This window comes from Ictidomys tridecemlineatus, chromosome 1 (assembly GCF_052094955.1).
Source record: "Ictidomys tridecemlineatus isolate mIctTri1 chromosome 1, mIctTri1.hap1, whole genome shotgun sequence".
Taxonomy (NCBI): domain Eukaryota; kingdom Metazoa; phylum Chordata; class Mammalia; order Rodentia; family Sciuridae; genus Ictidomys; species Ictidomys tridecemlineatus.
Genome location: NC_135477.1, coordinates 18328538 through 18472716, shown reverse-complemented (window position 1 = coordinate 18472716; position 144179 = coordinate 18328538). Strand labels below are relative to the sequence as shown.

The following is a 144179-nucleotide window of genomic DNA, read 5'->3' as shown; positions in this document are numbered from 1 at the left end:
ACAACCATCCAAACAAGTTGCTCACCTCTCTTTTTCATATGTAAAGCAAGGATAATGATAATACTTACCCTATAAGGTTGTCGCTAGGACTAAGTGAATCCATTCACATAAAGTACCTAGAACTTCCTATGTACTTGGCCATGATAAATATTACTGAGCTAACTAATAGCTTTTGGAATATCTTCAAAAGCCAGTGACCCAAAAGGAGTTTAAGAAACACTGATGTTCTCTTAGGGCCCAAGAGGCAGTGGAGTGCGGTGGTTAAGTCAGCATCACTATCACTGAGATGATACTCTGCCAGTTGACGTGGGGCTGGGGAACAAGTGACTTCACCTGCCTCAGCCTATTCCTATTAGCTCATTTGCAAAATGAGAGCAATCACAGGACTTATTTCATAAACTCTTGTGAGGGTTAACAGAGGGGCTGCATTTAGGGTGCTCTGCACCGTGTCTGGCACAAAGCAAGCTCAGCAACCATCACTACCATTTGGGTGCTGCGAAGGCTAGGAGACAGGCCTCTAATGTCTTCTCCACCTGCTCCCTGTAAAAACATCTTCCATCCCTACTGGAGCAGTCAGGGAAATGGTCCACAGAAACCTCCCTCTCCTTACCCACACTCAGTACTAAGGGATAACTTCTCCGCAAGAGAGAGTTATAACAAGAACGGGATCCCAACTGTGGGTCTCGGGGTGAAAGAGTGGCTGAAGCCTCTTGGACCCCCCCACCTCCCACTCAGCAAAGATGGCTTCCCTTTGCTTTTTTCCTGGCTCCCAAGGCTCCTCCCAGCCTTGCTTCAGGTATCTCTGGGGCATCAGGGCGGCTCTGAAGACAGCTCAGGTGCCTGGAGCCATCATAAGGTGCCAGAAAGTCTGACACAGTGGCTCGGAAAGGACCTGCCTAAAAATAGAATCTCCACATCTCAGGCCACACAGGAGCTGGGAGCCCTGACGGGGCCCTGGGCAGAGCGTCCTCTTGGTGCAGGCCTCCGTCAAGCCAGGCTTCCCAGGCCGCCTTAGTGTGGCCGAACTCAGACTCCAGGACCCTCCCCAGAGACTCAGCTGCTGTTCTGAGGTGAGGCCCGGGGAGCTGGATGTTGAGCAGAATCTTGGGTGATTCCTATGGCTGGACAAGTCACAGCTTCTCTTGAATGTCACTGGGGATGGGGAACTCACCATCGCCTCTCCTGAGTTGCAATAGAGGGCACGTCCCTGCAGGGTGGGCACTGTGTGGCTCATGCCTGTGATCCCAGCGCCTGGGGAGCCCTAGGCAAGAGGATCCCAAGTTCAAAGCCAGCCTGAGCAACTTAGCAGGAAACTGTCCCAAAATAAAAACATAGAAAGGGCTGGGGATGTATTACAGGAGTATAGAAAAATATATATATATTTTTTTCGTCATTGAAGTTGCAGTTAATGGTTAAAAGTGCGGACTTTGGAGCCAGATGTGGACAGGGGCCTCAGCTTTCCCAGCTGCTGGCTCAGCCGCATTCAACCAGTCACTTAACTTCCCTGAGCTTAATTTCTCCTATGTGATGTAGGAACAGTTATTTATTACAGGCATCTGCTTCCCAGGCGGTCAGAGGTTTACTTATGAAAGTGCTTAGCACCCCGCTTGGTGTCATCCTCAGCAAGTGCTGCTAGAAAAAGATCAACAGCAACAACAACAACAAGAAAGTCTCCTCCATTCTTTCTTAAGCAAAGCTGACCTCTGCCTGTCTAGGATATGTACCTGCTGGCACTCTTTCTGCTTTGAAACCCCACTTCCTAATCTGTATCCCCACCCTTTCATTTTCTTTTCTTTTCTGTGATAACCCTGCGGGCACCTGAAGGGACACCCCATTTATTTACCCCCACACCGCATGATGTTTTATGGTCCTTGACTGTGAGGATCTTCAAAGCAGGTGGAACCTCTCAGGTACAATATGAAGAAGACGCAGGGAGCCACCCTCAGACCTTCTGCAGAGCCACAAATTCTGGACACTTCATGTCTTCATTTCTCGAAGGTCCCTGTAACAGTGTCTCTGATCCCAAGGAAGGAACAGGTGAATGGCAGTCAACGGCCCACTAGCTTGAAACAGCTGTGGGAGTGTGTTGCAGAGCAGAGCAAGGTGCTGAGGGAAAGGGCCCCAGGCCTAGGCTCTGCCTGGATCAGCAGCCAAGGGGTATGTGTCCTCCATGCGTCTCCTTCCCCATTTCTCCCCTGCCCCCTCTTCCTCTTCACATTGAACTTGTGCACCATGACCTCTGGAGCAAGTGCTCCCTCTTTTCCCAGGAGGAAGAGGAGCCCCTGAACACAAGCAAGATGGAGGACCCTGTGGGATTTTATGGCTCTGAAAGTTACCCAGGATCTTCCCTGTGCACTGGTTGGGAGCCCAGACTCTGAAGCCAGATGCCTTGGTGTTAATGTGGCCTCTACCGTGCAACCTCTCTAAACCTTCTTTGTTCACCCGTGAAAAAGAAAGAATATCTAGTATCCACCTTACAAAGCTGCTTTAAGAAATAAATAAGATAGGCCATAGGAAAGTATTTGGCAAGCCTGGGCTACTGTTATGAATAGCAGATGCTGAAGTTTCCATGAGCCAGCTGCGTGGGGAATGGCAGGAACGGGAGGTCTTTCGTTGGCTCCCTGGGGCTCCTCTGGCCACAGGCTGTCCCCTGTATCTACTGCTGTGGAATGTTTGCTCTAACATTCTAAGTGTGGCTATGTCCTAGGAGATTCCCTCAAGCCTACCGGGTAGCTGGGGAGACTGGAGTGGCCACAGAGAGAGGTCAATGATTCTGTTCCAAGGGTTGGGGCTTGATGCTCTTGAAGTAATGACCCTGCGGCCGTTCCTGGGAGCTGTCCTTGTCCCCTTTGTAACCCTGGGTTCTGTTCATGGCTGCTGCCCCTGAAAGGAGATGATCAGTCTCCATATCTTTTCTCTCAACTTGTGGTAGGACACTTTGGAGGCCAACAGGGTTATCCCCGGGACAGGACTGGGTGTGGCTTTGCAATATAAGAGGTTTCTGGTGACCTGGGGATTAAGTGGGGGGGATCCTTTCTTTTCCCAGCAGTGGTGAGGCAGAGATTGGAAATAGCCCAGAGTTGATTTTCCTTCTGTTTGCATTTGGACTACGGGAAGTCAGGCCCCATGTGTGGTCCTCTCAGGCCCTCCTAGTTCATTTATTGTGGAGCTGCTGTGGGCTGCTGGGGCCATCAATGGCCAAAAACAATTTTTTTTTTCAATCTGCTAACAAAGAATACTTCCTCTGCCCCACTGCTGCACTGAGGAGCTTACAACTTTGTAACAGAGAAGAGAGATCAGGAGTCAAAACATGAAACCAGGAAAACATCTCAGCCTCTTTCCAGGTTGGGTTTGCTACAACTTGCACAAAGGGGTGAAAGATGGTCTAGAGATGGCTCCTCTTCAGAAGGCTACTGTCCCCCTTGAAGAGCAGGACAGTCCTCTTCTCTCAGACCCAGGGACTCCCCATCTGAGCTGGCGAGGAGCTCAGCGTCTTGCGGGGAGCCCAGCTCTGCTGCCACGGTGAGGAACCTGAAGGGAAATGACTCACCCCAGATGGCAGCTCAGTGAATACCACCTTTCCTCACCCAGTGGGGAGGATCGCCTCAAGTTTCAGAGTTAGACAGGTCCACGACCACGTCACCAATGTACAATCGGCAGGACAACCGATCCTTCTGAGATACGCTTTCTTCCATATACAATAATACCTCCTTTTGCAGGATTGTGAGGATGCAATGACTGTCCGTGCCGGGCCTGGTAGGTCATCAAATAATCATTCTGTGAGCCCCACCCTTCCCTCCCCCACACAGAGCTATCAGTCACTCCCTCCTTTGCCGGGGCTCCCACGTGGCCTGCATTACTCCTCTCTCAGGCATCTTTCATTATGTTGTTATAAGAATTGATTTAAGCCTGTCTCTCCTTCTCTAGCTGTGAGCACCCTGAGAGACCTGGAGGGTCAGGGAGACCCCTTCGGCCCTATCCCCCCCTCTGCCTGTAGCCTCAGTCGGTCCAATCTGAACAGGTATCACGTGCCAAGGCCCTAGGTGCAAAGTCCTTGTCCTCCCCTTGGGGGATGGGAACTGTCCACTCTTCCTCACCGTCCTGTGCCCTTGTCCTCTTCTTCCTGGCTTCCATTTCCCTATTAAAACATGAAAATGAAGGCTGGGGAGTGACTGATAACTCTGTGTGGGGGAGGGAAGGGTGGGCTCACAGAATGACCAGTGGTAGAGCACTCACCTAGCATGTGTGAGGCCCTGGGTTCCATCTTCAGCACCACATAAAAATAAGTCAATAAAATAAAGATATTGTGTCCAACTGAAAAATAAGTATTAAAAAGAAAAAAAAAAAACATGAAAATGACCCACACAGCTTCAAGGGGCTATCTACCTAGACTGGGTTAGAATTAGCCCTTTAAAATACATCAAAGTATTTTAGCTGAATGCTTCTCAAAGTAGAGTCCCAGGACCACAGGCATTGGCACTGACAGGCTGGCTGACAAATCAGAGATCATCTGAGGCAGAATCAGGTGGTAGGGCCCAGGAGACTGCATATGTATGGAATCCAAAGTGCATTTCAAACTAAACTAAAGTTTGAGTTTCCTGCTATGTAGTTTAAGGCACTGGTTAGAAAAGGTATTTAAAGGGGATAGATGATGCATGGACTTCCCTTTGACCCCAAAAACATGCTTAACCATGATAATAAAACTTAACCTGATAATAAAACTTTGTAAAGCAAACTGGGTACACAGGTGCCTATATATATAATTTTTTTTACACACAAGCACACACACACACACATGCACACACACACACCCAGGGCCTCATGTCTCATGTGCAATATATATTTTAAAAACAAACCAAGAAGATTTGAACAGCTTGAGGATCTGTTTTTCGTGGAATTAACTAGCATCCAAGTTACTGATGTGATTTGGATGACCATGAAAGGCCTCCCTGCCCTCTAAAACTCTCCCAGCAGGCTGACTCTGTCCCTGGAAGTCTATTATAGGTGCTGCTTCATGTTTTAGGATACAACCCTCAATAAGAGACCCCAGAAGTGCCAACTCAGTGCTGATCCACAATTAAGCCACTCACAGTCGAACTTTTGAATAACCACAACTTTTACCAATGCCCTCATTATTGTGCACTTATTTTCTTCTGATTGGCACTGTTGATATTTTACACCGTGTTCTGAAAGCATGTGTCTCTTGTGCCACCTTTCAGATATTTCACTGCAAATGTGACTAAAAGATTACAATAATGCCCATTACCTTAAAATACTGCCATTTTTATTTTATGACGTCTTTGTCTACTTATTATCCTACTTATTATCACGTGCATGCGAGATTTTTACACAGGGGTAATTGAGACTTGGAAACTGTTTTTGCATTCATTTGCCTGAAATTGTTTTCATATGCACACTTCCATGATCCACCTAGACTTCATCCTTATCCTTAATAGAAAAATAATATTCCCTCAATTTGATAAAGCCAAGTGTGCTTAACCAACCCTCTTTCGTTGGGCATCTGAGCAATTTCCAGCTTTTTATCCTTTGCATTATGCTGCTATATCTTTATACAGATAGCTTTTTAAATTTTTGGTCAATTTCAGCTTCCCCAGTAGGGCATTTTCCAAGACCCATTTGGATCTTGCACTTCTGGAAGGTGAGGATTGCACTTGCTATTTCATTGACATTTTATATTCTTTATGCTTTCTCAGTCCAGCTTACCTGAATGACTCTGTGCATGTGCTGACTGCCATTACAGGAGGCCCATCCCGACTTCCTTATTGTCATTCTAGCAAGGGGTTGATGATCTTTTATCCAGGAAATATTCTGATCCTTGAAGGATTGGCTGCCAGGACACATCCTGCAATGCTGGTTGGGGAAGGAAAGACCTTCAATGCTGGCTGCCCTCCTCAAGGTGGAATTTGAGGTGGAGAATGCTCCTTGAGAGCTGTTGTGGGTCCTTTTACTTCCTGGGCAGTGAGTGATGAAGATGAAAAGAGATTCTTCACCCCAACTCCTGGACCAAAAAAGTCCAAGAGCCCAGTGCTGAGCCAAGGTTGGTTCTGATTGGGGTTTTCCGGAGACTGGGAGTATTTAATTTTAAGCTATATATGTTCAGTAAACAGAATAGGATTAATAGTCCAATTATTCCTTGGCCTTCTCCTGGGCCCTTAGCACTGCAACACCTGGTATATTAGGAGCAGCATGAGCTCTTGGAGTCCCCGTCCTGCCACTTATCAGCTGCGTATCAGTCAGCAAATCACTTGACCTCAGTGATTTTCTTGGAAGCTCTACAATGGGAACAGTGCAGATACTTAGGAACTCTACAAAGTTATTGTGAAATCAAACAATGTAATCGACATGAGAGTGTTTTGTAAGTACTAAGCCAGTGCCATGGATTTCTAATATTGGTTTTTGGATCATCATTGCTGGCTAATTGGAGAACACTTCCTTCCGCTGTGCTTTGGAGTGGGAGATGTGTCTACTCTTTATAGTTTCAGGTGATTGAGCTTAACAGTTCAACTTACACACACAAAAAAATGTGATTTCCATCATCATGAATTAAATGTTGTTTTTTTGTGTGTGTGTAAAACACTGTGCTTCTACAGAAAGAGAAGAGAGAAACTATCTGTCCCTGTGTCTCAGCCTCTTCTTCATCCTTTACTTAATCCCTTATTTAATCCTTACTACTGCCTTGTGCCATAGATATTATTCCCATGTAACAAAACAGAAATTACTTGCTAAAAATCTTTCTGTCCCTGGGGCTTTAGTCTAGATAGGCAATGAATGAGGAGAATAGATAGGAACTCCTAGAAGAGGAAGAAAATATAATGAAAGTTTACTGTGTGCATCAGTTAGCTATTGCTGTGTAACAAAAGAAAGAAAGAAGGAAAGAAACATAATGTGGTGATCTAAAATACTACATATGTATTTAACTCTTGAGTCTGTGGATTGACCTGGTGGTTCTTCCGGAACATCCTCACATATGCTTCTGTGGTTGACTATGGATTCATTTGTTGATCTTGGCCAGACTTCCTTACCTCTCTGGGGCCTCAGCTGGCGGGCTGAGTCACCTCTGTCTCATCTAGTCTCTTACCATCCAGCAGGCTAGCCTGGGCTTGTCTTCATGGTAAAGGCAGAGTTCCAAGAGAGAACAGAAGTGGATAAGCCCTCTCGGGGACTGAGTTCAGAACTGGCCCAGTATCCCTCCTGCTGTCCAAAGAAAGAAAGGATGTTTCTGTTCTACACTTTTAAATCTACATTAAGGCTTTTAATCCTTGTTAACACCTCTGTGAGATGGAAACTCCTAGAGGTCCCACTTGATGGAGGGGAATATTGAGTTATAGAGGCATTCAGCAAACTTGCCTGAAGGGCAGAACTACTGCAGAGGCAAGGTTAGAACCCAGGATCTACTCTCAACCACTGGTGCCTTACAGTGAGGTTTATTTACAGCACAGTGCTTCCCTGGGGAGGGACGAAAACCAAAGCCCAGGAAGGAGATGGGATAGGTTACACGGCTCTCAATGCTTGCTTGTACAGCTCTGGCGGGTGGCCAAGCTGACCAATTAGATGACCTCCTTCTCTCGAGAAGGTACTGAAGGAAGAGAGGGAAAGGGCCCTGGAAGGTAGCATATGAATCTGGGGCCACTGGTCCCCAAATCACTGGAAATGCTTGCTTGGTTGCATTTAATTTTGTTGAAAGGTCCCCTGGCTGGGACTTCCCAAGTCTGGCTCCATCAAAGAGCCGTTTGGGAAGAGCTGGGAAGCCCTTGGACCTTGGAGGCCCGACTGACTGCCACGTCAGCGCAGCATTGTCACAAAAATAGCCCTCCTTAGGGAAGGCAGGTACTTCCTCTGGCTGCGTTTCCCCTCCAGCCCTGCCTGGCCTCAGAAGAAAAGAGACAGAACCAACTGCAAACGGGATTGGGATGTGGCTGGTGAGAGGGCTTTAGGGGGACTCAACAGTAACAAAGGGAGGAAATGAATATGCAGTATTAGTAATTATACTGTATGCGTCCCAATTTGTATTTCAATATGTCATTTCCATAATAAAACTGCCGAAGCAGTAACTAATGACACGGACTCACATGTCAGGGAGTTGCAGGAGGAAGGGAGGGGAGGGGGCAGGGTCTTTTTTTTTTTTCTTCCCTAATAACAAAATTGCCTTCAGTGAGAAACTCTTGCATGGCAGACTGGCTGTTTACAAGGCAGATGTATTCCAGGAGATGAATCTGCAGCCCAAGCCTTTTTATGGAAAAGGTGTCTGGGTTGACTAGCCAACTGCTGGAGCTCCCTGGGTTCCATAACTTTGTGGAGTTATGCTCCAGAGCAGAGATGCAGCCTGCAGGACCCCTCATCTAGATAAGAACAAACTGTGATGTGCTTTGGGCTTTGGAGAGTCCATAAGATAAAAGTATGAGCCAGCAATCATTGCATGAATTTGGCTGGTCCTTTGAAGGTCTCTGAACCTATTAAAGTACTCAAAACCTCCAAGCCTTAGCTCACGGCTATTCCTTCCACATAGAATGTCCTTTCCCCTTTCTTTGGTTGAACTAGCATTTAGGTCACCTCCCTTGGAGCCAGCCCTGACCACCAGTTCCGAGCATCAGATTCCCCATTTTGGAGGAATTTGCTCCCCTCAGGCCCTGGGGTGATAACTGCCACACTAACTGGTAATTGTCACTTCCGGTTATCTCCCATCCCCTACTGGCCTGTGAGCCCCCTGAGGGCAAAGAGAGGTAGCTCCAGAGCCTCTGCCAGGATCCTTCTGGGTGAGGGGGAAGAGGAGGAGAAGCAATTGCGACAACTTTGTCCACCTCTCTGCTGCCCCATAATCAGGTCAGCAGCATCTAGCTCAGCCCAAAACTCCTTTCCCTACTTTTAGATGGGGAAATAACAGAATCAGTGTCTGGGCATGAAAAAATAATAATAGTGCCCCCGTAATTGTATGGTGCTTTACCAATTACAGAGCCCTTTGTGGACACTATGTCAACCAGTTCTCTCATAACCACACCATGAGGTGAGCAGACAGGTATTATAATGATTCTCATTTCACAAAGGAGGAAGCCACAGCTCCAAGAACAAGGGAACTGTGTCCAAGTCACATAATGTGCATGTGTGTCTGGAGCTGAGACTTGAACCCAGGTCTCCAACTCCATCTCTCGACCTCTGCATGCCCTGGAACAGTGTATAAGAGAAGGTTTCCTAGGGCAAACCACTGAGATGTCATCAGAGCCCAGAACCAGAGGGCTTGACCTACCTTTAGCTCAAATTTTTTGAAAAAGCCAATACAAAAAAGAGTAAAAACAATATAGATAGAAAGAACTCACCCTTCCTGAATCAGATGGTAGATAAATGTTCTTTAAAAATACCCTCTAGTGAATTTTGATCTTAGAGCCAAAAGTTTTGGACAGAATGAAAGAAAATGAGCAAAGTCCTATAGCTGAGTGCCCTAAAACACAAGGTTTTCAAATTGAAGAATTACATAATATTGTTCAGTCTTTTAATTCCTCTGAATCTCTTTTTCTTCCATTGTCTTATCCTCTCCCCTCAGCTGAAAATTACATTTAAGCTTCACCATGATAAAAAAAAAAAAGAAAAAGAAATGATATCAACCAATAAAAAAATAGGAAAACTCTTCCCTCAGCTCCCTCTCCCTTTTCTGTTCCACACTAGGCTTCTAGAAAGAGCATTCTCATGTTTCCATGCCTTCTCCTCAGTCACTTGTCTCTGCGCCTTCAAAGTGGCCCACTGACTTAGCACCCTCCCCTTCCCTCTCCAGGTTGCTGACTTGGCCTCTGGCCTGCACAGGGGCTTCTCAAGGTCAGCTCTCCTGCCCAGCCCACCCTCACTGCCACTAAGCACAGGAGCTCTTCCAAGTCCCCAGGCTATAGCCTGGGCAACTAGGTGAGACACCCTGCTCAAAATTTTTAAAAAGCCTGGTGCAGGATGCTGAGGTTGTAGGTCAGAGGTCAAGTGCCCCTGGATTCAACTCCTAGTAACCATTTGAAAAAATAACCATTTTAATAAATAAAACGGGGAGGTGGGGAGCACATATACACTATTGAACACTAGGTACCTATTCAATGGAATGGAAAGAACACGAAGATATGTTCTTACGTATGAAAAAAATTTACAATATGTATATACTGTATTATTTTCTCTGTGTAAAAAAAAAAAAGTACATCTACAAAATTCCATATGTCTATGTTTGCATAAATGAATGCAAACATATGAAGAAAAATCTGGAAGGATTATACTATGTATGTGGTGTTAAAGGAGGAATGAGAATTGTACTTTTTACACTATTTTTATGTTTATATTATTTCCAACGTTTTTATGTGTAAAATTATATAATGTGTAAAAATATATAACTTTTAGATTTTTAAAAGGGCCTGAGGCCATAATTGGCTTCAGAGCACCTATCCTGGGCAAGGTGAGGTTCCATAGGCCCTTGAAGGCTCCTTCAGGCCCAGGATTGGACCAGTACCCCAAATCTAGTTAAGGCCTCAAAGCTTCTCTTTCCTGGAAATAAAGAAAGCCTGCTGGCTGTGAAAACTGAGGATGCTGTACCTGAACCCCCAGGAAGGCTGGAGAGGGTGGGAAGGCCACGGGAGCTGCTACAAACTGAATTGTTGGTGCTGTCACCGGTGCCTGGCTCCAGGAAGCAACAATGAAAAGATATTGGCAACTCTGACATGGAGGAAATTGCTTTCTTCTGTAGGAAAGAGGAGTTCTGTTTTGAGGACAAAAAGCCACTAGCCCTGACAAAATGCTTAATTAGGAGATAAGCCATGGAGCCGTGGGAGGGGTTTTGCTGGCCAAGGGTCCTGGAGAGTGTGGACACAGATGCTGTCCCCGTGGTCAGTCCCACGTGGACACAGATGCTGTCCCCGCTGTCGGTCCCAAGATCAGGCTGACCAGGGTGGCAGGCTACTGGAGAAGCAGTATGCAATGATTGTGGTCAAGGCTCTCTTGGCCTCGGACAAGCTATGGAATCTGTCAGGATGTCAGTTTACCCACGTATAAACTAGCGGCTGTAATCTCTGCCTCACCAGGGAGGAGAGGATTAGGTGAGATTCTGTATTTCCCGTTCTCAGCACAGTGCCAGGCACCTGGTCACAGCTTTGTAACTGGCAACTGACGTCACTGTGATTATTACACAGGCAGTTCATGAGGTGGCTAAGGACATGGCTATAGAGTCAAACTGCCCAGAGAAGAGTCTCAGCTTCAAAAAAAAAAAAAGAAAAGAAAAGAAAAAAAGAGTCCCAGCTTCTTTAATTCCTAGCTATGGGACTTGGGCAATCCCTTGACCAATATATGTCTTTGTTTAATTATCCGTAAAATATACTGTACTTATCTCATAGAGTTGTTGCTAAGGTTATTGAAATAATACGTGCCTGGGCCATAGGTAGGGGCTACTAGCAATAACCATGTAAACACAGGGCAACTTGTTCTGTGTTTTCTTTCTCAGCAGACATTCTCTCACTGTCTACTCCTATTAAGTTGGAAGGGATATGGAACAGGACATCCCTACTTCCTGTTGTCCAGACAGGTAAGACAGAGAGGGGAGAGGTTGTATGCCTTGTTCCCAGCTGCCCCTGTTGGAGAGTCGACACTCAAGCCCCTAAATTTTCCTGGTTTTAGGACCACTACTCTCTTTCTGTAGATGCAGTGCTAAGGCAGCCTGGCCAGACAGCAGAGACATGGTCTGAGTGTCCACTAGCTGCACAGCCTTGGCCAGGCCCCAGGGGATGGAAGATGGCAACTGTAGACCTCCTGAGTGATGTTTGAAAGCAGAGATGGTCTGTGGGTGCTGCTGCCCCTGAAGTTGGCAAACCTGAAAGTCAGATCTAGGTCTGTTCCCCTGGGCAGGCACGGCTCAGACTTGGGCTCAGCTGTGTGGAACCGTCACGCCTTCCCTAAAGGGATAGCGCTCCCTGCAAATCACCTTCCACTGCAGTAGTGGCAGAGGAGAGGCACCTGATCACGGTGCTGGCAGTAGACATTATAGAAGAGCCACACCACCAACATCACCTTTCTCAGACACCTCGTTTAATGTGCCAACTGCCATGGGCAAGGTCATCGGCCCAAACCTTAACCAGCTATTGAGAACTAATCAGCAGTTCCTTGAAAAGCAGAACAACTTCCATGTCATGGAGACACTCTGTGTCCATTGGAGAGCAGGAGTGGGAAATAGACATGGTTACACACAGCTGGCAAGAATAAATAAACCTTCGGGGCAATTTGATCTTAAAGATGTGCAAATGTGCACCCAGCTATTCCCTTCTTAGAAGGGAACTTAAGGAAAGAAGAGGGGATGGGCAAAGATTTTAGTACAGGATGTTTATTGTAACATTGTTAATAGCAGCAAAAACATATTTGGAAACAATTTACATGTCTAACATTGGGAGACTGGTTAAATAAATTATAATACATCCCTACAATGGAATACTGTGCAGCCATTAAAATATTGTAAAAGCATACTCATTGACCTGGAAAGATGTTCACAATTCATTATTGAGTGGGGGGAAAAGGGCTAGTAAACATTCTGTACGTCATGACACCATTTTCACCAAATATACACATGCATACACACATACACACACACACACACACACACACACACACTGTGTAGCTAAGGAAAGCATCTTTTAGGGAGAATTTTGCTACAGAAATATGTAATGCAGGATCTTACTCAGAATTTTTCTGCATTGTGGCAATATGGCCTTTTCACTTAATATGTTTTTATGTTAGCGCAAAAATGTGAAGGAGGTACAAAAGGGCTCTAAGTGGGAAAATTAGTATGTTTGTGTATGCATGTATGTGTGTGTGTGTGTATGTTTGTGTGTGTGTGTATCAATCAAAAATGTTATCAGAAGCAAGTGAGATTTGGATAATTTGCATTATGTTATTTTAAAAAAATCTCTTATTTCCTTAATGGTTATTTGAAATTTTTAAAGTATTGTTTTTTAAATTAAAGATTAGGGCTGGGATTGTGGCTCAGTGGTAGAATGCCTAGCATGCCTAGCACCGGTGGACCCACTTTCGATTCTCAGCACTACTGGTCCCAGTGAACGTGTGTATATACACAAGGCAGTCCCCGACTAATGATGTTTCAATTTAAGATTTTTTTTACTTTACGATGGTATGGAAGTGATATGGGTTCAGTAGAAATTGTACTTTAAATTTTGAATTTGATCTTTTCTCAGGCTGGTGATATTCAGTAAGATTATGTCTCATGGTGCCGGGCTGTAGCAGTGAGCTGTAGCTCCCAGCCACACTATCACAGGGTAAACAACGATACTCCATGTGTGGCATACTTTGTTGCTAAGCTATAATGTTTGGCAGGTTAGGTGTATTAAGTGCATTTTTTACTCATGATATTTTCTTTCACAATGAGTTTATTAGAACCCAATCCCATTATAATCTGAAGTGAAGCTGTATATATGTGTGCAAACACAGATCCTCTTCAACTTACAATGGGATTGGAAGAATATATATATATATATATATATATATATATAATGTATATATATATATATATAGAGAGAGAGAGAGAGAAAATACTTTCCATATAAATTTTAAAATAATAATTTTGTTTATATCTACAAAAAAATCTGCTAAAATTTTTCTAGAAAATTAATTAGAATAATCAATTTAGAGAAAATTGATATCCTTACTATGTTGAGTCTTCTAATCCATGAACAATGTATGTCTCTCATTTGTTTAAATCCCCTTTGATTTTTTTTCAGCACTATGTAGTATGCAACACACTAGTCCTATTCATTTTTACTGTATGTACATCTAATTATTATTTTATTTACTTGGTTGGTTTTTGAATGATTGTAGGTATTTTATTTTTATTCATATTTTTATTTTTATTCATGTTCATATGCTCATAAAGTATAGAGAAATATAATTGCTTGTTGTAATTTTATCTCATATTCTGCAACCCTGCTGAACTCACTTATTTTAGGATTTTGGTGTGGTTTCTTGGGAGTTTCTACATAGACAATAATGATATCTGCAAATAGAGCTAACTTTATTCCTTCCTTTCCAATTGCTACCCTATTATTTCTTCTTCTTGCCTTATTGCACTAGCTAGAACTTTCAGCACTATGTTGAATAAAAATTGCCATATTTCCAAATGTAAGAGGAAATTGTCTAGTCTTTCACCATTAAGTATGATGTTAGCTGTGGGTTTTGTAGACACTCTTTATCAAGTTGAGGAAGTTTCCCTTCATTCCTATTTTTCTGAGAGATTTTTGTCACGGATGGGTATTGCATTCTGCCAAATGCTTTTCTGAGCAAGTTCATAGTATCATGCGATTTTGAAACCTATTAATATTGTGGCTACATTAAACTCACTGATTTCCAAGTATTGAATCAATCTTGTATCTCTGGACTAAATCATGTTTGATTAGGACATATAACTATTTTGATGTAACACAAAATATTTTTATTTCTTAACATTTTTAAAGGAGTTTTGCATTCATACTCATGAGAGAGATTGGTTTGTACATTTCTTTTTATGTGCTATCTTTTTCTAATTTGGATGTTAGGGTAATACCAAATACATAAAATGAATTGAGAAGTTTCTCTTCTTCTTCTTCTTCTATTTTCTGAAAGAGATTGTTATTCTTCTTTATATGTTTGACAGATTTCTCCTGTGGAGCCATTTTTCTTTTTTGGGAGGGTTTTAAATATAGATTCAATTTTCCTAATAGTAAAGGAATATTCATGTTTCATATATATATATATATATATATATATATAATATTGGATGGCTTGTGTTACTTTGTATTTTTTAAGGAATTGGTTCATTTTTATGTAGATTTCATAATGTTCTCTTATCTTTTTGATGCCTTCAGAGTCTATAGTAATATTCCCTGTTCCATTCCGGATATTGATAATTTGTGTCTCTCCCTTTCTTTCCTATATCAGACTTGCTAGGGATTTGTCAATTCTATTGATTTTTTCAAAGAAACAGCCTCTCTTTTATTGATTTTTCTCTCTATTTTTTTTTTCTGTTTTTAGTTTGGTTGATTTCTGTCCTTTATTACTCCCTTTTGCTTGCTTGAGGTTTATTTTGTTCTTTTTTCTCTAAGTTGTTGAAGCATAAGCTTAGATTATTGGTTTGTAACTTTTCTCATGCATTCATTTGGTACCATAAATGTCTTTCAGTATTTATTTATTTTTCCTCAAATTTTGATATATTGTGTTTTAATTTTGATTCAGTTCAATGTATTTTTTAAAATTTTTCTTGTAGTTTCCACTTTGATCCATAGACTATGAGATGAACACAATATCTTTATTTATTTATTTTTATGTGGCGCTGAGGATGGACCCCAGTGCCTCACGTATGCAAGGCAAGCACACTACCACTGAGCTACAGCCCCAGCCCTCTGTTTTCTTTCTGTTATTGACTTCTAATTTGATTCTATGAGAGTTGAAAAACATAGTCTAGAATTTTAATTATTTTACAATTATGTTGAATTGTAATTATTTTTCAATTATGTTGAAGTTTGTTTTGCCACCTGAGAATATGGTCTTTTATGTGCTATTCTTTAAAAAAAAAAAAAAAAAAAAATATATATATATATATATATATATATATATATATATATATATTTGTTTACTTTTTAGTTGTAGTTCGGCACAATACCTTTATTTTACAATACCTTGATATTTTCTGTGGCCACCTGAAAAGAATGTCTATTCTGCTGTAGTTGAGTAGAATGTTAGATAAACGTCAATTAGATCATGTTGGTTGATGGTGTTGTTCAATTCTTCTTAATCCTTGTTGATTTATTGTACAGATATTCTGTCAGGTATGAAATAGAATGGTTTCAACCATCAGAAGAAATGCATTCAGATGGATTGAAGGTACAATGTTGGCTATTAGGTAACAACTCTCACATTAAAGAGTCATTTATATGATAAAAAAAAAAAGAAATAGAATGTTTTTTCTGTTTAACTTTTTAAAATGTCTTTATTGCTACCTTATAGATATACATAATAGTGGGATTCATTGTGACATATCTGTACACACACATAATCTAATATGATCAATGTCACTCCCCAGTCTTTCCCCTTTCCTTCTCCTCCTCCCTCAAGATACTAAGCTACTGAAGTCTTCAACTGTAATTACCTATTTATTTATTTTTCCAGTTTAACTTCTAATTTTGCAGTCCTGTTGTTTGGGGCATACATTTAGGATTATTACATCTTCTTTATTATTGATCCCTTTTTCATTATAATACATTCCTCTCTGTATCTGGTGGGGTTTTTATTTGGTTTTTGCTCTGAACTCTATTCTGATATCTGTATAGCCATATCTATTCTTTTTTTAAAAAAATATTTGTTTACTTTTTAGTTGTAGTTCGGCACAATACCTTTATTTTACTTATTTGTTTATTTATTTAATATTTATTTTTTAGGGTTTTTTTTTTTTTAGGTGGACACATTATTTTTATTTTTTATTTTTATGTGGTGCTGAGGATCGAACCCAGGGCCTTACACATGCTAGGCAAGTGCTCTACCACTGAGCCACAAGCCCAGCCCTAGCCATATCTATTCTATATTCCCTTGATTAATGTTTGCATGTCATATCTTTTTTCATCTTTTTATTTTCAACCTGCCTATGTTATTATGTTCACATGAGCTAGTATTGCCATGTTTTTAAATCCATCCTGTCAATCCTTTTATTTGGTGAATTAGGTCATTTACATTTAATATAATTATTGATATATTGTTTTATTGCTTATTTTTAGTTATATATAACAATAGGATTGACATTGTTTTAATTTGGCATTTTATTTTTTGTATTCTATTATGTTTTTTGTTTGTCTTTTTTTTTTTTTCTTGCCTGTCTACTAGTTACTTGAGGTTACAATTTTTTAGAATTTTATTTTGGATAAAATTTGCAGAGTATATCTGTGTATGACTTTTATTTTATTTATTTTTTTAAGAGAATTTTAACATTTATTTTTTAGTTTTCGGCAGATACAGCATCTTTGTTGGTATGTGGTGCTGAGGATCGAACCCGGGCCGCATGCATGCCAGGCGAGCGCGCTACCGCTTGACCACATCCCCAGCCCCTGTGTATGACTTTTAAAGCTTTGTGTAGCTTTATAAGGAGTTGCTGTAGTATTCTATAAATGTAACTTATTTAAGTCTACTGATAAGTTATCAGTTTATATGGAGCATAATACCTTACTTCCACAGACTTCTCTTTACCTTTCCTCATTCATAATTATCTTGTCTATTTTCTCTTCATATATTTAGAGCCATGCCAGAGAGTCTTATAATATTTGCTTTCAACATTAAACATAATTTAGAAAATCCTAGAGAAAGAAACCCTAGTGTATTGCCCATATTTTTGCTTACTGTCTTTTCTTTCTTCCTGATATTTCAAGGTCACTTTAAAAACATTTTAAATGATGAAAAAAGATACAACATATATATATATATATATATTCCCCATATAGATATTGGTCTGCTCTTCCACCATTCTTTGTTGTTGTTGTTTTTGTTGTTCTAATTAGTTATATATGAAAGTAGAATGCATTTTGACGCAGCATATGTAAATGGAGTATAACTCTTCATTCTTCTGGTTGTATACAATGTAGAATCACACTGGTCATGTAGTCATATATGCACACAGGGAAAGAATGCTCGATTTCATTCTACTATCCTTCCTATCCCTATATCCCCTTTTCTCCCTTCCCTCTCTGAAAAATCCAAAGTACCTCTGTTCTTCCCTAGCTCCACCCTTATTGTGAGTTAGTATCCACATATCAGAGAAAATATTCAGCCTTTGGTTTTGGGGATTGGCTTAATTTGCTTAGCATAATAATCTCCAGTTCCATCCATTCACCTGCAAATGCCATAATTTCATTCTTCTTTAAGGTTGAGTAATATTCCATTGTGTATATATACCACATTTTCTTTATCCATTCATCTGTAAAGGGCACCTAGTCACAATTTCTGACTCTAGAATATATGTGTTTGTGTGTGTGTGTATGTGTGTATCCATATATATATTCTGATGTGACAGTTCTTTCAGTACTTGAAGAACATTGTGCCACTTCCTCTAACTTCTGTGGTTTTTGACAAAGAATATGATGTCATTCAAATTGTTTTACCATATAGGTAAATAAAGGTTTTTGGTTTTTTTTTCCTGCTGCTTTCAAGACTTTTGCTTTGCTTTTAGCTTTTAGAAATTTAATTATGGTGTGTCTTAGAATACACTTCTTTGGATTAATCCTGTTTGGGGTTTCATTCAGCTTCTTGAATCTGTAGGTTTATATCTTTTGACAATTCGAGGAGTTTGCAATCATTAATCATTTTGTCTAGCACTTTTTCAGCCTTTCCTCTTTCTTCTCTCCTTCTGGAGCTCCAATAGCATGAATGTCAGATCATTTGTTATAGCCTCACTGTGTCTGTGAGGCTCTGCATTTTTTTTTTCCTTGCAGTTTATTTTCTCCTAGTTGTTCAGATTGGGTAATTTCTATTGTTTTACCTTCTGGCTCAACAATTCATTCTTCTGTCCCTTCCATTCTGCTGTTAAACCCATCCACTGAGCTTTTTATTTTGGTTAGTATATTTTTCAGTTCCAGAATTTCCATTTGGTTCTTTCTATATCTTCTATTTCACTGCTGAAAACTTCTGTTTTTTTTTTTCATGTGTTTCTAAAAGTTTTTAAACGTTCAATAAAGCATTTTTATCTCGGCTATTCCTCTTGATCTAGTTGCTGACATCTATTCTTAATTATTTAAGTGTTTTAAATTGATAAGTAAAAAGTATATCTATTTCTAATGTACAGCATGATGTGTTGAAATATCTATATACTGTGGAATGACTAAATCCAGTGAAAGAACATATTCACACCTCACGTATTTCTCCTCTCTTTTGTGTTGAGAACCTTTAAACCCTATTCTCTTGGGCAGTTTTCAAATATACAATACAATGTTGTTAACTGTAGTTAGCAGGTTCTAAATACATCTCTTGAACTTATTCTTCTTATCTAACTGAAATTCTGATTCCTTGTCCGACATTTGCCCAATCTCCCCCTCAACACGCACACCATATCTACTGATTGTCATCGTTCCTTTGATTTGAGATCTTGGTTCTTGGAATGATGAATGATTTTTCAACTTGAAACCTGGACATTTTCCTATTGTTATAAGGCTCTGCATCTTATTTAAACTTTCTGTTTCACGTGGCTTTCTCTGACACCACTATGGCAGGGAAAGTTACTGTAAGGGAAAAACCGAAGTTTGAGCTCCCCTTCTTGCTTCCGATGACACCTGGGGATGTCACCTGTTAAACTGTGAAGGGATGGGACTACTTTCTGTGGTCTCCATTAGCAGCAGGGGACTTGAATTTCTGACTCCCTTCTATTTGTTCCTCCTAAGTGCAACTAAAAACCTTGGACCCTACCTAAAAACAATGTAGAATTGAGGTTTCTGACTCCCTATTCTGCCTTCTCTGACATCATTCTGGTAGGGGTGTTGGGGAGGCTTGTTGGAGCCTGGCAGGGTTAGGCGCCTCACTTGGCCCTTTCTGGTGACAGTGTGGGTGGGTTTTTCTGTGGTGTTTGGCTGGAATAGAGCGGTTATTATCTTAAAGTCTTTCGTCCTGCTAGACTGTCTCTTTCCTAAGTCCTTTGGCTAGAGAGAGCAGGCTTTTGCTGGGCTTTGTGTGGGATGTGTGTGTGTGTGTGTGTGTGTGTGTGTGTGTGTGTGTGTGTGTTTGCGCATATGCGTGCATTCTTGATAAGTTCCGGGTTGTTAGCTTCTTCAACTCATGGGTGGCGTGTATAGTATAAAGCAAAAGTGAAATCCAGGGAATTCTTCTTGGGTCCTGAGGCTCCTAGCCAAGTCTGTCTTTTCCTCTCCTCTTTTCTGTATCTTATGTTTGTTTTATATGTAATGTCCAAGGTTTTTAGTTGAACTTAGGAGGAGCAAATAGAAGTATGTCTATCCAAGTCAGACTCGGTGGCACACACTTGTAATCCCAGCAGCTCTGGAGGCTGGGACAAGAAAATCGTGAGTTCAAAGCCAGCCTCAGCAAAAAGCGAGGCACTAAGCGACTCAGTGAGACCCTGTCTCTAAATAAAATACAAAATAGGACTGGGGATGATCTCAGTGGTTGAGTGCCCCTGAGTTTAATCCTGGTATCCCCACACACACAAAAAAAGTTGACATTCTTTCCTCTCTGTGTTTATTTATATCTCTTCACTGAATCAAAACTCACTGGAATTTCAGTGTCATCCCAATTTTTATTGTAACTCACCAACATTTTTAGGTGCTCAAAGTCTTTTGCTAGGAGAATGTCTCCATGAGATATTTTGGGTCCCTCCTTCTAGAGAGATAATCAGGCATGAATAGTTCAGGGATCCCTTCTAGGTAAATCTGTTATCACAGTAAAATTAACCCCATCAAGGGGTAGTAATCTTGGTAGCTCAGAGGGGAAAGAGAGTTATACTTAGAATAGCCACCTTAAAAACACCAACATGACCAATTGCTGGGTTTTCTTTCACTACACAGAAACTCTCTTTGGTGGCTGATGGTGTCCCCAAAATTAATTATCTGTAATTCTAACCTCCTCTTCTGGGTTGGGTTTCTTGGAGACACAACCTAAATTCCTATTATGTTTCTTTCAGCAAGGGAAGTTACCAAAACCTAATCAGAAACAAATCTCTAGATATCATCAATAAAGGAGGGGTTTCCTTTGGGCTAGAGTCTTTTTAACTATGTTTCCCAAAGATTTCCTGAATAGCTTCCAAAGGAGTTCATGACCACTTTGGCTAGACTTTTATCTTAAATCTGGATGGAGACAGGTTTGCCCAGAAAAGCCATCAGTGTGCATGTTAGTGAGTTATAGTCTACTTGTGAGAAAAGCTACATAACCTCTCCTTGAGATGCATGCTAATAAAAGATTTTCTTCACCAGAATCAAGAGGCAGCTGTTTCTTCAGCTCTGAGCCCTGTGGAAGAAAAACTTCTGCAAACCCAACGAAGACTTTTCTGTGGGTTTCTACTTGGCTCCACCCTGATATTGAACACACAGGGACAAAATGCTGTCTGTTGCAATCATACAAAACATGGTCTTTTATTGCACTTTTACTTCAGTCATTTGGGGATTTGGAGAAAGAGGGTTTGGGGGAGGGTGGGGGATAGCTAATGGAGACAGATGGCCAATGCAATTATCACTTGAAAAACAGGTTTGTCCTTCAAAAATGACAACAGCAGTGGACTCTCAATGGCAGGTGAAATTTGAAAAAGGATTAGGAAAGGATTACCTACAAGAAAAAGAACAGGTGCATCCACGGTGCTCCACTGAGGAGGGAGGGGCTTCAGTTTTTGAATGACACCCTCCAAATAGCTCTTTCCTATCTCAGTTCCATTTACACCCATGGACTTTGACAATGGTCAGTGTTGGTGCGTTTGAGGTCATCATAAGGAATTAAGCAAACAGTGGAATGAGCACAGAAGTGTTTCTCCAGTTTTTGAAGGGAAAACATAACTTACAGATGTTGTATTTTTTTATATTATATATATAATATATATATTATATATATATTATATATTATATATATAATATATATTATATATATATATATGGTTGTAGGTGGATACAGTATATTATGTGGTGCTGAGGATCAAATCCAGTGCTTCATGCATGCCAGGCAAGCACTCTACCACTGAACCCCAGACCCAGCCCTGTATGTAGTACTTTTTAGCAAAACAGATGTACATGTGTGCTTGAAGAGAAGGCAGGAAAACCACAACTCACAAAGCTCCACCTTGTGTGAGAGCCTGATGTCCTACTTCAAACCCTGGGAATAGGTTGAAGAAGAATCTTAATTCTTTGTGGAGTATGGCTGTGGAATTATGGCCAGAATGTCTACAAGTGAGCAGATCCCAGAATTATGGAAGGAAGTGATTATCTGGCCTATACCCATTTTATAGATGAAGAAACTGCACCCTGAGAGTTGCAACCACCTGCCTACAGCCATGACTAGAAAACTCACAACTGAGATTCAAGGGGTTAGGTCCCTTTCGTCTGTCTTGGTCCTTTCCTTATGGTATGAGTAATCCTATTTTAACAGGTGAAGCCAAAGGTTTGGTTTTCCCCTCAAAGCCTCAAAGGTGGGAAAAGGGGGTTCAAACCTATGTTCTGTTCAGCAGAGGAACTTCTTGGGGAACTCCAAGGTGTGCAGTACTGCAGCCCCACCCATGTGGACTAATGACCCCTGCTCTCCATTAGCTGCCAAGCCTTGAAGGAGGCGGGAATACAAGGAGCTTCTGGGAAAGGCAATGAAGTAATAGTAACTGTACTTACTGAATAACTCATCTATGGAAGGACTGCTAAGTATTTTAGAGACATAATCTCATTTGACATATCTGGGAACTTATCTTTCCTCCATTTCCATTTCTTCATCTGTGAAATGGGAGTGATAATAATTGAATGGGATGACTATAAGGATGGAATGAAATTATGTATGGAGAATGGAACCTGGAATATTTTAAGCATTCTATGAATGTTAGTTCTTACAATGATGATGGGTTTTCTTGGGTTTTGTTTATTTCCACCACTGGGGATTGAACCCAGGGCCTGGTCCATGCTAGGCAAGTTCTCTACTACTGAGCTACACCCTCAGCTACAATTACAGTATCTTTAAAGTAATATGATACAATATATGCATTTATAATGCTCAAATTTGCTCATGTACAAAGGATGTAAGATTAAAATTTATGATGCGAAGGCATTTTCCTTAACATCAGTCCAGCCTAAGATTTGATACAACTCAGTTTTCCAACACTTTGAAAACTGAACCAGGAAATGGAGAATTCTAGCTTCTGTGTTTGGGATTTTCTACTCAATTCTACTTTAAAAATGATGCAATTAAGTCTCAAAAGTCTAGAACAGATTCTTGCAACTGTATGCGGACATGTTATTCTCATGTGCCGGCCTGTCTGGGATGGGTGTTTTTAGGGTGTAGTTATATGGAAACAGCCTCTGATTATGTTTCTGACTTTTCCAGGTAGGTTATAATTTCAGACAGTTGTTTTGACCTGACTCTTTGGCAAGACACACATATCTGTATGATCTTCGGACCTCTGTGAATTAGAATGACATATGAATTTTTTTTTTTAATTAACTATTCTAAGGTTTGGGAGTGTGGCTCAGTAGTCGGGCATTTTCCTAACATGTATAAGGCCCTGGATTCAATCCCCAGCAATGCAAAAAAATAAAAGAAAAAGAAATTTTAAAACATTATCCTGATGCTTTTGTGGAGTTAAGACGTGCAAAGAGTCAGTTGTATGTGAACAAAAATTAATTTCCAATGTAAGTAAGAAGACAGGGACATCAAGAAAAATATTCTCTCTTTTTATTCTTTCTATGACTATTCCTATGATGCACAAGAGGAAGGAGCAGCCCTTCTACTTTGACCCTAACTTGGAATTTACATTTCATTGTGTGAAAGATGCTTGAGTCAGGAGGCTTATCTTTGTGTGCCATGTGCATGCCTATGTGTATATCTATATGTGTACACCTGGATTGGAAATAAGTGCTTGAGGGTGGGAGGTTCTGAATTTGCTCTTTGCTATGTCCCTATACCTGGAATGGGTCTGGCACTTGGAAGACTCTTCGTGACTTCTGGTGGAGCAAGTAAATGTGTATATTGAGGATGTGCCCATGAAACTGTCATCCCAGGAAGATATACTCACTTCAGAGCTCATCACCTTTGTCACCTGTGAAAACTGTGCTTTGGGTCAGGAAAGGGAGAGGAATAACTTGAAGGCCTCAGGCAGAAGAGGTAGGGAAAAAATAAAAAGAGCAAATAGACTTCAGAGAGGAGGAGAGGGCCAGCTGTGGGCAGGCGTCCAGGCAGAAGGTTGGGGGTTAAAATCAGCAGATTTTGTATATCCCTCAATGTGGGAGCCATCTTCCAGATTATTCGGCCTAGTTGTTCCTAATGTGGGGTCTTAAGCTCCCAGATATACTTGAAGACAGGAATGGGGTTCCTCCAATTTTTGTTTTGTTTTTCAAAAAAGAATCAATGAGAAGCAGCTGTTTCCCAGAGATAAGACAGATTGGGTGACCTAAAATGCGTTTCTTTGCTTCTGTGTAGAAACTTACCAGTGTCGTATGGTCACGCTGGCCTTCTCACGCTGATCCAAAGCCCTGATGGGCACTGGCATCCCAGTCTGTGATTAATGAACACAGGGAAGATGAATTAATAAAGTTTGCTTTTTGGAATGGGGGAATGAGGTAGTCTCTGAGCTCCTGGAACCTTTCCTTCATAGGCGAAGACACAGAAGCCCCAGGTGGCACTACTGTCCAAAATGTTCACTGCAATGAAAGAACTGCCCCCAAACTCTGGTCTTGCAACTCTTAATCCCATCTTCTTTGTTGCTTTTGTTTTCTCTGAAAATCTGCGGGACTCTCCTAGCCTGATGCTCTCTTGTTCTGACAGGTGCACAACACTTTATAGCATCCAAACTTCTTTTATATGTACCTCTTCAGCATGGCAAAAACATTACCTTCTCCACTTTGTAGATGGGAACACTGAGTCTCTAAGAGATCAAGTAATTTACATAGGTTCGGACAACTGAAGCTCAGGAGGAAGAACATTTGCCACCTATGAACTACCTTTCCCTTCTCTCTCCTAATAACGAGGCTTCACCATTAGAACTTGATTCCTTTTGCTTAAGGCACCCACTATCCTTAATTCCAAATGCCTCTGGGAAAAGAATTGCGTTTAAGCTAGCATCAATGTTTACCTCAATGTAAATAAATTTAGAATCCTGCATGCACACCTGGAATCCCAGCAGTTCTGGAGGCTGAAGCAGGAGGATTGCAAGTTCAAAGCCAGCCTCAGCAAAAACGAGGTGCTAAGCAACTCAGTGAGACCCTGTTTTAAAATACAAAATAGGGCTGGGGATATGGGTCAGTGGTTGAGTGCCTCCAAATTCAATCCCCAGCGAACCCTCCTCGAAAATTTTAGAATTCTTTATTGAATTCATTTTTAAGAATATGGAGATGTTAAAAGAAACCAGGAGTCAGAAGAACTGAGACAACCTAGAATATGGAGATGTGGAAAAAAAAAAAAAAAAAAAAAGCTCTATAAGATTCCCTATTTGGTCCCAGGCTACTGCCTTCATCACCTGGTGATTTTTGAAAATTCTTCATCAGAGGCATCTTATGACAGAAGAATCCCATCTTGTCACCAGATCTGTTAACAACAGTAAGTCTGGGGAAGCAAGAGCGAGCCTCTGCAGTTTTTGGTAGGGAAACCTCAAATCATCCGTCTCAATGGGTTTCTGGCTTCTACAGAGAGACAGCATTTAGGTATTTAAACTTTAATGTGAGTAATGCAGGGATAGTTTTGCAGACTGTCAAATGCCTCTTCTTGCTGCAGTGGAGCAAGAAAGCCATGAAGGGCCAGGCACCAAGTCTTTGGCCAGGCGAAAAGGACATTCATTCCTTTACCCCAGATCCCTGTTTTGTGCCACTCATGTTCTGTGCCAGACACCAGGGGCTGGAGATGCATGGTGGAGGTGGCGGCAGGGGTGAGAGAGAGGAGCAAGGTGTGCCACCTGCCCTTGATGAGTTTGTAGTCTAATGAGCCCTGTAAGTTCTGGACATTGGATAGGAGAAGCCTAGACTCAGCTGAGCCAGGAAGGGACTGCCAGGCTCAGAAGTCCAGGAGAAAGGAGGGCAGAATTCAGGAGAGCAGAGATAAAGCTCCAGTAGCTGGTGACTCTCAGTGAGCTCCAGTTTAGGGTGGAGCCTAGTTATCCTCTGCCCCTGTCTATACACACTGGTGAGTGTGGGGGTGGGGGTTGGGACATGGGGAGTGGTTGAAGAAGGCCAGTCAGCACTTTCAAGGCAATAGGAGAAGCAATCTCAGAGTCCTCCTTGTTCTGTCATCCTGCTTGTCTTATAGTGCCTACCCTCTTCCTGGGCCTTTCTTGGAGACTTCCTAACAGATGAAGGCAAAAATAAGGGCTCCCAAGAGAAGAAACTGTGAGCTAGTTCCTCAGTTCATTGCTGGATGATTCCTTTCCAAAGGGAAAAAGTTCGGAGGGGGAGGGAGGGGAGAAAGGCCAGGAAAATTCTGGGGATTAGGATTCAAATGACAATGAAGATTGTTTACCAAGTCTGAGTACAAAGACCACAGAACAAAGAGTGTGGGGAAGAGACTGGGACATTGTGGCAAGCTCCAAGGAAAAGCTAGAGGTTGGAGTGATGAATTTAGGCAGAGAAAGCTAGTGAGGGGAGAATGGAAGAGGGAGGAAGAGCACAGCTAAAGAGTCCGGGATGGCCCAAGTGGTCCATGATGGAGGGAAGAGCATCCCATCCCAATGCAAGGTGGGGAGGTCTCCAGGCAACACTCCCACCCCCTTCTCAGTAATTAACCAGCCTCTGTGTACATAAAAGACATAATTACAGGCAAAACAATTCCTTTGATGTAAGAATATAGAATGTCTGGGGGGGAAGAGGGGTAAATAAAAGAGAGAACAATCTTGTTTTAAAATGCAAACAAGGCCAATGGAAAAATGTTACCCAACAGACAAATAGTCCAAACAAACAAGCCAATAAATAGAAGGCTGGGAAAATAAGACCTAGGCTGAACAGGCACCCTAGATTATCTGGGCCAGCCACCTCACTGGGCATTTTTGCTTTTCTGTCAGAATTCACACACCTTCTTATAGGGGTGGCTGCCTTCTCCTCCCCTACCTGTTCTCTGCAGATATTCTCAGCAAGTTTCCAAAGAGGCCAGTTTACTTTTGGATTCAAAGCCCCAGAGAAAGGGGGGTTACAAAGGGTTTGAATGGCTCCTCCTGGGAAGCAAAGCTAATCGGGAATGGAGCTGAGCTTGTAACCCAGCATCCTGGATGCCTGTCCCGTGATATAACCCTTGAAACACTACTCTTTCTACTGGGGCCAAAGTTTATTAGAGAAATCTGTTAATTGGGGGATGGAAGGAGGAGGGAGCAATGCAATGCTAATATGATTTAACACTTGATGGGCTCTGAAAAAAAAAATAAAGAAGGGGCTTCAGGCTTTAGCTAGGCACATTCATCGTTCCACATACATGTTACCAAAATGAATATATGCAAGCAAACTGTATGCAAGACTCTGGGGGTACAATAGCAAAGACTTTGTGAAACAAAAAGGCATTTCTCCTGCCTCCACTGTGTCTCTTGTGGTGCCATTGTCTGATGCTAAGAACTCACATAATAACAAAAAACAATGCCCCTATGATGGGGGGACAACTTGATTTGGCACCAGCAGTGGTGTTTTCCATGGGAATGGTGGGGGGGGGCATGGCTGACTGTGGGAATAGTGCAAATCAGCACTTTTTTGTAGATTTTCTTCAAGCCATTGTTTATTTTGGCTTTGGTCAGATCTGTAGCCCAGCTTGAAGATTCCCACTGGGCTTTCTGAAGCTCACAGACCTATGAGAGATGGAACAGGGATAAATAAATAATTACAAAATAGCCTTCCCCTGCCTCAGCACTCACGTGTGGAGTGTGCCTGGCTCCGTGGGTGTGCCCATACATGTGGGTTGCAGTACTGTATGCGTGACCCAAACCACCACTAGGGAATTAAAGAGAAATCAAGGTTTTCTCTGGGCTGGCTGGTTCATTGTCTTTCTATCACCTTTCATTTGGGGCAAGGGAGATCAGAGTTGTTTTACTCAGATGCATCAATTTTGTTTTGTGTTTTGTTTGCAAAATGGCATTGGAGGAAGCATGTTTGAAATTGTTTATGCACAAGGTCTTCCTAAAGTCCTTAGACATTTGTGGACATTTAAACACAGATAGCTCAAGTTGTGGTTCTGATAGAAACAAAACAAAAAATGCCAGTAATTATGCTGATAATGGAATATGAACTTTTATCTCATAGCACTTAGATGCTTCTACTTCACCCTAGCCAAAAGATGCAGGGATCAACTATGCAAAATTTGTCATGAAAAAATGAGCAAAGAGTATGTGTATAATTATTATAATATGGTTCAAAATGTAAATGCATTGGCTTTAAAGTTTCTGATTGTTCCTGTCATATCAGCAGTAGGTTTTTTTTTTTTTTTGAAGTGCACAAAGGCTTTTTTTGCAGGCTCTTTGAGGGTGTGTGTACACATACTCTGTATGTTTTATATTTTACAAAGAAATGTACTTACTGTCCTTTTTTTTTTTTTTTTTTTTTCAAAAAGTTTCCATTTCCAGTAAGAGGCTTTGTGGCAGATGTGCATGAAGCTGCCCCTGAAAGGGGTTAGGGGAGGGCATGGAACACTTCCAGGTGGCAGCATTCTCTGTGTGCTCCATGTGTGGTTCCCCTGAAAGAAAATTCCAGATGATCTTGCAAGTTGACAGTGTTTGGATGGATTTTTCATAGGGATGCTTTCCACAGAGGGGTAGAAGAATCTTGTTCACTGCATTTGAGTTACATCAGAGTCAGAGACTCAGGCTCTGACTGAAAAAGATGGTATTATGGAACTGAGTATGCTAAATGCAGATATGATTTAATCCACACAAACAAATCTCAGAGGTTTCAAAGATGTGGAAACTTAGGCCAAGAGGGGTAAAAGAATTTGCTAAAGTTCAGACAGTCTGCATGAAGCAGACCTGGGAGTCTTCTCAACAGGACACCAGAGCAACCCTCTTTTACTCCTGTGTCTCCCACTACATGCTCAGGCCTGAAAAGCATCCATGATTGCTGACAGCAGCAACATTGAAACCACCACGTCAACTGGGATAGGTAGGGGTCTTGAGATCCAAAAGATGGAGTTCAACTAGGAGTAAGGGGTGGTTCCTGGGCTGCTACGTCTGCCTTTGTGCCCCTCTGACAAATAAAAGGGAGTCAAGTGTGGAGGGCCTGGGGTGTGAGCTTTGCACAGCTGGACAGAGGCTAGGCAGAGGACTTGGAGAGATGCTTACATCTCCTCCTCTTTCCTGCAAAATAACTTTGCATTTTAAGGGTTGCAAAGGAGTGAGTAAATCTGTAACCTGGACTTGGAAGGCCTGGGGATTTCATTTAGCTGTGTGAAGACACCACACAGGTGCCTGTGTGCATGTGTGTATGAGAGCAGAATGGGGCAATGAGTTTTAGTTTATAATTCAATTCTCATTTGAATTGGGCCTTTATTGAAAAAGAAGTAAAGAAAAAAAACTGAATGTTGTGGCCAACATGTAATCCCAACTACAAGGGAGACTGAGGCAGAAGCAAGTTCGAACCAGCTTCTGCAATTTAGCAAGACCCTATTTCAAAATGAAAAATAAAAATGTAGCTCAGTGGGGGTGGGGTGGGGTTGTAGCTCAGCGGTAGAATGTTCACCTAGCATGTGCAAGGTGCTGGGTTGGATCCTCAGCATCACATAAAAATAAATAAATAAATAAATAAATAAATAAATAAATAAATAAATAAATAAAATAAAGGCATTGTGCCCAACTACAACAAAAAGAGATTAAAATAAATAAAGTTTAAAAAAATGTAGTTCAGTAGTAGGGTGTTCCTGGATTCCCAGTGCAGCAAAATGAAAAGGAAAAATAAATAAAAATAATTTAAAAAATAAAAAAATAAATAAATAAGTTAATTAATTAAAAATAAAATAAATAAATTTAAAAATATATTTAAAAATTCATAGCAGCTACCATTTTGGGGGGAACTTACTGAGTGCCACGCACTGTGCTGGATGCTTTTGGAGATATTATTTTTTAAATATTTATTTTTTAGTTTTAGGTGGACACAATATCTTTATTTTACATTTATGTGGTGCTGAGGATCGAACCTAGTGCCTCGTGCATGCTAGGCAAGCACTCTACCACTGAAACCACAACCCTGGCCCCGAGATACTATTTTTTTTCTGGGAAGAAAAAATGTTTTAGGCAGGTGCGCACTAGAGATATCAGGTATTTTTTTTCCATTCTCATCAAAATACAGAGCTCTACTTGCGCTAAGATTTGGGGAGAGGCGGGGAAGGGTGCGGATTCAGGCAGGGGGCGGTCCCTGCCTCGCTTGTCTCCACCTTTTATTTTGACCGGTCGGATGGTGACAGTCTCGCACTAGGACCCAGGCACCAGAGCGCCTCCGTCTGTCCTGTAGGTTCATTCAATCTCCCATACACACAGACCCACAGCGCGAGACAGAGACACACTCACACACACTCACACACACAACTGCACGCAGCGAGGCTCTGGAAGTCAGGCCGGCTCCTCGCCCCGGCGCCTCCTCCGCTTCAGCAGGCCGGCTCTCCCTGGGGCCCCAGAGCTCGGCCCGGCCGCGAAGCCCCGTAAGAGGACGAGCTCGGCGGACCCCCGGTCCTCCATGGGCAAACGCGGGCGGCCGCGCAAGGAGGCGCGCTGCGAGGGCGCGGGGCTGGCCCCCGCCGCGCCCCTGGCCGCGGCCGCGCCCCAGCCCCCGGCCCAGCCCGAGGAGCCGGCGGGGGCCAAGCCCAGGTGCCCCTTCTCGGACATTTTCAACACCAGCGAGAACTCGATGGAGAAGCACATCAACACTTTTCTGCAGAACGTGCAGATTCTGCTCGAGGCCGCCAGCTACCTGGAGCAGATCGAGAAAGAAAACAAAAGTAAGTTTGGGGGCCCCGGCTCCTCCTCCGCTCCCTGCTCTTTCTTTCTCGCCCACTTGGGCGACCCCTGTCGCCTGCTCGGCCCGCGCCCCTCCTCCCCAACACACACATCAACCCTCGGCAGTAAAGCCGGTGACACCGGAGAAAGGACACGCACGCACGCACAAAGCTGCTAAAGATGTAACAAAGACTAGTGAGGGGGAGAGGGGGGCCTGTCCGTGCGTTGGTCTGTCCGTCTCCGGCAGGCTGCGAGGACAGCCCCGTAGCGGAGCGGGGGAGTGTTGTTGTTTGCTGACAACTGAGCCGAAAGCTCATCTCTTCGAGGTCGCCTTCCCCCCACCCCCCCACCTCCTCGGAGCCTTCTTGGGCAGACAAGTGTTGTTTTTCTGTTGCTCGTTCCTGGGTTGGGTGGGGATTAGAAGCCGAAAGTTGGAAACCGTAGCAAGCTCAGGGGTTCCAGAAAAAAAACGCACAGACACGCTAAAACAATAACAACCACCACCACCACCACTGCCACCAGGCAGCTACCCACGGCATGGGCTCGGGCTCTGGCTCTCCCTTCTGTCTACTTCGGGTTTTCCTCCCCACTCGCAGGAGGACTGAGCTCAGGCCGTCAGGTCCACGGACACAGCCCCCCCCCCCCGCCTCCGTTGCCCTGGGGTGCCACTGCCCCCAGCCCCCAAAGAAACAGGCCAGCGGGGCCAGACAGCACCAGCAGATCGCCGCGGACCCGCTGTCCTGCGCTGGGGAAACTTGGCGAGGGAGACGTGGCTAGGAGGAAACTTTGAAATCTCACAGAAACAATAGTTGGGGAAGAAGGTGTGGGCTGTTGTGTGCGATTTCTTTATTTTTCGGGAGAGAACTCCCGAGTGAGCGCGCAGAGCGAGCAAGGCAAACCCCTTCCAGGGTCGATTTCTACTGTCCCCCGACCCCCAGATTCAGGTGGAGAGTGTAGCGGTGTGTTGCGGGGGGGGGGGGGGTGCTGAGAACTCCACCCAGGCCTGGCTTCCTTTTTGTATTTGTTTGTTTCATTTTTGTCACTGCCAGCGGGTCCCCAGCTCTCCCCAGGCAGTAGACTCACAGCCCTTACGGGGGCACGCGTGTGCGGCATCTCCAACACCGTCCTCAGAATAATAGCTAGGAAAAGGAAGAAGGGGCCAAGACAGACAGAACGACAGACAGAAGGAAACTGGGATGTTTAATCTGTCCGAACAAGTAGGATGATCAATGAGACATGAGAGAGCGAGCAAGAGAGCAAGCAAGAGAGAGAAATCCGATTGCAACGTGTCAGATCTTGCACCCCCCCCCCCAGCCCAACACAACAACAACAACCCTCAAATACAAAAACATCATCGCTGACCGACACTCCAGGCCTTCAGGGGTATAGTAACGGTGTGATGGCAGTGCATTTGTGCAGACGTTGTAAGACCAAAACAAGGATTTTTGTGTTGGGAGGTCGGTGGTGCGTTCTTTTCTTTCTCTTCTCGCCTGTTTTCTCGGAATGCTTGGGTTGCGAGAGAGGTGCATCGCAGGCTGTGTAACCGAGTCGCTGGGAGATTATTAAGGGTGTGTGTGTGTGTGTGTGTGTGTGTGTGTATGTGTGTGGGGGGGTGTGGGGGGTGCATTCATCTGGAGGATAGTTTCTGAAAAGCGAGAGCTGATGGGGAGCTGGGTGAAGACGTGGTTTTGTTTGGTGTGTTTGCTTTTGTTGCAGGGGGAGGGGCGCGATTTCTTTAGCCGTCCCCTCCCGGGTTCCCGGTCTCTGGAGTCTGTCCCGTGGCGCCGGCCCTGACTGGGAGTGCACCCAAAGAGGGCACCTTGGCAGTGTGTAGCGAACCTGGCTTGCCCCCCAACATACCCCAGCGAGGCGTAATGAGGAGGCGGCCAGAGCTTCCTCAGCGTCCCGCGCCCCCCCCTTTCGCACCCGCAGACAATCGGAGACCTCCCTCCGCCCCACCCCACCCCCCCGCCGCCCTCGCCGCCGCCACCTCCTTGTTTACCCGGTGCCGGGGCTCCGGCGTGGCCACCAGTCACGTAAGCAGAAAGCCGGGCGCGCCGGGCCGGGCTGCCCGGTGTGGGGAGGGCCCGCGGCGGTCGAGCGGGGCGCTAGAGGCCGGTGAAGCCAAGGGGCTTTCTCCCGGCCCCTCTCCCGAAGCACCAGCGCTGCAAACCTGTAAGCCCCCCAGAGGGGCTCGGGAGCCTTAGCGGCCCAGTCAAAGTCAACTTCGTGTACGTAATCAGCCCCTCGGCCCCGCAGCCCCCCTCCTTCGGCAGGCTCCCCAAGGGAGTATTTTTAGCTCTCTCGGCTCTTTTCGCCACCGCTGTTTGGCTGTAAATGACGTGATGCCAACGGCCCCCAGATTTCCCCGAGAGCGTGGGGCGCTGCACCGTGTTGGGCTCCGCTGCAGGGGCCCGGCTCCAGGCCCTCGCCCGCTCCCCAACAGCTCACGGAGACGGGGGGGGGGTGATGTCCAGCAAACTCCAGCGACCACCCGCAGGACCCTCTATTACCCCCGCGGCAAACTGGAGCTGCCCACGGGGGCCACTTATCCTCCCTCCCCACTCTCCCCTGGCCCCCAGGTCTCGGTTTCCCGGTACGGAAAACGGCGGGCCCTACATCTATCTCGTTTTATTGGGGGCGCTTCTTTGCGCTGGCGGCGCTCGCCGTTGTTTTCTGCTGGCTGCACACAATGCCCGCGCGTCACGGCGGTCCGCGTGTGCACAGCAATAACGCGAGTCGGGGGGCGGGTCGTGCGTGCGCCGGGCTCGGGCACTGCGGGTCGCTCCGCGCGCGCGGGGCTTGTTTTGCTCCAGAGCTCTGCTTTCCGAAACGCTTACATCATTCAGTTGTTGGGGGAGGGAGAGGGATCTAGGCGTTCCGATAGGATTCCAGCAATTCCCAGGTCCCTAGTTTTTTGGAAGGAAGCAAGGACCCTAGCTCTTTAGTTAGTAAGATGGTGTGGGGGGTGCTCAGGTTTTGTTTGTTGTGCATCTTCTTTATAGGTCACTACTGCAAAGGGCATTGCTGGCCGGCTCAGGTGCACAACCTCTCCGCCTTCATTTCAGCGAGTTCCCCTGTAATCACTTGATCTCAGTTTCTCCGCCTCCTCCTCCTCCCCCTCCCAGCTCGAGACACATGGTTTCCACATGGAGACAAACTTCTTTCCTCCGACTGGACTTGACCTAGCTGCGTCGTCCAGCCAATCCGCAGCCTCACTCTCGTATGACGTCACGCGTTGCTGAGGCCCGAGACTGGGGGGCGGGGCCAGGATGCAGGCCAGGAAATCTCTGGGAGCTGTAGTGCAGCCAGCTGGTCCAGTCGCTTCTTAAAGGGACGCTTTTCTCCCCAGAGACTAATGTTGGCCCTTCCATTTCGGGTTCTGTGAGACCTTCCGAGATGCACCGAGAGCCCCCGGTCATGAGTTCACAAGTTCCGTTTTTACTGTTTGCAAAGTAGTCACTTGGCAGGAACTTGCCTTATTTTCCATTGTAGCCAGAACTGCTTTTCATTGCCTCCTTGAGGTTTCCTTACTAGGAGTGTTCACCAAGCTGTGGCCACAGCGCTGAACTATTTCCAGTAGATAGGGTGAGTTTTCTTGGGAAAGGGGTTCAAATTGAGTTACTCAGTGTTGACCATCCTCGGGATTTCCTAGGAAATGCAGGTACATTCTCCTCAAATGCCAAACTGATATGAATACTTAGGAGTCTCCAGTTGAAGGCCTCCAGAAATATTAGTCATGAAGGCTGTGACCCTGTTATCACAAATTCAGAACGTGTATGTAAGTAAACATACCTATGGCATCATCACCTATCTGCTTGTGGAATCCAGTGGAAGGGAGGCAATTAAGGACTAATAATTAGAAACAAGATTTAGTTCCTGCTTTGGAAAAGGTTAAAACTAAAAAGGAAGAAGAGGTTTACAAAAGGGATGTTACATGCAAAAAAGCTGTTTCATAGCTATGAGAGCAGATACAGTCTGGAGAAGAGAAACTAGCTTCCCAGTGTCTGGGGACAGTGGCTTTGGAGGCAACACTTAAGATAGGGAAGGATGTTTAGAATGGGAGCAGAAAGCCCAAGGTTGTGTGGCTCTCTGGAGTGGATTACCTGAGTTTGGGGGTGGAGTGTTAGGAAGGGCACAGATAGGCTACACAGCAGCCTCTTCCTCCTCTTGGAGGAAGCTGCTGTTGGGAGTTGCCACTGTGTGGTGTCACTTGGCCCCACCCTGCCTTCCTGACTTAATCTCCTCTGCCCAACCATGAAACCTCTGCTCCTGTCCAGCAGGTCCACCAGCAAGCAGACTTCACAGTCATGCCTCTGTGCTTGACTCAGACTCCTCCTTCTGTTTAGAATACCCTCCTGCTCTCACTCCCCTGGGTTTTCTATCTCATACCCTCCCTTTGAAACTTAGGTCAGTTCCCACCTGCTCCATGAGGCCTCCTTGCTATTTCATCCCACTTGGCTCTATTTCTTGCATCAGAGAGATGGGAGAGTGAAAGCTTTGCCGTCATATTGAGCAGGAACCTAGATTTCTACTCTGCTACTTACTGGCTGTGTGACCTTGGACACAAGTTACTTAGCCTCTCTGAGTTTCCATTTGTAAAACGGACATAATAATAGCACCTCATCACTGCTCAACAACTAAAGGAAGCACCGTTTTTAGACATTTAAAAGAGTACCTGAAATATAATAGGTGCTGAATAAATAGTAACTTCTCTGAGCTTTGGCAGCCATTACCATGTAATTCTCTACTTGCTTCCTGTGCGTTGGCTTTATCCTCACAGGAAGATTATTAGTATCTTAAGGGAAAAGATCAACTACCATATTTCAGTATATGTCACCTGTTATATATAGTACGACACCGGGCATACAAGTAGACACTTGATATAAATTTCTTGATTGGTTGGATTTGTCCTTTCCTGGCTATGGCATGGTGATCAGGTTAGAAGGCCAGGGAACATAACAGATTTTCTGAAGACTCGGAGAAGAGTTGGAAATACTGATCTCTGACTGCTATTGGTTGATAAGACCAGGGCCTGTGAGATGATGGGTCAGACTTAGAGAGCTGAAACTGAATTTTGTCCTTAGCTGTGACCCTGAGAATGAGTAAGTTAACTGGCTTAGAAAGCAGGGCGCTGGTGCGACTTATGCTAACATGGAGGGCTTTGGTGGCAAGTAACACTCAATTGGGTCACACTTCTGCAGGGGGGGCATTTTATGATGAATTAATTCATTCCACAATTATGGATTGAGCATCTACTATGTGTGATTGCTTTTTATCTGCTAATTCTGTGGGTTGATTTATGGTGTGCATGGAGGAACAGGGTATTTGTTCTTAGGAGACTTGTGTGAAGAGCATAGTTAAATCGGTCCTCTGTGTCCTCTGCCTCTTAAATTGTGTTCCCTGTATTCAACTTTCTTTTCCCCCCGATTTAAGTATGATCTCTGCCCAGTGGTCAATGCCGAAGGTAGACTTTTGTGCATATCACTGTGACTTTCAGAGTCCCAGAGCTTCCAGGGACTGGGAAGGGGATGTAGGGAGTGGGGACAAGGCCTTTGGAAGTTAGGAATTGGGTCATTCCTGCTTTGGGGGGAAAAGGAGGTTCCCTCAGGTACCAAGGGAAAATAGTAGCTGCTTATGAATCTTCTGTCTCTAACCCACATGCTGTCCCATGGGCACACCTAGAAGTGGGAACTTTTCATTTGAGGGATGTCCTGGCAAAAATCTAGAGGTGAAACTGCAGGAAATGATATAATATAAGAACTGGCTGCCATTGATTGAGCACGGACTTTATACTCAATATAAAGCTGAACGCGGGTCACCTCCTCCAGTTTTCATAGCAAGCTTATGATGCGTGCAGTTCTATTATCCCCATTTTACAGAGGAGGTAACCAAGGAGGTTGCCAGGGGTGCTGGTAACTTTCCCAAAGGTCACATGGTTAGTAAGTGGCAGAGCTGAACTTGCAACCTAGGCCTCCCATTCCAGAGCCTGCAGTCTTAACTAGACACACGTGTGCTCATTTTACAGCCAAGGAATGAAGTCCAAATGGGTGAAATGACTTGCTCAAGGTCACCCAGCAACGTGAAACAGAGCTGGTATTTGGAACACCCTGTTGATTGTCCAAGGTCTTCCTGCAATACACCTTGCTTAGAAAAGGCTTGGAAGTGAGGTTGGCCACAGAATAGCCAGCCAGAGAGGGTTTTTTTTTTTTGGTTTTCTGAGTCCGTCAACCCGTCTGGCCCTAACTCAAGTTTAGGGTTCCTAGGAAACAACACCCCCTCCTGCAGCTTTTCCCAAGTCTATCCTCTGGGCATATTAGAGGACTTGGGGCTGTTGCTATGGTACTGGGGCCAACAGCAGGTTCATCAAAAGCCGGGTCTTTTCCCTTAAAAAAAAAAAAAAAAAAAGGCAAAAACCAGGCCCTGCAGAAATGAATTGGCCACAAAGATTTGCATCAGTCATTGTGGCTTTTTCTGTTTTAGATCCCCCTGCCTCCCCACCCCACCCCCTCCTCCTTACCACCACTGCTTTCTATAAATACAGTTGGATAAATATTGATTTAAACTGGGTTTCTGGAGGAGAAGCACATGCTTGCCCTGGCTTGGTCTTCACTTAGATACCACCAGTATGTCAGGCCTGACACACCTAACCCCCGACAGCTCTGGCTTCCAAGTGACCGGGTTTGGGGAGGTGAGTTGTGGTTTTGTGGCTTTTGAGGTTAAAAAAAAAAAAAGAAAGAAAGAAAGAAAAAAAGGAGAAAAAGTAAAAAAAGCAATAACCCAGCAAGAAATTGAAATCTTCTTGCAGAGTGAAGAAAGCAATTCTCAGTAGGCAGGAATGGGGGAGGCTTATGACAGTCTGCCTTCTGTACCATCCTCTCCTTTTCCCATTCTTTCTTCCTTTCCATTTTGGGTTTCATGTTTAAAGGAGGCAGGTGGTAAAAAAGAGCACCAGAGCCAGAAGGAGCCCCTGAGGTCACAGAGCTTCTATCACCCTCTCTAAACAGGCAAGGAGGCGGAGGCCCAGAGAGGGACAGTAGCTCACTCAAGGTAACACAGCAGAGACAGAACCAGGTCCCTCCTGCCTAATTGAGAATGGGTCACAGACAGAGCCCCAAACAGCTTTTGTTTTACAGGTCAGGTGCTCATAAAGTCAGCAATTCTCCAGCCTGGTTTACTGATCCCAGGGTGTGTCCGGTTATTGCTGAGGTCATTGCAACATTCTTAATGGTCTTTCAAAATGAAGCTAATTTGAATTTGCCATACTTAGAAAAATATTTTCTTTTACATGTGGGGGATGGGGAGGAGCCAGAAGGTGGTGACAGTAATGACCACGTTACCCCAAATCCTAACTAAGGAGGAGGAATTCAATCTTCCCAAGGAGGCCTCCTTCTGAAGATGGTGGGTGTTCAGAACTCATACTGAGGCAGGGGTAGGGGGTTGGGGGTGGGGGAGAACCTGACTTCAGTTCTGCAGGAATAGATACCTGCTATCTGAGTTTTGTGCTAAATTTAAGGGAAGCAATTGTCTCTGATATCATTGTCCCTAGGGGGCCTGGCCAGAGGTGTTTAGGCTGTCACCGTCTGACTTGATTTCTCTGGCCAAACTAATGGGCACTTGCCATCATTCTTCTGGGCTAAAGGCTCCTCCTTTCTGACAGCTTGGCAGAATGCTGTTCGTATGAACTCCTTGTGAAACATTTTGAAAGTTCAGGTGACCCTTGCTTTGAGCAATAAATTTCCAGGAAATATATGCAAACAGAATCCCCTTTTTATAAAATTTAGATTAGAAATATTGTCTTGAAAAGGTTATTGCAACAACTTCTTTGATAGGTTGTAGAATTAGGCTGCATGCCAGTATCTCTCTCTAAATTTGTTCTGTGCATTTTTTTGTTTCTCGTTTGGTGGTTAAATGGGTATTTAAGAAGCACATACTTGTTAGGTCCTGAGTATTGTCCTGCCCTCATGGAGTGTGGACTCCATCCCAGTGCCGGGTTTTGGAAATTCTGTTGTCTTACCGTGAGCCCCCATAGTATGAAATGGCGTTTGACTTAGGCTTTGTGTGTTTGGTTCTAACCATTAGCACAGATAGGGTAAAAACTTATCCTGGACTTCTAAAAGGAGTAATCCTTTTCCTTGCTGCCCCCCCTCCCTAGTCCAGTGTTTAAAATGTTTTACATTTTTGAGTTTGTTCTTGTAATTTCTACAGACCTGACTTAAAAAAAAAAAAAAAAAAACCCGCCCGAGCTTAGGAATCCAAGTACCATGTAAGTAGCCTTGTAAATAAACACATTCTGCTCTCAGTTCTTTACAAATGGGGCCTCCTGCCCTTGGAGGAGTGTCCATTCCACTTACTGTGGAGCCCACTCTCCCATACAAGATGCCCTTAGTCACATACCTCTAATATCCAGCTCCAGTGTCTGCTAAGGAGATTTAAACACAGCCAAATTAGAAAGATCAACACTGTCCTGAAGGAGAAGGAGATTGGGAAATTCAAACTGAAGCCCAAAAGGGGGATCTGGATTGCCCACTATCTGAAATATTTTACTCTGTATCTTTGCTGCCATTATCAAGGACACCGAGTGAAGATGGTTTGGACGAGGTAGGCTGTTGTACTGAAGTGGAGGGCAGACCTGTTTCTGGCCATGGGTGGCAATTGGGAGCTGGTATGACCTTTGATTTTATTTCTTCAGGGTCCAGAGCTACCTTCTGGGGTCTCTGTGCCATCTCCCTCTTACTTCCATTCATAGCCCAATCATCCCTGTCCTGTTTCTCAGCTCCAAACTTCTAAGTGCCTTGCATATAACCCTCATTCTTTGTACCAGCTGTAAAGTTTAGTTCAATGCAACAGATAATTTTAGAAGAACCATGTATGGCTTCCAGTTCAAGTTGTGTATTCCAGCTCAAATATTAGCCAAATAGAAACCAATAAACAATTCTAGTCTGTCTCCTGGGAGTCTGATAACCTGTCCCCAGGAGGGCTGCTGATAAGTGCAATCTCTGTTTTCCAAAGGAATAGTGATAATGGTCCCCTTTTACTGGGCATTTACTATGTGCCAGCACAATGCTAAGTGCTTTAAATGGAATCCTCATGAACATCCAAGAGGCAGGTGCAATAATCATCCTCATTTTCTAGAGGAGGAAAGCCCCCCTTTCCCAAGGCCACCTGCTGACCACAGTGGAGCTGACACTCGTTAGGTTCTGGGAGAAGCCTCAAGGAGCCTGAAGCTAGTAAGAGGCAAAAAATAGAATCTAGAATGTTGGAAGTCCAGGCTGAGGGTCCCTTGGGGATGCTTCCCTGGAGTGACTTCCTTTTCTCCCTGCTTGTCCTAGGCAGAGAAAAGGCAGCCAAAACCTTAGTGGTGTTTCGGGGACTGACACTGAAGCCCTTTCCCTGGAGGATGATGGTCTAGGGTGTTGCTGCTGACGTGTACAGTGCCACCTTGCCCAGCAGCCCCTGGGGAACTCACCCGACCAGTAGGGCTCCTGTGGCTTTGCACGTTGGGTTCTCAAGGCTGTGACTCCACACCCTGTCAGGCCACACTAGGCTCCTGGAGGGTGCCCGAGCTTGTAGGGCAACTGGGCTGGAGCCAAGGGCTTCTGAGAGAAGCCAGAGGAGAGAGGCGAGTGTGCACTGCAGAGATGAGCTGGAGGCCTCCGGCTGCCACTGTGACATTGGGGCCAGCTGGTTCCTGTCAAGCGACGTAGGTCCAGCCAGCCTCTTCCTCTCCCGGAATGAGATCTAGGAAGCAAGAGTGCTCTTAAGTATTACCAGGTTCATGTTACTCCCTTGTTTAAAGCACTTCAGAAGTTTCTTTTCTGGGTTGGGGCTGTGGCTCAGAGGTAGAGTGCTTGCCTACCATGTGTGAGGCACTGGGTTCGATCCCCAGCACCACATACACATAAAGTCAAGATATTGTGTCCTCCTATAACCAAAAAATAAATATATATGTTTTTAAAAAGTTTCTTTTCTATGTCACTTAGAATAAAATCTAAACTGCCTGCCATGGCTTCACCTGTGCTTTTTAGAGAGAGTGTGATTCAGGGGTCAGCAGAACCTTGCCAGACACGGGGCTCCCAGGCCCCAGCCCAGACCTGCTGAATCAGAATCTGCATTTACCATCATTCTCAGACATTTGTGTGCTCCTTAAAGTCTGAGAAGATGTCCTAGATAATCTTTGTGACTCTCCAGACCCCCTCTCACTAAAGCTACCTCCCTCTTTATCATTGAACCCTTAGCCAGGCTACTTATTACAATTTCAGTTGTTTTACTTCTCATGTGTCTGTCAGGCTAAAACATAAGCACCTTGAGGACAGGGACCAGAAGTAGTTTAGTTCATTATTCTATCTTCAGCATAGTGCCCAGCGTATAATAGATACTTCAGAAATATATGTTGAAAGAGTGATGAATTTTCTGCCTTTAACTTTCTGACTTAGTGTTTCTTAGCAGGAGAGCTTTGCAGATGAGTGTGGAATATTGCAAAACTTAACATTCTTGGTTCCCATGCACCGAATTCCACTGGAATCCCCTAATCATTGCAATACTAAGACATTTCTAAAGTCCTCTGGAGAAATAGGATTGCCCTTCACTGAGACCATTGGCCTAGCCAATTTTGTCTTACCAGCACCATGCACTCAGTTGGTTCTGTTTATCCCAACAGCTAGAAGGCTGACATTTTGTCCTGAACTTTCTGGAGAATCCCAGTGTCCTAGGATCAGAATGCTAGAGCTGGAAGAGAGGGTGAGATCACCCATGTCTTTGGACAGACAAGAGCCTGGTCTTTTTACTATAAACGCTGAACCCGAGGCTGCGCCCTGGCAAGAGCCAGCAGGGGCTGAATGTGTGATTTAGTGCCCAAGACCTACCAGGGCCAAAGAGTAATCTCTACAAGTTTGTGCCACCTGAAGGCGAGTGGTGATGCCAAGGGGTGGGGTCAGGGCCACTCTAAGCCAGCTCCTGGCAGGCAGTTAGGGTGACCCAGGTTGGGGGCAAGAATGTGGGGCATCCTCTTAGAAGCCACAAAAAGTCTCTGTCAGTCTTATTGTTTTTTTAAGGTTTTAAACTCAAGTTGCATCTAACTTGAAAGACTAGATCCTTGCCATACTGAAACCTGACAAATGCAACACAAAGGAAAACTAGTTTATTCTTGCTTCTGAATATAGCTGCAAAAATTCTAAATAGTCACTTGTGGAATTGAGCAGTGCTTCAGAAGAATAACATACCATGGCTGACCAGGTCATTGCCAGCTATGGCTGAAAGTCCTGAAATCTACCAGTGTAAACAATTACAGGCACAAATGACAGGAGAATAGTGTGTGACTCCAGTGGCAAATGATGAAAAATAATTCGACAAAAGTATTTGGGAGGCATTCCTAATGGAGGCAAATACTTGATACAACAAAAGCTAGTTTGTCTGTGGTGGGTGGTCTTTTAATTAAAGTGCCATAGTGGCCCCAGAGCTTGTGTTCATCACCAGCAGAGAAGGAGTTATTCTGGGAGTAGCCTTTTCTTAGGGAAGAATGAAACCTGAACAGAAAACCAAAGCAGCTTTCAGATTCTTTTGGAATGTAACTTGATCTTGATATTTAAAGGATTGGGGCTTCACAGGTTTAAAAGATGACTTGCTCCATTTTGGTTTTATTCCCCCTTTAAACATGATAATCAACCAGAAAAAGAATTATGGAGATGAGAAGAGAGCATAGGGTTTAAGCCTGGGTTCTAATCCTTCTCCATCAATTTGATAGTTAAGCTATGTGGCCTTGGGCAAGTTACCGTGCCTCTCTGAGCTTCAGTGCCCTCAACTGCAAAATAGAGACTGGATTGAGAAATGAGTTCAGTAATATACACTTCTGTGGCATAAACCATGAAACCATTTGGGTGAACATTCACTTGGCACAACCCTAGCAAACCCTTCAGAATACCTTCTCAGTTGCACCCTAGAATGCCCCCCAAGTGGGGTGCCCTGGAGCCAGTTACATGTACATATTAACTGAGTCCTGCAATGCAGATTTCTTCTTGGGTCCAAGTTCATGCAAGAAAGAAAGAAGGAAAAGGACATTCAGGAGATTAATGCATCCATTATAATCACCAAAATAGGCTGCTGAAATAAGGGGCTTTTAATAAAATGGAAGAAGCCCTTTCCTATGAGAAGAGCTGGGTCAGGATGGAAGTCAAGTGCAGCTGTTTGAGCGTTTGCCAGTGGTCTGATCTCACCAGAAAAACTGGAGTTAAAAAACAACAAACTTCCAGATTCAGCCATCTCGGATTAACACTGCCCTCCTGCCGCTGCCCCCTCCCCCTGTCCTTTCCCTTTCTTCCCATCTGGGGCACCTGGGTAGCTTGGTGCTTTTCCGTGAGGTTGGGATGTCAGCCGGCAGCCCTGGAGACCAGAGCCCGGGGAGGAGGCAGCCACCTCTCGGGTTTAGCATTACGTCATCCCTTCTAGACCCAAATTTATCTCGGCTGCACACAGACCCGCAGCTCTGAGCTGCCGCTGACTCGAGGAGAGCTTACGCATGAAGTTAGGCAGGGCTGACTCACTGGGCAGAGGAAGGTTTTCTGCAGTTCTTCACGTTTCTGGGCCCTGGGGGAAGAGGAGGGGAGGAGGCTGTGGTCCTTGTTTTGGGGTGAGGGATGGAAAGATATCTGTTACTGTTCTCATTTAGGACCTCAGAGCTGACCCTCCCCTGTGGGCAACCTTGATTATTTGAAAACCTCCACCCTTCAAGATAATTGCAGAAAACAGTGCTTACATGGCTAAAGCACTTTGCAGATCCGGGGAAACTGTCTGAAGCACCAAGTGTCAACCTGGTGACTTTGGACTTGTAACTTAACCTCAGGCCCCCCTCCCTCTCCATCTCTCCTCTCTGCAGAAGAGATATAACACATCAGTCTTCAGTGTTATGAATTTGCAATAATCACTTAGAAATTTGCATTTAGTACACTGTGTAGGGATGGGGGGTGGAGAGGAGAGGGCACCCAAACAATTGAGAGCTTCACCAACTTTCTTCAGAAGGTAGGTTGTCCCCGTCCAGGTTGTGATTATTAAAGGGCCTGGGGACTCTGGGAGACTTTTTCCATTTTCAAAGGAGATTTCCCCAGCGAGAAATACTGGAAGGAGAAGACAGAATCAGAGACTACCGGTAAGATTCCAGATTCTTTATGCCAGTAGATTTTGGCAGCCCTTACCTTTCCCATTTGCCCAACTACATTTGTAGTGTAAGCTGGGTTCATCTGAGCAAAAGAAAAGCCATGGCTGTCTCTGAGTTGCCCCAGACTGAAGCCTGGTGCTCAGGATGGTTTGGGGTAGCATCACTCTCCTGATGATAATACCCAGCGCTTTTTGCTGTGGGAGGCCCTGGTGGCCAAGCAAGGCCTTCAGGAGGCATCCGGAACAGGGAGAAGCAGCGGCTCCTCATTCCTCAGTTATTGCTAGAAAATGCTGGAGATGTCTGTGCATAAACCAGCCCTTCACACTGCCCACTGCCCACCATCCCACTACCTCTTCTGCTCTTCACCATGGGCTGGTGACCTTTGCGTGACTCTCATGCTGTGTCCATCTCCTCATCTGCCTCTTGGCCATGGCTTTTGAGAAAAGGCTGTCAAATTCACCCTAAGGTCAACTGTGAAGGGCCACCCACAGGCCCCACACATCTATTTAACTTTGTGTTACTAATGTGCTCTGGCTCTATGATCTATGGAATTAAACCCATCTTGAATTCATGTATATTTTCAGGTTGTGTTACTTTTCTTGGTTGCATATCACTCAGGTTTACCTGCCATTGGGTAAAGTAAACTTTTGTTTGTCATAAATTGCCTTCTTCAAGTTTTGGGGGTAGCCTTTTTCAATTGAGACTCTAAAGCTTTAGAGAGGTTCTGGAAATGGTGGAAACTAACTTTCAACCGAATAATTTCTACCTTCAACAGATGTTCTGAGTGGCATTTTAAGCCATTTCTTGCCACCTCTACCTGACACATCCCTTGTTGAGGAGGTAGGGTGGTCTTTACGAACACTCAGTGGGAAAGCAGAGATCAGAAGTGACCTAGCCAACAGCTGAAAAAGCACAATCCCTTTTTCAAAGCCCTAAAAAAAATTCTCCTGTGGCTTAAGAACACCTCTCATTTTGGGTCTCCCTGAATTTGATGGAACATCTGCTTCTTAAATGTTGTGCCAAGTATAACATTTAAATGGGCTAGCAGAACTTTGCAGTTTGTGACTTCATTGGAGCTCCTGTTCACTTGGGGGGGGGGCGCGGGGGGGAGAAGAGGGAGAGGGTGTTAAAATGCAGCATGAAAGCACGAAACCCATAACATTTTTGAGAGGATAAGAAGTTCATCCCGAGATGATATTTTCTGCAGTAGCTAGTGGAATGACCTCAAGGAAAGGGGAATTCTCCTCTAAGAGCTTCCTATTACTTTGTATGTCCACCAGCAGTTTTAAATAATCAGAGTGGGAAGAAGTTATGGATATGTTGACACAGTTTCTAGCATGTTCCTAGATCATTTGCAGTTCTAATCCTCTTGTCTTCCTCTCCCTAGATAGTTGTTCTGAATTGGGGGTGATTTTGTGTCTCAGGAGATATGTGGCAAAGTCTGGAGGCATTTTGGGGTGTCATGCCTGAGGGGTGGTAGTGTGCTACTGGCATCTAGTGGGTAGAAGCCAGAGATGTGGCTAAACATCCTACAATGCACAGAACAGAACTCCTTGCTCCTCCAAGAAAGAATTATCTGGCAAATAATGGCAATAATGCTAAGATTGAGAAACTGTGGTGTGGACTTGGAGGATTTGTTAGATGAAGAAATTGGAGAGAGTGGTAGTGAGAGCTTTTAATATGGTCTCCTTTCTTTAGCCACTGCTTTCAGTTACTTTTCAACCTTTTCCTTCCTTCAGCTTGGGAGGAAACAGTGATCATCATAGCTTCCATTTGAGTGCCCAGTATGAGCTGAGTATTGAAATTATCTCACTTAATCTTCACCACAAGCTTGCTAAAAAGCTGCTGAAAGCAGCGTCCATATCTGTTTTTGTGACTACAATACACATTGTCCGGTTCAGTGCTGGGCATATAGCAGGACCTCAACATAATGGACAAGTAGAGGAATTATATCTTTTATACATTAAAAAAAAAAAAAAGCGGGGGCTAGGTTTGTAGCTCAGTGGTAGAGCGCTTGCCTAGCGTGTGTGAGGCACTGGGTTCGATTCTCAGCACTGCATATAAATAAGTAAAATAAAGGTCCATTGACAACTAAAAAAATTATTGGGGGGAAAAAGAGAAGAAAGTGAGGCGTGCAGAATTCATACAGCTAGCTTAAGTAGCAGAATCCAGATCCAACTGAACTTGGTTTAACTCCAGCACCAAATCACGTATCCACTGAATTATATCCTTCTCTTGCGGCACCAGAATGATTTTACTGGTGTTTTAAAAAGCACTAGTGAAGGACTAGGAAAAGATAATGTTAAAAAATTCTCTCTCCGGTTCTGATGAAATGATCCCTTATTTTTGAACAGCGATCATGACTTCCCAAGTGTTTCTGTGTGTGCTATTCTTGCAACGTATTACTTTGCTCATTTTGTAGATAAAGAAACCGAGGCACAGAAGTTACAGGAGAAAGCAGTAGCAGAGGACTGGAATGCGGCAGTTTTGGATAAGAAATACTCCTTATACTCCCCTCGGGTAGTTGCTGAGAAACGAGCCGCCTTGGGAGTAGATAGCACGCTCAAATCCTTCCCGCTCAGAAGTAAAGCCCTGGTAACTTCTTAGTCTTTCCACCCTCGAGGGAGAAAAGGAAACACAGGACACTACATCTCCCAGCGGCCATCGCGGAATTCCGCAGGGCGCAGGCGCTATGAGGCGGCATGCGAACTACGACTCCCAGTGTGCAGTGGGCGGGGAGGGACTACATTTCCCGGGGGGCAGAGGAAGGGGCGGGAGGAGGCGGGCCAGAGCGCTGCTCCCGCCCCTCCCCCGTGCTCGCGCGGAGAGGTAAACAAACCGCGCGCGGGCTGCAGGCTGCGCGGCGGGCGCGGCGGGCTCGGCGGAGGCGGCGGGGGCGGCGGAGAGCGCGCCGAGCCGCGGCCGGGCTGGCCCGCCCGCCCGCCGCACATGTCCCGGGACGGCGCGGGGCTGTAGCCGCCTGCGGCGCCTCCTGTCGGCCAGGGACGGGAGCGCGGAGTAGCCGGGTGCCACCCGCGGTGCCCATGGAGCGGGTGCGGATGATCAACGTGCAGCGCCTGCTGGAGGCCGCCGAGTTTTTGGAGCGCCGGGAGCGAGGTAACGGCTGGGCACCGCTGTCTGAGCCCGCGCGCTTCTGCTCCGCGTGGAACGTGCGGTGCCGCTGGTGAGGGGAGGTGCGCGCGTGTGTGTGAGGACCGGCGCGCGCGTCTCTTAGTGAGGGGGCGCGCGTGAGTGGCGGTGCGCGCGCCTGCGAGGGGTGATTTGTGTGCCTAGAGGTGCGGGCGAGTTATGGGAGGGGACGCACACGTGGGAGGGCAGACAGCTGTTCGAGAGGGGTGGCGCGCGTGAGCGTGCATTTGTGCTCCGAGGCTGGGGCGTGCGGGACCCCCTGCGCGCAAGGGCAGAATCCCGGTGGCCAGCGAGCTGGCTAGGCGACCTAAGCGAGCGTGACCGCCTTGGGGCGGGGCGGGGCGGGGCGGGGCGGGGGTTCGGGGGCTCCGCGACCGCACTGGGAAAGGGGACGTGGGCGTCGCGCGTCGAGACTGGGCGGTGAGGGGTGGGAGGCGACGCCGAAACCGGGAGCGGGAAGCTTGGCGTCGGGAGGGAGGAGGCCCCAGGGACTCGGTCGTTGAGGTATGTGGAGGACATCCTGGGGCATGAAGAGAGTTAATGGGGAATTCTGAGGGGACGTCGTGGGGTGGCAGGTAACGGGTCTGGGACAGACGGGTGTTTAGTCAGGGGGCGCTTTCGGAGAGGAGGTGGGAGGAGGCGGGACTGGGTTGGAGGGCCGTCGAGCACCTAAGGTGCTCGAGTCAGCCGCGGGAACCGTGTCCTGGCCAGCGCGGTTGTCTTCTGAACAGAGAGGGGAACCCTTTGCCTCTTGCCGCTCTCCAAAGCCTGTGGCTGCAGGGACCCTGGATGTGTTCATCTAGGGATGTCTATTTTGAAGTCTCTTTTTCTTGCTCTCTTTAGAGTGTGAACATGGCTACGCCTCATCATTCCCCTCCATGCCGAACCCCCGGCTACAGCATTCAAAGCCCCCACGGAGGTTGAGCCGGGCACAGAAACACAGCAGCGGGAGCAGCACCACCAGCACTGCCAACAGGTAGCAGTCTAGGAGGGAGCGAACACAAATCCACAGTCCCTGTTCTACTGACCTGTGTTTTTCCTCTAATGCCACTTCCGGAGCAATACAAAATGGGTTTCTTTACCACTACCCTGGGGATTTGGCACTTTTAAAATAATAAGGTCTAGGAATCATAGCCTGGCTTTCTGTTGAAGAGAAGGAATAGAAGACAAAAAGTTCTTGTTGGGACTGTTCAGATGAGAGGTCTCTTGACTGTGCTGACAGCAAGTCCACAGACTTGGCAGCATGTGTCCATGCCTGTAGCCACATGCCAAATGTAATCTTGGTCCAGCTTTCATTTTTCTTTCCAAGTTTAAGATGATCCAAGAAGAGTTTTTAAAAAATCAGAAACAGCTCTCGCAAGATATAAAGCAGAATTAAGAGCATTGTTAAAGGAATAAAAATATTTGGTTGGAATAGGAAGTTAGTGGGCATGGTCTGTTTGTTGTTCAAGGCAGAAGGGAAAGACATGCTGTGGAAGTTTTACATTATTAGAAGATTGGATTGGTATTGGAGCTCTACTACTAAGAGATAAAAGATGGTTACTCTTAAAGTAGGTAGATTTTTCAGGATATGCTTGTCTTAGAGGTACTCAGACTTAGTTGACTTCAGTTTCTGAAAATTTTTGTTACTGACTGTCTCTTTATATTTTTTCTGGGAAGCCAGTGACTCCCAAGGCTTAATCTCCTGGAAGTTTTCAAAAGTCCTTTATTTATTTATTTATTTTTGGTATTGGGGGATTGAACCCAGGGGCACTTCACAACTGAGCTATATCCTAAGCCCTTTTTATTCTTTTTTATTTTGAGACAAGGTCTCCCTAAATTTCTGGGTCTGCAACTTAGGGGCTTCTTATACTCCTTTTTATACTCCTGCCTCAGCCTCCTCATTTGCTGGGATTACAGGTGTGTACCACTGTGCTCGGTTTCAAAAGTCATTTCTTAAAACATTTGCCACCTTTTCCATCCATAAAAGGAAGTTAAATGAGACCTCTATTTCTGATTTCCTAAACACAGAGAACATAGAGAATGATTCATTTTGGGGGATGGAGCAGAGTGAATTGTGAGTAATGAAGCTTCCCTGAGGCTTTGGGAAACTCCATCCAGGTGGTTGGGTAGTTATTTGGGGAGGGAGGTTGAAGAGGGAGCAGTAGGAGATCTTGATGCGGAAAAACCTGAGGGTCCTAGATAACAGAACATGAGGTTAGATCTTCCCACTCTACTTTTCAGATATCACTGAGGCAAAACTAGGATTTGTTCTCCCTTTGACTAGCCTTTAGAGTTGCATATTTCCTTTTTGACTTCTTAAGACTGTTCTGCATTTTTTAAACTTATTTTTTAATTAAAAAATATCCCTTAGTTTAATAATTTAATTTGTGAGTCTAGAGAATTTGGTGTCATATAGTGTGTATGAAGTGAAACTATGTAGTATGATATATAGCACTTAAAAATATAAATTTGTTTGCCCTTAAACTATCAGGAATTAAACCCTATTAAGGAATTATGTATGGTTCAATTCATACGTAGATTAGAACAAAAAAAGTTTTTTAAATTTGAAAATTTAGGAAAAGTACCATATGGGAAACCAGACCTGAGTTCTCTCATGCTGTATGTATTAAGTTTTATTCAGAAATCATGTATATATGATCTCATTACATTTCTCCTCTGTCCCTGTTTTCATCTGTAAAATGAGAGTGTTAGATACTCACCAAGGTCCTCTTTTCCCCTGAAGTTCTGTGACTGATTTATTGATAGTTTAGAGATTAGTTAGTTTATTAGTGTATATTCAGTATATCTTCCTGTCAGTGCAGATATGTCATTTTTACTATCAATTCAAGGATTTCAGAAGCATAAATAAGACATTTTTGGATTTTATTAATTATATTATAGGTCACTAATAGGAAAGTGTAATTTAGTTTTCTTGTATGTGCTCAGTTTAGAATTTTGACTAAGGGGTGTTTTCTTTCATGCTAGTATTCCTGTTCAGTACTACAGTATTAATTACTGTCTTTTAGCACGGTGTGTTAGAAAGTTTGTAAAATTACAAGCATGCTATATTAGTGGGGTAGTATCCAAGGGAGAATACATATGCATTGGACTACTTAGGATTAGGACTAAAGAGGGGTAATTTTTTATGGAAATTTCAAGTAGCAAGAAAAAGAAAGATTTTAAAATGTATTTTCCTAAGGTAGGTCCATCATGTGTGTGGTTTAGGCTGAGGCGAATGAAAGAGAAGTAGTATGTTAAAGTGAAACACTAGACATTGTTTTCCTAAGCTATTTATTTAAAATGTCTTGTCCATGGAAGTAGGGAAACTAACTACAAAATTCCAGTACTGGGGTATGTAGGAAATAGTCCTTTGGTAAAAGGGCACTGTAGGCTTCCTATTAACTAAGCTTATTATTGGATTTAATAGAAAATTTTTTTATACTGGTCAGATTTGTTTATCATCTGAAACAAAGAAAGGAATGACAAGTGTATGTATTGTATTTTTTTTCCAGATTAAAAAGCTACTTGTGTAGAAGTGGCTACTCTTACTATACATCTTAAACATAGGTAACTTATGTCATAAAACAATATTTGTGCCAGGCATGATGATTCATACCTGTAACCCAGTGACTGTGGAGGCTGAGGCAGGAGGATCACAAGTTCTAGACCAGCCTCAGCAATTTAGCAAGGCCCTAAGCAACTTAGCAAGAGAGATCCTGTCTCAAAATTGAAGGGGAAAAAAAAAAAAAAAGGAACTGGGATATAGCTCAGTGATAAAGAACTCATGGGTTCAATCCCCAGAGCTCAAAACAAATAAAAAACCCCAACATTTGTTTCTTTGACAGTGTAGTATCTTTTAAGATATAATAAGTGGTAGCTGACTTCTTTTGCCTAATGTTCTCAAGTATACTATGATATTCCTAAGACAAAATGTTATTTTATAGATTTATGCTGAGAATTAGTTGACTCATAATATAAATTTTTAAGCCTCCTTCCCCCTAAATCTTGAAATCTTCTTTTCATGAAGCACAAAGGAGAGAAAATAAATGATATATTGTGATGTTACCAATGTGAACCTTGCATATCCTAGTAATCTTTATCTAACTGACAATTGGGAGGTGAGACCTATAATATATAATTATTTTTAAATACATGCTTGATTTCACTGTAATCCTGGTCATAGCTTTCTGGTACTCTTCCTATAATCAACCTTGTAAGATGTGACTGCCTCTAGAGAATCTCTCTGCAATAACTATCTGGCTCATTGGGGAACATCAGAACTTAGATTTTGTGTCACAGCTGAAATTGAGATCTATTATCTTTAAAACACTAGCCCTGATATATCTAAATATCTCTTGAATCTGGCTTCTGTTCTCGTAACTTCATTGCTATCCTAATTTCAGCTATTATCACTCACAACTGCAGTAACCTCCTCCTTGGTATTCTTGTAACAACATTCTCATGAATTCTATCAGTTGGCTTTCTTTCAGTGCCTTTAACATCACGTTTCCTTTTACCTCAAGGTCTTTGCATGTACTCTTGTTCCCTGCTGACAATAATTTTTTCTTGCTCTTTGCCAAGTTATCTCTATCTAATAATACTTTTCCTTCAGTGCAAGCATGACTTCCTCAGGAAAGCCATTCCTCGCTTCACAAGGTAGATCGAGTCTTTATATACTTCATGGCACTCCTACTTTTTCTTCATAGTGTTTATCACATTTATAGAAGTATAGTTATCTGAATATTTTGTAAATTTGTGGCCCATTTGTTGGACTAAAAACTCCAAGGGGACAGGGATTGAGTCTCTTCTGTTTAAACATTTATCTTTACTACCTGTCATATAGTGTTTTGTACACAGTAGGTGTTTTCCAAAGAATGAAAGATTTTTCAATCCCAGTTAGGCTGTCTCAAATGAAAACTTGAGTTTTTGTTTGTTTCTTGCTGAGTACCATATTAGATTAGGGGGAGAACTGATGGAAGAAAATGAAACCCCTGCTTTGGCAGGCTTTTTGATTTTATTTTGTGTTCTAAGAGATGTTAATACACTTGGAAATAAAAACAATCTACAGTATTTGAAGAATAAAAATCTCCAAATTGCCAGTTCTTTTAATTGTGTATTTTAAAAACTATACAGAAAGCTACACTTCCTTTAAAGAACATTAACTGCCATACTATGTTATCAGAATAAAGTGATATCAAAAGAACCAGAAGTCTGTCAATATCGGCATGGGGCCTATGAAAGAGAGCTAATATATTAAAATGAAACACTCAAAGAGTTATTTCTCCTTAGCCTAAATGGAAATTTCTTTAAAATTTCTGTTTCATGGAAGTAGGAAAACTGACTGTAAAATTGCAATACCTGGGACATTTGGAAAATAGTGCATTTGTAAGGGGATACTTGGAATAAATATTGTTATGACTCTGTGACACATCCATAATAATTGCATTGTTTTGAGGAGACCTAGAAAGTTGTAACCAGTTTATGTTTGGATTTCAGTTGATGGGTAATTTTTTTCTCTTTAGAGTCCTGTGGATACTAAAGAATCTCACAATGTCAACAGTTCCACCTACTAAGACCAAGGCATTAAACAAACACACACCTTTCCTTTTGCTTATAATGCTTTGGTTTAACTTTTCTTAAACTAAAGAATAAAGAAATCTTTTTGTCTTATTTAAAAGGATTGTATTGTTATAGTTTTAGCATTACATTCTTTTTGGCTATCTTCATGGATTTGTATTTTATTTTAATTTTGGCAAGGAGAGGTGGTGAATTCTTTTTCTAGAATAGTTATGGAGGATTTTTTCCAGTAGAAGTAATTCATGATCTTTTATCTTCTGTTTTAATCCTTAAATATGTACCTATTTTTTCATAGAAGAATTGAATAAGGACTAATTTATGTGAAACTTCTTTTCTGTTTTTCAAGTTTTCTATACTAAAAACATTTTCTGGGCTGGGGCTATAGCTCAGTGGTAGAGCACTCATCTAGCATGTGTGAGGCACAGGGTTCCATCCTCAACACCATAAAAATAAACAAATAAAATAAAGATATTAAAAACAAAACAAAACATAGTTTCTGCGTTCTTGTCCAATAGGGAACTCATAAAGTTTTAGGGCAAAAATGGAGAGCAGTAGTAGAAATTAAATTCTTAGTAATGTTAGTATTTTTCACTATTTTCTACGTGACGAGTGATGAACACACCTTTTGAGATGTGTTTTATGTCTTCCTCAAAACTGGGTTCAGTGAAAAATTCTCAAGAACTATTTATATGTCTCACACTAAGCTAACTGAGGCTTTCCATTAAATGCTTCATTGAAGCATAAGTTGGCTGTTGTTGGGTTTCTTATGGATGTATCCTTCTACAGGGTATTGTTTGAAGGAGATTTCATGATCATGCCCTGTAAATCAATAGGACAGCTGCTTTTCTTCCTATTTGATTGAGAGGGCTTTTTGTCAAGATATAGAATATATGACATAGAAAATCACAAATCATAGGGAATTCAGGATTTCATCTGGTATAGTTCCCTGCTTTATGAAGGTAAGATATTATCGCTCATTTTATGATTAAGGTACATGTAGCCAAGGAATGGTTTAAGTGATTTGCTTAAGCACGGGTGGTAGTTGATTTTTACTAGCAAGCTAGATTTTAAATAATATATACATCATTCTAACAGGCAAAGGCTGTTGACTTGAAAGAAGTGTTTTTTTTTTTTTTTTTTTTAGTTTAGATGGACACAATAACTTCATTTTATTTATTTAATTTGTTTACGTGGTGCTGAGAATCGAACCCAGTGCCTCACACATGCTAGACAAGTGCTCTACCACTGAGCCACAGCCCCAGCCCAGACTTGAAGGAAGTTTTCTCTTCTGCATTTCTTCTTAGAAATGAAACAGCATTGCCTGCTTTTAGAAATAGCATGATTCTTTGTAATTTTTTTCAGCGAGAGTAATTTTCTAGGTATTAAATCAAAGGGGTTGGTCATAAGATTTGACAAAATATATTTTCATATCCTATTTTTAGTCTGATATAGTACTGATTTAAGCATGTTTTTAAAAATTTGTCCCCCCCCCTAGATTTTTTTTTTTTTATTTTGGTTTCCTACTTTAAAAATACTGACACTTTTTTTTCTCTCTGTGTATGTGTCCATATTTATCAGTTTAAATAGATATATTGTATTTCTCATTTTTTTAATATTTATTTTTTAGGTGTAGATGGACACAACACAATACCTTTATTTTTATGTGGTGCTGAGGATCGAACCAGGGCCCCGCCCGTGCTAGGCGAGTGGTTACCACTGAGCCACAATCTCAGCCCCTGTATTTCTCATTTTTGTGAAACATATACCATTTAATGAAGAAAACATGCAATCAAATAAACATGTGAATATAGTATTTCAAAATTTGATGAGCTTTATATAGGAAAAGTAGAAGATGCTATGAGGTAGATAGCAGAGGACTCGATCAAATTTGATGGATAAGGGAAGCCTTCTTGGGATTAAACATTTTGTAATCTTGCTTTTACTGTCCTGAGCATTTTTTTCTGTTCATATTTACATATTTTTGACATCATCTTAAATTACTGTATGATACTCTATTTCATGTATTATAATTTATTAAGCTAGTGATCCATTGATGATATTTAAGTTATTTTCAGATTTTTTCCTGGAATTTCCAAGTAGGTAATGACATTGATGTTATTTTCAGATGTTCCTTTTTTTTGTCACTCCAAACAAGGCTTCTCTGAATACTGTTGTACATATATGTTGGCTTTTGTTCACGTGTATCTAGCATAAATATGATTTAGAATTGTTGGGTCAAAGGTAGGTTCCATGTGTAATAATAATAATAATAATAATAGTAATAATAATAATAATATCTTACGTTTATTATATCACTAATATTTAAAGACCTTTAATATAATCATCTCATTTGGAAATCTGAAATTCTGAGGTGTGAAAGTACAATTATTTTCCCTCCACTGAGGAAACTGGGCTTTTGTCCAGTTACTTCCACAGGTAGAACTAGAAGATGAGATAAAGCCCTGGAACTTCTCTGAAAACATATTTTGGTAATAATTTACTTAAAAGTTAAGACTCAGTGACTGTAACCTGAGATTTTATGTGTTTGTGCTCTGCCAAATTTTTTAAATGCATGGTCTGTGCTTGTTGTTTTTAATGCCTTCCTGCCAGTGTTCAATCTTTTTTTAACTCTTTGCAGTTCACTAGCTATTGAAACTGCTCTCATGAAGGTAATTAGCAGCCAAATTCATTGAACTTTTGTAAAACTGTTGCCTTATATGCTTTCCTGCCATAGAGGCACTATTGTATGTTTAGAAAGATACCATATACATATATAAAACGGTAAATATACAAGGCAGTAAAATGTTGTAAACAGCCATTTTTATTTGTGTCAGATGCAAAGTACAGAGTGTAAGTTGTTCAAATTTATATAAAAAAGATTCTAATATATTACAGGAATGCAATGGATTTGTAATCTGTACTTGTCCATTGATTAACTTCAAAACATATTTAGGGAAATGTAGAGTTATGATACTTGTTCAAAGTTCCTTCTGTTTTAGGTAAGGAAAACTAATTTCTCATAAGAAATATTTGTTTTAGTACATGATTTTGTTAATGTTACTGCATACATTTCAGAAGAGTTCTTTTTATTTAGTTTTATGACATTGGATAAAAGGATTTCTATGTGGTGCTTATTTCCTTGCCTTTGTTTATTATGGGAAGTAATTTTGATTACTTTTTCTTTGTAATGTTGAGGATCGAACCCAGGGCCTCACACGTTTGACCTTTGAACTTAACCCCCAGCCCTGGAGGCTAAGGGACCAGAACTTTGAAATGGGCATTTCTAAAGAACACAGTTTTATATAGAAAAACACAATTTTAGTCTTCATTGAGTAATACATTTTGATAGAGCAACTGATTTTTCTTTATTCTGATTTTGATTTTTGAGATGGACAATTTAGGATTCTCGTTTGAGAAATTGTAAAGAGCTTTTTCTTTTATATATGTATACACACACACACACACACACACACACATACACACATATAGGTTTGTTTTTTTTTAGTTGTAGTTGGACACAGTACCTTTATTTATTTATTTTTATGTGCTGAGGATTGAACCCAGCACCTCACATGTACTAGGCTAGGGTGCTACCGCTGAGCCACAACCCCAGCCCCAAGAACTTTTCCTTTTATAAATAAAAGAGAGAGTAAGTTTGTCTTGGTATTAAGAAAAAATGTGAGTTTTCAGGTGTTTGATTTTGACACTACCATCATCTCTTGTGGTAGGATATATCTTCTAGATGGATAATAGACCTCAATGATCTTCAGACCCCACAAAAATTGTACATTGTATTATCATCAGTGCTGAGTGTACTAGAATTGGTTTTTGTATTCTTTTTGGTAACAGTTAATGCACTTGTGTTCACTAATTTAAAGTTTAGAATTCTGGGCATGGCTCTGCTAAATCATTTGGTATACTTGATATCACTTTAACATCTGCATGTTATTATCCAGTAAATTGTCTTTTGTAAGACAGATTATTTCCCTGGAAATAGTATAATAAGTCAAAAGAAGCAAATGATTTAATTTTTCTGTAGAATCATTGTTGATTTGGGATTACAGTTACTAAAAGCTCAGAGTCCAATATTTTTATAGAATTTATCATTATCATACTTTAATATTTTATTTTAAGGAACAGAATTTTGTATATAAATATAAATGGATATAAGTTAACGGTCATATAGTTATTTAGCCATGTAAAATATGGTGTCATTTTGTCTGTTATGTAATGTCTTGCTTTATGTATTTGCAAAAGAGAAAGAAATTGAGCTCAGTGAGGTGAGGCACTGTAATTTTAGAGTATCTGTATTAATATAGGTAGTTAGTAAATACTGAATAAATCATTGACAACTTTGAGCAAGATCAGAGATCTGAAGTTATTTTTTGATGAAAAATTGGTATCTGAGAAGACTTTTAGAGAAGCAGGCTCAATTGATTGCTTTGTATGAAACTGAATATCTTTATTCTTATTGTCATTTTATTTGTAGCAGGAATACTCATTGAAGATAAAGTTATATATACATGTATATGTATGTACATGTATATACACATACACATATGCACATATACACACACACACACATAAGTTGTAGGTGGACACAATACCTTAGTTTTTTATTTTTAGGTGGTGCTGAGGATCGAACCCAGTGCCTCACTCATGATAGGTGAGTGCTCTATCACTGAGCTACAACCCCAGCTTTAAAGTTAGTTTAAAAAAAAAAAATTTGAAACTGAGGTCCATATTATCAGAGCGAGCAGAGTACCATGTTTCTCTTAATTTTTTGATAAATGTCAATTTATTAAGTACAAGTATGTGGCTCATACTGTTGGCCATTTTTATAAGTGAAAGGTAACTTGGATATTAATGTCAAAGTGTAACAAGTGTAAGGCACAATCCTTGAAGATGAAGATCTCCTATTCTACATGTCCACACAAAGACACATATAAGTGATCAAAGCAGTGTTCATAGACACCCCAAACTGGAAGCCGTTTAAATGTCTACCACCTGATTAAAGGAAAAACAAAATATGGAGGGGCTGGGACTATAGCTCAGTTGGTAGAGTGCTTGTTTAGCATTCACAAAGCCCTGGGTTCAATCCCTCGTACCATCAAAAAAAGAAAAAAAAAGAAAAAGAAACAAACAAAATGTGATGTATTCATACAATGGAGTACTGTTCAGCAACAAAAAGAACAAACTACTCTTATATACAGCAAAATGAATGAGCCACAAAACATATGGAAAGACTGAAATCAAATAAATAAAATATATCTTGTCTGATCCCATTATAAGAAATCTATAGAAAAGACAAAATATAGAGACAGAAAGCGGATCAATGGTAGTCTGAGGGTGGGAGTAGAGATTAACTTCAAGTGGACATTTGGAGTGACAGAAGTGTTGTAAAACTGAATTTTAGTAAAGGTTCCACAATGTTACAAATTTACTAAAGCCATTGAACTCTACACTGAAAGTGGGTGAAATTTGTAGCATGTCAGTTATACATCAGTAAAGTTGTTTTTTTTTTTTTTTTTAAGATTGTTCTTATTTATTGCAGTAAGGAGAGTCTTGGAACACATGACAGATGATAAGAGGAACTAATGGAATGAATGAATGAATTTTTTTTTTGAAAGAGAGAGAGAGAGAGAGAGAGAGAGAGAATTTTAATATTTACTTTTTTAGTTTTCGGCGGACATAGCATCTTTGTTTGTGGTGCTGAGGACTGAACCCTGGCCGCCTGCATGCCAGGCGAGCGCGCTACCGCTTGAGCCACATCCCCAGCCCTGAATGAATATTCATGAATGAATATTAAGCAGTAATTTCTTTAAAACTTAAACCAGTAAGGGGTGAGGAGTAGAGAGTGTTGCCAGTTGAAAGATGGTATCTCCACTTCCTAACAGCTCCAGGATCAAGGAGATTTTAGCTGTCTTGTGAACCTCTCTTACCTCCCTTGCAGGATCACTATTTTGTGTGGCGTAATTGTTTGATAAGAGTAGTGGAGTACGTTAACAATAAAATTTAATATCAACTTTAAGAAATAGGCTTTATATTTATGGGTGATGCTGTTAATTATGCTGCTGTTCATTTTGTTCTCAACAAGTATTTACTGAATGTATGTTTCATGCTTGATTCTTATTGAATTACCATTTGGAAATCAGATGATTAGAACATCATTGATATTTTCCCTATTTTTAAAGGCTTTGTATTTTCTCAAAAAAAAAAAAAAGGAGCAGTCATTTTAATCTTAAAATTTCTGTAGTTTCCAATATTTTTCTTACTTAAAAGTGATTGTGTCACAAGTAATGTATAACAATAGTACCCATGGTTTTTTTTTTTAACATTTTTTAGTTGTAGGTGGATACAATACATTTATTTTATTTTGATTGATGGTGAGGATTGAAGCCAGTGCCTCACACATGCTATGCAAGCACTCTTCCTCTCAGCCACAACCCCAGCCCTGTATGTTTCTTTCTTTCTTTTCTTTTTCTTTTTTTTTTTAGTTGTTGATAGGCCTTCATTTTATTTATGTATTTATATGGGGTGCTGAGAATCAAATCCAGTGCCTCACACATGCGGGGCAAGTCTGCTATTGCTGAGCCCCACCCCCAGTCCCCCCTGTATGTTTCTTCATAAAGAATAGAAGGTAAACTAATTATTTTAATCTGTTTTTAACATATGCATATAGTCTAAAAAATCAACTAATACAAATTTCTTATAAAGAAAAATAACCGCCCCATATCTTCCATACAATTTCTACTTCCTATATAGGCTACCACTTCTAATAATTTAGTAATTTCTTCTTCATTTGCCCTTATATTTCTAAATAAGAATGTTATCTTGCATGCTATCTATGAAATTCCTGATGTAGATGATGAGGTTGTACTTTATACTCTTGACTAGTAGCAAATTAATCATATGCCAGAAATAAAAAATTTAAAAAGTACATGAGAGCAAAAATTACCCAAATAATTGTTTTTATTTTTATTTTTTAAATATTTACTTTTTAGTTGTAGTTGGACACAATACCTATATTTTATTTTATGTGGTGCTGGGGATCAAACCCAGGGCCTTGCATGTGCTAGGCAAGCACTCTACCGCTGAGCCACAACCCCAGCCCTGAATTGTTTTTAAGTTATGAATGTTTTAGTAATTTATGTTAGTAGTGTGCTACTCATTAAGGAATTGAAAACTTATTCTAATCCCTGAGTACTTAGTGGTACATTGTTATCTCGGTTTCATGGTGAAGTTTATTAGTTGAAAAAAGAAAGCTTTATTGAGATATAATTTCCACAAAACAGAATTCCATTTGTTTTACAATTCAGGGACGTAACTTATGTATATAATCATTCAGTTGTCTACACATTTATGAGGTAGACCATTTTCATCACTCCTAAACATTACCTCATGACCCTTTATGCTCTTCTTTCTCTAGCTTTGTTCTCTGGAAACTTCTGATCTCTTCTCTGTTAGTACAGCTTTACCATTTCTAGAATTTTATGTAACTGTAACCATATTACATTGTATATACTTTTATGTGTCTGACTTCTTTCATTTAGCATTATGTCTTTTGAGATTCATTTATGTTGTATGTGTATTCATAGTTCAGTCCTTTTTATTGAGAAATATTCCATGATATGGACTTAACCACAATTTGTTTATTTGTTCATCAACTTATGGACATTTAGGTTGCTCTTTGCTTTTACCTATAAGATCTTATGAACCTTTATGAATAGGTCTTTTTTACTTCTCCTAGGTAAATACCCAAGAGGAATTGTTGAATCATAGTAAGCATATATTTAATTTTATAAAGAAACTTCCTGTCTCCCAAGTGTCTGCTACCATTTAAATTCTTAGTAGTAGTGTGTGAGACTTCAAGGTAGCTAGCTCCACATCTTGGATAACATGTGGTATTGTCAATCTTGTTTTTTTTTTTTTTTTTTTTTTAAGAGAGAGAGAATTTTTTAAATATTCATTCATTTATTTATTTTATTAGTTTTTGGCGGACACAACATCTTTATTTGTATGTGATGCTGAGGATCGAACCCGGGCCGCACGCATGCCAGGAGAGCGTGCTACCGCTTGAGCCACATCTTCAGCCCTATTGTCAGTCTTTATAATTTTAATTTTAGGTTTTAGATCATAGTAATTGTGTTTTCACTTGCATTTTCCTTATGACTAATGATCTTGAACATATTTTTTTAAAAAATATTTATTTATTTATTTTTAATTGTAGTTGGACACAGTACCTTTATTTGTTTGTTTTTATGTGGTGCTGAGGATCGAACCCAAGGCCTCGCACTTGCTAGACAAGTGCATTACCACTGAGCCACAACTCCAGCGCTCTTTTTTTTTTTTTTTTTTAATGTTCTTATTGGACATTAGTATATTTTTTGTTTTTGGTGAAGTGTCTTTTCAAATATTTTGTCTATTTTTCTTTTTTGTTTGAATTGTTACTGAATTGTAAGATTTCTTTGTAAATTCTGGACATAAGAGTTTATTATTATGTGTTTTGCAAATAGTTTCCATACTTGGTGGATTTTTTTTTGTCATAACTGTCTTTTGAAGGATGAAAGTGTTATGATGAAGTCAGTTTGTCATGTTTCTTTTATGGTTCATGCTTCTGAAATACAATAATACAGGATTACAAAAATTTTCTCTTACATTTTCTTCTAGTAGTTTTATAGTAGGAGGTTTTACACTTAGATCTGAAATTTAAAGGGGTTTGTGAGTGTGCATACGTGTGTGTATGTTTGCTGGGGATGGAACCCAGGACTTCATGAAACATGCTATAGTTAATTTTTATAAAAAGTGTGAGGTAGGGTTGAAGTTCATTTTTGGAAAGTGGTCATCTAGTTGTTCTAGTACCATTTGTTAAAAAGGCTAAACTTCTACATTAAATTGCCTTGGTGCCTTTGTGAAAAACCAGTTGATCACATATGTGTCAGTCTATTTCTGGATTCTCTACTTTGTTTCTTCGGTCTAAATATTTATTCTAATCCAATATTATAGTTTTAATTACTATGGTTTTTCTAAATAAGTCATGAGATAAGGTAGTGGATGTCTTTGAGCTTATTTCTATAAATACTCTTTTAGCTGTTCTAGGTTATTTACATTTTTACATAAATTTAGAATTAGCTTCTCAATTTCTATGACAAAGACTACTTGAATTTTGATTTGGGGGCTGGGGCTGTGGCTTAGTAGTAGCGCGCTTGCCTAGCATGCGTGAGGCACAGGGTTCGATTCTCAGCACCACATACAAATAAATAAAAATAAAAGTCCATCAACAACTAAAAAATATTTAAAAAAATTTTTGATTTGGATTGAATTGAATTTGTAGATTGATTTGGGGAGACTTGGCTTATCTTAGTAATATTGAATCTTTTATTTCATGAACATGGTATGTCTCCATTTATTCAGTTATTTAGGTGTTGTAAAATTTCAATATAGTTATTCAAAGTTAAGGTCATGCATATACTTTGTTAAATTTATCCATAAGTATTTATTATTAAATGTTAATGAATTTTAGTGTATTTACAGAGTTTTCTAACAATCACCACAATCAATTTTAGAACATTTTCACTACCTCAAAAGAAATCCTGTGCTCATTGAGTGTCACTCTCCAAATTCTTCTCTGTGTCAGCACTGAACAAACATCAATTCTGTTTCTATAGATTTGCCTATTATAGAATTTCACATAAATGGAGACATAATATATGGTCCTTTATGGCAGACTTCTTCCACTGAGCATGTTATCAAGGTTCATCCATGTTGTGACGGGTAGCAGTACTTGATTTAAAAAAAAAATTCTAATTTATTTATTTTTTACAGTAGAATGCATTTTGACATTGTATACAAATGGAGCATAATTTCTTATTCCTCTGACTGTACATGATGCAGAGTCACCCCAGTAGTGTAACCTTATATGTGTATAGGGTAATAATGTCTGTCTCATTGTACCGTCCTTCCCATCCCCACAGCCCCATCCCTCCCCACACTTCCCCTCTTCGCAAACCAAAGTTCTTTTATTCTTCCCTACCTGCCCTTCCCCACTATGGACCAGCATCCATTATCAAAGAGAACATTCTGCCTTTGGTTTTTTTGGGATTGACTTATTTCACTTAGCATGATATTTTCTGGTTCCATCCATTTATCAGCAAATGCCATAAATTTTCTCTTTTAAGGTTGAGAAATATTACATTGTGTGTATGTACCACCTTTTTTTATCCATTCATCTGTTGAAGGGCATCTAGTGTGGTTCCATAGTTTAGCTATTGTGAATTGAGCTGCTTGTAAACAGATGAGGCTGTGTCACCATAGTATGCAGATTTTAAGTCCTTTTGGTATAGAACAAGGAGTGGATAGCTAGGTCAAATGGTGGTTCCATTCCAAGTTTTCTGAGGAATCTTCATATTGCTTTCCAGATGGCTGCACCAATTTGCAGTCTCACCAGCAACGTATGATTGTACCCTTTTCCCTACATCCTCGCCAACACTTATTATTGCTTGTGTTCTTGACAATTGCCATTCTGACTGGAGTGAGATGAAATCTTAGTTTTGATTTGCATTTATGCAATTGCTAGAGATGATAAACATTTTTTCATATATTTGTTGATCAATTATATTTCTTTTTCTGTGAAGTGTCTATTTAATTCCTTAGCCCATTTATTGATTGGGTGTTTCTTTTTTTTTTTTTTTTATACTGGGGATCAAACTGAAGAGCATTGATCACTGTGCAACATTCCCAACCGTTTTTTATATTTTATTTAGTTTCAGAGTCTCACTGAATTGCTTAGCACCTTGCCCTTGCTGAGGCTGGCTTTGAACTTGTGATCCTCCTGCCTCAGACTCCTGAGCTGCTGAGATTACAGCCATGCGCCACTGTACCTGACTTGAGTTCTTTATGTATCCTAGACATTTTTTCCCATTCTGTAGGCTTTCTCTTCAAGTATTGTTTTCCTTTGCTGAGAAGAAGCTTTTTAGTGTCAATCCATCCCACTTCTTCTTTTTCTTCTTCTTTTTTTAAGTATTTTTTGAATTTTAGATGGACACGGTATCTTTATTTGTTTGTTTATTTTTAGGTGGTGCTGAGGATTGAACCCAGGGCCTCACACCTGCAAGGCAAGCATTCTACCACTGAGCTATAGCCCCAGCCCCCAATTTTTGATTCTTGGTTTTCTTGTGCTTTAGGATTTAGGAGTCTTGTTAAGGAAGTCAGTTTCTAAACCAACATGATGAAAATTTGGCCTTCTTTTTCTTCTTCTATATCCTTAAATATTTTTTGATGCTGTTGTAAATGGCAATTGAATTTGGCATACTGACCTTGCAAACTTGTATGTTCTAGTAAATTATATATTCCTTGGATTTCCTAAATAATAATGTTCTCTTTGGGAAGGAGGGGTGATCGAGATTGAACCCAGGCCCATACACACTCTAAGCATGTACTTTACCACTAAGGTACACCCCTAGCTTCTTAAATAGATAATAACATTGTTTGTGAGACATTTTTATTTTCTCTTTTTCATTGTGTATGATGTTCTTATTTCATGTTCTGGAACCTCTAGTACAGTGCTGAATAGAAGTTGTAAGTGAACAGCCTTGTCTTGTTCCCAATCTTGGAAAAAATGCATTCTTTTACCATTCAGCATAATATCTGTAGGTTTTGTTTTTTTATAGATGCCTTGTAAACTGAGAAAGTTCCTTATTAACTTTTCTTACAAAATTTTATTAGTTATTGATGGACGTTTATTCATTTATTTGTTTATATATGGTGCTGAGAATCGAACCCAGTGCCTCACATATGCTAGGCAAATACTCTACCACTGAGCCACAACCCCAGCCCCTCTTATTAACTTTTTAAAAATCATGAATAGATACTGATTTTTTTCGAATGCTTTTCTCTTATTATCTCGATATTATGATTTTTCTTCCCCCCTCCCCCTGTTAATGTGGAAATAATTGCATAATTTTTAAGTCTTGAATCAACCTTGTGTTCTTGGAGTAAGCCCTTCTTCATCATATTATATTTCATACCAGAGTAGCATTGATAACTAACCACCCAGAATTAGCACAGATTTCCCTAGTTTAAGGGCACAGTCTATAAAATGTCTGCCCTTATAGAAGGCAGAAGTAGTTTAAGAGTTCCCAAGCCATTCTCACTTCTTTTTTTTTCTAATTTTTAAAATATTTTTTGTAGTTGCACACAAAAACTTTATTTATTTATTTATTTATTTTTATGTGGTGCTGAGGATTTAACCCAGGGCCTTGCACGTGCAAGGTGAGCACTCTATTGCTGAGCCATAACCCCAGCCCCCCATTCTCACTTCTGATGACAGGTTCAGAAATTCCCACACCCCTCTTAGGCTTGATACTTTGCTAAGACTATTCATAGAACTCAGAAAGGCATTATACTTTAATTGCAAGGTTTATTATAAGTGATATAAATTGGGGCCAACCAAATGAAGAGACACAAAGAATTACATATGGGAGAGTTCTGGACCCAAAGCTTCTTTGCCCCCTCCTAATAAAATCAGGGTGAATGCATCACCTTCTTGGTGTGTGGACACGTCCACTAACTAGGATGTGTATCCAACCCTCACTTTCCAGAATTTTTATTGGGGTACTGTTATGTAGGCATCATTGATTGAATCATTGGTTATGTGATTGAACTCAATTCCTAGCACTTCTCCTTACCCTGGATATTGAAGTGATATTAATTATTCAAAGTTTCAGCTCTTTAATCACATTATTGGTCTTTTCACCATAACTAAACATGAACTCAGTTGTAGTACAGGAGCCCATCATGAATGATGAAGACACTGCTATTCACAGAATTCTAAGATTTTAGAAGCTGTATCTCAGGACCTAGGCATAAAACCAGACTGTAAACAATGATACTTTCCGAATGATTTTGTTTGATTTACTAATATTTTGTTAAGAATTTTTGTGAGCTGGGCACAGTGGTGCATGCCTGTAATCTCAGAGGCTCTGGAGGCTGAGGCAGGAGGATTACTAGTCTCAGCAAAAGCAAGGTACTAAGCAACTAGTGAGATCGTGTCTCTAAATTAATGTATAAAATAGGGCTGGGGATGTGGCTCAGTAGTCGAATGCCCCTGAGTTCAATCTCAGGTGCCAAAAAAAAAAAAAAAGGATTTTTTGTGACTTACTGGTAGACCACATGCCTGGAAAGCATGAGACTTGGTTCAATCTCTAGCACTGGAAAAAAACAAAACAAAACAATTTTTGTGTTTACATTCATGAAAGATATGGTTGTTTGCTTTTTGTTTGTTTTCCATGTAATTTCTTTTCTCTTAGGTACTGGGGATTGAACCTAGGGACTTGGACATGCTAAGCAAGTGCTTTACCTCTGAGCCACATCCTCAGTCCTTTTATTTTTTTTGAGACAGGGTCTTGCTAAGTTGTCCTAGCTGAACAGGAGCTTGTGTTTCTCCCACCTCAGCCTTCTGAATAGCTATAATTGCAGGCCTTATATCCCACATTGACTTCTAATTTCTTTGTCAGGTTTTGGTAACAGGCTAATTCTGGGTGGCTAGTATCAGGCTAATACTGGCCTCATAAAAATTAATTGGGAAGTATTCCCTCTTCCCCTTGTTTTTGTTTTTTGGTGTTTTTTAACAAAAGATTTTATGTAGGTTTTTTTTTTTTTTAATTCCTAAAATTTTCTAGTGAAATTTAGCTATGATCCTGGATTTTTTTTTTGTGGGAACGTTTTTATTATTAATTCAATTTCTTTGATAGAATCAGGTTTATTCAGTGTTTCTATTCTAGAGTTAAGAGTTAGTTTGATAATTTCTTTCACAAAACTTGATTGTTGTCTAGTTATATGGAAAAACCGACTGGCATAAAGTTGTTCATAATATTCCGGGTGTGTGTGTGTATGTGTGCGCACGCGCTTTTACTAGGGATTGAACCTAGGGGTGTTCTGTCACTGAGCTATACCCCAGCCCTTCTTATTTTTCATTTTGAGACAGGGACTCACTAAGTTAGTTGCCTAAGCTAGCCTTAAATTTATGATCCTCCTGCCTCAGCCTCCTGAGTAGCTGGGATTACAGGTATGAGCCACCATGGCTTTCTTTCCTTTCCTTTCCTTTTTTTTTTTTTTTTTCAAATCAAGCCTAGGGCCTTTAGCATGCACTCTTCTACTGAACTATAATGTCAGCCCTCTTATCCTTTTATTGTACGTTGGAGTTGTACTGATGCACACTTTTGTGTTCTGGTACTGTTTCCTGTTTTGTTTTGTTTTTAAGTATTTTTTTAGTTGTTAGTAGACCTTTATTTAATTTATTTATATGTGATGCTGAGAATCTAACCAGTGCCTCACTCATGCCACACAAATGTGCTACCACTGAGCCCCAGCTCCAGCCCCAGCCCATGCTGTTTCTTTTTGAATTGTAATTTTTGTCTCTCTTTTCATTAGTCTTAGAAGTTATTTATCAATTTTTTGATTTAAAAAAAATCATCTTTAATGTTTATTGATATTCACTTTTCTTTCCCACTTTCTGTTTCATTCTTTCCTTTTCTCTGTTTCAGTGTTTCTCAGCTTCCACAATATTGACATTTTGGGCAAGATAATGTTTTGTGCATCATGGGATGTTTAGTAGCATCTCTAGCTTTGACCTTATGATTCTTTGCTTGTTTGTTTCTAGGCTAATTCCAGGTGTAACCCCCTTTGGATATAAACTTTAGAGATACCCCTGCTTTACTCTAGCTGAAATTTTGTTTTTCTTTCCTTGGGGTATGGATGGATAAATTCCCCCCACTCCATCCCTTTAAGGTTATCAGTTAGAAGCTACTTATCTAGCTTCATAGAATGTGTTCTTTTCATTGTGTAGAAGGCAGCATCTGTTAGGTACTGTAGGTTTAGAAAGTAAGTGAAACAAAAATGTTAATGAATTGGGGGTTGGCTCATTAATTCAACAAGTCTAGTAGAGTATTCTGGGAATGGGGGCTTTTATTTTCCTTCCATGGCAGCACTATTCTTGAGCCAAATTGTACCGTTTTGTGCAGTTTGAATTCTATGTATTGTTTTATTGATTGCCACCAAACTACACCATGAAGAATTAAAAGTTTATGTATTAGAGGCATGTTGTAGTCAATGAAAACTCAGACTTGGTTGAGATAATGGCTCTCATTTAAATAGGAAAGGCATTAGGATGTCTCTCTCAAAAGGATGTTATTTGTAAAAAAAAAAAAAAAGATTACTTCATGATAAAATTATAGAAATGTCTTTCTTTCTACTCTTGGAAGTTGTTAAGCATTAAGAGTAAGGATGTTGGGGCTGAGGCTATAGCTCAGTGGCAGAGCACTTGCCTAGAATGTGTGAGGCACTGGGTTCGATCCTTAGCACCATATAAAAATGAAACAAAATAAAGGCATGCTATCCATCTACAACTAAAAAAAAAAAAAAGGTAAGGATGTCTAAAAGGAAGTCATTCAGTTCCTTAGTGTTTTTTCTCAGAGGTGCATTTTATTTGGAGAAAAAAAGTGGGCTGATACAAAATGGATTATTCAGAACATCTGAATCTTACAGGAAATTGATCACTTTTGAGTATTTTAGTGATATTATTGGAAGGACCTGGTTGGACACGTAGGCTCAGAGAAGTAAAGGGATTGTTTCTCGGTGTGCTAGTGTGTTCAAATACTAATTTATTGCCAGCACTGTTTGGACTGTTATTTTCTTCTTTCTCTTTGTTATATTCTTAAACCTTTTACTGGCCTCATAACTGGTTAAATGATCAGGTATCTTTTAGTCACCTACCTTTTCTCTTTGTTGTTATGATTGTTTGCTTGTTTGTTTTCAGGCTAATTCCAAGTTTATTGAATACCTGTCAAATTGTTGTCTCATAACATACTTCACATGTTTTGAGAATATATTTAGTCTTGTTCAAAATAATATGAGTAGTAACTAGTATTTATTGAATACTTACTCTGTGCTAGATGCTTTATTTATTTATTTTTCTAGGTCTCACAGTAACCCTGCCAAGGGATATGGTAATATTCTAGTTTTACAAATGAAGAAACTGAATCAGGGGCATTAAATAATTTATCCCAAATTTTACATAACTAGTGTGAATGAGAATTCTCAGAACTTCTTTTCTCTACACCATTGGTCTTTATGATCCCTGTACATTGTTTCCTGGTTTTGCTTTGTTTGGACTGTACAACTTTGCTTTTTTGCTTATCTTGTCCCTTCTACTTGGAATGATATCTCCTTAGCTGGTTCCAGACTTTGCTAATAGCAAACGTACCTATTGTTTAAGCCCCAGCTGAAATGCCATCTTTTTCTAAATTTTCTCTAAAGCCCCATTTGGAAGTAAATTCTGCCTCTTTTGAATTCTTACAATACTTTGTACCTTTTTTCATATTTTTATGTTGCCTTGAGTTTTAATTATTCTTATCCATGTCTTAATTTATGAACTAGAGAGCCCCTAAATCAGTTTTGAACAAGGTACTTATTATTTGTTGACTTGATATTATAGGCAAAGCTCATCAAAATAATAGTGAATACTGATGTTATTTTTTAAAAAATTAATATGGTAATGATTAATTAGTATATTTATGATAATTTTTGCTTCTTGTTATTTGGAAAACTTTTTTTTTCCTGTTAGAATAACTAAAGATGGCATACATTAGTTGGTTTGGTGGAAAAGTTCACATTTAGCTTTCTTTCTTTCTTTTTTGAAGAAGCCAAATAGTAAAAAATCTGTTTTGAGAGAGGTAGAAAGACCTGATGTTTTAATTTTGTTCATATCAGTGGGTCAGATTATGTTCCTTTGGTACTTGTTTTTGTAATAGGCTCAATATAATATTGTTATTCAGCAACTGGTTATCATTGAGTATATTGTCTTTTGTATTTATGGCTACCAGGGAGATTTCCAGATTGTTTAGAAAAAGTTTATGCTAAACTAGAATCTATTTTTCTCTGAATATGTTTTAATTTATTACTTCCAGTGTTTTATATGTGGATTGTTTTTTGGTTTTGTTTTACTTGTTCTTAGTTTTCTTCTTAGAGAAAGGCCATTAACTAAAACTTACGAGGCTGGAAATCTTGTTATCAACAAACCCATTCATATTTTGAAGTAATGTTTAGTTTTAAAGCTCTTTAAAATATGCCATTTTTCTCTTCTATCTTTCTGCTTTAACATTTCATTCAAATAGAAAATAAATTAAAAAACATAATACTTAATACTTACGGTTAAGATGGGGTTTCATTGTAATTGTTGAGTATTGAATTTTATTAAATTCTACAAGTTTTGACTATGTTTTTATAGTTTCTTCCATCTGATTTATTCATATTTGCTATTAATATGGCTGAAGTTTTAAAACATCCTAAGAATCTTTTTTTCATTTTTTGAAAAAATGATATGTTTATTAAGATAAACTCCTTAAAATAAATCTGTCTTTTTCATCCCATTTCACTGTACTTTATGAAACTGCTAAGAAAGCAAAAGGTAGACAGGAGAGAGTAACTAAAACAGTAGGTAAAATTTTCACAAATTATGAGGCTTGCAAAAACATTTATTTTAAGTTTTGGAAATCCTGCTGTTTTTATTAAATATCCATTGGAATAATAAATCAGATTGAAGTAATGTTATGTAAAATATTCTGAAGTCATTTGACATTTACCAGAATGTATAAAATGATTAAAGTTTTAGGTCTAGTGATAGAAACTTAAATTCTCCTTTATAAAATTCTTGTTAATGCTAAATTATCATAAAAATAATACAGTGTCATTCAAGGGAACTAGGTTAGTATAACATAATCCTAATAGTAGCAAACTTTATATAGTTTATTATATATTGTTGTGTAGTATAAATTTGTTAGTTCTTGTAATAATCCTATGAGGCAATTCCAGCTGTTCCTCAGTATCTGTGGGGAATTGATTCCAGGAACTCCCAAAGATAAACAAAATCTGTGGGTGCTCAAGTCCTTTATATAAAATGTATATTTGCTTGTAACCTATTCACATCTTCCTGTATTATTTAAGTTATATCTAGATTACTTATAATACCTAATATGATTTAAAGCTATGTAAATAATTGCTATACTATATTTTAGTGAATGATGACAAAAACTTTTGTATGTGTTCAGTGTAAGTGCATTTTTTCCTCCAAATATTTTCAATCTGAATCCACAGATGTGCAACCCATAGATACGGAAGGTTAATTATATTGTCTTTTTTCTTATTTCATAGATGAGAAAACAGCACAGAAAAATGAAGGAATTTTACCAAAGCCACACAGTATTTGAACTCAGGCAGTCTGGCCTTTGAGTATGCCCTTAATCTTTATTCAGAATTGCTTTTTATCAGGTGGTTAAGAACTTGGGGCTTTGAAGTAAGAGAGATCTGGGCTTAATTTATTGCTGCTAATACTATTGAGATGGGAGTTTTTTTTGTTTTTTTTTTTGTAGTTGTAGAGGGATAGCATGTCTTTATTTTGTTTATTTTATGTAATGCTGAGGATCAACCCCAGTGCCTCACGTGTGCCAGGCAAGCGCTCTGCCACTGAGCTACAGCCCTAGCCCCAGCCTCAGGAGTTTGTTTCTTGATGTCTCTGAGTCAGTATTAGTGATTATAAAACAAAGGTTGTTTTAGGAATAAAGTGAGATAACATGTGTTAACTGCTATCATGTTGCCTTAACAAGTACTATGCTTGCTCAGTAGATGGATATAAATACTGAAAGGCAAATGAAAAAAGGTCAGCAAAAGAAAATAACCATTGCTAGCGTTTTGAGTCACATCTTTCCTGTCTTTAAGCTTGTTTCTTGATTTTATTATGTGTATCTTTTCCTTATGTTTTATACTTTTCTTGTGTATCTTTTCTCATTTGTTTCATGTAAAAGTCAGAAAGGCTTAATTTGCTTGTGTCACCTAGCAGTAAGGCAAGCTTGTTTTGTTTCTATGTTAGGGAAAACTTTTTTTTTTCTTCTTTTAGTAGTAGATAGATGGAGATAGAGGAGGACTGTGCACATTTTTTCTTTCTAAATAAAAATGGTATTTTTAGATAAAAATGGTATTCTTGTCTAAACTAGAAGTAGTAAACACATTTTTAAGCTCATTTTAATTTTGAATTAAATATTTTAATAAAAATTTCCGATATAATGTATTCAACAAAATACAGGATGCTCTAGTTATAGGCAGGAAGGCATGTGCTAGTATTAATTTTATTAGAATAACAAATTTCAATTTCAGAATATTTAACACTGTTAACTGAAAACACTGTCTGAAACAAAAGTTCTAATAAATGTAGACTTTGCCTTTTGAGGCATGACATTGTAGAAGTGTGACCATATGTTGCATTGTTAAATTATAGGGTCATGGCATAGCAGTAACTAAACTAACTCCTCTTTCTATAGCTTTATTAACAAGTGTGGCTAATGTTCTTTTTTTGTTTTTTTTTCCTTTTAGATCCACACATAATGAGCTGGAAAAGAACCGGTGAGTCAGTAATGGGTATAGCTCTTACTTATATTTAAAAAGCAAACTCATAATTTTATCTGTGAAAATAATGTAACAGTACATATATAACTGTAATTTTATTTTTAAAAATGTAAAGCCTGTCATGATTCTGATATGTATGGTTTTTTTTTCAATAAATGATTAAAAAAGTAAGCTTTTGCTACCTAAACTAGAGGAAATAAACATATTTTAAAGCTCATTTGAATTTTGAGATCAGGGTAGCTTTCTTTTATTTCTGCCTTTCAGAACAGGTTAATCATGATAGGCGGGCTGGGGTTGCGGTTTAGTGGTAGAGCACTTGCTTACCATGTGTGAGGCACAGGGTTCGATTCTCAGCACTACATATTAAATAAGTGAAATAAAGGTCCATTGACAACTAAAAAAATATTTTAAAAAATCATGATAGGCTCATGGCTTAAATATGGTCTTGCTAAAGGATTAGGTTTCAGGAATAGGTAATAAATATGAAAAATTGGAGTGCATTAATTCTTTATTTGCAGTTTGTTCATTTATTCATGCTTTCAACACATTTATCAAGCATGAACTATATGCATCATTGTAAGCAAGCAGCAAGCTTTACATAGGAAATATAAGAATGTTTAACATAGTTTCTGTCCTCAAGGAACTCACATCTTTGTTAGAGAAGAAGTAATTAAAATACTGTGTAACATAATAAGTATGTGATGGGAGGCAGAGGGTGGTTGAGGGTGCAGAAAGATTATTTTGGAAGATCACTTGATTCCCTTTTGTATAGAGTCTTGAAAGACTACAGAGGTTGATGGGTGAGCAATGAATACTAAGGAAACTGCAAGAGGTTTAGTATGAATATGAAAGATTATAGTATAGGGTAAACCAGGCCAGATGTTGAAGAGTTTTGTCAGCTATACTGAAAAGTTCTCTCTCAGCAATATGTAGCATTTATTCATTTTTAAATGAGTTGTCATACGAATGATGGTATTTGTGTTTTGGAGCTGGCCTGGCGGTGCGCATTTATAATCTGAGCTACTTGAGAGACTGAGGCGGGAGGATCCCAACTTTAAGGCCAGCCTCAAAGGCAAGGATTCTGTTTTGTTCACTTTTGTATCCTCAATGCCTGAGATTTGGATATACAGTACACGATGGCGTTAATATTGAATGAAGGATAAAATTGGAACTCAAAGTTCAGGGGTCTGGTAAAAGACATTTTGTTAGTGACAATGCAGTTCAGCAGGAGATCTTCCTTTTTTTTTTTAAATCTATTTTCTGAATTACATTTCAAGAATAATAAAGATATGGATCATTTAAAACATGGCAGGAAAGACCGTGAAAAGATCAAGAAATGATCTCTCTGAGGATTCTAAAACTAAACTCTAACATTGAACTTTAAATAGAAAGGTAGAGCATATTTTAGGCTACAAGGATTAAATACTGATAAATAATGTGACTTTTATAATTCTGTCGTCCATCTGGATGTGGCCCTTGATAGACCCCCACTGGAAACCTGGCAAAACTTGTTTTAACATTTGAAAGAGTTTTTTTTTTTTTTTTTTTAAGTAACTCTTTGGAATGGAGGTTTTAAAATCTTTTGAGCAAATTTTGTTTCAGGCATTCTGGATATCATTTTTGACTTACTGATAACTTAGAAAACCTCAGAGAAAATGACATGTGTATCACTCAGTATTTACTTAGATATACCCTATAAGTTGTTTAATCTAGTGTCTGATTGTGACACATGTACAACATGCATCTCTGTATTACCTGGGCTGTATGACATCTCCAGTGAAGGTCTTTTGTTCTGGTTTTATTTACTTAGTGTGAGACTTTCTGATTAGTTTACTAAGCTATAATACTTACCGTATGATTCTCTCATTCTCTTCTGCTAGCCCTAAAAGGGCTAATAGACATTCTTTATTAATCTAGAAGGGCTAGTACACATTTTTCATTTCTTTATTTCTCAAATTATTTCTTCCTCTTGCTCTCTTCTTCTTCCTTTTTTTTTTTATTTTTTGTCTTCTTCCCTCCCTTTCTTCTCTAAGCCTTTGCTGAAAGGTGATACAGGATTAACCTTTTGAAGATACGTTTTTCAAAGTTTTTTTATCACTATAAATAAAACTCTTAATTTAGGAGCATATGTTACAGGGTCAGTGCCAAAACAAAACCAGATTTAATAACCCATTCCCACTTTTGAAAATTTACCAGCTTGTGACTTAACAGGACACAGGGAGATTTAAGGCTGGGAGGTGTTTACCAGGAAAGCAGCACAGAAATATTTTTAAAAATTTAAGCATATATATGTATATTTAAAACATCAGCTTTTTAAAAACTATTTTTATTAATTGTCGATGAAATTTTTTATTTTATTTATTTGTATGTGGTACTGAGAATCGAACCCAGTGCCTCACACATGCTAGGCAAGTGCTCTGCCACTGAGCCACAACCCCAGCCCCCCTATATTGTTATTAAATTTTTAGGCCTCCACCTAGTTTTATTTAATAGTCCTTTTTATCAGGCATGGTTTTTTATTTGATGTGTTACAGAAAAACGTTAATCCAGCTTTGGCATCCTTTGAGATAAATAGAATTTTGGCTTTACCTCTCCTTTGCCTTTAAGCATGATCTTATGTAAAGAAAGTATCTCACCATCAAAATGGTAAATTTAATTTTGTCTTTATTCTCAAAAGGCATTTTTATAATTCATATTCTTGAAATTCAAATAATTCATATTGAAATTTGGCCATTATAAATATATGTATTATATGTATTTATATACACACATATGCATATAAATCTTCATTTAAGAAAATGTTTTTTTTCCTTTTAAGCTTGGTTCTAAAATCTTAGATATAAATCTCTGAGTCTGTTTTTTTACTTGGGCAAATGCAGTGTTGGGCAAATGTTAGTGATTGGCAGAGTAATTCCAGATGGCTCTCTTAAATAAAGTTGTAAGATTGTTAAAAGCCTGTGTTCTGTCCTTGAAATAATAGCTAACAAATGTTGAGGTTCATACTCCCAGATTACAGAGGGAAGCCTAATGGTGGAGATTTGGGGTCTGGAATACCCAGAGTATTATACCCGATACCTACAGCATATCAAGGACCTTTGGGTAATTTAGATTGAATATGGAAGTTTGCATTCTTTCTTGATTTTGTCCTGGGGGCTGATTTTTGCCTAAAACCATGTGGATTGTGTTGAACTTGGTCTAGATGGTTCAGGAGCATTTGTTACCTGTATGCCATCCCTGGTCCCCTAGACCTACAACAGGTCATAACAGTCCAAGGTGAAAATGGAGAGAAAACAGAATACCTTTAAATATTCTGTATTCCTCAGGAACCTATATGAATTATCTCATGGTAAACTCTTTGAGACTGAAGAACTAAGAATTTATTTTGCTTATGAATTGGGTCCTTTGCCAGAGAAGAAAGGATTCAGTACAGATTTTAGGTCGCTTCATTGCTTTTTCATTTTCTTAATTCAAATCACTGATGATGTTTTTTAACAGAGTCAACAACTTTAAACAGGACTTTAATGGTCAAGAACCTTAGTGCTGACTGCAGGAGAGGCCATTCAACTTTAATAGCTGTCATTCCATCAAAACAAAAGGCTTACCCTTATTAAACTTTGGCAAAACTGGAAGGGCCAAATGAGGACACAGAATTAATAATTCCTTCCTAGGCAGAGAAATGACTATTTGTAATAAAAGAGATCGATGTCTTACAAAATGGTATTAGGTATCCTCCATACATATGGACTTTCACATACCCCTTAAGGAAAGAGGAAAACTAGCACTTACGAGTTACTATATCCCCACATTTTACAAAGCTATTATGTAATTCTATGAGGTTGGAAGGCAGGAAGTGTTGGTTACAGTATCATTGAAAATGACCATTTTGACTCTGATAGTTACAGTTTGAAACAAGGTGATGTGAATATAAAGCACTCCTAAATCATGATCTTGTCTGATCATGAATTATGATAACTGTGTTTAATATCAGTCTTTCTTTACAGTGATGATTAATAAATAGTCTGCTGACATGATAAATAAAATGAAGTATAAATAGTGACCCTGTTATATCTTTACAGTTAAGGCTATTATAGTTTGGTATTTATGGGTTTCATCTTTCAGTACTATGATCTACTTAAGTGTCCAGTTAATGTCTAGGTGCACTAATAATGGAAAACTGAAAATCATTAGTGTTCTGTGTGACCATTTATGTTGAAAAAGAAATTGAAAACAATAGAAAATGCCAAAATGGATTGCACGAAGAAAAGTTAAATGTAGAATTGTGAAACTTATGTAAACTGGATCATGATATCTTATGGATCAATTAAAAAACTACTGCTTTGGATAACTAAGAATAATGAATGTTGAGCCATGGGAAGAGAGAGAATTTGAATATAGGAAAAGAATAAGGAAAAGGGTCAGTGTGCATAGAGCTATATTAAGGAAGTTGGCATTGTAAGTTGTGTTCAGGAAAGACTGAGTCAACCATGTTGAATGGAATAGTAGAGTGGAAGACAAAGGTGGAAAGGTGGTTTGGGATTAGATTGTGGAATATTATTGAGTGAGTGTCAGAGAATTTGGGTTTTATTTTGTTGGCAGTGGTAAGTGATTTGAGACTTTTGTCGCAGAAAGGCATGATTAAAGCATTAAAAAAAAGGTATTGTCTAGCTATGGAAGAATAGCTTGGATGCTTTTGAATTAATCCATTATTAGAAGTGGGAAAGAGAGAGAAGTAAGAAACACTGTAAAGGAACAATATTATATTTTGTTAACTGTTATTGTTCATTTCTCCCTAACATTTCATTCTTCACATAATAGCAAGTCTGATCTTCTTAGAGGATCTATCAGATAAAAGTCATTTCTCTCTTTACAATCCTTCCCTGGCTTCCTATTGCAACTAGATAAAATGTATGGCCTACAGAGTCCTAGCACTTTCACTTGTTTCCTGTGGTGCACCTGATATTGCTTTTTTAATTTTTCCTCAAACATACCAAGCTTATTTCCATCTTAGGGCTTTTGTACCTGGTGTTTCTTCTGCTTATAAAGCCCTTGCTCTAGTTCATTATTATTTAGTTCTTAAGTCATCTTAGAGAACATTTGCATGCCAGTTACTCTCTATTACATTGCCTTTTATGTTACCATAACATTTATATATGCCTGGATTACTTATTTATTCATTTGTGTTATTTGACTTCTTTTGCTAAAATATAAGTTTCAAGAAGGTAGGAACTTTGTATTATTTACCCTTAGCACATAGTAGTCATTGAGTAAATATTCACTGAGTGAAAGAATGATAGGTGATATTGAATAGATTTTAAAATATACAAGGGTTGGGGATATGCTTAATGGTAGAGTGCTTGCCTAATATTGTGTGAAATCCTGGGTTCAACCCCGAGTATCACAAAAAGTAGAAAATAAATAAAATCAACAAATTATTAAACTATGACTAAGTGAAAAGTAGTGTGTGTGTGTGTGTGTGTGTGTGTGTGTGTGTGTACACGTACTCATGAGAGCTCAGCAGACAAAAATAATTTTAGTAGGGAATAGAAATTTAATGAACTCCTAAAATGTAAATAAATTATAGGAGAGAACTCAATAAGTGGGAAGATCTTAAAGGATTTTTGCCATGCAGGATTTCGTCCTGCTTGTAAGAAGAAAATCTGTAAATTTTTTTAGAGGCTTATTGACTCTAGTTCATTTGGGGCATCATGTATTACACTAAGACAAGGACATGTAATTTTTATAAAGGAGAACAATTTACTGGAGTTTATGTTTCAGTTGTAAGAGACTTATTCCTTTTTCATTTCATGATTTGAAATTGGTAAACATTTTTTCAAGGAAAATATTTTTAAAAAATATTTTTCTAGATGTTGACGAATGTTTATTTTATCCATTTATTTATATGTGGTTCTGAGAATCGAATCCAATGTCTTACACATGCTAGGCAAGTACTCTACCATTGAGCCACAACCTCAACCCAAAAGGAAAATGTTTTATATGTATTTGAAGACTAGAATTCCATAAATAATTTTAACTTTCATGTATATTAGAAGTTTTGATGTTTTATGTTTATCACAATTGTTTGGATGTGATAATGAACGCCATATTTTTTCCTAGACTCTACTGTGCTCCCATTAAACATGGATATTTTGATGGAGTTTAGTCTGCCTTATTTTTTAACAAAACATGAATAAATCATTGGGCATTGGTTTCTAGTATATCATCTGATGTCTGTATCAACTAATAAGATATATAATGGTAAATTACTGAATGCTTTTCCCATAAGATCAGGAATAAGATAAGGATATTTACCCTCACGACTTACACTTAGCATTGTCCTAGAAGTCCTATCCAAGGTAGTTAGCCATCTTGATTGGAAAAGAAGAAAAACCATTTATATATGTAGATATCATAATCTTATGGAAAATTCTTAAGCCAGGTGCAGTATCACATATGGCCCAGGTACTTAAGAGCCTGAGACAGACAGATGGCAAGTTTAAGGCCAGTTTGGGAAACTTAGTAAGACTCTGTTTCAAAAGGAAAAATAAAAAGGTCTTGGGGTGTAGTACAGTGGTGAACATCCCTGGGGTTCAATCTCCAGTACTGCCAAAAAATTAAAAAATAAATAAATAAATAAATAAATAAAGTAAGTAAGTAAGTTAACATTATCAAATAGTATGAAGAATAGCACCATCATTTATTTGTCACAGACATATAATTGATGTATTTTATAAATAAGTAAATGCATGTTTTAAACATTTTATATGAGTAAGACTGCTGAAAACTGTGGACAACTAAAAATAGCTGTCCAAGTTCAAAGATAAGCACCTGTTAGAGTTAGAATTGAATGTTATATGAGATACAGATGAAGTAATGGGTGAGTTTTGGAGATAAAATTTAGGGTTAATAGAGGAAGTGTTCCAGGACAAAATTAACATCTAAAATACAGTCTGTGCAAATTAAGTCATTGCAGTTGTGTCCAGATAAATTGACAGTTTCTGTATGGACCTTTGTCAGAAATAGCTCATTAAGACTATGCTTTCTGTTCCCCAACCTAGCTACATATACTGTAAGGTGACAGGCTGACTCAAAGACAACAATGGCTTTCTAGAAAAAAGTGTTCTCAGTATTACATCTGTCCAATTCCCAAAGTTTATATCGTCCTACAACTCATGTATGGAAAGAGATAAGCTTACTGGCTCTTAAAAAAAATCCAGAAGTTTTATAAATTAAAATTTGAATTCTAAAATTATTTCTAGAAGTAAACATGTAATTAAGTCAGACCCTGAATAATTGACATGGCAAATATCATAGCAGGTGACTGCAGAGGTCTACCTCAGTGTAGCTGTACCTTTTTTTAAGAATGCATTTTTCAAACTATTGTAGTTAAAAAAGGGGAAAATTTTATTTCATTTTCCTGGGATATTTTAGGTGATGCAGTATACTAAAATTTACTTTATTTGCATCTTTGAGAAATTTTTTAGATCTATAAAATTGATTATACCATTAGTAATTGTGCTTATAATAATTACTCAGAATTCTACTAGACTTGTAAGTCAGTACACTATTTTACTGAATTCTTTCATTGCATATGATAAAGGGGAATTAATGCAGTGTAAATAGTCCTGATAAATATTGAAAGTTTAATAAACCAGAATTCAAATATTTTTTCATAAACTAGTATCTTCATTTAAAGAAATTTCTATTTAAATAAAATTGTAGGCAAGTTATGCCAAGAGGTATATCAGTCAGAAATCTTTTTACTAGCCTTCAGTTTTCTTTTTTTCATTTTTCTTTAAAAAATGAAGAGATTCAGATATTTTAAAATATATTTTAGCTGTTGTGGGGAGAGGGTAATTATTTTTTGTACTTTTATTTTTTTCTACTTACTCTAGTGCATAATGTCAATTGAAATTCTCATGAGTGTTACTAGCTAGTGAAAAACCACAGGTATAAATAAGGATTCAGTAATGAGAATATAATTTCTGAATATGATTACTTGCTAACCAGTTCTTGAAGACAATTTGAAAAATAATTAATTCAGCACTGGAACAAGCATGACATATTCCTTGCTTTTTCTATAATCAGGAAAAGTTGGAACTTATCTCAGAAGCAGATGACTTCCTTGTTTTGTTTTTATTTTGGGAAAAGCCAATGAAGAAGTAGTTTTTAATACTTATATAGCAGCCAAATGGTGAAAAAGGATACTTGGAATCCTACATAGATGGCTTCTTTGAGATATGTAATGAATTGGTGAGAGAATTGTACCAGAATTCAAAAGATTCCATTTTTCCTTTCATTTCTCCCACTAATAGGTTATAGATTTTGTGTAAGTTACTTGGCTTTGGGGCATCTTGTTTTTCTTGGCTGTACAAGGAGGAGACCAGCTGGGTATGATGGTACACATCTAATAGTCTCAGCTACTCATGAGGTTGAGGTGGAGGATCACTTGGTTTAGGAGTTTAAGACCAGTCTAAGCAACATGAGAACCTATCTCAAAAAAAACAAACAACAACAAAAAAGGAAACCTAGATGATCTCTGAAATCCTTTTCAACATGAAAATCTTTGTAGTTACCTGCATTTTTTTGAATATTTAGTTTTTAGTTGCACACAATATCTTTATTTTATTTATTTATTTTTATGCGGTGCTGAGTATTGAACCCAGGACCTCGAATGTGCTAGGCGAGCACTCTGCCACTGAGCCACAACCCCAGTCCCAGTTATATGCATTTTTAAGTGCAGTAAATAATAGGTATTAACAGAAACTTGTTTTTCTGATATCTATTTATTCTGATATTCTGAAGCATTTTCCTTGATATGAATATATCTCTTATGTATATATACATATGCATATGTATTTATATATTAAAATATATAAATATGTCTGTGTGTGTGTGTGTTGTACACATACCCGTGTGTGTATAAACAAACAAACAAACAAACAAACAAACCCTGTTCCCACACACATAGTGAAAGAGTTGCTGGAAAAATTAGCTTAAAACTCACTGTATTTCATTTAAAATTTGGTACTTGTGGTTCTGTAGCTATGATGATAAGGTTTTATTTTATAATTAAGTACTTTGATAAGTTGTAAATATTTATTATAAAACTTAAATTTTCCTTAGAAGCATATATTTGTGTGTGCATATATACTATAAACACATTTCTCAAAGCTGAATCTATTTTATACGTATATATATATGTGTGTGTGTGTGTGTGTATACATATACACATACACACTCACACATATACACATGTATATATACTCAACATATACAAACATAAATGAGATTTAAATGGTAATGAATATTAAGGATTGTGTCACTTTTACAAAACATTACCACTGACTTCTAAGGGAATTTTTCAAATTAGTCTGTAAACATTATTGGCTATAACTCACTTTTTTATTTCAAAGCCACCCTCAACAAAAGCAAGGTGCTAAACAACTCAGTGAGACCCTGTCTCTAAATAAAATACAAAATAGGGCTGGTGGATGTGGCTCAGTGGTCTGAGTTCAACCCCCACAACCCCCCCCCCCAAAAAAACCCGAAACAACAAAAAAACCAAAATTGTTTATAACAACCCTAAGTCAAAAGATTCTGTCATTAGAGAAATGGCTAAGTAAATGATGATACATCGGTACTTTGCAACAGGTAAAAACAATGATGTAGACCTATATTTATATATGTGGAGAGATTTCCAAGATACATTATATAAAAAAGCAAATTGCAACTTAATATTTCCAGTATAATCTTATTCATACACACATACACACACACACACACACACACGTGAAAGATATATGTCATAAAAGATACTTGTCAAAATGATATACTTGTAGCTGAAGGAAGTGAGATTCCAGGGCATGTTATCATGTTGATTTTATTGTTAGAGTCTTTGTAGCTCCTAAGAGTGACTTACTTGTGAATTAAAAAAAAATAAAAAATTTTCTTAAAAGGTAATAAATGTAAATCTATCCATACACTTCCATAGATCATAAAGTTGCACAGGATGTTAGAAAATCATTTAGTCTTGTACTGGGGATATAGCCAGTGGTTGAGTGCTTGCCTTGTGTGTGTGAAGCTCTGGGTTCAATCTCCAGCAGCAGCACCACCACCACTAAAAAAAAAAATCATCACCTTGTCTAGTCCTCAAAATTTAAAGTCCCTCTGTATATTTGCTCAACAATTCCACCAAGCTGGTTGATGACAGAGTCAGAATGAGAGCCTAGGTTTTCTGATTCACAGATCAGCTTTCACACTACCTTTAAGGCATAGCTAAGATACATACTTTTCACAAAGTCTGATTATCCAAAGTTGTCTCTCTAAATTCATGGGATTCATTATTTTTGTCACTTACATGAATTTAATCCACACCACTTTATATTATAGATTTCCCTCTTTGTAGATCATGTATGTTCTTTCTAAATTGTATGCATTCCATGAGGACATAAACATCTTGGTTTTCTTTGTATTTTTAAACAACAATTTATAATGAATGTTTCTTTAGCAGGCTATCTACCTTTTGTTAAGATCATTTAGTTTAAATGCCAAATCAAATAAATAATTGTGTTTTGTGTGTTTGTGTGAGAAATCTCCCACTTGAAGATTGAAAATATTTTAGGAAGATACACAGAGAGATATCTATCTGCTACCCTCAAAACATCTTCCCTTTCCAAGGATAATAGTTTTGTTCTCTACTCCTGCTTCAAAGAGAACAGTTTGTCCCTGTAGTATATTCTAGGAAATATGACCCACTTAGGAGATACTTAGTGATTGTGCTTTATAATGGGACTTCTGATAAGATTGTTGTACCATGGGAAAATGCCTCCTGAGTGTGATGGTTTTATGGATGAGGGTACATGTCTTTCAGTATTTGAATTGGTACAGCAGATGGAGAACCTCAATTGAGTCTTAAGAGTCTTACTATAATTAGCATAGAAGCTGCTACAAATCTTTTTTGATTATTATGAAAACATTTCCTCAACATGTCTCAAATTTATATAGGTATCTTGTCCTTGAAATGGTATCAACTTGTTCTGTCTACATAGTGTTTTATCTTAATATTAACATGAGTTTCAGCTGATTTAGGATATAGACTCTTTTCAGTGATTTTCATCTGCAGTTATGTCAATCTGTTTTGCTTCTGGCCTTTTCTTTGTGTGGGTAACTTTTATTCTCATAAGTTTTTTTAAAAATTCTTTTTTCTAGTTGTAGATGGATATAATATCTTTATTTTTATGTGGTGCTAAGGATTGAACCCAGGGCACCACACATGAGAGGCAAGCACTCTACCACTGAGCTACAACCCAAGCCCTCCTCATAAGTTTAATTTGACTTGTTAAAAGCCTGTAAAATTATTTAAACAAATAAGAGTCTTTCATGGAAGTTTCCATGACTAGCTGGAATAGTATTCTTTGGGGTGGAGGTTTGGAGGGGGGTTTGGGAAGATAACTTCTTTTGAAAGCTAATGTCTCTCTTCCTTTAGAATTAATTGCTTTAGGAAAACATAATAGGATTCCATGAATTTCCGCAAATACTGCCAAAAGTGGAGACTGTTATTGAAACAGCCAGTTGGTGCTTACAGGTGTTATCTTGAGTCATTCTTATGTTACCACAATTAAAAAGTATGTGTGTGCTCATGTATGAGTATATGATATATACATACATGTACACATCTTTATATCTTTACAGAGATTCTTCTCTTTGTAAAAAAGTGATTATGAATTTGGCTCATTTGAAAGCTTTGAAATAATTAAGGTAAAGATAAGAGTGTATTAAATAAGAAGTGATCTGAAACTATTTTAGTGAATTTCAAGTATGGTATATTAAAATTTTGTTCTTGCTCTGTTGAGCATTTTATTAGAAATTAAAAATGTTTGTTTAGCACATTCTGATCCGCTATGCTTGGAAGGAAAGATATTTATGGTTGATTTTTCACTATTTTTTAACTCATACATTTTTAATTTTCATTTGAATTTATGTAGGTTAATTTACTCATGATGAATAGGCATTTGCCTGTTACTTTCTGAATTTCAGTTGGCTTTAGAGTTTACCATAGTAAGATAATAAAATTCCTTTTTAAAAAATTGCAGACAACAATGCTTAGTTTAGTAATATAAAAGATGGTTTTTTAGGCAGGAGCTTGAGGGTTAGCACTGGTTAGTGATTCAATATTAAAATAATTTTTTTCTAAATGGAATTTTTCTAATGGAGAAACTTTTTTGGAAATAGTATAAAGAACTGTATTCTATTTTTGTCTAGGATTTTAGTTTGAGCCATTATCACAAACATATTTGAGTTTGATACCTTCTCTTTGCAAAGTGAACCTGTCTTTTTTGTCAAGTGAAGGTTAATTAGAAGTTTCTCAACCTTTTTTTAAAATGGAAATTTGAGTACTTTTAGGATACTATTACAGGTCCAATAGTGGTTAGGAATAAGCAGTAGTTAAGATTATTCATCTTTTAGCAGCATTTTTACTATACCCAGTAAAATACAACTTGGCCTTTCTTGCAAACTTTCTTCTTTCCTATCCTTTGCACTTTTAGGTGAGATAATTTAGAGTTTGTTTTGAACTTCCTTTGAACACACAGTCTAGTATGACTAATAATGGGTGGTTGTCAAATACATATGAGACTATGTCTTAACAGTCCTACATACCATTAACCATTAAGATCATGTTTTCTGATTTGAAATCTTTGGGGAAAATGGGAATTCATTTGAAGTGGCTTAGTTCCTGGCACTGACAAAGGACTCCTAAAGGCACCTACAGATCAACTGACCAGCACCTATTGTGCACTAGGTACTAGAGATAGGATAAAACAAGTAGAAGTGCTGAGCCCTGCCCTTGAGGATTTATAGTCTAGGTAAAATACAAAATATATTATTATAAAGCCCCTTTGAGAAGTATATGATTAGCCAGGCACAGCAGTGCATGCCTGTAATCCCAGCTACTGGGAAGACTGAGGCAGAAGGATGGCAAGTTTGAGGCCAGCCTTGGCTATTTAAGAAAGACCCTGTCCTAGAATAATAAAAATTTACAAAGCCTTGGAGTATAGCTCACTCACTGGTAGAGTGTCCCTGAGTTCATTCTCTAGATCTGTAAAACAAAACAAAACAACATCACCACAATATAATTAAGTGCTAAGTGTACATGTCTCAGATGGGAGTTGAGGTAAACATAGCAGGGGTTTACCATGGACTGAAGCTAGCTGGCGTGGTTCTGTCTTAGTAGTTTGCCATAACTGGTCTCATCATGTTTTCAATATGTTGGTTTGTGAAAGGACGTTTAGGAAGAGAATGCTATATCTGAATCTCTGTCTTAAATCTTTAGGTATGATTATTCTGGGGTAAAAGTGCTTCTACATGAATAGGATAAATATGGGCCTGGGAATCCCTTTGGAGAAAGTGATATAGCCTTTTTATTCTCTTATAGTTGCTTTTCTATTATATATGTCTAATGACAGCAAAAAATTGTCATTTTTAATGACTATGTTTTCCTTGGGAAGAGGGGTGTCTACTGTGGTTCTCCCTTTCTTTGTGGGGGCAGTGTTGGTAAAGATCTAAGTGTCTAGTGAAAACAACCAAAAACTTCAACTTGTGTGGATAAATGTTATAGCTGTGGGTATATAAGGATGTACTGCAGTTGATTTGGGGTATATAAGGAAACTGAAATCCCATTTCCTTAGACCTGCAGAATCTCTTAGATTCTATTATTTTGTTTTGGAGTATTATTTTTATATGTATTTATTTTTTAGATATAGATGGACATAATATCTTTATTTTTTATTTTTATAGTGGTGCTAAGGACCGAACCCAGTGCCTCACACATACTAGGTGAACATTCTACCTCTGAGCCACAACCCCAGCCTTGTTTTGGAGTATGATTAATGTTAATTTTATTGTAGTAAGTCCTATATGATGAAGAGCCTAGTAACTTTTGAGATAATATATAGTTGACCTTTGGACAACACGAGAGTTAGGGGTTCCGACTTCCTGTGTAGTAAAAAAAAAAAAAAAAACAAACAAACAAAAAAAAAACAGTATAGGGGCTGGGGTTGTGGCTCAGTGGTAGAGCACTCGCCTGGCATGTGAGAGGAGGCACTGGGTTTGACCGTTAGTACCACATACAAATAAAATATATTGTGTCCACCTAAAATAAAAAATATTTTTTAAAAAACCAGCATGTAACTTTTGACTTCCTACAGACTTAACAACTTACAGTCTGCTTTGACCAGAAGCCTTACTGATAATATAAACATTCTGTTAATCATATTTTGTACTCGATATATATTATATATGGAGAAAAATACTCAAGAACTGCAAGATAACACTTTTTACTGCCATATAAAATTTACTGAAGAGATGAACTGCTCATGGGGAGATGATTAATGTCACATGCTGTCTGAGGCAGATACTGGCAACACTTGAGCTCACTGAAATAGCAACAGGAGGTGGCTATAAAATTATTACAGTAGTACAGTATGTACTGCAGTTGATTTTGTTCAGTTGCAGTTTAATGCTGCATTTTTCCATTGTTTCCATTTCTCTCATTTGTGAATGCTGCCACCTGTGGTCTGTGCGCATAAATTTTTATAAATTTTAACTTCTTATGATAGATTTATGAATATTTTGTGGGTAAATGATAAACTCTTATCTATATATACTTTATGCTTTTATGACATACCTAACTTTTAAAAATAACTGTTTACTTTTCAACTGGTACTTTATACAAACATAAAAATTCAGCAAATTAATTAGGTAACACATTAGTTTTGTTTTTTTTTTGATATTTCTAGGCTATATGGTTCATCTGGAAGTTTTTTAAAATTATCAAACATCTCAAAAAAAAATCTGCACCTAAATTTTTAGTTCAAACCCACATTGATCAAGGGTCATGTCAATTACATTTTATTTGAGTGCGCTTCTCAGATTGTTGTTTTAATAGAAAAATCTCAAGATGCCTCTATGGGAAACCTTGTGCATTTAAAATTTTTAACCCTAAACCTGTCTCTTTTACCCTTGCCTAAAAACTGAGGTTGACATGAGATTTTCTGCGATCACAAAATCTACTCAACCAGGCAGAGGTGGGGCATATCTAAAATTGCAGCAACTTGGTAGACTGAGTCAGAAGGATGGCAAATTTGAGGCCAGCCTTGACAACTTAACGAGACCCTTAAAATAAAAATACAGCTGGAGATGTGGTTCAGTTGTAAAGCATCCCTAGGATCAATCTCCATACCACAATACATACATACATACATGCTTGAATTTCCAGTCATTAAAATAACCTAAAGTTAAATATAAAAAGATATGAGCTTTCTAATCTGAGAATGCAATGACTAAATTGGAATAAGGGAAAAATCTAGATGTTAAGGAAGAGCACACTTAGATTTCAAAATCTTAATGACTAAAAATAGGGCATATATCTCCTTTGAAACTTGAAGAAAATTTTTAGATTAGGAAAAAAACAAACAGTAGTACTAAATACAAGGTGTGGTAACTATACAGGAACTTATTTTCCTAAATGTAAGTGAAAAAAATCAAACCAAGTTTAGATCAATTTTTTTTTTTTTTTTTTTTTTTTTTTTTTTTTTTTTTTTTTTTTTTTTTTAAGAGAGAGTGAGAGAGACAGAGAGAGAGAGAGAGAGAATTTTAACATTTATTTATTTTTTCTTAGTTCTTGGCGGACACAACATCTTTGTTGGTATGTGGTGCTGCTGAGGATCGAACCCGGGCCGCACGCATGCTAGGCGAGCGCGCTACCGCTTGAGCCACATCCCCAGCCCCCTAGATCAATTTTTTGATAGTGCTGTTAGGCTTTACTAAAAGATGCTGTAGGTATGTTAATATATAGGGCTACTTTTGAGGGAAACAATCATAGTTTTACTGTGGTGTCACTGACAGACACAACTCTGGCATTTGGGTCATTGGTATGACCAATTGTGGCATTTTTCTTTAGGATTGTGATGTCTTTATTTTATTTTTAGTTTTTATCCACTTTATTCCAGCTTGATTCACAATTATTCCTTTACAGAACAGCTTGTGTTTGGCAGAGCTGTTAAAAAAAAAAAAATTCAGTCTCTTCTAAATAAGGTTCTTTTTCAATTAGAAATTCCATCTTTGCAGTTAAAACATTTGTAAACATAACACAATTTAGACAGAGCCGAACGACTTTACAAGACTGCTATTTTTGTAAATGGAGAAGGCTTTCTTAAAGAGCAACTTGGTGATACTGAGCTCTTAGAGCTCTCTTGAAAGTAGTTAGAACTTACTGCTTTATGTATTGGGTCACATGAAGAGGAAGCTTGGTTTTGCTGACTTGCACTGTTTGAGAAATGTTGGTATTCTTGGAAGAAAATATTGAATAAATGTTAAGTCTTAATTTTCACCATTTCAAAGGACCCTTCATATATCTTTTGTTCTGTGAGATGAGAAATGTTGCTGATCCTGAAAAATGTTTCAGGACTTTTGTCCTGCAGTATCTGAAAGGAAATGTAGCTATATTTTGGAAATGTAATCTCTAAACTTTACTGGCTTCTTTAGTTGGAGAAATAGTTCTTATATTGTTACGTTGAAATGTGTTTAGGCAAGAGAGCCACACAAACTGTCGTTTTGTGATGAACAGCCAGAATTTTGACTGGCATTGGTAACAAAAATGGAGCATGTTCTCTCAGCCTGACGCTTTCTGTTTCCCAATTTCATGGAACTATATAATTTTTCTGGATTGTTCTGAGCTATTGAAAGAGTCAGTATACAGTTATTGTTTATAAATTAAAAAGCAAAGATGAAGTACAGTATTACTTGTGAAGTATTGAGCTGAGGCTCAATACTTATATTTATTATATAAATACTAGAGCTCAGATTCCTCTCTCAATCTTTTTCTGGGCTTTTCCAGAGGAGAGTCAAACTAAGATTTAGACAAATATGAATAGAATTAAGTCACAAAGTGTAGTGTTACCACCCAACTTACAACTTGAACCCTGTCTTTTTCTTGGTAAAACCTTTTAGGAGATTATTGTAATGTTGTTAATCCATTGAACACCTTTTCCTTCTCAGAAGGGTTTTATAAAGTAAAGTATTGCTTAAGGCATGTTCACAGTCTACCTGAGGAAGAGTGCTCGTCTGTCAGTGCCCTAATATAAAGCTAAAGAAATTTCTGCCTTATCAAAGGAAAGCATGCTCAGGAGAATTGTGTTACGCTAGGTTGCCTCCAAAAATAATTCAAAAACTTCTTTTTAGTTGGGTCAGAAAAAAAATGTGATATAGTATAATGAAATTGAAAACTCAGAACAATTAAGTAATTTAGAAATAAAAACATACATCAAAATGTCAATTGTCTGTCATTGCCAGAACTATGGCATATTTTAAATTCTGTGAATTTTATTTCCAAATGACTGATATGCTTCAGGGTTATTAAACAAAACAAACACATGGGCCAACAATTGCTCTCTTGTATCCTTTTCTTGCCCCAACTTTTATATCCTTCCCTATCAACAAATGAAAAAAATCTTTTTTTTTTTAATTTTAGGAAAATTGTGCCAAAAATGGGACCTTAAAAATAATTCTTGTCCGACTTGACTAAATTGGCAGATGTCCAGCAATGTCAAACCATTTGCCATCTGCCAATAGTAAGCTTTGTTATTTACCACTTTTAATCATGTAGTGCTCCATTTTAGGTCACTTGCATTCCATATAAGTTGTGAATATTTACCTTCTAGGGATAAATTACTTCTTAAGTCATAGTGTTAATAAAACATATCTTTCCTCCTAAGTGAAACACAGCCTTAAAATGATTCTACTAATCACATCTAATTAGTAGGGCCATTTTTAAAGGCACTTTTGTTATTTTCATTTTTTGCTTTTAAATGAACAGTTACATTACAAAGCATTCTTCAAGTGTGGTGTTCATGCTATGTAAGGATCTCTGTTTTATTAGAGATCCCTGACAATATTTCTTCATCTTTCTCTGTCGTCCCAGAGGATAATTTGATATAATAAAACAATTACACTGAGCTCTGGGTAAGAATGGTGCTGTGAGAGAATTAAACTTCTGTAAAAAAAAAAAAAAAACAGATGTAATTCTTATGTGCTTTTTATATATAAAACTAAGGCAGTGTCTTACACCATGGTTATCAACCGTTTTCTCACTTCTGACTTGCCAGCACGTAGGAAGTTTGTTTTGGTTTCAAAATGTACTTTACCCCACGGTGGCTGGCAGGGTACAATACTATTGACATCACTGCGTTTCAAATAGAAAATTAACAAGTAGCTACTGTTGTGATTGCAGATTGCCTTCCCAGTCCCTGTGAGAGAATGCTTTTTCTTTTGGACAGCAATACTTCTGAGCCCTTTGGTACCATTAAATCAGCTAATGGGTGCTGCCAGAATAGAGATGAACACCAACAAAAGGCCAAAGAGTAGAAAACTGTTAATAAGGCAGAAATCTTTAATCTGTTTCCAGAGTGATGTGAAAGATAAATAATTTTAAAAAAAATTCTCTTCCACCCACAGCAAGTTTTGACAGTTGTCCAGGTTCAGAGCCTGATCTCTCCAGAGAGGAGTATCCTTTCCCTCCACCCAAATCCCCTGGAGATTTGCCAAAGGAAAATAAGCTATTTTGTATTTAGAACAAATTGCCACTGTTTTCTCCAGTGATGTAGTCCTATTTCCCAGACTTTGAAACTTGGAATACAGAAAGTTCTTGTGTGACCCAAGAAAAAATATGTTGAATGAATGATCAAGTTTGTTTTTGTTTTTTAAGAATCAAATCCTTATAAACAGATAAGAGGAGATGTATATATAGAAACTAAATTTAAAACGGAATGGACATCAGTGGAGCAATTTAAGTCACTTTATGTTCCTTATAGGAGGTTCTAGTGAAGAATATATGCTTTTGGGACACAGTTTTAATTATTATTTTCAAATGATGCTGTCAGAAATGAAGTCCTCTTTAGAGATGAATATAGGACAATAAAAAATTACTTATATATTCTCTACACTACAGTTGTCAAATGACCAGCAGTCCAGAGATCTTGTAAGCTTGTCCATACAGTAGTTTCTGACTGTGGAGTATTTCTTTTTAGAATTCCCTCTCATACCTTGGTTTTCTTAGCTGGTTCTTCTCTATTTTTTCCTTAGTGATTGCCTTCTGCCATTATACTTAATATGGTCACTACTTCTTGAACAACAGCTGGAACGTGCCAAACTTTTAGGTCAGATCAAATATTCTACATGTTAGGAGGCCTGTTTTTGTTTTTTAAAGACAGGTCTCTCTGTGTTGCTCAGGCTGGCCATGAACTTGCCATCCTTGTGCCTCAGCCTCACAAGTTGCTGGGATTACAGGCATGTGCCACCAGGCCCAATTTTGGAGGCCCATTAAGGCCAAAAAGTTGAAAGAAAATTGTAAGAAAATTCCTTTTGAATTAATTTCAGTTGGCATTATTGTTGTAGTTTTTATCATTTTAAATACTTTAAAGTCATTTTGTTGTAATGGCTACAGTTCAATAAGGTGCCAAGAGGACTGGGACTTGGGACTAGGAATGTAGCTCAGTGGTAGAGCACTTGCTTAGCAGGTGCAAGACTCTGGGTTCAGTCCTCACCACCACACATACACAAAAGAGTTGTCATCTCTAATCAGGATTCAGTTGGAGACTGTCAGTTGTCCTGCATGTAGATACCTTTGATATGGCTCACCTTAACATTCATTGGTGACCTCAGCTACTTCAGAAATAACAGATTCATAAGCACATCTCTCCCAAATGTTGACCTGGTATCTCATTATACTGTTTAGAGATAACAGTATTGATTGTTACCTCAACTTTGGTAAGTTGAAGAGTTCCAGAAACATCCATTAGAAATTATGTTACAGCTCTTCCTCCCATTGTGTGCTAGTCAGTCTCTTTGGTGTTGAGAAAATGGAAATGATTAAAAATAAGCAATGCAATAAAAGTATATATTGATTAAAATACAGTGTGATTAGTATAAAAATCAAGTATTAATTATCTGAGGAAGGAGTCTGGCAAGGAAGGTCTCATGGAAGAAACATTAATTTGTCTGTGGGCAGACAAATGTGTTAGATGCCATCAGGAAGAGAGTGGAAAGAAGGGCATTCCAGGTAATTCGCAATTAGAAAGCACATTTGGTTATAGAAGAGGTTTGTAAGGGTATGAGTAATGGGAATGAGACTGTAGGAAGCAGAAAGCAAAATTATAATCTTCAAACAGGTAAAGATTACTACTGGCAACTTTAAAAATCTTCATAGCATCTAGCTCAGTGGCATAATAGGTTGGGGTTGTTTATTGGTGATCACTGTTATTGACTGAGTGACACTTCATGTTCTTTATATGTCTGAATTGTAAAGGCTTAATATTTCAACCTACTGGGAAACTATGTAGTTTGAGAAAAAAACGACTACAATTTCATCATTATGAATTTACTAAGTATTCAAAGGTTTCTTCCTTTTCCTTTTCCTTCTCTCTACTGCCCTCTCCTTTCCTATATTCCCTCATCCCTGCTCCCTTGTCCCTTCTCTAAATTTGGGGGACATAATTCTAGCTGTAAGTCATACATGGTGTTCTGAAGTTCAAAGCTTTAATAGTGATCTGTAGTAATTTGATCTAGCAGTATGAACATAGATTTCTGGAGTTCCAGAAACGTGGTATGAAATAATGTGGAATTTATTTGAAGCCTTCTTTTATTTTAAAAGTGTATTTTTCTGGGCACAGTGACACATGCCTATGATCCCAGGCACCTAGAGGCTAAGGTAGGAGGATTACAAGTTGAGGCTAGCCTGAGCACCTTAGCAAGACCTTGTCTCAAAATAAAAAAGGGCTGGCAATGTAACTCATTGCTTGCCTGGCATATGTGAGGCCCTGAATTCAGTTCCCAGGACTGCAAAAGAAATGAATAAATTAATTAACAAGTGAACATTTTGCATTTTCTGTGTCTGCTTTTATGTAAAATAGTGTTTTTCTTCCTAATCTGGGAAAATGATGACTTCTAGAAAAGATACCTTGTTTAACCTTATGACTTCAAATACCCTCTGTCTTAGTGATAGATACTCCTAGGGGTATACATAGCCAACCTTTGGAACTGTTTAGATTTTATTGAGAGAAAGTCATTTTAAAAAGTTTTCCCAGAGGAATGAAAGGCAAGCAAGTTCCAGTGCAGGACTGTGCATCCAGCGGCATCAGCCAATAACACATATTTCAACTGATTTTAATTCTTATTTTGTATATAGATGAACCCTTTCATGCTGAGGAAAATAATGGTACAATAGAAAAATTTATATTATTGGACCATAATGTAGCATACATTCTGTAATTTGCAACTTCATTATGATACTTGATACTCCAATTTGGTTATTATACAAGTTACCAATTAAGAGGAATATTAAGTGAAATCAGCTGCTTTTTGAAAAGTGAAAAGAGGGTCCAAGCTACTCTCCTGTTTTTATTTGTTGTTATTGAGTCCCATGACTACCATAGTCAAGTCTGACGCTAGGGAAATGTCACTTGCCAAGTTACTACCTGGGAGTTAATAGTCTGTTTATTTTCTGTGAAGTAGATAATCTGTAAGTTTTAGGAGAAACATAATTATCAAATACCATTTTATAGGAATAGCTTATCTAGCTTATTTCATAAACAGAAAATGCTGAACAATAGAATGTGATCATATATGTTTTAGTAATTAAAATTCATGAACAGTGTAGTGTTTGACCTATCTGGATCCATGTTTCACATAAAAGTCAGGCCGTGTGTGTGTATCTTTGGAGAGTTTTATAATATTCTCAACATAAACTAAATTTTAGAAAAACTTTGGTATTCAGGATAAGCAGCTAGCTGCTGTCATGTGCGTGCAGGGGTGTGTTTGTGGGGAGTTGAGAAACCTGGCCACAAGCCACCACAGCTTTGAAGAATGTGGCTCATGGGAGGACTCACAGGCCATTGTGTAACATTCAGCAGAGAGGAAAATACAAGCTCTGTCCCTATCACTTGACTTGTTTTCCATTTTGATTTAGTTACTTGGCAAAGTCTTGGTATCCTGTAGTGGAGGAATGAAAGGCGAGCAAGTTCCAGTGCAGGACTGTGCCTCCCGCAGCATCAGCCAATAAACAGTTTGTGGGGTGGGCAAGGGTTAGATTTCTTATTGTTGGGTTAGGGGGATTAGAGTTTCCAGAGGCAAGTTGACAAAATTTAAGAATTGAAAAGCATAGTCATATGATGCTTGCAGTTTGTATGTTGTTTTTTTTTCCACCCTGAAAGGAAATTCTTTCTTCTCCCACAACAACGTATGCTTCTTATAGATTGATATACCTGTGCTTTAAAATATTATAGCTGCTACGAGGGGCCATTTTACAGCAAAATTATTTCCTTTTATTATTCTATGATACATCAGTTTGGCAGTATATTTACAGGATTTGAGACCAAAAGCAACATTGGTTCCTTTAGGGAAAAATGATCCCACTCTACTCAAACAAAAAGCAAACAGACTTTAATTGTTCTCTTTCCCATAAGGGCTTGTCCTTTCTAAAGGTATGTGCACTTAACAGGGTTAGTAACTGCAAATTGCCTTTTCCCTGGGTAAAACCCACTTTTGAATCTCAGTTTAAAACAACCTTCATATTGTCTTTGAAAATAAAAGAACATTAGTATCTCTCCATTCTCTAGCAACACCGCCCCCGCCAAGACACTTGAGTTTTCTCATAGGTCACCTTCTTGCTACAGTATCTGATCCTAATTTTGCTTTACTATCACTCATACTAATTTAGGAATGATTTTGGCTTTTATAGCTTTTATTGAGCTCTCCATGTGTTTAAAAGAATACCTGTGTGCTAAATAAAAGTTAAGTAAATGCTAACCAGGGGGCTAAATTTTTTTAAAAAGTAATTTTCCATTAAGTTTGGTTCCATCAATCTTATAATGTCAGGTGCAGGACCATGCCTATTCTCTGTATCAGCTCTTCTACTCTCTGGAGACTTGAAAAACATTGTATGATACTTGCATGTTATCTTTTCTCAGTAAATAAGGATTTTCAAACCAAACCAAGCTTTTTTCTTCTTTGTTTCTTGTCTGCTTTCTTTTCCCCAAAGTCGTACAGCCCATGATTTGGCAACCCCATACAGGAGGATCCTGAGCTACCAGTCACATGAGAAAGAAGACAAGAAAAGAAAAGGCCAGATGGCATCAAAAGATATGCCTTTCTAGGTCATTGGTGGTTAAGCTTGCAATCTGGTTAACAGCAGGGAGACTATAGGGTAAAGTGTAGAGAGCAGCACCATGGTAAGGGAAGAGTAATTTGCCATACATTTCTTCTTCTAGGAATTTGTTGGAGAGAAAAAACTTACACAACAAGGAAAATATGATTTAACTCTTTGCGATTTATATCCATTGCTCTTTGAAGGATGCCTTTGCTTAAGTGGCACATAGACACAAGTGGAAAGTGTATTTTATGAATCGTGTTCTGAAAAGTGTGATCAGCTACTGACTTTCAGCTGCCATTAACCCTTTGTTATTTTTACTCTCCAAATGCCTGTTTCATTTATAAGTGTAAACACTGAAGGAAATTATACTTAGCTCCCACAAATAGACCTCTTCCCTTAGAAGAGCAAACATCACTTACTGCTCATCCTTCAAGCCAGTGTCTGTTTTGGAGAACTGTATTTGCAAAGCATGGAGAATAGCATCCCTGGCCTTTGTGAGATAAGTCTTCTCAGGGTGTTTTCTTAGTGTAAGCTGTATCTTAAAGAGAAGATTTACAATTAAATAACTGAAGAAATGTTCAGGAGTGTCTAATAAAACAGATTTTTTTTTAAAGGGGACTCTGCCTTTTCAGTTCATTTAAGCATTATTTAAGCCTTTACTCCTTTGGTCTCGGCTCCTGATTTATTACTTAATAAATTTTAAAGTAATTTATTGAAGGTCACCAGACAGTTCAACTTAGCTGATCTTCCTTATAGAATGCCAACTAAGTTGTTTTCTCTTGAATGAATGAAACAGGTATTTTTAATCTTAGATTTAAATTTATTTTTCAACTATAAACCTAAGTCCTTTCATTCTCTTTTAATTACATGGAAAATACTTTCTTCTTCATAGAGAAGTTCAACGTCCTTCAAATCCAAAGTCAAGTTTCAGCCTCCTTTACAAGTCTGTCTCCTTCATTTGGAATGTCTCCACTTTTTCAGTGTGTTGCCCTTGATATCTACACAACTTACTTCAGAATGATACTAAACAAATAGTATGTTTCATGTTGTAGTCTGCTTATAAACTCTTAAAAGTTCACTTTATACTCTTCTCCCTCAAGCAGATACCTGGAACAATGCCGAGTTCACAAAAATCATTTAATAAGTACACAAATAATGTTTAAAAGAGAGAAAAAAGACTGTAATGTTACGTGTAGGTTTCAATAAGTCTAACAAAAGAGAAAATTGACCCACCCTTTTTACTCTTGATATGAAACTATAGTAAGGAGTCAGAAGTTTCTTTAAGAAACAATTATATACCAGATTTCTGAAATTAGAAATTTGAACAAAATTGTCAGAGTTGTTCTTGTGGCAAGGTACTATGTGCAGACATTACTAGTTGCTTTTGTTTGTTGCATTTTTTTTTAAAAAAATAAGGCTGAATCCAGAGCTGAGCCTTTAATTAGCAGAGAACCACCAGTCTCTCTCTCCATCCTACAGTCTTATATGAGTGCACTTGTTTGGCATATGCCATAATAATCCTAATGAAGAATATAAAGGCAGTTTTTATTTTGTATATGGTTTTTGTTTTTGATCTGCGCATCTAGAGCAGTCTGATCATGTGAAATTCTTCATTTTAAAGAGATTTGGGTAGCATAGCAGAGGAGCATAGTGACTTTAAAAATTATTAAATATCTTAAGGGGACTCCATTGATACACCTTTAATTCAGAGAAAATAAAAACATGCCTTTATCCACATCAAATATGTCAGCACAGCCTTGAGCCAAATATTAAACTTGAGATGATGAGTGCAATAGATTTGGAATGGAAAGTCTTAAAAGATCTTTAACTGTAGCTAGACTAGTGGGCACTATAAGAATCTTGACAGTTCATCAGCCAAACCCCTGACTTCACTACCTTTAATCATCCTTGTCAGTGACATAATTGGCTGCTTATTGCCTTCTTCTACCTTTTAACATTGCTAGCATTTGGATATTTCACTTTTTATTTCTTGTGTATTAAGAAATAGAATATTTCTTGACAGAGCTAGTAAACCCATTTTGGTCCTCTTTGAGAAGAAAATGAGGAGAGTGTGTTTTGTTCCCAGTGCAGCTAAATTAGTTGCTAAACATTTCATTTACAGCTCTCTCAACGAGTTAAGGGGAAATTATGAATACATTTGCGTATTTTTTCCCATATCTGTTAACTACTGAATTATGTTTTAAGAAGCACAGAACCAAAGATAAGAACAGATACTGTTTTAGGATGAAACTAGGTAGTTATTCTCATCATCACAATCATGGCTTCTATTAGAGCACAGGGAGGAAGATAAATCCATGAGGCTTTCCTAGCATTCCCAGGAAAAAACTTTCCCTGACTTTTCCATAAGATAGATGGATTTGAGGATGCAGTGACTTCAGTAAAGAATTATCATCTATTTTCTTGTATAGAAGAGTTAAGGAGTGAAAGAGAGGAAGAGAGAAAAAGAAAAGCTAATGAGCTCTTCTTGTACATGGATAGGAAACTGGGAATTTTTAAGTGAGAAATGGTTGAGGATCAGGAAGTTCATTTGGTTCAGCATAATACATAATGACAACACGTAACACACTGTAGGGTGGCTATAAATGCAGAGAGGTAGGGTTGTATTTGTATAATTAAAAGATGAGGGGAAATGGAAATTTGTGTGCATTTTATACTTCTTGGGGGTAGCCTATCTGAAAACCCCTATTTTGGTGCATGGTTTTAGGCATTCAAAATCAAGTACTTTTTGCTGTATTATTAGTATTCCACATTAATACAGTTGACAGTTTATAAGGTAGACTAAAAAATAAACTGTCTCTTGACAGATTACCATTGGGTATAGTATGAAGTGACTGGTGTCTTCAGACTACAATGGGAGGGACTGAAATACAGACACCTCTATACTTGCAGATACTTTGAAGAATTGCTTATAGGCTGAATAATCCCAAATTATTTTCTTAAAATAGGTTTTATGCTGTTTCCAGTAAAATATTTCAGATTGTGCTCATTTGACCTTTTTTTTTTTTGGTCTCAGACGAGCTCATCTGCGCCTGTGTTTAGAACGCTTAAAAGTTCTGATTCCACTAGGACCAGACTGCACCAGGCACACAACACTTGGTTTGCTCAATAAAGCCAAAGCACACATCAAGGTGAGAGTTTTTACTTTCAGATTTGCACATGATTCTCTGGGTCCTGGTTTAGTTATTACCAATGATTCCTGTTCATATACTTTAGCTGGCTCACCATGCCCTCCTTAATAACTGACCTTAAAAGAAATCTTTCTAAAAATTGATCACCTAATCTGAGTGGAGCAACATAACCTGATAAAACTAAATTGTTTTGACAGTGTGGCCATTTGAAGAAATGAGAATGCTAGAAAAATAACAATTACTCTTGTGATATCTACAAGGAAGACCATTGTGCCCTCTGGTGGAGATGACTTCATTTGACTGTGTCCTTCAGTATTTTTCCATCAAATACCACACTGCAGAGGAAGTCTGTCCTTTATAGAGATTACTTTACAGACTTTTAAAATTCTGTCTTGTTTATATGCAGTCATACACAAATAAGACAGGACTCTTTTGATGTTTAAAAATATGAATTTATATGTTTTTATATATGCAGACACTTGTATATTCACTTGTTTTCTCAGCCAAAGAAGAAATCTTTTAAGATATCAGGTAGAAATAAGTTAATGTTTGTATTGTACTATCCACAATGTAAATATCATTTCATCATCCTAGAAACTTGAAGAAGCTGAAAGGAAAAGCCAGCACCAGCTTGAGAACTTGGAACGAGAACAGAGATTTTTAAAGCGGCGACTGGAACAGCTGCAGGGTCCTCAAGAAATGGAACGAATACGAATGGACAGCATTGGATCAACTATTTCTTCAGATCGTTCTGATTCAGAGCGAGGTAGGCAGTGTGCCTTTTCTCTAATGAAATACTAAGCATCTCTGTATCTGGATTTAGGGAGGCACACTGTATTTGCTTTCTTTTTAGCCAACACTGACATTTTATGTATTCACAACATTGTATAGTCTTGCCTGTGTGAACTATGTAATTCTTATTCTGGGGAGGTGGGGGTTATATATCTACCTACCTAAAACTTTTCATTCTGAAATACTTTTAAAGTTTTCTGTAGAAAATTGTAGGGCCCTCCACCTTCCTTAACTCAGTTTTCCCTTATGTTAACATCTTATATAACCATAATAGAGTTATTAAAACCAGGAAATTAAACTGACATAATACTAGTAAGTAATCTGCAGACTTTACTCAAAATTTAGTAGTTTTTCCCACTGATATCCTTTGTCTGGTCTAGGATCCTATGCAGCGTTCCCTGTTGCATTAGCTATTCCTCAGTCTTTCTTTCGTGACCATAACATTTTGCAGTATTTGCCAATCTTTTTATACAGTATTCCTCAATTTGAGTTTGTCTGAAGTTTTAAAATTATTGAATTGGGGCAAGAAATATCACTTAAGTGACGTTGTGCCCTTCATTTCATTGTTTCAGAAAAAATACTGAATTATGTTTTATTACTGGTGATATTAATTTCTTAATGTATATTTTAAAGTACCACACCCTTCATTACTCTTTCTGCCTGTCCTCAAACATTTGTCTTTGGCAGAATTATAGAAAAGAAGTCAGCCAAAAAGAAACAGTCTGAACTTTATAGCTCAGGCCTTATACCATAATAGAAAATCCTGAGGTGAACCTTGATGATTTTGAGCCTTAAATTTGAAAAAACAGAATTAATGAGATCTTAAACATTCTAAAATATTATACAAGTGACACTAAGTTTTAAAGTCTTTTTTTTTGTTTTGCCCTTTTTAAGGAAATTTCCAAAATATTCAAAAATAGAGAAAATAGATTAACTCTCATGTACTCATCATTCAGTTATAATAGCTGTCAACATTCTGTCATTCTTGTTTCATCTAATTCAAATGTGAAACACATATTTAGAGTTTGTCATAGAGGAATGGAAAATCCTATTTTTATTCTAGCCCTTATTGGATAAAACAATTTTTAACTTTTATTTTTAAACTGTGTATTGTTGTTATAATGTATTGGTGATAGTATATGTAGTATTTGACAAGGTCTATATAGACATCATATACGTGTTTAAGGGTTTGTTTGGGTTTTGAAGTTAAATACCACCACTCAAAATGCCTTTCCTGTAATCCTATAGATCTCACTATAATTCAGAGACTTATTTTAAGCTTCAGGTCTTTATTTCAAGCTATATTTGGGGCTGAGAATGTAACTCAGTGGCAGACCACTTACCATGTACAAGACTATGGGTTTCATCCCTAACAAACCGAAAAGACAAGGGAGGAGGCGGGAACTTCAAACTGTATTTGGTGCAAGAAAATTAAAGACAAATCCCTCAAAAATCTACTTTATAACAAATGGCTTATTTTAACTACTAAATAGCAAAATATCTTCACTATGAACCTTTGAAGTCTGTAGAACTATCTGTAGAATGGTATCCCCAAAGGCTTGAATGAGTAGATTTTCTAGTTTGCTATTTTCTTTTCCTTCCAGTATTGGAATCAGGCTTTGTGCATGCTAGGCAAGTGCTTTACCACTGAGCTATACCTTCAGCCCCTAGTCTGTTTTTAGGTTTGTGCTCCCCCTCTGCTAGTCAACCTTGATTAGTAAACAACACTGAGAATTAGTTTTTGGTTTAATGTAAGACAGATGTTGTTAAACCACTTGGGTTGGGATCTTTTAATATTAATTAATAATTCCCAGATTGGTGGGAGGTCCAGACTGACTGGCGTCAACAGGGTTTTAGTAAACTTGCTGCCCAAATTAAGACCACCATTGTATACCAGAGATTCTCCTGTACAGAAAGTATTTCTTTGATCTTCAGTTTCTCTGTTCTCCAGAGCTCACTGATAAAAAACTAGTTGTATAACTTTTATTTTATGCCACTTTTCCTCATGCCTTTTAATTTTTGAAGGTGCACATAGAGTAGATTATTAATGTTTTTCTTTTTTCTTTTCCCCTTTGGCAGAGGAGATTGAAGTGGATGTTGAAAGCACAGAGTTCTCCCATGGAGAAGTGGACAATATAAGTACCACCAGCATCAGTGACATTGATGACCACAGCAGCCTGCAGAGTATTGGGAGTGATGAGGGTTACTCCAGTGCCAGTGTCAAACTTTCGTTCACTTCCTAGAACCCAGCATGACATAATAGTGCAGGGCAAAATATTCACTGGGCCAATTCAGTACAATCTCTTAAATTGGGTTCATGATGCAGTCTCCTCTATAAAGCTAAACAAAACTATACTTGAACAAAGGGTCAGAAGACCTGTATTTAAGCAAATAACTTAGCAAAAAGTGGGGTAGAGCCTCCCCAGCAGAACAAATATATTCAGAATATTCACATTGGAAAAATCACAATTTCTAATGGCAATGAAAAAACTTGTGTGAAATTATATTGATTTGATCTAATTGATTTCAGAGGACACTGGAGATTCCATCCTCTTTTTCTAGTTTGCTCATACTATGTTGAGTAGACACATTTAAAGATGGGATTATGAACCATTCCTGAGCTTTATGGCCCTAGGGAAAAAAAAAATCAAACCTGTAGTAAAGAAAAGATAATCAGGCATTAATCTTGGATAGCTAAGGAGCTATTAAAACTCAGCCTCGGACAGTTTATCATGAAGCCTGTGGATGATCAATTCTTTAAAACAAAAATGAAACAAACCCAAACTCATTTCATGCTCTACAAAAGGAGAGACTCCCATGAAGCCTTTTGAAAGGGATCATCATGCAGCTCAGCTTTCTGTTGGATTCCATGCTAAACAAGCTAACCTTATCCTGCATTGTTAGCACTAGGGCACCCAACTGCCATCTCGACAGCCCGAGGCCTAAGGGCTGCATGGGGGCAGTCCATGCATGACAGCCTCTATCACACAAGGCCTATGAGTATGGATTGGGGAGCCAAAAGGAAAAAGCTCCATGTGCCTGTGTCTGCATGGGTCAGAAGAGTTGTGCACGCAGATTAGCAGGCCAAGGTCTGAGCCACAGCAGCATTTTTATTTGAGATTTTGATAACTGTTTATATGTGTTGAAAACCAAAATGACATCTTTTTAAAGCTTGTCCATAAGTAAACATAGATGTCTTTTATAGTGGAAAAACACATGGGAAAAATCATCTATTTTGATGCAGCATTTGATAATGATAAAACACCTCACACCTCACTCTTTATAGTGCACAAAATGAATGAGGTCTGGGCTAGGTAGAAAAAAGGTCAATGCTGTTTTTGTTTTCTTTTAGAATCATTACCTTTTACCAGCTTTTAACCATCTGATATCCATAGTAGACACACTATCATAGTTAACATAGTTAAGTTCAGCACTTGTCTCATTTTAATGTAAAGATTTGCTTCCATTTTCTACAAGCAGTCTTCTTCACAATCCCCCTGTGCAGGTGCTATTGTTGCTCTTATAAATGTTTCCAGAAATGTTATTTTCTTCGAAGTGAAATTTCTAGCCTGCACTTTGATGTCATGTGTTCCCTTTGTCTTTCAAACTGCAAGGTTTTCCTTTGGTCCTCTCTCTTACCCTGGGAAGCCTTCCTGGAGACCTTACCCCCAGCTGTTTGGACTTTGTATACTTTAAATAATTTAACTACCCTTAATTACTTAAAAAAAAAAAGCTTTATGATTTTCATAACTTATTGCTGATTTTAATGGGTTGTTAATTTCAGTCCTGTAGTTTTATTTTATGTTTAGATAGGGCTGGGCAAGGAAAAAGAAAATAAAGACAACCATATTTAGCAGTGCAGTTGAGTTGTGTGTTAATGTTAGACTATTCTTTTGTGAGTAGCACTTAAACAGCATTCACAACTTTTATATGGAGTGTACCATCTGGGTCATACATAAGACCTCAGCATATATACATAATATATACTCACTTGTTCTTGTGCTCCCCCTGTGCCTCCTTCAAAAAAGTCTTCCTTGATTGTGCTGTGTTTGAGTGGAAGAAACTCTTTGAAATAGATGTGTGTTTGAAAACTGCATGCCTTTAAAACCCAGTACTAGGACTTGCTACATTTCAGGTGCTGGGAATTAATGAAAAACATGACAAAACAGATTCATTTCTGTGGCCCAAGTAAACTGTTTCTAGTTTCATTTATAATTATTCCTGGCTAGGTCAAGATATTGCTCTATATATTTGCTTACTTTTGACTTTCCCAAGTGAGAGTTTAAGATTGTACTAAAATTACCATGGAAAGTAAATGGAAGCCAATGACTTTTGTTATTCCCATGGCATTCACTGGCATCTTTGGCATAGGGCTGGAATTTGGGACAACATTCAGGCAAACTTGAGGGGCTGCCATTTTGTTGTATGTGTACAGGATAATGGGCTGTACAAACCTATAGTACATATTTCACTTGCCCCTAAACTCTTCTTTCCCTGGTTGGTTTTCCTTTTGTGGGGGTGGAGGATATGGATAGATTGTATGAGGAAGAAGTATTAATTTTTAAAAAGACAAATGAAGACACAAAAGTTAACACAAGAAACAAAAACTGAATAAAGAATACCAGAATTATTTTCTAACAAATACCCTTCTCCATGAAGGCAAAAATATGGATGAGTAGTCACAACTGTCTCCCAAATGTTTACATTGGTACTATGTCAGAAGTCCAGAATTAATACCAATTTGAAATTTAATCACTCTTCTGTTCTAAAATTTAAACATCTATTTTTACATAACCTAACTGCAGGTACCCAGTAACTGCTTCAAGTAGGTCACACAAACAGTTGTCATCCTCATCTGATTTTGAAACATTTTAGAGAATCCCTTTGACTATAGCATTATGCAAACTGAAAAGTCTCCATGTTCCCATTTGATGCCTTAACCCTCATTAATCTTATTTAGGATCTTTTAGTAAAATGCTTGTTGAGTGACCCTTATATTACCAAAGGATTCTAATGAAGTCATTGAGTCAGACTGGCATAGATATGAAAATACAGAAAAAATGCTTTTTCTAGTCCCCATGACAATGTGGACTAGAAAAATGGCAATAGCTGTTTTTAGAATCATGAAGGGGTTTTAAAAGGCAATGAGAATTGTTAAGGCCAAGCTCCTTACTGCCTCCTGGTTCCTGTCTCCTAAAGAAACTGTTTAGCCTTTTAGGAATTTTGAGAAGCTTTTTTCCTTCGCTTGACTAAACAGCTGCTTTTCCCCTGTTTTTTATTATCCTTCCACCTAAATATTCTTAACCCAAATCAAAGTCAGATTCCAACACACCTACCAAATGTAGCATAATGGGGGAAAAGCAAGGGTTTTAATTAAATTTAATCCCATTATAACATTTAGTAGACACTGAGCAAGTTATTCAGTCTCTTCATAGAGCCTGTTGCCTCCCTGAAAAGTTGCTATAAATACTATCTTCATCTTGAAACATAAGGATTCCGCTTATACATGCAGCTTATCACCCTACTCCTAAAATGCATGTGAATAGTACCTCCATCCATAAGAGGTATATATACTTCTCTACTTTTTCTGATGAATGCAATCTTCTAATTTCCTTAATACTGAATTTTAGCTCAGGTGTGGTGGCACATGGCTATAATCCCAGTGACTCAGAAGTCTGAGGCAGTAAGATTGCCAAATTCAAGGCCAGCCTTAGCAATGGAGACCCTGTCTGAGAGGCTGTAGCTTAATAGTAAGACACCCCCGGGGTCAATCCCAAGTACCCAAAAAAATTGTGGTGCTGGGGATTGAACCTAAGGCCTCATGCGTACTAGGAATACACTCTATCACTGAGCTACACTTCCATCCCTGAAAATAACTTGCTCAGTGTCTACTATTAACACAATTCCATGGTAGTAGTACTTTTCTTTTGAGATAGTGTTTCACCATGTTACCCAAGCTGGTCTGGATCTTGTGAGCTCAAGTGATCCTCCTGCCTCAGACTCCCAAATAGCTAGAACTATAGGCATTTATTCCTGGCTTGACTTTTGATCATCTTTTAAAATTTCTTAAATAAAGGCTTTATAAGATTAATGTGTCATCAATTTTTAGTGATTATCTGGTCTTTATGGACTAACATCATACTGCATACTATAAACCTCTGTGAAAATGAGTGTCCTAGTTAATATTTAGTGCTGGCCTTGCCAAGTAAAATCAGTAGCTATCTTCTTGGCCCATGGTCCAGATAGAAGGAAACTGCTTTTCTCGTGGACTATGTCTGATTCTTTAATACAGTGTAGTTTGAAAAAGATGTACTGGATGAGGATTCTACTCTTGGTTGTTTTATATTTCTTCCAAGTCATGATTGTGAAAAATGACTCAAATGAAATGCACTTAAAATACTCCCAATTAATCTACTGTAATTTTGGAAATGTTTCTAGTCCCTCAATTCTTTTGCTCCCTGCCATGGGGAATGCTTAAAAAGTTTTTCTTGGTAGGGCAATAATTGGGATATTTATTTTAGATGTTCACACCAGGGCAAAGAATAGCATTGCAAAAATATAACAAAAGCCATAAAGTACTTCTAAAATGTGTATTAAAAGGATATAAATTTAAGAGATCAGTTGTTTCTAAATTAGTAACGCATCACACTTTCTGAAAGCTAGGTCAACTAACCTGACAGCACTTTTGGAGGGGAAAAAAAAAAAAAAACACTCCAGGCAAAAGAACCAAAGGGATACTTACTCTTCCTTCCTGCTACTTCTGAGCAATGAACAACTGGACAATTACCATCTATTAAAGACTAGCCTAGCTGTAGATCTCAGGCTTCAACTCTAGTTTCTCAGGATATGGAATCAAGTTTTCTCCAAGCCTGAATTCTTTCTTGGGTCACAAATTCACTGCATCTTGCTAAAGTAAGTACAGGGCTTGAAAGGGAAAAAACAAAAGCACATCAGTTTCACCAAGAAAGGGAAATCAAAGAGCAAATTAATAACCATGATTTGGGGGCCCAACTTGAAAAAGTAGCTCTTCAAACTTTTCCTCCTCCTAAGAATGGCTCCTTTAGCTTTGCTTTAAAAAAAAAAAAAAAAAAAGACTAACTGGGGAAACAAATGACAATTTTAAAAATCTCCGTGACTTGAGTGGTTTCATAAAATCAACTAATGAAGTATAAAGGCCACAAAAGAACCACCTTTACACATAAGTTGAAAAGTTAGGGGAAAAAAACTGAAAAACTACACAGATGTAATTCCATCTTATGTCATCTTTTCTACTCATTCTAACCCAATCCAAAACATTCTTAAGCTGTCCCATCTCTTTTAATACTGGTTTCTGAACCTCTTAAGAACTTATCTATACAGATAGATATGCTTTTAAAAAAAATCATACAGGATGACGGGGATTCAATTATTGGGGTTTTTTTGGTTGGTGTTTAAAACTACAGAATTACCTGTTATTTTGCCTGCTATGCTCTTCCTCTCCACTGCAGTAAAAATTCTGTTTTAACTTGGAACTCAAAAATCCTAGATATAAAGAATGTTTATATTTACTGTCGAATTAATAAACTGCTATTTATACTGACTTTCATAGTATAATACAAATACTTAATACAATTCAGCAGATATTTATTGAATCTTCTAAAGATTTTAACAAATACAAAACCTTGCTGGCTTAAATAGATACTCTTCTTTTGTATTTCAGTTATTATCCAATTTAGCTAAAAGCTTTAAATATATTTTTGGCTAAATTTACAAATGTTATTTTTCATCGTATAAAAGGTCTAATTTTAACTATAAAATTATAATCTACACACACACAATCACAAAAAAATCAAATTTTCCTTTGTCCCCTGATGTTTTCCCTTGCTATTTATAAATGATATACTCAGCATTAAAACTACATCATATAAAAACAGACATACCACCTTTCACTATGACAAAAACAAGTTTAAAAAAAATGGAAGTTTTAGAATAATCAATGTATTTTGCATTGGATGCCTAGTTTTCAAAACTAGACTAAAATAAACTGCCACTAAATGGAATTTTTCTTCAAGAATCAAACTTCTCTTACATTTAACCTAAAAACATGGTTCTCAGCAAAGGAAACACATCAGAATCCCCTATGGTGGATGTCAAACCATATACCTTGGCCTGGAAATGTTTGGGATAGGAACCAGACCCCAAGATTTCCTCTTTAAGAATTAAGGGTGACTTTTATTATAAATTTCTCCCTTTCCCACTAAGAAACATGCCTTCATATGAAGAATTTTAAACCTTTACTAGGATTTATTTAATATGTTTCTTGGCAATTTGGTAACATTTCAGTAATAAATTAAAATTGTGGGTCTGGGGACCAGAAATCATAAGCAAGTGGGTATTATTATCCATTGTAATGTGAACAACTCTTGTTCAAATTAAGGGAAAAAAGATCAGATATTCACTATTGCCACAGATTCTTCTATAGTGCTTACCATATGCCAGACACTGTAGCTCTTTACATATATTAATTCTTAAAACCTAGGGAAACTGGTATTATTAAATCCATTCTATGGAGAAAAACAAGGCAGAGGAGTTATACACAATAGCTAATAAATAGGGAGTCAGGAATCCTTGCTCTTCCAATATGCCCTATTGACCTTTCTACATGTTAATAGCATTAGTTATACAATTATTAAAATTAATTTGGGTTATTAACTTTTGGAGTGTTCAGATCATTCATTTCTTGAAATGGTAACTGAAGTGAAATGTCAAACTCTGAGAAGATATATGCAGGCATTCCTACTCAGGAGTCATAAATGGGTATTTTTACATTTCAGAGCTTCAAGTCTCCTTTCTTGACAGGAGAAATTCTACATTTAAATTTATAACAAAGCTCTATAAGGATAAGATTCCTATTTAATTCTAGAATACACAGAGTTTATGTTTTCATTTGTAAAATACTATTGCTATCATGCTTCTCATTAAGTATTTTCTCAACTTCAGCATCGAACTGTGGCAGGTATTATCTCCCCATAAGTTCTTTCAGTTTAGTCCAGAGACACCAACATCTTCCTTCCTGACACTAGGATTTTCCAAAGGGCCATATCCAGGTCTTTGACACAAGAGGTCCTGATCTTATTCTGTATGGCTCCTATTTTCTAAACAAATACTTGTTATGATATGGTTACTTTTATTCCTTTTCTCTATCCTATTGCAAAGCCTTCCAGGAAAATTCATATGCAGAAAGGAAGGTCTTTAGGGTTAAAGGAGGAATAAGTCTCAGTTCCAATAGTATTGTCTGTACAAACACCAAGTGAACTACTATCCCAACAAACATAACAAGATAATCTCAATAAAAAACATAACTGGGGTCACATAATTACAGCAAATTTCTTGCCAGTACATTTTCATTCAAATAATTATCTTGTTATCTTTTAAGGCTACTACTGGTTATTTAGTTATGCTCTTAAGATGTTTTTACAATGGGAAAATCATGCAGCTACTGAATCTCAATCTTAAGATTGAATAATCTCTAATAAAAATTTAAAAGATGTTTGTTACAATGGTAAAAGATGAATAATAGTATACTTCAAAATTTTTTATTTCTAAGTTTTCAGGTTTAAGTAGCCTTTTCTCTATGCCTGTTTTGGGGTCTGGAGGAAGGAAAAGAATGCTACTTCTTACCGCCATCCTAAAAGTCTCAATTTACTAATGAAATTAAAATTTGTGAAATAAAAACTTCAATTTTTCCCCTTGTGCAAAAATTTGTGAATACCCCATTCATAGCACAAGCCAATAAAATAAAACTAGGCAATCCTTAGTATCCAACTCTTAATGTCTAATGGAAGGAATACTTAAGGATTTACTGAAACCTTTATCCCATAATCAAAATTCTTTTTAGTGGCAATTCTGTGTGCAAGATTGAGGCTTAATCACCATGTCAAAGCTAAAGACTTCATCTTCTTGTTAACACACCCTGGAGATTTTAAAAACACTTTATTTAATAAAAGTTAAACATACAAAACTGAAATTAACACACATTCTAAAAATCATCTCCCATTAATAGGAAGACCCTTTTCTATGCATGTATTTGGCTTTAACTCAACTCAGGATAACTGATGTCACACCAACAAATGCTGGCAACTTGATCTAGTTAATAAAAATTAAAAACTCAGCTACATGAACATAATATACAGGGAAATTATGGTCAGATTAATGCACAAGAAATACAAGAAATTTTAATGATGAAACATTCAGTACTCTTGTTCATTAATTTAGCCTTGGTTTTTTACAAAAATAGTATCTACACTGTATACAGGGCTATACATCAGCTTTTTGTTTTCCCATATAAACATTACACATCCAAAAATGGTACCACTAACCATATGTGAAAAACTGACAAAGGAAAAAGCAAACATACAAAACCACAAAACACCAAACAAAAAACACCTTAGAAAGGTAGCTCATCCTAACATGGTTTCTTACATAAAACTAACTCAGTGAATAAAAGTAAAATCTAGATCAATTTTGAAGAGATGGCGTACAGGCTTAGAAAACAACTTATTTAAGGAAAAAAAACCTCAAACAAACTTTACCATTTACAAATTAACCCATATTTTGGCTTGTCTGGTTAAGAGCTCAGTTTTAAAGTTGAAGACAAAGGGGGAAAAACCCAAAAAGATCTCCTTAGCAAGTTGGTGTTTTGTCTTGATGTTCCAAATGAATTTCTAGAATATGTGTCAAGTTCAAAGTGTTTGAAAATTAAAATTATGACTTACAAAAAGTTTACACCATCAAGTGGGAGGCCTGATATTAGGAAGATCAACAATTCATTTTAAGTGCTGATTTAAGCAGCATCTATCTAGAAAAGTTGCCTTATCAACAAACTCTGAGGGAACTGTGGTAGTATAAATGAAAAGTTAAATGAATAGCAATTATCAAATGCAATTTCTTCAAGTTTCATTCTATTGAAGTCAAACAATGACAACAATGGTATCTTCCTTACTCATCTAACAAATAATTTACCTTTAGAAAAATATAAGAATAAAAAGGTAAATGTAAAGCCCTGCAGAGATGAAATCCAACAGTTTTTCTGATTATTGAGGCATCAAATGCCTGACATTATATTTAGAGGTATCTTGATACTGTGTCATAGGTTTATCAGCAATTCCACAAGTTCCTACTCCAACTTTGCCAGTAACACTCTCAGGTGAAGCAAAAATACTCCTCTTTACCTAAGGGAAAGAACAGAAACCATTTCTGATTAGTTTTGGGAAAAAAGTAAATTTTAAACTTTAATATTAAAACAGTCTAGCTTCAATATTTTAAAAAAGAAAAGCTCATTGTTTTTGTTTGCTAGTGTCAAAATTCACTAAACAGAAGCCATTTATTCTAATTTATAACATGTGGAAATTATCACTACACACTACAAGCCCTTATAACACTTGGGCATTACCTGTCTCCAGATTATAGTTTGCAATCTTAAATCCAACCCTAATTTATAATATGAGTCTTCAGTTCTAGCATAACTACAACTCTGACTATATTGAAGTTTACAGCAGTGTCTATTGGATATCTAAATTATGAAATCCCTTGCCCTTTGTTAAGTCATAAAATGAACATCTTTATGAAAAGGAAGTACTATTTTCCAGAAATCATGTCTACCAATGGAGGTGACTAAACAAAAAACAAAGATGTGTACTATAGCCAGGTTATCCTGACTGTGAACTTCCATGGATGTTATGATTATCTTTTACCTAACACTCAGAACGTTAACCAACAGAACTTAAAAGCTTTTAAAATAAGATCTAACAGCAATGCACATAAAGACATGTTTATAAAGCAGAGTTCAGCACACTGTCCCTAAGTGGTATGTAAAGCAGCAAATAATTTTTCAAATTTGTCATTCCTAACATAAACTCTCATGAATAATGTTTTTATTGTAGAGACAGTGGCTAATAAGAGATATTTTTCAAAAAGCAAAATTGAGGAATGGCAATGATTTTGATTATAACTGATTTATCATAAGTTTCAAAAATCTATGTACCTCCTTTTTCATTTTAAACATTTTAGTGACAATTGCATTTTTCAGATTTGCAAAGTGTGGTGAATAGATTTACCAACCTGGCCTTTTTTGTTTTTAGAATAGGCTCTGTTGTTGAATTGTTGCCATTTCACCTTCTGGTCCTCTCTTTCCTGTTCAAGTTCTTTTATTCTCTGTGCTTTTTTCAAAGCTTTCTTCTTTTTGTATTCACGCTGCTGGGCAATCATTTCCTTTCTGTGTGGTAAAAACAGCTAAATGTCAACTATTAAGATTTAAAAGATGACCTCCTTGTGAACCTTAGACCCACACACACACAAAAAAAAATCCAATAAACTTACACATACTTCTCTCCATGAATAAAAGCACTGAATCATTAAAATCAATGCCAATCACCTGGCAATAGTATACAAATTGTTTTTGTTTTTTTTAAAAAAAGTATCCTTAAAAGCTTTCATACGTAATCTCTCACAAATATAAATCAAATATTTCAGCTAAGCCTTTTAAAAAAGTATTTTTTACTGGTGAAATATCATTATATATAATAGTGGTATTCATTATGCTGTATTCATACATGCACTTAACTATATATTTGACCTTTTTTGGGGGGTACTGGGGATTAATCCAGGGGATGTTTAACAACTGAGACCCATTCCAAGCCCCTTTTTATTTTTTGAAGCAGGGTCTTGCTAAGTTGGTAAGGCTGGCCTCAAACTTGCCTCCTACCTTAGCTTTCAACTTACCAGGATTATAGATGTGTACCACAAGCCTGGCACTTTTTATTTCACTTTTATATAGCTTCTATCATTTGTGTTTTAGAAACATGTTAAATTTCAAATAATTAGCTGCCTAAAAATCAATTCCCAAATAGACATAGAAGTATAATGCAGAGCATTTGAAAAAGTGTAAGAATGGACTGAATACATATAAAACTATTTCACCTAGAAGAATGCAGCAGCACAAGGGAAATCAGTTTTTTTTTTTTTAAATTGTAGGTGGACACCTTTATTTTTTAAAATTTATTTCTATGTGGTGCTGAGGATTGAACCCAGTGCCTCATGTGTGCTAGGCAAGTGCTCTACCACCGAAATACAACCCCACCCTCACAGCTAACAATTGTTAAAAAAAAAAACAAAAAGCAAAAACACCGAGGGGGGGCGGTGTTCAAAAATCCTACACAGGATTCTAAATAGGATTAGAGCTTAAAACTATCAATAATATGCACTCTTGTTAAAACCAACCAAATGAAGGATGAAGAAAAAAATCTTTTAAGAGAGGCAATAAAATCTAGATCCCCATACTATATAATTGCCACCATGAAGCCAAGTATGGCTTTGTACACAGAAGCCAAAAAACTAAAACCAGAGATTATACAGAGTTTTACAATCTGATTTTTCTTACTGGGGATGTTTATGTGTTATTTTAACAAGTGACAGAATTTTTCCAAATATACTTATGTTGTAACTTAAAAATTTGAAAACCCCACCTTCTAGTCCCAAGTTTTTACCACAGGTATCTTTCTGTTACCTCTACTTCAGGGCAGTTTCCTTAAGAAAACTGCCCTGATAACTGTAGTGCCAATACTTTATCTTTGTTCCCTTCGTAAGTGTGTTCTATCCCTTCCTAATATCTTCACTTTATTATTAAAGTGCTTCTTTGATTAAGTGTTCTCTTTGGATATAAACTCGGTATACTCAGAGGAAGCCTAAGTTGGTCTTCATTGTGATACAGCCTCAGCTCCTGGCTTATAAAAAATATAGTAGGAAGATGTCCTCAGTACAGTACGGTATCCTCCTAATCTGGAATGCCCAAGAGGGAACCAATATGTCTTCACTTAGGCATACACATAACAGACCATGTTGAGCCTGTGTCACTCATCTTTAGAACAATAATAGTATTCTAACTTCCTCACCCCAATTTAGGCTACATATAGCTTCCATTTGCAGATTACCTCAAGTACCCAAATGGGGAACATCTAAAATACCAAAGTTACTTACTTTGACATGGGTTTATTCCCACTGTCCTCCTTTGCCTTCCTTCCTTCTTCTACAGGCTTCAGGTTCAACAGTGGAGTCACTTCAGCATTGCCATAACCAGCAAAGGTAATTGCAGCGGTGCCATTTTCTTCATCTATCTCCTCGATCTCCGCTTCGTAACACCTGTAAAGATATCATGGCTGTAAGCAGGTGAGTAAAGATTTAGTACTCAGCCTACAAGACTTATACTGCAGAGATTCAATTATTATATGTGATTAAAATGAAACTTCTGAAGTTAAATGGCCCTTTTGACAAAAATTCAAGAGTGGTTGGAGTTATGCATCTGGTATTAAAAAAGAAGCCCCAATCAAAATATTGCCAAGAAAGTCTCTTAAACATATATCTATTCAATATGCTTTAGTTCAACTCTCTGAGAAAGAAATAAATTCTTACAGGAGTGATTTCAGTGTATGCACTTCACAGAAATCTGAGGTAATCTACCATTTGCTCAGTTTTCAACTTAAGGAGGAAATAATTTAGATTATTTTGGAGAATAACTATTCATTTTTCTCTCTTCTGGGATGTAAACCATTCTTCTCCCTCAAACTTAATCTAAAGCTAAACCTAAACTTCATTAATGGCAACCACCCAAAAATTGGCTCTGAAAATCACATTGCCTATATGGAAAAATTAAAATAGGGTAGTTCAAACTGAATAAAAAATCTTACCATTGTATTTTATTATTGCATGTTACAGTTAGAGGGTTTTTTTTTTTCTACACTTACTGTCCATCTTCACTCCAGATTGCCATACACTTGTCTCCAACTTTCCATGAATGAGTAGGCTGAGCAGAAGCAAAACTATCTGAACTTGCAAGAGTTTCTGATGGTTGAGTTGACAGGAGATCTTTGGTTAGTTCTATAACTTCCTAAAAAAGGATGACAAAATCATAACATTAATTTTATAATTCATATTATCAATTACTTTCTTAGTTTTCGATAATAAATGCTATGTGGTTTGAGAGCTGATATAGTTTATAACACTAAGAAATATTGAGATTTACTCCATGTTGAAACTGAGATAATATTTTACATAAGTAGTGAAGCTGTGATTTAAGCCTAACATATCTTCATCTTAATCATAAATACTAATAAAAATAAAATAGACTTGAGCTTATGCCATGCATTATTTCAAAGTGCTTATTAGTAAATAAATCTCTCTAAAGATGAGAAATACAGTATAAGGGATTGAATTAAGATTTGAGGTCCCTTTTACTTTTATCATGTATACTTCATGCAACTGTTCTGTCTTCTAGGTATTACTTAGCAGTTTTATTACCTGTCTAGTCAATACCCCCCCATTCCCAAAACACTTGAAGCAGCCTTATTTGTGAACAAAAATATTCCTACTTCCACATATTTCTGCTAAAACACTGTAGGCATATGTAAAAGAAACCAGTAGTCTTCCTATTCATTTATTATAAATCTCACGTCAACTGAGTAATAAGCACACATGAAGTTAATTTAAATATACCTTGATATTTATTAATCACACCAGCACAGCTTAATTTAAAAGGGGAAAAAAAAAAACTAACACAGGCAGGCAATGCCTCTGTGTGGCTAATAATTTTCTAATTCAGGTTCACATTTATTGGTTTCCTTCAAAGGTATGTTAGGGATGGTTCCAAAACATGAGAAACAGCACAAATTTATAGATTCTGCTGTCTACTGAATTTTTACTCTAATGAAAATCCAAGGTCTGTACCATTTTATCTGATTTGTTTTAACATACTGCATACCTATTCCTCCACATTATTTTATTTAAAACATTCTGTGTGTTTGGGGGAGAAAAACTGGCAAAATTAACTCTACTTAGTTTCTTCTGGCACACTCTTTGAGTTTTTGTAATAGTAATTCTGGTTCAGTAGCCAAGACAGTTAAATATTAGCTCTTTCCTAAAGTTTTTAAAACTTACTGGCTACTTTTGAAAACCTAATATTTGGGTCTAAAAAAAAAAGAAATAGTAAGCCTTTGGAGAAAGGCTGATTTTGTGGATTAAAGAACTAGAAGAGTCAGATTTAAGTTATAGATTTAGTACAGTAGCACCTCTAAGTTTTATTAGCTGCCAATAGTTATTTGAACACTTTTTTTTTTTCCTTTTGCATAGTCCCTAAAGATAGGACATGACGTTTTTTGGTGGTACTGGAGGTCTTGTGCATACTAGGTAAGTACTCTACCATTGAGCTATAGCACCAGTCCTCAAACACCTTTCTCCCCACCTACTTGTAGATGGACACATTATCTTTATTTTATTTATTTTTATGTGATGCTGAGATCAAACCCAGTGCTTCACACATGCCAGGCAAGTGCTCTGCCACTGAGCCATAACCCCAGCCTCTTGAATACTTTTTAATTAGACAGTCCTTTGCAAATAAAGCAAAGAAGTTCCACATAAAGTAGTACACAGAAGAGAGTAAATTACCCAGTCTTGTTTTTAGTTAACCCCTTTTAAAGCCAAGGATATAATCCAATAAACCTGACTCAAGAGCCTATAATACTTCTATCATTAAATACTTCCACATCCTCCTATGGATGGTTTAACCATTGAAGCTCAAACACAAATTTTTCATTTGTATATCTCATAGTTAGAACTCTATTATCTTTTCAGACAGAACATTTTCCCACTATACTCATAAGAAAAGATATTTTTAAAGAAAATGGTCCTAAAAAGCTGTGCATGTTCAGAGGTTTGCTCTGAAATGACCCCTTTTCAACAAAAACAAAATCCAGAGCATTTACCCCTAATGTCCTGTAACTGACTTTGCCATGGTTTTATATATACTTCCCAACAAACTATGAAGAGCTTTCTAATTTTTTGTTTTCTTCACATGTGCATATGGACGAAAGTATCAGAAAACTATTTTACGTATGAGGGGGTTCTTGAAGGTACATACCATTAATTACTTTTCCTCCCCCAAGTTTTGAAACTGCTCCTTCAATGACAGATGGGCAACAGTTACAGTAATCGGCAATTCCAGGAAGCATCAGGTGTTGTGATCTACATATCAGCAGGTCAAAGGGGGTGCACTCAAGCACTCTGCTTACTGAAGGAAGGCGTTTCGGGGATGCAGAGAGCCACTGTAATATATGAGACAAGTGACTTGACCCCTGCCTCCTTTAGAACCAGTTTATTCAGCAAAACAGCCTAATAAATTGACTATTTTTGTGATTATCATACACTGCCTGGGGAGCTTAATCAGCTGGCTAGCCTGAATTTTAATATACCTATTTTATCTTTTAAGTGAAAAGAAAGGCTGAAAGAACTTCAGTAGATTAATTTGCTGCCTGCTGAATAACTACACTATGAAAGACAATAAAAGAGATAAATATGGAAACCTTATTGGAAAAATATGTCACTGAAAAAAGTTCAGAAAGAATGTTTTATCATAAATCAAAGGGCAAATAAATTAAGAATCAGGATATGATTCCATAAGAACACAAGAAATTAAAAACATATGATGATCCAAAAACATGAAAATGATAAAGCCAGAGTCTTAATAATCAATCTAAACAAGCTTTTCATTAAAGATGATAAGCAGTATTGAATGCTAATGACACAAGATACATTGCAGAAAGCAGAAAAGGGGGAAAAAACATTGCAGAACAGAAGCTATAACTATAGTCTCAAAGAAGACAACAACTACTAGGTGGAAACATATATCCACACACCATTCAGAATTTTATCTAAATATTAAAAGATGCTTTCCATCTTTGAGTAGTTTCAGTTCAAAACAGGCCTCTATCTAATAATCAAAATCAAATTTTTTACTCATCATGAGAATAAAAAAAGTAACTCATCAAGACTGGTTAGTTAAAACATTCTGATTTATCACTATCTGAAGGATTAGCACTTAAACTTCTAAATCTGTGCCATTCCATATGTAGTCATTTAATTGAGTAAAATTAAAAATTCAGCCCCTCAATTACCCTAGCTGTATTTCAAATATTTAATAGCCATATGTGTCCAGTGGCTATGGTACTGAATATCAAACACAGAATATTTCCACGATCACAGAAAGGTCTACTGGACAGTGCTGTTCTAAATAGTTACACAATATTTTTATTGTCTTTTTGTTTTTGAGAAAGGGCCTTTCAATGTTTCCCAGAATGCCCTCAAACTACTGGGCTCAAGAGATTCTCCTGCTTCAGCTTTCTGAGTAGATCAAACTACAGGCCTATAGCACCACCAGGTCAGCATAAAAAAGAGGATATTTTATAGAAAAACAATTCCCAAGTCATTAACCGAACCCTAGATAAGTCTTTTATGTACTCACTACAATATCTACTATAGTGGTTTCTCCCTACAGTATCAACTTCTATAAACTGTGTCATATTAAGACATTTGTGCCCATAGTCTAAAAGATAATTTACTCTAGAAATATTAAAAAGACCTGATAATAATCCTGTTTTAAACTCCACTCCCAATTCCCCTTCCACCAGTTCCACATCTTTCCTCCCATTGCCCAGGAAGCAGGGTACAATACAACACTGCACACAATGTTTTCTTTTCTTCAAAGAAAAAAGGACTGCTTTTAAGTTGGTAAAGTAGACTGAGCATCTCTTTGAGGCAAGGAAAAAAAAAAAAATACTTGAAGTCGAAAAGAGGTCAGTTTGCTTTTGTTATATCTGCAATGCATACTCACAGAACATGTGAGTAATTCACTAAATGGACAGGAGCAAACCACCAGGTTATTTTTACATAAGGGCCTTGAAGTAGGCCCTACAATCCACACGCCTGGCTTCTATGAAGGATTCTGTTTGAACTGAAATTATTCCAGATATTTTCTATATTTTTTAAAACAACATACACTTGTAAGTTTATCCTAAATCTAGAACTAAATTTGAAAATATTCATTCATTTTATGCCTGGATAACCTCTTTCAGAATCTAAAACCTAGACCCCAATTCAGAAAAGTTTCACTCGTTTTCAGTTATAAAATCCCTAAAATTTAAGATTTAGTGGGTAACAGGATGATAAAGGGACAGATTAATTAGACAAGATATAGAACCAGTATAGAGATCATCTAATCAAAACCCCCTGAAAACTTTAAAAAATCAGGTTCAGAATTTTAAGGAAGTTCTTAAGATGAAAAGTTATAATACTAGTATTTACAAATTACATATGGTACTTTTCTTAACCTGGTGTCCTGAGAAACAACAAGTATTTACTATCATGCTTTTATGTTTGTCTTGAAACCCACTGCAGGTTTAAAAATGTTATACTTACTTAACTATCCCATAATAAATTAAGAACTCAACTTGACAAAGGTCAAAACTACACTATAAAACCTAGTCTTAAGTTCAAACACCTAACTAACATTAATACCAAAAACATGTATCTCTTTGGGATATCTTGATGTGTTTTTAATATAAGGTGTAACCCACTAGCAATGAAATAAAAAGCTATTAAATGTTTCACTCTCAATATTATATCACTAAAAAAAATTTTAATCTGATTATATTTTCTTTTTTTTAAATCTTAAGTTACCTTTCTTTGCCAAAACTTGAAAAATAAAAGCAAATTCCTTTGTAAAGTTTCTTCTGTTGAAAGTCTGACACTTTCAAAATCAACTAATTTTTAAGAAATCCTATGAGCACACAAGATTTACCTAATTAAAAACAATGTTTATTCTTTTTGATGCATATAAATTGAGGAAGTAACCATATTTCTCTACAAGCCTCAGTGCCTACACATATGTGTACACACATAGGAGGGGAACCTGCTCCAAGGGTGTTTTGAGTACCTATGGATTCTAAAAAAATAGATCAATTGAAAGCCACAGAAATTTTTTTCAAGCAATGTTAACTACAATTGTTCACTCGTACTTACTTGTAAATCTTTCTTCAATTTTAGCAAATCTTCATTTTCTCCATTTCCAGATAATGCAGCTTCTACTTGCTGGAGTTGAGCTTTGTAGCTTGCCAGCTGTTTTGCTAGATCCTCTGACATCTGGGGAAAATAAAGAGGTTAAGACCATGAAACCTAAGTCAAATATCAAAGCACAAAAAATATTTCCTTAAACTGCCTGAATCAACCAGTTTTAATCCAAAGTACTCTTGCAGCTTATATTTATCACCATTATTTTTACTCTTACTTTAGACTTGAGCTAAATCACAAACTTCAAGGTAACATTCTGAAGATTACAGAACATGTCAGTCCAATTCCATTTAAAAAGGTTGAAAAAGCATGGGATAAGAAGAAAAACTTCTTTATTTTTCTTAACTCTTATTATAGGAAAGCACTGTGACCAGCTCAATAATTAAGGTTATTATCATATCCTTAAGCATAAAAGAATACAACCACGGCGAAATAAAACTGATTCCCAGTTATCTACACAAATAACTCTCTTTACTTGAACAAATCAATTAAGCATGTATGTAAAAGTTCTTCTCCAGAATAAAAATCTTTCACTCAATCAACTTAAATATGCAGTTGTCGATTCATTTTCTTAAGTAGCAACACAAATATTCCGCTGGGCTGAGGATGCAGCTCAGCGCTAGAGCATGCACAAGGCCCTAGGTTCGATCCCCAGCGCCTCAAAACAAAAACAAAAATACTCTCGCATGTAGGCATTCCCAGAAACGTTGCCATTTGCCAAACGTAGCTCGTACATTCTCCAGCAAACAAGATATGAATGAACCCTTCCTTGATGATTTGTAAGCAATCGTATGGGGCTTTCTTAAATTCCCGTCCAGCGAAAGCCTGGAATCTGAAAGGACTCTAAAGGGTTAAAGCAAGCCAGGCAGCTCTTGTGCCAGTCACCCAACACCTTTAAGCCCGCCACAACTTTGTCGATGGTTTCAGGCCTGGAAACCTAAACATCGGCTGTCCCAGGCTTTGCAGAACCGCGCGGGCGTCCCTACCCCACCCGACGGCCGTGTTCGCCCTTTCGCACAGAGGCCCCAACGCAAGCCGGGGCCGCTCACGATCAACTCTAGGTGGGAGAGGAGCTGGGGCTCCTACCCGACAGCCCACGCCCAGACCTCTCCTGTGAGGCTGACTCCTCGGTCTCGGGCCTCTGCTCCAACTCTGGGGGGACCAAGGCCCGGCGAGGCCTGACGCTCCCTCACAGGATTTGTTACCTTGTGTGGGGTTGGGGATGGGGCGGCGGGAAGGGGTCGGGGAAATGAGCCCAGTGGCGGCGGTGGCGGCAGAGGCAGTGGCAGTAGGAAAAAATCTTCGCGACGACAACAGGGCAACCCGGTCTCTAAAGGAAGAACTCCGTCGGTGGCGAGGGGGAGGGGAAGGAAAACCGGGCGCTGGAAGGAGGAAAAGACAAGGCAAACGAAGTCTCGCGAGATATGAAAAAACATCGCGAGATGTCACTCGACTCACAGGGTTCCTGGCGCCCTCTAGACGGTCAAGCTTGCTCTCGCTAGGGAGGTGAAGTAGGCGGGGCTTAATAGGAAGGAAATGGCGTAACCGGGCTGCGCCGGGCGCAGTGTATAGGGTCTTCAGACCTAAGTTCCGGCTTTGAGAGGGTAGTCATTAGATATTCATCGTGAAGCATGTCCTGTTCGGCTCTTTCTGACTGCCTTCTTAAGCTAGCTATGGTGGAATTTAATGCAGCTTCTATACTAGTGGTTAGTTTTCAGAGTGTAGTCCCTGAGTCCGCAGCATCAACATCACCTGGGACTTTAGTGGAAATGCAAATTTTTAAGTCCCGCCCGAGACCTCTGGAATTCGGAAACTCTGCCAGTAGACTCAGCAGTCTGTTTGAATTAGCTGTCCAGGTGATAATGATGTCCACTGAAGTTTGAGAATCTGTACATTGTATAATAATAAATGCCTTAATAGGAAGAGAAAGATAATTGTGGCAAAAACTATTGAGAAGAGGTTGATTTATTTAAAATCCGTTTAACCTATTTGGTGTTAATTATCTTGCCTAATAGAGAACAATCTCCGGGTTATAGTCTTGAGTGATAAGTAGACTGGTATTAGACTTACATTTATGTCCAAAAAGAAATGCTCATTAAATGTGCATGTTTGCAATAATACAATATATGTGAGTTCTGACGCACAAACCTATCTAAGGTTTGGAATGGAGGCCAAATGTTTTCATTATCTTTTTTACTGTTTCCTCTTTTTCCTCCTCTATCTTCCCCTCCTCTTCCCCCTCCTCTTTTCCCACCGTATTTATATAATTTTATTTCATTTCTTTAAAAAAAGATAAAAACTTGAAACTAAAGCTATCCAAATATCTACCTTCCCTGGGGGATTAACTAAGAAGACCCTTCTCTCAGTTCCTCCTCTTGAATTTGTGCAACATCTTGCTTTAGTTCCTTGCTTTCTTTTGAAGGAGCTCCATTTTTTTCTACACACACACACACACACATTCCATACTGTAAGTTAGATAACCATGGAGATGAAAATCAGGACAGGTATCTGAGTGTGATTGGGATGGAAGTCAACTTGCAAGTGTCAAAATACTGCAGAGGGCAGCAGTATGTAGTTCTAATTAAGAAGACAAACCAAAAAAGATGAACATTTCCTTAAATAGAGATTGATTTGAAATAAAATGTGATTTTTGACAATGGTTCTTATCCTAATTTTGCATTTTAAGAACTGATGCTAAAACGTGTGAAAAATCTCTCAAATGAGAAGTCTCCCTGAACCTTCTAAATCAGAAAATAAGGAAATATTTATTATAAATTTCAACATAGATTTCTATACCATCTTGGCAGTTTTGTTTTCAGTATTGTTTTTAATTCTTAAACTAGGTAATATTGAAGAAAAACTACATTGAATTTTAATTACCACTAAGATATGATAGCAGTTGTATGTACCAGATAACCATTCTGAACACTACATATATTCAACTTTTTCAGTTCTGTGTGGTGTTATTATAAGCTTTGATGAAAAGTGATACTTCAGATAGGCTTTCTGACTTACCACCTTTGAAGTGTCAAAATCTACCATGTCTGATTTTTCTTAAAACACTCACTTAAATGTAATAATGTTTATTATTCAAAAGAGCAGTATCCTAGCATGCATGAGGCCCTAGATTCAATCCTAGAACAGCAAAAACAAAGAGCAGTATGTAAACCTCCAGTTCTTTATTTCATTGAAACCCAGTGAGTAAATAAAATGTAAAGTCTCCAAATTGCCATCAGATTATATAACTATTTTCTTTCATATCTAAAGAAAACTGAAGGACTACTAAATAAAATAGAAGTATAGCTGCTGCCTTAGGAAAAACTCCACCCACCATAGGTCAAAGAGAAAACAATAAACAAAATGTGTTAGTCAAATGAGATACTGCATTATTTCACTTTTATTGTATCCTACCTGATTAAAAGTAGCCTCAGATTTTCCTGCATTTTTCCTATTTCCACAAATGCCTAAGATGTATTAGAAATGTGCACAGTATTAACACTTGCTTATATATTTTTTGCTTTCTTTAGTCATAAAAGGTTTCAAATGTTTGCATGGAAATATGCTACTGGGTGAACTTTTTGCTTTTTGTGTTTGAGTGTTTTAGGGTACATGGCATTTAATACATATATTCTGGGATGATACTTAGATGGCATCATACTTTAAAGGCTTAGATAGATATTGGTAAGTGCAGATGATTAGATATTCATAGGTCATAGCAATCCACTTAAATTTGCTTTGCCTTGCTGGTCTTAGGATGTACATTTCCAGCCATTTTGTTTTTTTCTCTGTCACTAAATAACAGAAAACAATCACAAAGGAATAGAAAACATGCCACTAAAAATAGAAAAGGATTTCATCAGTTTGAAAAAGATGATAATCTAAAGCTTTACAAAGATCAGAAATCACTGTTATTCAAAGTTCTTTAGACCTATTCAGAAGTGTTGTTTAGTGTTGTTTAACAGCACATGTTCAGTATCCCTTTTTTGAGATACTTGAGACCAGAAGCATTTTAGATTTGGAATATTTCCTTGTATATAATGAGGTATTTTAGGGACGGAATGCAAGTTTAAACATAAAACTTATTTCTATTTAATATATACCTTTACACATAACATGAAGATAATTTTATACAGTATTTTTAGTGCACCTGCATTTTGACTATGACCTATCACACTAGGTCAGTTGTGGAATTTTCTACTTGCGATGTCTGTTTGGCACTCAAAAGGTTTCAGATTTGGGAGCATTTTGGATTTGGGATTTTCAAACTAAGGGTACTCAACTTACAAGTATACCTTTCTTGTGGTATATATTCTGGGCATAAAAAGAACCCAAACAAGCAAAAACCCTCAAATATCACAGATTTAATACTAGTCGTACCAATGGTAGTACAATTTTGATACTCATTTCTGCTATGGATAAAAACAAATAATAAATTTACTGTCAAATTGTTTGGCCAAAAAACTGCATAAAATTTTACAAAATGTGTGTATGAGTATATATACTTATATAGAGAGACAGAAAAACATGGCAAAACGTTAGCAGTCACTGAGTCTAGGTGGAGGGTATGTTAAGTGTGCACTGTACAAGTCTTTCAGCTTTTCTGTATGTTTGATATTTTTCAAAATAAAAAGATGAGGAAAAATATTCATAGCCTGGTTAGAACACCTTTTAGAATGGTTTGGGGAAGGGGTGTGTTTGGAAATGGTGGGGAAGTGCAGGAGGAAACTCTTGGAATTAGAATAGCTTAGAAAGATCAGAAGTAATATGGGAGATTACAAATACATATGTGGTTATCAGAAACAAAAGTAGAAAGGTGAATGGGTCAAGGCTTAATGGGAAAGATGGGGGCAGTGGAGGCCAAAGAAGCCGTCATCAGCAGGTCTTTGAAGGCTAGGAAAGAAAGTGTAATTAAAATGTGAAATAATTATTTTGAATTCTCTACATACAAGAGGGTCCAATAGGCCTTGCCCTCTGATGTATGGGGATAGGAGCAGTTTACATTTTTTGGCCTTGTTTGGTTTTCTTAGAGGATAGCTCTAGCAGCAGTCCTTCAGGGTTGGCTTTTAAACTTGGAGTTAATTGGACTCATCTGTATCATGGGCTCTGAAAACACCTTTTTGTGTGTGTGATTAATTTTCTTTATTAGGGTGAATAACATACACAGATGGGCTTCAAAACTGAGTAAGCAAACTTATTGCCTCCTCTTACTCCATGTACTATGGCATAATGTTAAGCAATAAATGATGATTGCAGATGAAATCCATATGTCATTTGCATGTATAATTTAACCCTAGGAAACATTAGAAAGGTTTGGGTACTTTTAAGCTTAGGCATGTGTGTCTTGGAAGTCCTCTTAAACTTCCACTGAAGACATAGAATCTTTTAATCCTGAATAATGTCATGCTTAAATTCATCACTTTCCACAGTACTTATACTAAAGATGTAGGAAAGTCTTGGACCCAATTATTGAATATATTAAATCATTATTTTTTAAAATTTTTAATTTGTTCTAAATAGTCATACAGGACAGCAGAATGCATTTTGACATATTATATATAAATGGAGAATAAGTTCTCATTCTGATTGCACACGATGTAGAATTAAACCACGTTGTGTAATCATATATGCACATAGGGTCATAATGTCTGATTCATTCTACTATCCTTCCTACCCCCATATACCCTTCACTCACCTTTATCTAATCCAAAGTACCTCTATTCTTACTTAGCGCCCCTCCTTATTGTGAATTAGCATCCATATATCAGAGAAAACATTTAACCTTCGGTTCTTTGGGATTGGCTTATTTGGCTTAGCATGATATTTTCCAGCTCCGTCCATTTACTGGCAAATGCCCTCATTTCATTCTTCTTTAAAGCTGAGTAACATTCCATTGTGTATGTATACCATATTTTCTTTATCCATTCATCTGTTGAAGGGCACCTAGGTTGGGACCATAGTTTAGTTATTGTGAATTGAGCTGCTATAAACATTGCTGTGGCTGTGTCACTGTAGTATGCTGATTTTAAGTCCTTTGGGTATAAACTGAGCAGTGGGATAGCTGGGTCAAATGTTTGTTCCATTCCAAGTTTTCTGAGGAATCTTCATACTGCTTTCAAGATGGTTGCACCAGTTTGCAGTCCCATCAGCAATGTATGAGTGCACTTTCCCCCACATCCTCACCAATGTTTATCGTTGCTTGTATTCTTGATTATTGTTATTCTGACTGGAGTGAAAAGAAATCCCAGTGTAGTCTTAATTTGCATTTCTCTAATTGCTAGAGATGTTGAACATTTTTTTCATATATTTGTTGATCAATAGTATTTCTTCTTCTGTGAAGTGTCTGTTTAGTTCCTTAACCCATTCATTGATTTTTTTTAATTTTGGTGTTAAGTTTTTTGAGTTCTTTAAATATTCTGGAGTTTAATGCTCTGTGGTAAAGATTTTCTCCCATTTTATAGTCTCTCTCTTCACATCGTTGATTGTTTCCTTTGCTGAGAAGTTCTTTAGTTTTAATACATCCCATTTATTGATTCTTAATTTTACTTCTTGCACTTTAGGAGACTTGTTAAGGAAGTCAGTTCCTAAGCCAACATGGTGAAGATTTGGACCTACTTTTTCTTCCATTAGGCATAGAGTCTCTATTCTAATGGCTGTCTTTGATCCACTTTGAGTTGAGTTTTGTGCAGGGTGAGAGATAAGGGCTTAATTTCATTTGACTACTTAGAACCCATGAAACAGCGTCACCTTCTCATCTTGCTTTCCTCAGATTAAAACTAATGGAAAATTGCCTTGGTGCTTCCTGAAGATGATACCATGTTTGTTTCAAATTGATTTCAGATATATATTTTATGCTTCAGGAGAGCTTAATTATGCATAAGCATCTCAGGTATGAAGATTAAGTACTTCCTCTATTGAAGAATACTCTTCAATTTTTTTTTGGCACAGTTGGTGCTTATTTACTCTAGTATATCAAACGCTATTAGAGTGAATTTTATTTTTAAAAAGAAAAGGAGAAGGCATAAATGGCACTTTCTGAATACAGCCTCTTTGCAGGTAATCAATGTATGATCAACTATTTATATGGATTTCCAGTTTTCCCAACACCATTTGTTTTTTCTCCAATATATGTTTTTGATGCCTTTGTCTACTATGAGATAACTGTATTTATGTGGGTTTGTCTATGTGTCTTCTGTTCTGTACCATTGGTCTACATGCCTGTTTTGGTGCAGTACCATGCTGTTTTTGTTACTATAGGTCTGTAGTATTATTTAAGGTTTGGTATTGTGATGTCTCCTGCTTCACTCTTCTTGCTAAGGATTGCTTTGGTGAAAGCACCTTTTTTTTTTTTTTTTTTTTAAAGAGAGAGTGAGAGAGGGGGACAGAGAGAGAGAGAGAGAGAGAGAGAGAATTTTAACATTTATTTATTTTTTCTTAGTTCTCGGCGGACACAACATCTTTGTTGGTATGTGGTGCTGCTGAGGATCGAACCCGGGCCGCACGCATGCTAAGCGAGCGCGCTACCGCTTGAGCCACATCCCCAGCCCGAAAGCACCTTTTTTATCTAGGAATTCATACCCCCATATTCATAACATCTACAGCTTTTTATTTTAGGAAAAGGAAAAATAGGGTGAAATATTTCATATCACTTTTTCTGCACAGTGGTGATCTTTTTTTAAAGGTTATTCAAACCAAACAACGATGGAGGCCAGGAATATGTCTTCTGACAGGTAGAGTGGAAAAAGGAGACAGTGAACTTGACTTTTTACGGAAACCAAAATGAGCCCTAGAGTTTTGCCCTCTCAAGATGAGTGACCCTTGGTTTAATATGGCCACATATAGCCATTTTATTGATACATTGTAAGCAGCTAAACAACCCAACCTCAAAGTTACTAGAGATCCTAATACTCAAGAAGTCCATTAGGTGGCAGTCAGGATCCAGGCATTTTTGGAAGCATGCTCCTACACCACCCCCACTGCCTGTGGAGCCTTAGTGGGAATATTACCGAGTAGTTTATGGGGAGAAGGATTAAAACAAACTTTGAAACTATGACTTACTAACCCAAACAACTAAGTATCCGTATGATGAAGAGTTGCAGATCATCTGTACTCAACTCTCAGTTTGGTTCTAAATATATGTTTTTATGTGTCCTTGATGGGATTCCTTAATAAATTTTGGTATTCGTTTATATCTAAAGTCCTTTAGACCACTTGAGTGCTGAATCTTTGTGTTGTTAGTTTTAGAATATAAATAGGAAGTGTGGGTCATTTTGTTCAGGACCCAGTACGTTTAATAGGTACTTTTTATAGTGACACCCTCATCCCTTGTAATTACTGTTAATGAAAGGCTTTTTGTGGTCCTGATAGGATTGTAGGTTGGACTTTCTGGGCAATGACTCCTGAGATTTTTGTGCAAGAGAGAGTGCCCTTGGGAATAGCACCTATAAAAGGTGGTGGGGAGAAGGTGAACTGCTATGCCTTAGCCAGTCCCTTCTATGTAGGAGGCTGGGCTTTTTATGTGCCCAACCTTAATTGTTCATTCAGTTGATCAGCTGCCCCTGTGAAGAGGGCTAAGAGCAATTCAGCAGAGTACACTTGTACTGTTAGGAGATAGTACCTCAGGGCCGAAGAGGAAACTGGGCAAAACCCACTACAATCGGGAAGAAGGCACTTTTCTCATATCACTCCTGTTTTGGGATCTGTGACACTGCCTCTTGTGCAGAGGCTACTTAGAACCCATGAAACAGCGTCACCTTCTCATCTTGCTCTCCTCAGATTAAAACTAATGGAAAAATGCCTTGGTGCTTCCTGAAGATGATACTATGTTTGTTTCAAATTAATTTCAGATATATATTTTATGCTTCAAGAGAGCTTAATTATGCATAAGCATCTCAGGTATGAAGATTAAGTACTTCCTCTATTGAAGAATACTCTTCAATTTTTTTTTTTTGGCACAGTTGGTGATTATTTACTCTAGTATATCAAACGCCATTAGAGTGAATTTTATTTTTAAAAGGGAAGGGGAGAAGGCATAAATGGTACTTTCTGAATATAGCCTCTTTGCAGGTAATCAATGTATGATCAGCTATTTATAAAAGATTTTTAAGTTAAAATTTTCCTGACCTTGGCTTCTTTTATATTCTGTTAATAGAATACAAGGGATGAGGGTGTCACTATAAAAAGTACCTATTAAACGTACTGGGTCCTGAACAAAATTCTTTCTAATTTTTTTCCAGTTTCAACTGAAGGAATCACTTTATCTACCTACGTTCATTTGACTAATCCTAATGACCCCCTTAAGGTCTTCTGGATATGTCCCCAACCCTTCCACTCCTATGCTTCAGACCAGACTTTCAACACTTTTCACTTAGCCTAATGCAAAAATTTAAGAATGGGATTCCTTCCCTGAGATGCCTTCCTCCACTCTTGGAGGTCCAACTGACCTAGAAGCACCAATCTAAGCCCTACACTTACATATTAAAATCCTAATTTGTTATCCCACCACATAAAGCCATCATGGTGTAGTCACAGCCTTAACAGATTTGTACACTCCATGTACAAACCTGCCTTACTGCTTTTGCCCTGGGTGTGTGTTCTACTTTACTTGCTTTCCTCTCTCCCCTGCAAGAGTGTCTTTAAACACATCTTTCAGATGGGCATTAGTGATGGCACACCAGCTTTCACAGGTAGAACTTCCCTCTTCTGCGCCCTTAGCAATCTTGAATCTACCTAGAGCACCCTGGATTATTGGTATTTAGAACCAGTTCTCTAGATATCATATTCTAAGGGGCAGTAATTACATCTCATTTCTTGTATCTTCAACCTCTGGCAAGGTGTGCCTGCACTAGTGGATTCTCTGTAGCATGACTATCCAATTGGACTGAGTATTAGTCTCTTTAGGAACATGGAGGAAGCAAATTTTTGGTCAGTGAACATTATGGTTGACTTTGGTGGCTATTCTAAAGATTCCTTGTAATTGGTATTATGTTTCCTAACACTGGTGCCCATAACATCAATTTCTTACTAAGCTTATTACTATATGAAAATATAAGGAGTTAATGTTTTAAGTGTTTTCATAATGAACAGATCTTTTGATTGATCCTAACTACAGTTTATCTCTCACATGCAGTTGAAAGAGATTTTTACACTCATGTGTGCTGGTGAAGATTTAGATAAGAAAAATGAGGACTATAACAGCAATTTGGATATGAACAATTCCATCAATGTATCTCTGCTTTATTTCTTCATATTACTGACTAACATCCAAACTTGATTTCTCCACAGGCAAAATGAAGTAGAGTTGGGTAACCTCACACTCAGTAAAAGGACAAAAAAGTGACTGCAATATATAGATACATGTGCCCACATTAATTTACTCTCTTGCTATGACTTTTAAAATGACCTGGGTTAAGACATTTTACTTCTTCGTGTTCTATCTGGGAGAAAAAGATGAGAATAATGTATTTCTCTGTATCCTCATAAGACAAATTGATATAAAGATGGTTCCAACAGTTTGTAAGCCCAAATTAAATGACAGAGGGCTTTTCTGTCAGTGAACATTATAGTTGAATTTGGTTATTATTGAGGTTATATTTTGATTTCTTTTTCTTTCTTTCTTTTTACATCATTCTCAAATCTCTATTTTATGATCAAAGGAGGATATTTCTGTATTCATAGCTAGCAGGTGAAATAGTACACTGGACAGGAATCTGTAGGTCTAGTGTGGAAACTGTCTCTCACTCACTTTGAGACCTTCAGCAGAGAAACTGGAACTTTAGTGGGTCCCCATCTTCTTATTTCTTTGTAGTACTAAGACTCTGATTCTTAAGTTTATAGAAAGTCAACATAGTGAGTCTTCCCTGATGGAACCAGTCCATAGATAATTACTTAATCACCCATCTCTTTTCCCTCTGAGTTTCTGCTGCAGTATGTACCATATCTACACAAATTAAACCTTACTAGTCTGCTGGTAAGTTCTAGTAAGGCAGGATGCCATGTATGAAATTCTATCTTGTTCCCCTCTCCCCCTGCCCCAGCAACTCCCAGGTCTAGACATTTGGTGTGGATTCAATTAATGTAAGTTGACTGAAGGAGGACACTTAAGAACTCTATAGCTATCTCTTAAAAGTTGTTCTGCCTTCACAGAGAAAAGGAAGGTCATTTGGCAAGAATTCTTCAGACACCTCCCCGCTCCAGCACACACACCTAAAAATTATTCATGTTGATTCATCATGAAAAGGATTGAAAAAATATGACTGCTGTAGTTTGAATGTCCCCATCAAAACTCATGTTGAAATTTAATCCCCATTGTGATGTGTTAGAATTTCGAACTGGTGACCTTTAAGAAGTGATTAGGTCATGAGTGAGGGCTCTGCCCTCAGGAACAAATGGGGTAATGGGTCATCTCAAGAGTGGGTTTGTACCCCTCTCACAATGTGCCCTGTGCTGTGCTGAGACTCTGCAGAGTTCTCACCAGCCAAAAGGACCTTGTTAGATGCAGTCCCTTGTCCTTGGCCTCCCAGCCTCTAGAACCATGAGCTTAAATAACCTTTATTCCTTATGAATTACCCAGTCTATGTCTTTGGGCTAGGTAGCAACAGGAAACGGGCTGAGGTAATGACCATATTGAAATTTAAATCTTAGGTAGAGATACCCTTCCAGCAGATGCAGTACCAGAGAGGTTCAGCTTAGGTACTATGTTAGTAAAATGCCTTTCCCTCTGGGTGGACACAGCCTCACATCAAGGCTTATGATTTGGAGTACAGAATGCTTTTCTCAGCTAGGAGTTGCAGACAGGACATAACTAATACAACCACACGTAGCATCCCTGAATGTCCAGCAAACAAACAGGTAGTAAATTCTTCCCCTCCTTCCTTGTATCTCAGAGTCAAAAAGAGAGGTCTTTCTTCTGCAGGAGGCAAACCCCTCCAGGTAGTCTGAGCTCATCTCTTTTCCACTGTCCCCTCAGTATTCTATCATCTTTGCAACTTCAACTTTACCTGCTTTCTAGCCTTTTCCCCAGCCTTTGCCCTGTGTCTGTATTTGCTGCCACTTCATATTTCACTGTGATCTGGTTTCCTCTTCCATTGCATCACTGAAATGACTGTATTCACAAAGTCACCAAGGTCCTCCTAATTCTGAAAGGTAGACAGCCACTCTGCAGTTCTCACCTCACTTGATCTCTGTAATATTTTACATCTGCCCTATAGAAACTCCTGTTGTGTCTTCTGTAATATTATTCTCTCTGTATTTTCTCCCTTTGGCTGTTGTGGACTCTTTTTTATAGGCTCTTGTTCTATCATATAGCCTGTGAACATTAGTGTGCATCCCTCACTCATGTTTTCTTCTCACATTCATTTAATAAGTATTTATTTACTGAATACCAACTTCATATGAAGTTGATGCCTTGTGCAAGGGTCACAGAATTGAAAAGGCCTTGTGCTCAGAGAGCTTATGCCTTAGTGAGGGGAGACAGCAGCAATTTAAAAAATAGATCTGTAGTAGTTACATAAGCACTTTGGAGAAAAACCAAAGAGTAAGGAGATGGGTGGCACAAAAGGAGGGGATGGTTGTATTTGTTTTATAACAAATGGTCAAGAAAGCCCTGTTGAAAAATTGACTTTGAGACCTGAAGGGAGTAAGAATTGGTGGAAGGCATTCCATACAGAAGGAATGGCGAATGCAAAGACTCTGAGGTGTGGGGGTGCCAGTTTTGGATATATTAAGTTTGAAAGACCTATTAAATATTCAAGTGGAAATGTCAGGACAGCTGGAAAAAAATCTATACTTCTGGACTTGGGGAGGAGCAGGTTTGCTGGAGGTGGAAGTGGGAGACAAAGAAGAACAGAAGTTGAGTTTAATTTGGACTAAATTAAGTTATGTTGTCTATTGAAGGTCAACAAGGAGATGTAAAGTGGACAAGAATTTAATCAACAACTATTTATTGAGTACCTGGAAGTCCATGTCTACTAATAATACAGTAATTCACATTGGATTAATCGTTCTGCAAACAGCAATGATAAACTCTGGAGGGAAAAAATTGACCTCAAACAGTGAACTCAAAACTAGAAAGAAGAGAATGGTACTGGATGAGTTTCCTGTTTTGATTGTTTTTTAAATGATTTTTTTTTTTGTCTGAAGGCAGGCTCTAGTTTGAATTTGGATAGAAACACAATTTTGACGAACTGATTTGAGGAATTAGAATATAGAGCTTTAGGTTTTCACAGATACCACAGCAACTAGAAAATGGTATGGTAATGGGAATCCTAGAAAGAAAGGAACCATAGAAAGAGAAGCTCCAAACTCTATATATCAACTTTTCCCAAATCTCTGGCTGGTCTCTAAATTAAACACACTTAGGGCAGACTTCAAACACCCTAGCTAATGATAAAATAACTGAACAGAATCATTAGCCCTTGCCCACCACAGAGAGGAAAGAGTTTGGAGTTTTAGTCTAGGCAAATTAACAGTTTAGTAAAACAAACAATTCAAAGCTTTTTACAGGAGCGTAATGTAAATTATGGTCTGTTCAGATCATAATCCAAACTTCTTGAATAATTAAAAAAATGTGACCCATATCCAAAAGAAAAGACAATCAGTGGAGATTGAGCTTAAGATGAAATGAAATTAGGATATAATTATTTAAAAATATTATGAATGCCCAAGAACATAAGCAAAAATATGTGTTCATCATGAATGAACAGAGAGCAAACCTCAGCAAAGGAACAGAAACTCAATAAAGAACTAAAAGGAAATTTTAGAAATATAAAACAGTGAAACTTTTTTCACATTCTGCTCAGCTATAGGTAATAGACTGCTCTTATTTGCTTTCTATGCTACTTTTGGTGAAATAGCACTCATGCCTGTCGTTCATATTTCTAGGGTCCTTGCTTCTTTTTTTTTTCAAATATTTTTTTTTAAAGAAAGAGTGAGAGAGAGGGAGAGAGAGAGAGAGAGAGAGAATTTTAATATTTATTTTTTAGTATTTGGCGGACACAACATCTTTGTCTGTATGTGGTGCTGAGGATCGAACCCAGGCCGCACCCATGCCAGGTGAGAGCGCTACTGCTTGAGCCACATCCCCAGCCCTAGGGTCCTTGCTTCTAACCTGTAAGCAACTCATTTGCCAAAACAAGACCCAAATTTCTCCCAAATATTATCTTTTGTTTACAATCATTTCCAGCTCATCAGCATTATTGGTTTCAGGCTCTCCCAAAGAGAAGTCTGCCAAATTAACACTAGGAAAATGATTCTCTCTAAACCTAGGGACCGCTTAGACAAGGAAAGATGGGTCTCACAGAAAGGTCTGACCCTCCTGGCTAAACAGGTCACCTTACATTTTGTAGGGAGGCCTCTGCTGCTGTGTCACCCCCATATCGGCTGCCCTCTCATGACTCCTTTTGTTTCTTTTTATTGTTATTATTATTTATATATGAAAGTGGAATGCATTACAATTCTTATTATACATTTAGGGCACAAATTTTCATATCTCTGGTTGTATACAAAATATATTCGCACCAATTTGTGTCTTCATACATGTACTTTGGATAATGATGACCATCACATTCCACCATCATTTCTACTCCCTCTTCTCTGCCAAAGCTGGTTGAGCATAGAGCTGGGAACTGAGTGAGCCAGCTCTCAACTCTTCCCTCACTGGCTTCGGCCAGTCCTGTCCTCTGTGGCCTCGTGCTTTTTTCTTTCTCTTTCTTTCTTTTCTGTAATCCTCTGAGATGCTAACCATTCTTTTATAAATGTTACATCATGATTCCTACTTGGAAGGCATGTGCATATTTTATTTTTTATTTAAGAAATTAATTGCCATGTGTGCTTTCTGTAGCTGCCTCTTGATTAGCCAAGAGTTTTCATCCTGAACCCACTTAATATATAATATGGAGGGCTCTTGAAACCTGGGAGAAGCATTGTTCCTCTTGAGAGTCCAGCCTGAGCCACACACTGAACATCTGTTGCCAACTGTCTATCCAAGTTTCTGTTCTTTAGCAAGGGAGCCCCCTTCAGAGTTCACTAAAAAGCAATTTATAAGCAGCAGAAATAGCACCAACAAAGGCAGGCCAAAGGAGGAAGGTAAGTTGTCAAGAATAGTGAGTAATGGCAGAGTTAAAAAAAAAATCAATATCTGTCCACATATTTCTAGCATGGGGTGCATCCATCAAAGTGAATGGGTGACATTTGTCCCAGCCTGGCTGAGGGAGCTGATGCTGGATGACTCACCTTCTGTGCTATCAGCAAACCACCCAGCCTCTGCCTGATAGTTTAACACACTCACTAAAGGAAGCTCTATTCTGAATCTGTCACTAATTGAATTTTTAAATGGAATCCAATTGCCAACCAATTTATAAACTTCCTCCATACTCTCAGGTTGTTTCCAACCTTCCTCCTAATCACTTTTGCAGCATAGCTGGATTTGATTTGGTTTATCTTTGTTTGCTTTGAAGGAGAGAATCGAAATGCTTCCTTCTCTAAGATGATTTTGTACCCCTTGCACAGCTTGGGTAGAACACAGAGGTGATCTCATAGGGTTTTTCCATCCAGTGTATCTGATTTTAAAAACATAAATATGTAAAAGCCCCAGTACTGCCTCTTAAAATCCCCTTTGTGCTCTAAGAGGAAGCTTGATGCTAATTCCAGCAAAGTATCAGGAATATCAGATAGCACTGATTCACCAAATTCTGGAAAAAAAAAAACCCTCAGTTTCTCTAGTTGTTGATTCAAGATGAGAAAATTTCCCTTTCCCGTGAACTAATATGGCAATAAACCATAGATCAGCCTGCCCTCTGACAAAAATGACACATGAATGTGACAACTGTTCCATTCTCCCCACTTCTAGCTCATACTGTGCCCTTCTGGCTGTGTTGCTCCCCTTGGATCTTGACTCAAGTCTCAATCATCTTTGGAGGTCTCTCTGTCTTCCAGAAACCTTTTCCAACATTTTCTTTGTCTCCCAGGAATCTTCTGGCTAACATTCTGGCTACAGGGAGCTTTTTCTTGAAACTGCTATGGCATGTATGTAAAAGTCTCTTAACTGATATTTTCTATGGACTTTCCAGGGCAGAGACTGTGTGCTGGATCTTTATGTGGATACCTGTAAGATGGTGCTACTTAGCATACAGCTTAGGTATGCAATGCAGGCTGGGTGTCTGCAGCTTTTAAAAACTATGAATGACCAGGTCCCATCTCAATCTTTCTGGATCAGAATCATTCCATAGATGGTCCTGACAGACCATTGCTTTACCATCACTGAAGGATCAAATGAGCTATATGTTAATATAGACAGACACTATTTTAAACTTTAGACTTTTTTGGTAAATGCTAATTATAATTTGTAGTAAATTATAATTTACTAACTTCTAATTTTCATATATATATAGCAAATAGACAGGTGTATATGTACGTAGTTATGTATGTATGGTATATTTGTGGTGTATATATGTATATGTACATGTGCAGCATACCTTTGTATGCAGATGTGTATTCATGTGTATACTCATCAGCTCTGAAGTCCACTTTGTCCACACAGCCCCCTTGTTTCAGCAGAAACTGACCCCACCCTTACTGTAGGTGAGGGTCTGATGGGTCTAAGGTTAAATCTATGATTCAGGAGCGGGGTATATAATCCAGTTCTGGCCACTGAAATGCAAGAGAATTGCTGGAGGCTTCTGGGAGGATTCTTCCTCATTCTTCTGGGAGTTTCACACCCTCTCTTACTCTTATCCTCATTTCCTGATGTTCATCCTATGATCTTTTCCAAAGAGAAAAAAATCTTAGATGGTTGCTGAATAAAGCCTGGGTCCTGGATGGTGGATTGAGCAAACATGAGCTGATCTAAATTTGGACTTCCACTTACCTGCTCTAATAAATGCCAAAGTGTTTAGGGAAGGTCAGTTACTTATGACCAAAATATCCTGGCTACATTTGTTCTTTCTGTCTCAAGCATCACCTGACACAGTGTCCTTTTTCATAAATACATCAATAAGCATTTGTGGAATGGATGAATTCATTGTCATTGAATTCATTGTCAGTGCATATAAAGGCTAAGTGTAACTAAACAGTAACTAAACAAAGTCCCTGTCCTTGAGGATTTTATATTCTGGTAGGAATAAAACTGCACTTGTAGGTCAGATTAGTAGCTCCTATAAAAAAATAAGCTTAATGCTTCTGCTTCTGTAAGTAGGTTCAACTTGTATAAGTGGGTAGAATGGGAACCCTGCACCAAAGGATCACTGCTTAGGAATTCACCTGACCACCAGAGTGACTTTATGTAGTTAAAGAAAAAGGAAATGACAACTGGGATCATGAATAATACTTTTTCTTCATGTTTATGACTAAAAGGCAAAACTACAGTACTATGGTTCCCAGATCTCAGCCCCAGAGCATAAGACAGTTAATTACAGGGACCAAATGGGAAGGAACAATCTGGAAGAGTTAAGAGAACCTGAGTTTAATACATGAGTGAAATTAGGAGAAGGTGAAACTGATGAGTTAATGTCAATATTTGGGTCTATACAAGGTAATCATGAGAGGTAAAACAAGTTCATCTCCAGGTCTGCTGTCTGCAGGGAAGCAGGCTACTTGAAGACTGTCCCTGCCAGCTTAAATTGGAAAGTGGCCTTTTTTAGAGCAATTTTAGTGTAGGATAGACTCTCTTTTAAGACTTCGCTAGATGAATTATTTACACAAGTAATGGAATGATCCCACGACTTCTCTAGGGAAGTGACTAGGATTAAGAAAGGGTCACTTGGCATGTGAAATGATTGTGTGAAGGTAGGCTTTGGGCTGACCATAGAGCAAATTCCAGGGGATGAGATAGGAGGGAATAGTCCAGCAAATGAGGCAAGGGGCAAAATCAGGAAGATCAATGATGATGCAAGAAAAGCAAAGACTGTAGAACTGGAGAGGCACCACCATCTCTGTCTCGTTGAAAAACATTTTCATCACCTTCAAAGGAAGCCCCATACCCAGTAAGAAGTACATTTAATTCACTCCATGAAAGATAAAGTTCATTTCTGAGGTTCAAATAGCTTAGCTTCACATAAAACAGCTCTTTATTCAAAGTATATTGACAAGCCAGGCTAATCTGTGGTGTTAGAGTAACTTTTGAGGAGAGGGTTTGCAATGAAGGAAGGAAAACGGAAGGTGCTAGAGATTGTCTATTACTCGACTTGAGTGATGGTACAATAATGTGTTCATGTGAAAGTAATTACTTAAGCCATACACTTATGACATGTACATTTTTTCTGTATGATTCAATTTTTTAAAAAATTCTGATAACTAAGGAACCAGGAGGCCTAGACTTCAGTTCCAGTACTGAAGTTGATTAGCTGTGTGATCCTAGGCAAGTCAGCTAACCTCTATGGACCTTGAGTTTCCTTATCTGTAAATGGAAAGTTGAACCAGATACTCTCCAAGGTCCCTTCCACCCAACATGTTTCCTCAACCGGTACTGTTGAAACTAGCCCCAACCTTGGCAGAGGAAGAGTTGGACCTTGACCTTGGCAGAGGAGGAGTTGGACCTGTTTCTTCTTTCAGAAACTAACACTTGCAGCTGACATGTCTGTGGTCCCGCTTGTCACTGACAAGGCAGCTGTGAAGCTAATGATAGTGCAAATAAAAAGCTGCTGGTAATTAGGCGGCGGGATGTTCAAGCATTATTGTTATTTTAAAAAATCAATTAGCTGAATCAGAAAATGCCATTGAGACACACATTTATTTTTCTCTCTAGCATGGTTCCACCTGGGTCGGAGGATAATGCAGTCAATTCCAGAAAGGGAAGATGTTTCTGATCTATTAGAACTTAATATATTTTTAAAAAATTAAATAGGAGAAAAGGAGGCTTTTAATTTTAATTTTTTTTTTTAAGTTTCTGTAGGGGAGGGAAAATCCGCTGTGATTTGTACTCACTGCTGCCTGGTTAACAAGCATCCAACTCTAGCAGCAACTACCTCCCCATTTCCTCCTCTTAGACTATAATAAAAAGAATGCCTATAGGAAGTCTGGGGTTATTGATCTGGGGCCCAGTTTCTGTGATGAGACCCTGGATGCATCCATCTATAGAGCAAAAGAAATGGGGCAACAGAAACATTTCTCTGTCCTTCTCTTGTTCATTGTTCAAATAACTGTACATATATAACCAAGCAGGTGTGCTCAAGCACTGTATCTGGAACTGTTGCCTGAAGCTGGCCTTGGCCTGAGTCCTGCATGAATCCAGAAAACCTGAGCATGTTACTGAACCTTCCTGGGGTTTGCTGTTCTGAGAAAGGACACAGTACTTCCAGAGGTGTATATGTGTAAGTGCGTGCCCAAGCTTGCAATTTATTAGATAACAGAACTCTTAAAAATGCTTTGCCCATTGCTCAGCATTTAACAGGAACTCAGGAAATACTGGCTGGTTTTACTCTTGGAAGAGGTAGTTCTTATACCTGTGGGGAAGGGGCTGGCAAGATTGGGCTGCAGAAAGTAGGTCCTACTGTTTTCATTTTTTGTGGCCTTGTAGCTCTGGCATGGGGCCTCTTGACCACTCTGGCTCCTTGAGACTCCAGCAGGGATCTCGGGGATCTAGGTGGCCTCTTCATGGATCAGCTTTCAGATCCTGCTTGGGCTTTTACAACCACAAATAGCCTCCGCCACTGCCAGCAGCAGCAGCAGCAGCAGCAGCAGCGAGGGAGTCAGATATTCTGCATCTTCCCCTGCTAATGGGTGGTGACCACACCCCCTGACACCACAGCTGGTGACACAGGCCTTTAGCATAATGGAAGGCATTTGGGAATCTATTTTCCTCTCACTGCGCAGAGCATTACTCACCTCACTCCTGTGTCACAAGGAAGGCGAGGGGGAAACACAATAAACTGCCAAGATGAGTCAAATTTCAATAGAGTGGCTCTGCTCAGAGGCAGTGCTGCTGTTTCTTATGCATTCCTGAGATTCAAACTGCAAAGATTCAAACTGCTCCTTTCTTCTTTCTTCCTGGGAAGGGCAGCAAATAGAACTGTGCTTCCATTGTGCTCTTTCTTGGTTAGAGAATGAGGAAAAATGATGCTCTCAGAGCTGGTTGCCTTAAGACCCCTATGAATCTGTGGGATGGACACAGTCTGACCCTGCCGCAGCCTCACCGTCTCTCGCAGAGTTGGCCCACATCTGAGCTCCTCTGCCCTTCCTTCCCAGGAGTGGCCTCAGTGACTCTGGGTCTTTAGGTGGCTCTAGATCAAAGATGAGTGTGGAGAATAGCTCCTTCCCCCAGTACTCTGCTGTGGTCCTCTTAGCTGGGAGACCCTGCCACTGCTTTCATTTGGTGGAGAAGATGGACCCTTCCACACATGCCCTGGCCTCCCTACTAAGCTCTCCTCTCAGAGTGGCAGGAGGTCTTTTCCCAGGGACTGTCAAGAGAGATAGACATTAAAGGGAAGGAAGAGATACAATTGAGTTTATGGTCATTTGGGGTTAAGCTGAAGAGTTTTCTTATGTTGCATTTGCATATGTTTTCTGTCTATGATTCAAAGCAACAGAAAAGTCAGAAGGAAGGCAAAGGACAGGTTTAGTTCAGCATATAAGGCAGGAACAGAGAACATACAACATTTCTGAATTAATCAGACTTCAGTATTGCATGAGGCATATTTTGAGTATTTCTGCAGACCATAGGAAATAGTACCATAAAAAACATTAATTTTAACTGAATTGATGTATTTGAAGCTGGTGGTTCCCAGACTTAACCAAGCCTTAGTCACTGAGGCTCTCTGATGATACTGTGCAAGTTTCCAGCAAATTGCTGGGTCTTAGGTGGAAATCTTTATTTCGGAAGTTCTCCCAGGTGGTTCTGATAACTAATCAGGTTTGGAACTACTCAGGCCATATTTTGAAAGGCATCATTCACATATCATCTTGTGTTAGTCAGCTTTTTGTCACTGTGACCAAAAAACCTGACAAGAACAACTTAGAGACGTAAAAGTTTATTTTGGCTCACAGTTTCAGAGATTCAGTCCATGGTCAGCCAACTCCATTGCTCTGGGTTCAAGATGGGGCCAAACATCATGACAGAAGGCAGAAGGCATCAGAGGAGGAGAAGTACTGCTCCACTTCCAATGGCTAGGAAGCACAGAGAGAGGGAGGGAAGAGCCAGCAGGCAAGATGCAATCCCTTAGGGCTTGTCCCAGCAACTCACCTGCTCCAGCCATGCCCCATTGGCCCAGAGCAGCAGTCCTTTCAAATTAGGATGGACTTATTAGGTTATAGCTTTCATAACCTAATTATTTCACCTCTGAACATTCCTGCATTGCCCCAGGAGCTTTGGGAGGATATGGGCATATCTAAACCATAACATATCTACCAACAAGGCAGCTCAGCTTTGTTTTTAAACCTTTAATTGTAAAACATTCATACACAAAAATACACAGAGCAGACACGTGGATTAGTGATTTAGCTCAAGTGCAAACAACCAAAATTCATCCTCCCAGTATGAGAGGTAGCACATTGCCAACAGACGTATTTTTTTTTTTTTAGCACCGAAACAAAATCTTGAAAATGTTCTCATTTATGAACCACTGGAGTTATTTCACTTCTGTAGCACCTTGGGTTTTAGTTGTATCTTTGATAGCCTTTGATTAAGGAGCTGACTTTTCTTTTGCTTTTTAAATATATTTTTATTTTTAATTGACAGATAGTAATTATAGCTATCTATGGGGTATAGCATGACATTTCAGTATATGTATACAATGTGTAATAGTCAGATCAGGGTAATTGGTATATCTTACCACCTCATATGTTTATCAATTACTTCTGTTGAGAACATTCAAAATCCTCTCTACTGGCTCTTTAGAATTGACTTTCCATCCTTCATAATCTTGACTCAGATCTCATAATTAACCAGGAATCAGAAACTTTCTTCAAACCCCAACTCCTCTTTTTGTCTGCAATGTGATCTTGGACAAGTTAACATCACTGATCCTTAGGTTTCTTATATTTAAGGTAAGGAGCATAACACTATGTACCTCACAGGATTTTGTGAGCATTACATTTATTGAACAAATTAAATAGTGCCTGGAAATCCCACAACACTCTCCAGTCAGATCCCATTGCTTCTTTGCTCCTCTCCAAATGATTCTTCTTAGCAATTATCCCCCTTCCCCCTATATCTGAGCCCTATGGCAGAGGTCAATGTCACTTCCATCCATATGCAGACTTGCTGTCCTCTCTTGCTTTAAGAGGAAATATGCAAACAAACACTAAACCTTCCTTGACCCCACACCTCTGTCTTGCCATCACCCTATTTTTCTGTTTCCCTTTGTAGTAAAATTTTTGTAGTTACCATCTCATCTTATTCACTCCTTGTTCTCTCCTCTAGCCTCTGTGGCTGGAGCTCCTGTCTCCACAAAGCCACTGAGACCACCCCTGTCAGGATAACCAATTAGGTCTGTGCTGCCCAAGTCCAGCGACAACAGCTCCATTCTGAATCCAGTTGTCCTTCCAGTGGTGTTTGTTAGATTGACTGTGCTGAGAGTTGGCAGGAGCATTCCAGACAGAGGGAACTGCAAGAGCAAAGGCCCCGTGTTGGGGACAAGCTTAATGGGATCAAGGAACAGAAAAAAAAGCCTGATGTGGCTTGAGCACAGGGCTGAGAAGGAAGAGGTCAATCGGAGTGAAGTTTCCCCACTGTGCATGACACACAGGTGCCCAGTTTTGGCTCCTACCATTGTGATTATGAAGAGCTTGGCATGTGAAGTATGAGGTGGGGAGGAGGGGCCTGGGTAAGGAAATGACAAGAAAACCCCAGACCTGGAGCAGCTTTTTCTCTGGTTGAGGGTCTAGATTACACAAGTGACTTGACAAGAGAGCTTGCCAGCCATTTCTGGATGGTCAGTGTGTTGTCGTGGCCTGCCCCTGCCCCACACATTATCTTGGTGAAAATTGTGTTCTATCAGGTGCTTATCTCTGGATAATTAGTTTTATTCTTTAACTCCAAAGGGAGAAAAGTGGGTTAGGAGTCACAGGGAAGACATAATGAAAAAGAAGGCAACAGTGAGGTTAGCCCTGGTGTCCTCTGGTTTTCCAAATTTGTCAAAATAATTCCCACTGAATAAATAATAGCATGTCTTTGCTTTTCTATTTGTACAAACCACACAAAAGAAGTCAGATTCTGGAAGCAGCCCTTTGGGTTCCTGATGCAACATGTGTGACCTAAAGTGGATGAGTTTTAACTCTGGTTAACACACCCATTCCTAACAGGGACACACATGTGCACACACACGCACACTTGACAGACCCACATACACATTGAACACACCACACACATTCACAAACACATATAATTGATATATATTCGATAATATACACATTCAACATTCAGATATTTAATCTGTACAGTTATTCAACACATAAACATGCTGTATACATACACCCAACAGATACATAACTCAGTATACATGCACACACACTCAACACACACTCATTGCACACATATTAAACAGCTACACATGCAATAATCTCATTAAACACACACACTCTGTGCCCACACATTCAACACTCATGCATACGTCCATGCACAACCTGAACATCTGTGCTGCTGGAGGACTCTGAGTTATATCCCATTTCTTTGCCTACTGGCCAGAAAATTGAAAGCTGGACAGTGTGGAGAACTAAAACGACTTAGGAAAGATCCACCACTTTCCTACTCCTTAGTTATCAATTATTTAAAAATATTTGTTTTGTAGTTGTAGATGGAGAGCATGCCTTTATTTTATTTGTTTATTTTTATGTGATGCTGAGGATTGAACCCAGTGCCTCATATGTGCAAGGCAAATGCTTTACCACTGAGCTACAGCCCCAGCCCAGTGATCAATTTTTTTGGGGGGGAATACCAGGGATTGAACTCAGGGCCACTTGACCACTGAGCCAAGTTCTATTTTGTATTTTATTTAGAAACAAGATCTCACTGAGTTGCTTAGTGCCTTGCCATGACTGAGGCTGGCTTTGAATTAGCGATTCTCCTGCCTCAGTCTCCCAAGCCACTGGGATTACAGGCTTGCACCACCGTGCCTGGCTCCAGTTATCAATATTTATGTCACTTATCTGCCAAATCAGAGCCTGGTAGAAAGAAGATCAAGAAAAATGAGCAGGTAATTCTTACAAATGAAGACCCAACTGCCATAGGGTGCTGGTTTCCCTACTGGTTTCTCTGTCTCTGTCTCCATCTCCCTCTTCTGTCTGTCTCTATCCCTGTCTATCTCTATCTTTAATTACAGAAAAGCTGGCCCAGAAAGGTGACCCACTTAGAAACAACATCAACAAAAGTTACTGTGTACTTGGCTGTTAAAGGGAACCTGTTTGAAACGGACTATCCTGAGTTAAGTCTCTAAACTTGAAAGCTTGGGGAATATGCCAGATAGAATCTGGAGAGATTAATTGACGTTGAGTGAGATACAACCAAAACTTTAATGAAGAATCCCATGAACAAGTGGAATGGATGATTCTACCATTTCTAAAATTAATTTGCTTTCATTTCCAAACTCTGACGCTAGCAGTGTTCTTCCTCAAAATGATGAAGCCTTAGAACATTCTGGGTAATGGCATGTAAATGAAGATCGCTGTGTTCCTGGCTTCTGATTCTGGTAGACCATTTCATATGGTAAGAAATGTGCCGAGGTAGAATATATTCCATTCTTAATCTGGTTGTGTTCAGACTCTGCTCTGTGAGGACATTTTGTCATTGTCCTCGTGTACTAGTGTTCCTCTTTTTCATGTCTGCCAGCTCGATTTTGTTTTCTTTCATGTTCCATTTCTAGCAATCCAGGGCTGTTATTTTTATCCTCTCCATTCTAAATTCGAAAGCATCTGTCGCGTGTCTAAATATGTATGGATCAATGCAGGTGCTTCACTTGAAGAAAACCTGAGTATAAAGAGCTAAAGTCCCAGAAGAGGGATCTACATGGTTTCCATGACAATTGCTTTAGTACAGTTTTCCTTTTTATTTTTAACTTATTTTAATAATTTTATTTTGTTTTAGAACGTATCAGAACGCCACTAATGGAAATAAAAACAACAAACAAAAACTGGTTCATCACCTGTAGATAGGTTGAGAAACAATGAAATAGACAACACTAAAATTTTAAAATTCATTTCATGAAAAGACATAGAAATAATTAAAAAATAAGCCATAAAATGAAAGACATACCATCAAGA

At 38.5% G+C, this 144179-nt stretch overlaps 2 protein-coding genes across 8 annotated transcripts; one reads left to right on the top strand and one right to left on the bottom strand.

The window, feature by feature from the left end:
* The first annotated feature begins 30129 nt into the window (after positions 1-30129).
* On the top strand, positions 30130-102929 carry Mxi1 (MAX interactor 1, dimerization protein). 4 transcript variants are annotated; one of them, XM_040273271.2, is made up of 6 exons: positions 30130-30615; positions 47757-47889; positions 71895-71924; positions 98162-98276; positions 98871-99042; positions 101148-102929. In XM_040273271.2, exons 1-6 carry the CDS (start codon positions 30354-30356, stop codon positions 101309-101311), a joined length of 876 nt encoding a protein of 291 aa, XP_040129205.2. In that variant the 5' UTR covers positions 30130-30353; the 3' UTR covers positions 101312-102929. The 4 variants fall into 4 exon arrangements, with proteins under 4 accessions (XP_040129205.2, XP_013212029.1, XP_077907366.1 ...); XM_013356575.4 differs by lacking the exon at positions 30130-30615 and adding an exon at positions 32684-32844; XM_078051240.1 differs by lacking the exon at positions 30130-30615 and adding an exon at positions 46652-46880.
* Positions 102663-120437, bottom strand: Smndc1 (survival motor neuron domain containing 1). Of its 4 annotated transcripts, XR_013439570.1 has the most exons (7): positions 120203-120437; positions 118950-119069; positions 113846-113988; positions 113082-113243; positions 111168-111321; positions 106517-106589; positions 102663-105992 (listed from the first exon to the last, which is right to left on the bottom strand). XR_013439570.1 is itself a non-coding variant. In XM_078051477.1 (6 exons), exons 1-6 carry the CDS (start codon positions 120431-120433, stop codon positions 106581-106583), a joined length of 819 nt encoding a protein of 272 aa, XP_077907603.1. In that variant the 5' UTR covers positions 120434-120437; the 3' UTR covers positions 102663-106580. The 4 variants fall into 4 exon arrangements, 3 of the variants coding, with proteins under 3 accessions (XP_077907603.1, XP_005320723.4, XP_040129204.1); XM_078051477.1 differs by having other exon boundaries at positions 102663-106589; XM_005320666.4 differs by lacking the exons at positions 102663-105992; positions 106517-106589 and adding an exon at positions 109261-110278 and having other exon boundaries at positions 120203-120433.
* Between the last annotated feature and the right edge of the window lie 23742 nt (positions 120438-144179).

Bases quoted from the DNA above. Each gene is read 5' to 3' on its own strand.
- Mxi1 (XM_040273271.2), top strand. From the start codon at position 30,354: ATGGGCAAACGCGGGCGGCCGCGCAAGGAGGCGCGCTGCGAGGGCGCG. The intron at 71,925-98,161 runs GTGAGTCAGTAA...TTTTGGTCTCAG, and splicing joins AATGAGCTGGAAAAGAACCG to ACGAGCTCATCTGCGCCTGT. The intron at 98,277-98,870 runs GTGAGAGTTTTT...TCATCATCCTAG, and splicing joins AAGCCAAAGCACACATCAAG to AAACTTGAAGAAGCTGAAAG.
- Smndc1 (XM_005320666.4), bottom strand. From the start codon at position 120,433: ATGTTTTTTCATATCTCGCGAGACTTCGTTTGCCTTGTCTTTTCCTCC. The intron at 113,989-118,949 runs GTAAGTACGAGT...ATCCTTTTTTAG, and splicing joins AATTGAAGAAAGATTTACAA to GAAGTTATAGAACTAACCAA. The intron at 110,279-111,167 runs GTTGGTAAATCT...TCTTTCCCTTAG, and splicing joins CTAAAAACAAAAAAGGCCAG to GTAAAGAGGAGTATTTTTGC.